The following is a 141,282-nucleotide window of genomic DNA, read 5'->3' as shown; positions in this document are numbered from 1 at the left end:
ATAGACATCTTTGAAATGGACCTGTTCTCCTTCCCAACTTCCACTTTGAAAAAGGGCAATGAGCTGAAGGAGCCACAGGACTTGGCAAAGACAGAAACACATATTCCTGGGAACTCGGCAGTCCTCCCATTGAAGGTGGTGATGTTCAAGCGCTCGAAGGCCTGGCACGTGCATGGGGAGAGCAGGTGGCACCCCAAGATGCCCAGACCCTCAGGAGGAGGGGGAGCAGTGCAAGTGGAAAGCTTACAGCGGCAGACTGCTCACAGTGCTCCCCAGCCGGGTGGTACCTGCCCCCTCCCCGCCATGGAGCAGCTGCACTGCGCTGCATGAGGGCGCAGGGGCATGCCATCAGTGCTGCTGAGCACAAAGCCTGTGTCTCAGCTGTCAGGCAGGGCAGGCTCAGCACAGGAACTGGGCCATGAGGACCCACAGAGCTCAAGTGGCTGCGGGGAGGACAGGCCAGCTCTGGAGGAAGACAGATGGGGGTTAACAACTAGCCCAGCATTATTATTCTGGACTACATCCAACCAGAAGAGGACCAAGGGAGCAGAGAGAGAGTTGAGAGGGACAAGGGCAGGCCATAGGGCAGGGAAGAAGGTGGAGGCATAATCAGGAGGTAATGTAATGGTGATGATGATGTTGCTGATGATGGTGATGATGGTAGTGTGATGGTGAGGATTATGGTGACGGTACCAATCATGGTGACGTTGATGATGCTGACAGTAGTGGTGGTGATAGTGATGAGGGTACCATAGTGATGATAATGGTACGAATGATGGTGATGATGGTGGTGATGATGGTGGTGGTGGTGATAATGATGGTGATGATACCCATGATGATGACGGTGGTAGTGGTGGTGATAGTGATGATGGTACCTCTGGTGGTGATGATGGTAGTGGTGGTGATAGTGATGAGGGCACCATAGTGATGATAATGGTACGAATGACGGTGATGATGGTAGTGGTGGTGATGATGGTGGTGGTGGTGATAATGACGGTGATGATACCCATGATGATGACGGTGGTAGTGGCGGTGATAGTGATGATGGTGGTACCAGTGATGGTGATGATGGTAGTGGTGGTGATAGTGATGAGGGCACCATAGTGATGATAATGGTACGAATGATGGTGATGATGGTAGTGGTGGTGATAGTGATGAGGGCACCAATGACGGTGACAGTGATGGTGTACATCATGGTGCTGGAGAGGAGGACGGTGGTGGTAATGATCATAATGGAGGTGATGTTGGAGATGATCATGTATATAATGATAGGGTCATTACCTCCTGAAGATGGTCTGAAATAGCATTTCCTGAACACTTAGTGTACACCAGGCTCTGCTCTGCGTTTTCTCATGAAAAATTCATATTTTTTCCTGAACTCACTGAAGAAAACTGAGTTAGCCAGAAATTATGCAAGGTCATTATCATCTCACTGGTCAAAAGAACTACCTATAATTGAGCAGACAGCAGGAGCTTGCTTTTCATATGGCATGCTGCCCACACCTCACAACAATCCCAGGAGACAGGACTTTCATCACCCCCTTTCACAGATAAGGAAACTGAAACCAAGAGAGGTTAAGTGACTTGCCCAAGGTCCGTACTGAGCATTGGAGCTGGAATTTGAGGGCGATTGGGTTCCCCTGAGCCTGGACTCCCACTTAGCAACAATTGTCTGGCGAGTGCAGCACCAACCCCGTAGGAAGGACACCCCTCCCTCTTTTGCCTGGTCTTCCCTCATCATTACATCTGCTTCAGCCATTTGCCTGCCTGGCTCCACGGGCATTTGGGTTTCTGAGCCCCACGGAAGCAGCAAGAAACTGCCTGGCAGATGTAGACACACATCAGGATCCTGAAGTGTAAAGAGCGGTAATGGGCAGCTGTCAGGGGTCAGAAGCATCAGTCCATGTGAGGGCTCAGGTGCTTGGTCAAGGGCTGGCACTTCATCCTAAGGAGAGCAGGAATCAAAGCAGCACTCATCTTGCTGACTCAGTGACCTCGCCCAAGTTACGGAAACCCTTCCTTGTGCCTCGGTTTCCTTAGCCATAAAACAGAGGTAATTCTAGCCCTCCCCTCGGCAGGTTGCTATGGAGACTGAATGAGCTAATGCACATTGTAGAGTCACTGATGGTCACTGAACGCCCACGTGCTGCCCCATCCCAGCCCCACTCTTGTAGGGGAGTGGGGCGGGGGTAGGGAATCACGACGAGATCTAGCCAGAGTACTGTGACTTCCAAGGTGAGGGTTGAAGAGTTGAGGGTGGGGGCGCACATGTGACCAGGGTGGTATCACAGGATGGAAATGGACTTGAATGGTGCCCTGGATTATTCTGTGGAATTTGTAGGAGAGAGACTAACCCTTGGTCATGTTCAGGAATGGAGATGTCAGGTGGCTTGGTTACTGCAGCGTGACCTAGACTATCCTGGCTGATTCGATGTCACTTGATGTCTGCCATTGTTTTTAATGAAGCAGTTTTCCTCAAGGGGACAGTTACCAGCAGGGTGCACAGTGACTTTATTTGAGCGGCATTGACCTAGGAGGACTTCCTGGAGGTGGTATTGGGCCAGCTGGTGAGAGCAGGCTGAGAAGGACCCTCTCCTGGCAAGCCCCACTCACTGCAGGCCACCAGGTGTGCCCAGGGCTGCACCGGGAGGCCTGGTCTCTGGCATTCCTGGGTATGGCTCCTCAGCACAGCACACAAGCCTGCCCTGACCACCGCGTGACACAGAGCTCGTGTACACAGCTCTCCACGTGGACCCAAGGCTCCGTGTCCTCACTATCGGGTCCGTTGTGGGTACTCAGCAATCTGCGGAAGGCCTGGGACAGGGCTGCCTTGTCAGGTCTGTGTCTTGTGGATACAGAGGGGTATAGGCCCATGGCTGAGCTGTGGGTATCAGAGAGCCACGTAGCCACGTGCTATTGGAGCCACGGGAGCCGCACGGAGTACCCGTGTGAAAGTCCCCGGCCAGGCCATAGAAGGTGCCGGCGGAGATCTCAGGTACTGTCACCGAGAGGATGTGGGATTCATGGAAGGCCACAGAGAGGCCAGGGGCTGCCTGGACTGTGATGGCTGAGGATGGGGAGAAGGCTCAAAGTGTTTCCCCTGCCAGGGTCAGGGGTAGGCTGGTTGTGTTAGGTAGTCCTGCCCAGACACCAGCCCCCGGGGCCCCCTGCTTCTGTCCCCACGATCCGCTCTCCACGTAGCATCCACTGAATCCTTTAAAAATCACAAATCAGATCCTGAAAAATGTTATTCAAAAAATTACTCAAAACTTATTTTTCGGGAACCTGCTTTCAAAAGCATTAATTGTTATGCCCAAAGTTTTCAGTTTGTACTTTGTCACAATTCTAATTTAGACTCTTCACTAAAAATACTAAAAGGTACAAAAGCCAATTTCACCTCCCTCCCTACGTGTTCAGAAAATCTTTTCATATATAATCAAATTAAGGGAATTTAATCTTAATAAGGATAAAAGGAAACTGAAATGGACATATATAACTGCAGTAAATTGAGAATATTTCTTTGTTTGTTCATTCACCAAATAAATTGTTGCTTCAGGCAAAAAAAAATCAGATCCTGTCCTTCCCTTATTCCAAACCCTTCCATGGCACCCTAGTACACTCAGATAAAGTCTAAACTCCTCCCCATGGCCTGTGCAACCCTATGAAACCAACCTCTGTCACCCCTTTCATCATCGCTTGCACACCCTTGCACACCCTGCCCCAGCTGCACATCAGGCAGCATTCCAACCTCTGGACCTTTACTCTGGCTGTTCCCTCTGCCTGGTTCCCTTCCCTGCTGTGTCTACCTGACTCCCTCCCTCATCTCCTGCAGGTCTCTGCCCCAGTGCCTCCCTGCCCTCTGTCTTAAAGTGTAAAATCCCACTGCATGTTCTTGTCTCCTTTCCTGCTTAATTTGTCTACAGGACAAACTGTATCACCTTCTGACGTACTAGAGGTTTACTTTTGTGCTCGAATTTTTGTCTATTTATTCAACAAAATGAACAAAGTCCCTGCCCTTGGAGATGTCTTATCCAGTCAAGAGGAACACAGACAGGAAACAAAGAAGTGATTAATAGAAAGGATGATTTAAGATGCTGACAAATTACTTTGAAGGAAAGAAAAATGGGGGATTATAATAGAGAGAGACTTGGGAGAGGTGGTTCCTTTCATGGGGGTAGTGAGGAAGGGCTTCTCAGAGAAGGTGACATTTGAGCTGAAACCTGAAGAATAAGAAAGCGTCAGCTATGTGAGGCTTTCAAGGAAGAGTGTTTCAGGCAGATGGAACAGCCAGTGCAAAGGCCCTGAGGCAGGAGGCTACCTAGGTGTTGGATGGGCAATAGAGAGGTTGGTGTGGCTGGAGCAGAGTGAGTAAGGGGGCAAGTGTGCAAAGATAAAGTCAGAGAGGTCACAGAGGCCAGTTTTATGCGGTCACATGGATCACAGTTATCTGGGAGGGCTTTGCAATAGGACCTCTGTGACCTGACTTGGGAGTTTTAAAGATTGCATTTTACTCTGCCTGCGGTGGGGGGGCAGGGCACCACAAGGAAGCTGGTTTTCCCTTGTAGTTATGTTTTATTTATTTATCAAACATTTTATCCCCTTACTAAATACCTTGTCCTAGGCAATTTACACCTTTTAATGCTCACATACAAGTAGGCACTCGTGACATATTCAGAAATACATACGGTAAGTCCCTTACACACAAATGTGTGCTATTCCAAGAGCGCATTCTTAAGGCCAATTTGTTCGTAGGTCCGACAAAGTTAGCCTCGGTACCCAATAGCATAGTGGGCTATATAGTACCATACTGTAATAGGTTTATAATACTTCTCGCCCAAATAATACATAAAAGGAAATCAAGAAAATATATTTACTCTTACAGTGCAGTACCTTGAATAGTACAGTCGTACAGTACAACAGCTGGCACGCAGGGGCTGGCACTGAGTGCACAGGCAAGAAGAGTTCCTGACTGGAGGAGGGAGATGAAGTGGGAGATGGTAGAGCTGAAGGATCTTCAGAAAAGGAGATTGGGGGAAGCTGCAACTTCACTCACTCCTGATGTTGATGGCCCAGGTTCTGGTTCCTTGCTGGATTCAATTCTATCTACCCTGTTGAAAAAAATGAACTGGTGATGTGTGGGTAGTAGCTCTTTTGTTTGAGTCATAGATGACATGGTGGCACTTGATTGCATTGAATGGCAGCTGCAAACTTTGAGTCCCGTTCTACATTCGGGTCCTATGCCTCAAAAGCTAACAGTGTCTTCTCAGATAGAACTAACTTACGTGACTGGACGTGCGAACACACGTTCACATCTTTCAGAGTTCGCAGCTTGAAGGTTCATATGTAGGGGACTTGCTGTATGTTATCTCTGCTCCCAGTTTCTGGCACACGGCTCCTAAAACACTTGTATTTCCTGAGTGATTGGGCTGCCAGGAGCGTCTTTCGTCCTGCTATTTTGTCCTTGACCCTTGTTCCTGGTACGCAGAGCTCCTAAATCCTCTGGAATTCCCAGGGCACTGGGGGTGTCTTTTGTTCTAACAAGGCAATGCTTGGTGGGCTCCTGGATGAGTTCTGGTCACTTGAAAAATCAAACCAAGATCAGGAGCTTCTGTTGTTATAGTTAGAAGCTTGGAACTTTCAGTCCCATCCCCACTGCCTTCCTCTGGAGAGAGGAGAGGGGTTAGGGATGGAGTTAATGATTGATCACGCCTACGTGGTGAAGCAGCCATAAAAATTCCTCAACTATGGGCCTTGGGAGGGGGGCCCTTCTGGGTTGCTGAACACATCCACACGCTGGAAGGACGACACAGCCCAACTCCACAAGGGCAGAAGCACCCACATTTGGGATCCTTCCACAGACCTCACCCTGTGTACCACTCTGCCTCTCCATCTGGCTGTTCAGCTGTATTTTTTGTAAGAGCTTTTATAATAAACCAGTAAATGTAAGTGTTTCCCTGAGTTCTGTGAACCAATATAACAAATTATTGAAAATGAGGAGAGGGTGGTGGGAATCCCTGATTTGTAGCCAAATCAGACAGAAGTGTGGGTAACATGGGAACCGCATTAATTTGGCATCTAAAGTGGGGATAGTCTTCAGGGGTTGAGCCTTTACCCTGTGGAGTTTGCTGACCCAGGTAGACAACGTCAGAATTGAATTGAATCGAAGACACCCAGCTGGTGTCCACAGAGAATTGTCTGGTGTGGAAAACCCCACATCTGGCCACCAAAGTGTGCACAGCACCATTATCACTCCTTGTACAGATGAGGAGACCAAACCACAGACTGTAAAGTCACCACGCCAAGCTCAATAGCTAGCGAATGGCACAGTGGGATTCGAACTCAGGCCTCCAGGTCCAGCAGCACACACTTTACCACTTCACTTCATTGCCTGCTAGAGCATCAACAAGCTCCTGGTGGGCCCAAAAGGTGGACCCAGAGTGTTAGTCATTCAGTCGTGTCCAACACTTTGTGACCTCATGGACTGTAGCCCACCAGGCTCCTCTGTCCATGAGATTCTCCAGGCAGGAACACTGGAGTGGGTTGCCATTCCCTTCTCCAGAGGATCTTCCCAACCCAGGGACTGAACCAGGTCTCCTGCATTGCAGGCAGATCCTTTACCTTCTGAGCCACCAGGGAAGCCTGTGGACCCAGAACAGCCATATAAATGGAGGCTCACAACTCCTATGTGTTCAGGCTTCCAAACTGCCAAATGGAATATGTTCTAGCCTCTTGCCTTAACACCAGGACCTTCCTAATGGCCAAAGGCCAGGTGACTCCTAAGGATTCCTGGATAGGAAATGATGCCCGAGCACAGGCTGCACCGGCCCACCTCCTGTTTTCCAGCCCTGGTTTCACCCAGCTGCAAGGGGTCCTGCATGTTCATATGATCCAGCCTGCCCCTGTCTCAGTCCAATCTGGTCTCACCCTTCCTGCAGGGGCCTTTGGCTGTGCTCCTTGATGCTGCATGGTCCATTCTCGGGAGCAAGGTCTAGAAGGCTGTCAGGGAGGGGGTTGGGTAGCAGGCTCCAGGGGGCATGTCCCAAAGGGCCTGGGACTCCACCACCTGTGGGGAGAGGGTGCAGTCAGAGGAGGCCAGAGTGGGATCTCTGAAGTTCAGGGCTGGGGCGGGGACTCTCTGCCCAGGTCTAAGGGCATCAGAACCCCAGTATTTCCATCTCCAAAGGGGACACCCTTGGGCTACCCTTTTGTCAGCCTTCTGTCACCCACGTTTGTTACAAGTTGGCTGATGCCTACCTGCACTGCCCCCAACTGTCCCTCCAACAGTGACAGCACCATCCCGCCAGGTCCACACCCACCTGCTGAGCCCACGTGGGGCCCCAGGGCTCCTGATGCCTGACCTACACCCAGATGCTGCAGGGGTGTGGTGTGGCAGCAAGCTGTGGTCAGTGCCTCCTGGCCAGGCCCTCGACCCTGGTGGTGGGTTCCACTGAAGGTGCATGGGTGAGGGTCTCCCTAGAGCCACAGCACCCCATAGTACATAGGGTGGCAACCCCCAACTCCTCAGACTGGTGGCACAGTTTGGGGACCCGCAGGAACAGGAGTGGCTCTCAAAGGGGTGTCTACACCTGTAGCACCTGGTCACAGGTGGCTCTGGGTAGACCTCAGTGCCCAGAGGGCTGCAGCTGGCCTGCAGGGGGCAGCCACAGTGAGGGTCCAGCACACGGATGCCCACTTCCAGGCCAAGGCCCTCATGGCAGAAACAGTCCACTGTTCACTGGCAGGCTCAGGGCAAGGAGGAGTTAAGGCTGGCACAGGGGGCTGGGCACGGGGGCCCACAGAAGTCATAGAGGCTGTGGGCTAGACACATCCAGCCAGGGGAGGGGTGCCACCCTGAAACCCCTGAATCAGAGGGGAAAACCTAGGATGGTTGCAGGACAGGGCAAGGGCAGGGCTGGACCTCAGGACACTTCCCAAGTCACCACTGTTTGGGCTCAGCGCTTTTCCTTCATGTGGTTTATTACCATCACATCCATGGGCTGCTTAAAAATCATGGCAGGTGATGAGCAACGTGAATGACTCAGGATGAAGTGCGGAGAGGAAGGAGGAGGGATTAGAACAAGGGCTGAGAGGAGCCCTGACTCTGGTATTTTAATATCTTACCTTTTTAAGTATATTATTTTCTATTTTTGGCTGCACTGGGTCTTCATAGCTGTGCATGGGCTTTCTCTAGTAGAGACAAGTGAGGGCTCCTCTTGAGTTTCAGGTGCTCGGGAGTCGCATTGCGGTGGCTTCTCTTGTTGTGGAGCACAGGCTCTAGAGTGCAGGCTCAGTAGTCGTAGAGCACGAGCTCAGTTGCCCCATGCAATGTGGGATCTTCCCAAACCAGGGACTAAACCCATCTCCCCTGCATTGGCAGGTGGATTCTTAACCACTGGACCACTGGGGAGGTCCATGAGTCTGGTTTGAGGTTTGGGTGGCCATCCCAGGGAGCAGGGCTTGGGGTCTCCCTGGGGGAGACCATGGAAGGGGACATCGAAGCTGCCCAAGGGGTGAGGACTTTATCAGCAGTGAAGAGGCACCTACTGCATCCCAGGGTGGCTTGCCACTCAGGCAGGCGGATGCCGCACTGGGTGCAGAGCTCAGCGTAGGTCTCCAGCAAGGCACACAGCATGCAGTGCCAGGGCCGTACTGGCAGAGGGCAAAGGCGCAGGCCTGCATGCACGACAGGGGGTTCTCATGCCATGGCACTTGGTGAAGGGCCCAGAGCAGTTTGCCAGAATTCTGCAGAGCTGCCTGGCAGCCTTGGCAGATTTCCAGGCCCCCTGTGTCTTGCTGACAGCTGGTGGGAGGGTAGGGGTCACAGGGACTCAGCACAACCACCTCCAAACCTCACATCCTGCCCCCTGGCTGACTGGCTCTGCCAGCCCTCCTCCTCCAGTCCCTGTCTGCTCATGGCACAGTTTTATAAACTTAAAAAAACAAATCAACCCAACCCAGACTTCCCCGGTGGTCCAGTTGTTAAAACTCTGTGCTTCCACTACGTAGGCATGGGATCGATCCCTGGTCAGGGAAGTCCCACATGCAGCTCAGTGCGGCCAAAAAACAGTCCCAACCTATTCATCTCAGAGTGGCTGTAATTCTGTAGTCTTGTTGGTTTCAAGCCTGTGGCTACTGAGCACTTGAGATGTGGCTGGTGTGACTGGAACGAGAGGTTTAATGTGGATCTAAATTAATTCACTTTTTTTTTTTTCCGGCCACACGTTGCAGCTTGTGTGATCTCAGTTCCCTGACCAGGGATCGAACCCGTGCCCCCGGCAGTGGAGTCACAGAATCTTATCCACTGGTTTGCCGGGAAAGTCCCTAAGTGAATTCACATTTAAATTTAAATGGCACATGAGGTTAGCGGCTGCAGCATGGGGCATCTCAGGACTAAAGGTTTGGTGAGGGGGAGGATTTTCTTTCTCCTTTTGGTGAGGTGGTCGCATGGAGTGTTTAAGATCAAGGCCTCTGGAGCCAGGCTCCTTGTTCCATCGTTTACTACTGTGAGAACTTGGGCAAATACCTTCTGTGCCTCAGCCTCCTCATCTGTAAATGGGTACAACAGTTGTTCCTGGTACTAAGGAGCACCACGTGTTTGCTATCTGTGGCCTCTGTTTCAGCCGTCTGTCCTTGAGGCACCCCCTGCTTGCCTGCTGTTTGCCCCCAGCCCAGCATTTCCCCCAACCCAGGCCTCCCTGGCCCTGTGTGGGCACTCATCCAGGCCGGCTATCCTGGGTCTGCCAGGCGCTGTCAAAGTCAGCATTGCCAGGGGTGGGCACCTCGCTAGAGAGTGCTTTGGCATCACCCGGATCACCTCTGAAGCCACGGAGGCTACAGAGACGGCCCCAGTGCCTGTCCTCAGTATTCAGGCTGCACCATCAGGAATAGCCTGTTGAGGCTGTTGAAATGCAGTGGGAGCTAGGTGCCCACCTGCAGCACCATGATGCCCTGGTCCCACCACACGTGAGCCCTGGGGCCCAGCTACACTAGGAGGCTCACTCCCTCGCTGTCCACCTGGGCATGGGGGGCGCTCAGGGTCTGACTCCTCCTGCCACCTCCCGCCCCCGCCCCGTGTTGCAGGTGTTGGGGAAGGGAGGAAGCAGTAAGAAACAGACATCTCCAGCTCTACGTATCCAAATCTGAGCCCCGCCCCGCCCCCCCGCCCCCCCACACCTACCCCCCCACCTTCTGCATCTTTCAGGATACGGAGGCCCCAAACCAAGTCATCTTGGACCTCGCCCTCTCTCTCACCCCACATCTGATCCTTTCAAAATATTTCAAAATCCCACCACTTCTCTGCACCCCCTCCTATCCTTGCCCTGATTCCAACCCCTGTCACATCCCGCCAGGCCTTTCACATCAGCCTCCCACTCCCAATAATAGTCTCTTCCCCATAGGAAGCCAGAGGGAACTTCACCCCATTTAAAATTGTAATCCCCTCCTCACACACATGGACTCCCAATCTTCCCTTCATGTTTTATTTTTCTAGGACTTATTACCATCTGATGTGTATTTATTTTTACTATCTGTCTCCCACTGTTATAATGTGAGCTCCAGGGGGGCAGGGACCTGTCTGTTTTGATCTCTGCTGTGTCCCCAGAGTCTAGAACAGGGTCTGACACAAAGTCGCTGTAAAGTTTTGTTGAATAGATGAGTGATGATTGATGGATGGATTTTAAGATGGGTGGATGGATGGAGGGAGGGAAGGATGGGTGTATAGAGGGAGGAAAGAACTGAAGGATGGAGGGATGGATGAATCAATGGTGTGCTATACCCTAGAGATGATTTGATGCAGGGGGGTTTCAATAAAGTTTGATAGAGGGGTAGGTAATTGAGGAGTGGAAGGATGGAGGAGTAGGGGATGGGTGGATCAATGAATGGATAAAAAGGTGGATGGATGGATGGATGGATTGAGGAGGACTGTATGGAAGAATGGTTATATGGATTGATGGATGGATGACCGCATGGAGTTAAAGGCATGAAGGTGAGATGAGAGATCAGCCTGGACAGGACAGAGAGTGGGGCTCACCAGTCGACCCTCTCATCTGAACTTGCTGCCCCCATTTCAGGGTCACACAGGTCTTCAGTTTCCAGCTGCTGAGCTCCTCCTCCTTGCTGCACAGGAAGGACACGTGAGGGCTGCAGAGGTTTCTGTTGGAAGTCACACTGAAGGAGAACCCCCACAGGAATGGGCCAGGTGGTGGGTGCAGGTATCTTGCAAGTGAGCCATGGCCCGATTGAAGGGGAAGTAGTGAGGGTCTCTGGTGTCCATACAGGTGCCTAGGGGGCTCTGACAGCCCAACCGGCCACCCCAAAAACCACAGACCTCCCCAACAGGGCATGGAGCCAGGCTGCAGCAAAGATGCCCTGATCTGTCGCAGTTGCAGTGGTGGGGGCATCAGATCAGCCAGACCACGTCTCCTACCTGGGGAGGGAGGCCAGGTGAGCATCCCCACCCCAGCCTGGCCGATCAGAACAGTGCACAGCGGAGGCCTGGGGCAGGCAGAAATTTAGGTCTGGCTGCTGGATCGGGAGGAGCAGAGGCTGAGGGGCTGGCTCAGCGAGGATGGGTATGAAGGAGATGCTTGGAGTCAGCGATAGGCATGTCTGATGCTCATGATGAGCCCAGAGAGCAAAAAACTGTGAAACCAGTGTCCTCTGGCAGAGAGCACAGCCCAGCAGTGAAGAGTACAGTTGAGGGTCAGAGAGACCTGGAGTGCAGACCTGGCTCTGCCCCTTGATCGCTCGGTGCACCTGGAAGTCTTGGCTTCCTCCTCTGAACAATACAGATGATAAACTCGAGTTGTTTATCATCAGTGTGGGTCAGTGCGATCGTGTGCAGGAGGCATGTGGCACTCAACTGGCCTACAGTAAGCTGTCCACACACACTGACTAATATTACTATTAATAACATGCTGACTCAGTGCTTGGTGTAGAATGAGGTCTTAGAAAATATTACCTGCTATTATGAGGACAGGATTACACATGTAGTAAATGACGAGACATGCTGGTAAATGACCAATGTGTAGTAAATGACCATTTACATGTAGTCAATGTATTACATGTCGTGTAAATGACAACAACCACTGTTGTTATATATCATTAAACACTTAGCACAGGGACACAGCAAATGCCCAGTACATATTGGCCAATATTATTGTTATGATCACCATAATTTTAATATGCTTACATACAGATAGGCATATGGGAAATATCCCAAATATATTAGCCATTGTTGTTGTTGTTAAAATGCTTAGCTTAGGCATGAACACAAAGTAAATACCCAATATACTTTCATTACCATGAGCCTTAATAGTAAGGGACCTGACATATGGTCAGGACTCAAATGTCAGTCAAAAAAATAACAGCACCAGCAGGGCTTCCCTGATAGCTCAGACAGTAAAGAATCTGCCTATAATGAAGGAGACCTGGGTTCAGTTCCTGGGTTGGGAAGATCCCCTGGAGGAGTGCATGGCAACCCACTCCAGTATTCTAGCCTGGAGAACCCCCATGGGCAGAGGACCCTGGCAGGCTACAATCCATAGGGTTGAAAAGAGTCGGACACAACTGAAGTGACTCATCATCATCAATGCTAAATAGCTTAAGACTAGGCATGTTCACTGCGGTGGCCCAGATTCAATCCTTGGTTGGGAAACTAAGATCCTGAAAGCCATGTAGGGAGTAATGCCCCCCAGAGAATATGCCTTGTCCCCATTGTATCCCTAATGTTCGAGCCTCTGATATCCAAACATTAGGGAGCCAGGAAAAATTGTGGTGTAGGGGAGGAGGGCAGGATATTTGGGGGACAGTCAGATCTGAATATGCACTCAGTTTTTCATATCAGGGAATTCTTGCTAATTTTGTTAAGTGTGAGTAAATAGTGCCTTTTTTAAAAAAGCCGTATCTCTTATTAGAGCATCATGCTGAAATATTTACAGGCTTCCATGATATCTGGGACTTGCTTTACAAAAAATGAATAATGAGTTCAGGAGTGGGATGGATAAAACAAAGTTGACCACAACTTCAGTTCAGTCGCTCAGGCATGTCTGACTCTTTGCGATCCCATGGACTGCAGCACGCCAGGCCTTTCTGTCCATCACCAACTCCTGGAGTTTACCCAAACTCATGTCCATTGACTCAGTGATGCCATCCAACCATCTCATCCTCTGTCATCCCCTTCTCCTCCCACCTTCAATCTTTGCCAGCATCAGGGTCTTTTCAAATGAGTCAGTTCTTCACATCAGATGGCCAAAGTATTGGAGTTTCAGCTTCAGCATCAGTCCTTCCAATGAATATTCAGGACTGATTTCCTTTAGGATGGACTGGTTGGATCTCCTCGCTGTCCAAGGGACTCTCAAGAGTCTTCTCCAACACCACAGTTCAAAAGTATCAATTCTTCAGAGCTCAGCTTTCTTTATAGTCCAACTCTCACATCCATACATGACTACTGGAAAAACCAAAGCTTTGACTAGATGGACCTTTGTTGGCAAAGTGATGTCTCTGCTTTTTAATATGCTGTCTAGGTTGGTCATAACTTTTCTTCCAAGGGGCAAGTTTTGTCTTTTAATTTCATGGCTGAAGTCATCATCTGTAGTGATTTTGGAGTCCAAAAAATAAAATACGCCACTGTTTCCATTGTTTCCCCATCTATTTGCCATGAAGTGGTGGGACCAGATGCCATGATCTTAGTTTTCTGAATGTTGAGCTTTAAGCCAACTTTTCCACTCTCCTCTTTCACTTTCATCAAGAGGCTCTTTAGTTCTTCTTTGCTTTCTGCCATAAGTGTGGGGTCATCTGCATAACTGAGGTTATTGATATTTCTCCCAGCAATCTTGATTCCAGCTTGTGCTTCATCCAGTCCAGCATTTCTCATGATGTACTCTGCATATAGGAGAAGGCAATGGCACCCCACTCCAGTACTCTTGTCTGGAAAATCCCATGGACAGAGGAGCCTTGGTGGGCTGCAGTCCATGGGGTCCCAAAGAGTCAGACACGACTGAGCGACTTCACTTTCACTTTTCACTTTCATGCGTTGGAGAAGGAAATGGCAACCCACTCCAGTGTTCTTGCCTGGAGAATCCCAGGGATGGGGGAGCCTGGTGGGCTGCTGTCTCTGGGGTTGCACAGAGTCGGACACGACAGACGCGACTTAGCAGCAGCAGCAGCAGCACTGTGCATATAAGTTAAATAAGCAGGGTGAACCTGGACCTGTGCACTGGGAGCACCGAGTGAGCCACTGGACCACAGGTGAAGCTCCCAACACATTCTTGAATCTGTGTATTTACCTGTATTCTTTCTGTCTTCTTCACTGGAATGTCACACCCTTTAGAGCAGGATTTTGCCTGTTTTGCTCACTATGTTAGTCGCTCAGTTGTGTCTGACTCTTTGCAACCCCATGGACTGTAACCTGCCAAGCTCCTCTGTCCATGGGATTTCCCAGGCAAGAAAACTGAAGTAGTTTGTCATTTCCTTCTCCAAGGAATCTTCCAGACCCAAGGATCAAACTTGCACCTCTAGCGCCTCCTGCATTGGCAGGCAGATTCTTTACACTAGTGCCACTTGGAGGGTCCCTAGTCAAAAATACTGCTTGGCACTTAGTAGCTGTTCAATTAACATTAGTTATTGTTAATGTAAAGTGAGTAATGATCTCAGGGCTTGTCTCTGGCTTTAAGAGGAGGGGCAGGCCAAGGAGGGTAGAATACCCAGCCATCCTCCCCAACACCCCCTCCACCCCACCTAATTCCACCAGTCCCTTCTGCTGGCCTTTGGAACATGCAATGGGCTGCTTCCTTTAGAAAAAGAGGGGTTTTGTTTGAGGGACACTAAACTCAAACAAAATGGGAAAGACTAGAGATCTTTTCAAGAAAATTGGAGACACCAAGGGAACATTTCATGCAAAGATGGGCACAATAAAGGACAGAGACAGCAAGGACCTAACAGAAGCAGAAGAAATTAAGAAGTGGCAAGAATATGCAGAACTGTACAAAAAAGGTCTTAATGACCCAAATAACCATGATGGTGTGGTCACTCACCTAGAGTCAGACATCCTGGAATGTGAAGTCACGTGCGCCTTAGGAAACATTACTACAAACAAACTAGCGGAGGTGATGGAATTCCAGTTGAGTTATTTCATATCCTAAAAGATGATGCTGTTAAAGTGCTGCACTCCATATGCCAGCAAATTTAGAAAACAGCAGTGGCCACAGGACTGGAAAAGGTCAGTTTTCATTCTAATCCTGAAGAAAGGCAATGCCAAAGAATATTCAAACAACTGTATAAGTGTGCTCATTTCACATCCTAGCAAGGTAATGATCAAAATCTTTCAAGTGAGGCTTCAACAGTTCGTGAACTGAGAACTTCCAAATGTACGAGCTGGATTTAGAAAAGGCAAAGGAACCAGAGATCAAATTGCCAACATCTGTTGGATCACAGAAAAATCAAGAGAATTTCAGAAAAACATCTGCTTCATTGACTATGCTAAAGCCTTTGACTGTGTGGATCACAACATACTGTGGAAAATTCTTAAAGAGATGGGAGTACCAGACCACCTTACCTGCCTTCTGAGAAACCTGTATGCAGGTCAAGAAGCAATAGTTAGAACCCAATATGGACCAATGGACTAGTTCAAAATTGGGAAAGGAGTATATCAAAGCTGTATATTGTCACCCTGCTTACTTAACTTGTATGCAGAGTACATCATGCTAAATGCTGGGCTGGATGAATTCCAACCTGGAATCAAGATTGTTGGGAGAAAGAGTAACATGGAAACTTACATTACCATATGTAAAATAGATAGCCAATGGGAATTTGCTGTTTGGCCCAGGAAACCCAAACAGGGACTTGGTATCAATCTAGAGGGGTGGGATGGGGGGTGGGGGAGATGGGAGGGAGATTCAAAAGGAAGGGGATATATGTATACCTATGGCTGATTCATGTTGAGGTGAGACAGAAAACAACAAAATTTTATAAGGCAATTATCCTTCAATAAACAATTAATTAATTTAAAAAAAGATTGCTGGGAGAAATATCAACAACCTCAGATATGTAGATGATACCACCCTAATGGCAGAAAGTGAAGAGAAACTAAAGAGCCTCTTGTTGAAAATGAAAGCAAGTGAAAAGCTAGCTTAAAACTCAACATTCAAGAAACTAAGATTATGGCATCCAGTCCCATCACTTCATAGCAAATGGATGGGGGAAAAATGGAAACAGTGGCATATTTTATTTTCTTGGGCTCCAAAAGCACGGCAGGTGGTGATTGGAGCCATGAAATTAAAAGACGCTTGCTCCTTGGAAAAAAAAGACAGAGATGGCAAACCTATCACAAACCTAGACAGCATATTTAAAAGCAGAGATATCACTTTGCCAACAAAGGTCTGTATGGTCAAAGCTATGTTTTTTTCAGTAGTCATGTATGGATGTGGGATTTAGACCATAAAGAAGGCTGAGTGTGGAAGAATTGATGCTTTTGAACTGTGGTGTTGAAGACTCTTGAGAGTCCCTTGGACTGCAAGGAGATCCAACCAGCCCATTCTAAAGGAAGTCAACCCTGAATATTCATTGGAAGGACTGATGCTGAGGCTGAAACTCCAATATTTTGGCCACCTGATGTGAAGAGCTGACTCATTGGAAAAGACCCTGATGCTGGGAAAGATTGAGGGCAGGAAGAGAAAGGGACGACAGAGGATGAGATGGTTGGATAGCATCACCGACTCAATGGACATGAGTTTGAACAAGCTCCAGGGGATGGTGAAAGACAGGGAGGCCTGGCGTGCTGCAGTCCATGGGGTTGCAAAGAGTCAGACACGACTGAGCGACTGAATAACAAGCTCACTCCCTGTCCTGAGAAGTGCATGGGACTGGGCTGGGGAAGGGGAGTCACTGGGCACCATGAGGTGGTAGAGTCCCAAGCCGTCAGGACAAGCCCTCACTCCATGCCTGTCATTTCAGGCCCACAGGCCTGCCCCTTGCATCTTCATCCTTTTGCAGGCTCTCTGGCTCCACTGCATACAGTCCTCTGTGCTTTAACTTTTTGCCTCTAGGTTGAAAACACTGTTCCTTCTTCCTGGAACATTTGCCTTCTTGTTTACCTGTTTGACTTTATCTTGTCATTCAGGCCTCAATTCAGTTGTCCCTTCCTCTGGAAATTGTCCCAGACTTCCCTGGCTGGTCCAGATCCCTCCTAAGGTTTCCCAGAGACCCTTAAGTGTCCCTCACTGAGCCCCAATCACTCTGCCTGCCCTTTACCCATCACAGGTCACCTCCGCCCCACTGGGTTCTTGCTGTCTGAGCACAGCTGTCTATCCCAGTGGAGTGCGGGTTCCATGGGACAGAGGCAGGGACCTTATCAGTCACTACTGTGTCCCCAGCATCACCTAGGACAAGGTCTGGTCCGGAGTACCTCAACCCACTCTGTAGCTGTGTGTCCTCAAGCCAGACCCCTCACTTCGGTGCCTCAGTTTCTCATCTGCAAAATGGGTAAGAACATGGGTCAGGCCACCCCTCAGCTGCCTGCTGAACTAAGGAGGGTTTGGGTAAGGCTGACTCCAAGTTTTCCCCAGGACGAGGTGACTCAGGGCTCTGGGACAGCATCTATCACCAAAAGGGCCCTGGAATGCAGAGCCCTGTGGGTCTGATCTGGGGGCAGAATGACATCAGTGCAGTGTCCTTCCCTAAAGTAAAGAGTATAAATAAAATTATGACATCTAATCCTTAACAGCAGTCACTGTATTATGTGGAACTGTTACAACACTTGATTCTCACAGCAACGCCACAAGTTAGGTACTATTAGCATCATTTGTTTTCATGAAAAGGAAAACTGAAGCACAGAGAAAGGTTAAGTAATTTTCCCAAGAGCATCCAGTTAGGAAGTGGTGCTGCCTGAATTCTAACCAGGGGAGGCTGACTTTGGGATCTGCGTTTTCAACCTAAAGGCTGTACAGATAAATTGGACAATCTCTACTTTTATATATATATACATATATATATTTGTTTATTTATTTGGCTGCCTTGGGTCTTAGTTGAGACACATGGGATCTTCATTGTGTCAATCGGGATCCTTCAATGAAGTGCACAGACTCAGGAGTGTGTGAGGTGTGAGCTTAGTTTCTCTGGGGGCTGCATGTGGGATCTTAATTCCCCAACCGGGGATCAAGCCCATATCCCCTGCATTGCAAGGTGGATTCTTAACCACTGGACCACTTGGGAAGTCTCAGAAATCCCTGTTTAAAAAAAAAAAAAAGGCAGAAAAAAGGGAATGGGAAGTATTTGAGTGTCACCTATTTGGTGATACTTTGTATTATGTGTATGCATATATTGGTGTGGCCAAATAATGGCCGAATCCCTGGCTCCTGAGAACCTGTTACATCACATGGCAAAATGCCTATGCAGATATGATTAAGTTATGGACCTTGAGGTAAGGGAGGTTATCCTGGATTATTCACATGGGCCCAAATGTAATCACATGAGCTCTTGACAGTGGGAGTTGAAAGCAGAAGGGTTAGAAAGAGACAAGAGAGATTTGAAGTATGAGAGGGATTGAGCCTGCTGTTAGTGGTTTTGATGATGGAAGAAGGGGCCATAAGCCAAGGAATGTGGGAGGTCTCTGGAAGCTAAGAACAGACCTCAGTTTACAGCCAGCAAAGAAATGGAAGCCTCAGTCCTACAACCACCAGGAATTAAATTCAGCAACAATCCGAATGAACAAGAAGATGGGTCTCCCCTAGAGCCTCCAGGAATGCCTGCAGCCCTGCAGCCATGTTGATTTTTAGCCTGATGAGAACTGTGTTCAATTTCTGACCTAAAGAGTTGAGTGTCATAAATTTGTGTTGTTTTAAGCTATGGAGTTTATGGCACTTTGTTATAGCAGCAATAGAAAATGAATATAATTGGGTCCTCAAACTAATAGTATTTTGTACTGTGGGTCTTTCATCAAAAGTATTTGAAAGACTCCTTAATACTCCTGATGAAGGTGGCATGGCAGCAGGGCAAGGATGGGGAGAAGAGTGTATGTTTGTCCTTGGGGCACCGGCCAGCATCCATTGCGCACTGCTAACCTCACCCCAGCTTCTGCCCATGCAAACACCCAGAGCCAAAGCCTGGAGTCAGGGAGAAGCCAACTGGAGAATTATCCACCCTGCATCCCCAAGAATGAAATAGAAAAACATCTCCTGAGAGAGACATTTAAGGTCTCCAGTCTGATACCTAAAGAGATTCTCTGACAAGCAAAAGAAGTCTTCAGTGATGGAATAGCCTCAGTTAAGAATCGATGGTTTAGGGACTTCCCTGCTGGCACAGCGGACAAGAATGCCAATGCAGGGGACACGGTTCAGTCCCTGGTCTGGGAGGATCCCACATGCTGCAGAGCAATTAGCCGTGTGCCACAGCTACTGAAGCCTGGGCACCTGAAGCCTGTGGTCCACAGGAGGAGCCACCACCACGAGAAGCCCTTCACCACAATGAAGAGCAGCCTCCCCTTGCCACAACTAGAGAAAGCCCACATAGCAACAGGCACCCAGCTCAGCCAAAAATAATAAATAACTAAATTATATTTTTAAAAGAATGCATAGTTTAGGATTTTACAGGACTACATTGAACATCTGGTTGATGATAAAATGACGGCAAACGCAGTCCAAAATCTCCCATCAATACTCCCAAAATGAAAGAAGGCTGTAACTACCATCAGCTCTTTGAACTCCAACACCAGAGACACGCCAACAGGCTGCCCCAAAACTCAGGTGGACCAGCGCCACTGACCCTTCCCGCCGCACTCTGACCAAGCTTAGGCACTCCAGTAGCAGTGGGGTGAAAGTAAACATTTTTCCTTCCTGTGAAAAGCAGGGAGCTTAAGGACAGAAAAGGTCAACTGCCCAGATTTGCTTGAGTGTGAAAAAGTAAGTCTTACTTTTGAAAAGAAAAAAAAAAATCAGACACAGTGATTGGTTCAAGAAGGAGAGAATCACGGCCATGGAGACACAGTGTAACTCTGCTGGGACTTCCACACCAAGGATTTCTCTTTCCTGCTGGGCACCTGAGTGTCTGAAGGTCCTGAGCTACTCTGCTCAGGGTGAGCCTGGCTGGACAAGGGCCAGCGTGGCAGGAAGCAGCAAACCAGGGCTGATGATCCTGAACTCCAGGTTGATCCAGGCCTGGAGTAGCTACTCTTAGATCCTTAATCACGTAAGCCAACAAAATGAGCTGCTCTCAGTTGGTGAAGAATCTGCCTACAATGCAGGAGACACAGGTTCTATTCCTGGGTCAGGAAGATCCACTGGAGAAGGGATAGGCTACCCACTCCAGTATTCTTGGGCTTCCCTTGTGGCTCAGCTGGTAAAGAATCCACCTGCAATGTGGAAGACTAGGCTTTGATCCCTGGGTTGGGAAGATCCCCTGGAGAAGGGAAAGGCTACCCCCTCCAGTATTCTGGCCTGGGGAATTCCATGGACTACAGTGGTCCTTGGAAGAAAAGTTATAACCAACCTAGACAGCATATTAAAAAGCAGACATTACTTTGCCAACAAAGGTCCATCTAGTCAAGGCTATGGTTTTTCCAGTAGTCATGTATGGATTTGAGAGTTGGACCATAAAGAAAGCTGAGCACCAAAGAATTGATGCTTTTGAACTGTGGTGTTGGAGAAGACTTTTTAGAGTCCCTTGACTGCAAGGAGATCCAACCCGTCCATCCTAAAGGAAATCAGTCCTGAATATTCATTGAAAGGACTGATGCTGAAGCTGAAACTCCAATACTTTGGCCACCTGATGTGAAGAACTGACTTATTGGAAAAGACCCTGATGCTGGGAAAGATTGCAGGCAGGAGAAGGGGACGACAGAGGATGAGATGGTTGGATGACCGACTCAATGGACATGAGTTTGGGTGAACTCTGGGAGTTGGTGATGGACAGGGAGGCCTGGAGTGCTGCAGTCCATGGGGTCGCAAAGAGTCAGACATGACAGAGCGACTGAACTGAACTGACTGACAGTCCATGGAGTCACAAAGAGTGGGACGTGACTGAACAAGTTTCACTTTCACTTTTCTGTTTTCTGCAGCTAGCGAGCAGAAGACTCCTGAAGGGCCTGGATAGGAAGGTAGAGCCCAGTGCCTGAGAACTGGTGGAGTGGCCCCTCACCACAGTCTACCCGGTGTCTTCACAGCTGCAGGTGGAGGCCATGTGGCTGCCATCGCTGGGTGTAGCTCCCCAGCCGGGCACACAGGATCTCCCTGAGCCCCCAGGGGCACGGAGGTTGTGGACACGGTGGATTTGGGCCTCGGCTGGCTCATCGCAGGCGTGGAAGGGCCAGTTGTGGGCTGTCAGCCCACAGAAGGCCAGGGACTGGTACCAGGAAACCCTGTTGTGAGGGTACAGAGGCACGGGGCCTGTGATGGAGCTGCTGACTTGGGGAGGCCAGGTCCTTCCAACTGAGTGTAAAGTCTCTGTGTCAGGCAGCAGGGAGCCATCAGGGCCATGGAAGTCATCCTGGGGATCCCCATTGAAGTCCCCCACCTAGGCTTCAGAGGGCAGCAATGTAGATCTCAGGCACATGGCAGATAGGTGGTGGGCACCAGTCATAGGCCAGCCTCGGTCTGCACTGCTGCCCAGAACCACTGATGCACACGTGGCTGGGGCTGCTAGCCAGGGGCAGGGACAGGTGGGCTGGAAACATAAACGGGGCCGTGTCTACATCAGGCAAGCCCCGGTGGGCTCTCATTCCCTCAGGACCCTTGGCATGGGCCATGTCCCTTCAGCCCCCCCAACCCGGGGTGGGGGGCCCCTTGGACTCTGGTCCTAGCCCTGGCTGAGCTTATCTGGATCTTCCCAGTAGTCTGAGCCTCCATCATAACCTTTACCTCCTGGGCACCCACCTCGATCTGCCATGCCCCAGTCAGGCTGGCTGTGGGGCTTAGGTAGTCATTATCCACCCACACGGTGAATGCCGGTGCCCCTTGGCCAACTTGACAGGCACAGCTTGGCACATAGTGGCGGGCCCCCTGGCTTGTGAAGATGACCCCATTGAAGGTGTGGTGATGGGGGTCACCTGACACTTGGTTACTGCCACTCAGGACTCCATAGCCAGACCCCCGCACACAGCAGACACATGGTCCCATCTCCACAAGCCTGGAGGATGCAGCGAGGTGGTCGCCCAGCCTCCTTATCCTCGCACAGCTCACGCAGCGGGAGCTCAGCTCTCGAGCCCCTAGGGGCAGGACATGTCTCTGCCGGGGCAGCCACAGAGGTCTGGGTGCATGCAAGCCCCACCACTGAACACATAACCAGCATGGCATACACATCCCTCACGACACAGGCTGTGGCAGGTCAGAGGCACCTTCTTGTGTGGGCAGATGGTCTGGCAGTTACCGGCACGTGTCTCCCAGTGGCCGTTTTCAGGGCAGGATAGTTCTGGAGCGAGGAGAGAGACAGGGAGAGACATCAGTATTAAGTTTGGTGTTCAAGACAATCCCTGTCCCGACACACACATAGGGTAGGTCTGTATCCTCTCAGACCCCAGAGCAGGGCCAGATGTTTTTGTGCAGTCCACAGCCTATGCAACTGCACACAGCGTTCCCAGTCCCAACTTCCACACTTCTCTTTAATATCTCCCTCCAGCTTACCACAAAAGTCAGGACCATGCCAGGTGCCCACAGGGATGTCAGTAGCTTGACAGACCCGGGTGAAGGCAGCCAGTGCCTGACAGATGACAGCACACTGCCACACACCGTTCCTCCACACAGCTTGTCCACACACTGGGAGGGTCCAGGCACAAGCTGGAAAGGGCCTCATCAGTTCTGAAAGCTGCCCACAGCTCTTGGGGCCTGCATACCTGGCCCTCAAGTAGGCTGCAGGGCTCCATCTCCTGCCAATTGGGCTGGAACAGCCCAGGTTTCAGCTAGGCCATTCCCGGAGAGGTCAGGGTTTTGGGCCTACACAGGCCCTTGGTGATGGTGACCTCAGTGTGTGGTGCCACAAGTTCCAGATACCCGTCCTGGATCCACAGTTTGAGGCCTGTCTCCATGGCCAGGCAAGTGACTAAGTCCCATGTGTGGACAGCGAGCCCAGCTTTGGCGATGGAGAAGGACAGGGGAAGTGGGTGCCCATTCACTGTGGGGACAGGACACAACACTGGGATTGGGGATCCCCAGCACAGATTCCACTCTGGGGGAGGCTATTGATGGGAGGAATCTGAGACAGAAATGCATGTGTCCAGTGAGGCTCAGGTTACAGTGACACTCTTGAGGGGGAAAGGGGACACAGATGCGGGTATTTACAATAGAAAACATGGAAGGGACACCCAAGGGAGTGGGCCAAGATGGGGGTGAGCAAAGGGTGGGGTGAGTCCACAGGCACTCAGTCTTTAGAGTGACGGCTGAGAAGGTGGCCTAGCTGGAAAGATAAGAGGAAAACTAGATGCTTGGGGTCCTACAAGTGGGGAAAAATGAGCTTCAGGGAGAAGACAGGTGTTGGGCATTATCTAAAGCTGCTGATGGTCAAGCAGGACATGGTCGGAGGATTAAGTGCTAGACAGGGGTCGGGGAAAGTGAAAGTGAAAGTCGCTCAGTCGTATCTGACTCTTGAGACTCCATGGACAATTCTCCAGGCCAGAATACTGGAGTGGGTAGCCGTTCCCTTCTCCAGAGGACCTCATCAAGAATGGTTGGGAAAAAAAAAAAAAAAAAAAAAGAATGGTTGGGAAAAGGAGTTCCTGCTTGATGGTCCAGTGGTTAAGACTCGGTGCTTTCACAACAGGGACCCAGGTTTAATCCCCAACTGGGGAACTAGGATCCTGCAATCCCACAAACTCGGCCAAAAGGGGAAAAAAAGGTGATTTTGGAGGCTTGAAGTTGAAGGATGACAAAAGCCTGATCAGAGAGAGTTCAAGAGACTGGAAAGAGAGGGTTGGAGGCAGCAGGCTTTGGGGGTATTTGATGTAAAGGGTGTCTAAGAAAGGGGGCAGGAGCTGGGTATAGGGGAGGGGTGCAGAGGGACCGAGGGATGTTTCTTGTTGTTCAGTTGCTAAGCTGTTTCTGACTCTTTGTGACCCCATGGACTGCAGCACACCTGGCTTCCCTGTCCTTCACCATCTCCTGGAGTTTGCTCAAACTCATGTCCATTGAAGCCGTGATGCCATCCAACCATCTATCCTCTGTTGCCCCCTTCTCCTCCTACCTTCAATCTTTCCCAGCATCAGGGTCTTTTCCAATGAGTTGGTTTTTTGCATCAGATGTCCAAAGTTTTGGAGCTTCAGTCTCAGCATCAGTCCTTCTAACAAATATTCAGGGTTGATTTCCTTTATGATTGATTTGATCTTGCAGTTCAAGGGACTCTCAAGAGTCTTCTCTAGCACCACAGTTTGAAAGCATCAATTCTTTGGCATTCAGCCTTCTTTATGGTCCAACTCACACACCCGTTCATGACTACTGGGAAAGAGGCTTCTTAAGATGGACAGATCAGAGCCTGTTGGAATGTAGTGAGAAGGATCCTATAAGAAGAGGCAAATTGATATCACAGCATTAAATCAGTGTTGCCCAAGCTTGAGCGTGCATCAGAGTCCCCGAGGGGCTGGTTAAAACAGACCACTGGCCCCACCCAGAGTGGTAGTCTGGGGTGCTACCCAAGGATATCCACCCAAGAATATTCAAACAAGTTTCCAGATGCTGCTGCTGCTGCTGGTTTGGGCCCCCTTTGAGAAGCACTGATGTAGAAGAGAGAGCACAGAAGAATCTCCAGGTGAGATTCAGGAGCAATCACGGAGCAGTGCTTAGCCAGGAGCACAGACCATATTCCATCCCCATGGCCTGGAAGGTACAGGGGCCTGGGCAGAGGGGCAGGGAGGGTTGGGGCTCACAAAGGGTTTCTGCCCCCATTTCCCAGTGAAATAGGAAGCAAGACCATCACAGCTGAGAGTGAGGTGACTTGGTCTGAGGGGAGAGGGGGACAGTGAGGGAGGCTGGTGAGACGGCCCTTCAAGTTCATGATCCCAGGTATGAGGTTAGCTGTGCTGCCTAGGGGCGAGAGTAAGAGGAGAGGGGCGTCTTCTGATGAGGGGCTGCCTAGGTGCGAGGGAAGGAGGGCACAGGTGGGCACAGGTGGTGAGGGTACAGGCCAGGAGGGAGCTTGAAATCCTAGAAGGAAAGGGATGAGGAAGAAGCAGCATGGCCAGTGAGGTCAACCAGCGGCTAGAGTCAGGGAACCAGGGAGTGGGAGTCAGAGCCTGGGTTGTGTAACAAAGAAAGGGGAGGGGGTGGGGACAGAGGGGTATCAGCCTTCTCGCTTTCCCTCAGTCTCTATTTTTTTTTTTTAATATTTGTTTTTTATTAAAAATACTTGTTATTTATTTATTTGACTGTGCTGGGTTTTAGTTGTGACACTTGGGATCTTTAGTTGTGGCATGCAAACTCTTAGTTGGGGCATGTGGGGTCTAGTTCCCTGACCAGGGATGGAACCCGGACCCCCTACATTGGGAGCACAGTCTTGGCCACTAGACCACCAAGGAAGTCCCTTTAGTCTCTGTTTTTTATTTCTCTTTTTCTGCCTCCACTCTCCCAGTCCCCACTCCCCAGCCCTCAGTCTACCTATCCCTTTCTCTCTCTCGCTCGTCTCTCCATCTATGGTCTCACTCCCTCTGCCATCTCTCTTTCTGTCTCTCTCTCTCTCTCTCTCCCAGTCCATGTCTGTCTCCCTCTCTCCATCACCCATTTTCTCTCTCTCACTGCACTTTCCTCTTTGTCTCTCCGTATCTGCCATCACCCTCCTGTTTTTAATCTTTTGCTCTTTCCCTCTGTCTCTGACTCTCCCCCCTGGTGTTTCCCACTTGTCAAGGAACCAGATCCTTCTTCCCTGGGCCTGGGCCTGAGAACCCCAGCCTTGGCCCTTCTCCCTTCACCCCTTTCCTCACCTGGAGACCAAGGGCCCCAAGAGTGGGAACTCGGTCCCAGGTGGCCACAAGCAGGGCACACCGGGAGGAGGCATGGGCCAGATCTTGGGCCTTCCACTGCAGCAGCTCAGGCTGGCAGCTCTCCACCTGCTCCAAGGGGATCCCACTCAGTGTGGACCCATCTGCCCAGAACGGGGCCGCAAAGGCCTGGCCCATCTCCAGGGGAAATAACCTCAGGCGTGAACAGGGCCACAGGCTTCCCAAAGGACTCCAGCCTGTTGGTGCTGACCTGGGGGAGGCAGAAAAGGAAGAGGTGGGCAGAAGGGGCTCAGGTCAGCGATTGGAGAGGGTGCTGGGCCCAAGACCCAGAAGGAGGAGGGAGCAGATATAGACTGGATGAGGCAGGAGTGGGGTCGGGGGAAGTGGGGCCCCTGTACAGTTAGGGGTTTGGGGCACTCACACAGGCCATCCTGTGCATGACCTCAAAGAGTGTAAAGGGCTTCTGCAGCTGTAGCTCCTCGAGAAGCCATTGCCCTCTGAGGGGGGCCTCATCCCCACGTTCCAGCCCCAAGGGAGTAAGGCTGGGTACACCTAGACCACTGAGGCTCCACCAGCCCCCCCAGGGTGGGTCCATTTCCCCTCAGACATCCACCTGGGTAGGGCCATGTCTCCTCAAACATGCCCCGGTGGGGGGGCCTGTCCCCTCAGACAGCCCCAGGGTGGGGCCCTGTCCCCCCAGACATCCCACCAGGGTGGGGCCATGTCCCTTCAGACATCCTCCCAGGGTAGGGCCATGTCTCCTCAGACACCCCCCTGGGTAGGGCCATGTCTCCTCAAACACGCCCCGGGGGGAGGCCTGTCCCCTCAGACATCCCACCAGGGTGGGGCCATGTCCCTTCAGACATCCTCCCAGGGTGGGGCCATGTCCCGTCAGATACCCCCCTGGGGGGATTATGTCCCCTCAGATACCAACTAGAGTGGGGCCATGTCCCCTCAGATACCCCCTGGGGTGATTATGTCCCCTCAGACACCCCCCAGGGTGGGGCCATGTCCCTTCAGACATCCCCCCAGGGTGGGGCTGTGTCCCCTCAGATACCCCCCTAGGGGGATTATGTCCCCTCAGACACCAACTAGAGTGGGGCCATGTCCCCTCAGATACCCCCGGGGGGATTATGTCCCCTCAGACACCAACTAGAGTGGGGCCATGTCCCCTCAGATACCCCCGGGGGGATTATGTCCCCTCAGACACCCACCAGGGTGGGGCCCTGTCCCCTCAGACACCCACTAGGGTGGGGCCATGTCCCTTCAGACATCCCCCCCAGGTGGGGCCACGTCCCCTCAGACACCCCCCAGGGTGGGGCCATGTCCCTTCAGACATCCCCCCAGGGTGGGGCCATGTCCCCTCAGATCCCTAGGCCCCTCTCTGCCTGCCCCCCAGTCCTGTTCCCTGACCAAGTTGGGGAGCATGTCTAGCTTCACCTCCTCACTCCTTGCTCCAGGTCACTTGGTTCTGCAGGACTGAGGGAAAAGGAAAAGTTGTCAGCTAAGGGCTGGGGTGCCTGCATTACATCTGACCCTTTTCCAGAGTCTTCTATCCCACTCATCCACCAGCAATGGCCAGAGAAGCCCCCAAAGTAGCCCCATGGGCTGGGTGGTCACTCTGGCTTGTACCTGGAGGAGAAGGGACTGGATTGCCAGGGAAGTCCCATAATAGGTTTGATTTATATTGAAATAAAAGTATGCCACTGCCATATGAAGCCCATGGTTTCAAAAATATTACTATTAATGTCAAGGTTAAGTTGAAAAAGGGGGAAAGACAAAAAGAAAGATAATTATTATATTTTATTTTATTAAATAATTATATTTTATTTTATTAAATAAAATATAAATACAAATGGTACCAGAGTATTTGTTCCTGGTCTGTCTTTCCTAAAGGCAGCTCCATAGGGCAAGGAATTTTGTCTGTTTATTTTTTTGTCTCCATTTCTAAGCCCCTGGTGCTTAGAACAGTGCTTGACACATAATAGCTGCTCAATAAATATTAGTTGAATGAATAAATAGTAAAAGTTAAGAAAATCACACTCAGACATGTGAATTTGTGAAAATGATTAATTAACATACATAAAACTCTCAGCAGTGCCCAACACATAAGAAGTGCTCAAAAAATCTTCATGAATATTCTTATTATTATAAAAATGATTATTATTTAAAGATGCAACACATAGGCATTCTGGCCAAATGCTTATGTGCCCAAAGCTGAATATCATCATCTTAGAATGAACTTCTGAGATATAAAAAAAAATCTGAAAATGTATTTAAAATATATTACTGTTATAATGTTATTATCCACAAAGGTCAAGGGCAACTCTTCTGAGTGGACACTTCAGATAATTTCTCCACTTTGTCAGCAGCCAGTGTTCAATTGCAGTCAATAAGTGCCTATGGCAGTTCTAAAGCATAGCCCTAAATTTTCTGACTAGCCTCCCATCATGAGGTGGGGGTCTGTCTCTGTCTCCCCTCCTTGAATCTGCGCAGTTTGTGATTACTTCAACCAACAGAGTAGAAAAGTAGTGAGGCTGAGCTATGAAAGGCAGCATTTGCGAGCACGTTTGCTATGGAGCCCTGAGCTACATGAGCAGTCCACACGTCCTGAGGCAGCCATGCTGGGAGGAAGCCCAAGCCGCTTGGACAGACCAATGCATTGATGGTTCCAGCTGAGCCCTGCCGCTGAGCCGTTCCAGCCCAGGCACCAGACTTGTGAGTAAAGCAGCCCCTTTTCACCAAGTCAGTCCACCCTTTAGGACAGTGGTCCCCAAACTTTTTGGCCCAGGAACTAGGGTCAGAGGGAAGCAGTTTGGGGATAATTCAAGCTCATTACACTTATTGTGCACTTTATTTCTATTATTACTACATTGTGATATTTAATGAAATAATTACACAGCTCACCATAACGTAGAATCAGTGGGAGCCCTGAGCTTGTTTTCCTGAAACTAGATGGTCCCATCTGAGGGCGATGGGAGACAGTGACACCCAAAGTATGTTGCTTATGTCCAGTCTACTACTCTGTGATCTTGTTTGGTTGCTGTCACTGCAGAAAACCCTGCTTCACAAATATAGGATGTTGGAAACGGAAGCAGGCTTTACAGTGTTTGGTGGCAATCCTGAGATACTCTGCTTTGACTTTAATCCAGACTGTATGGAAATTTGAAGTCTTCAGCATACTTTTAAGGCCACTGTCATTTGCCATCTCAAGTGGTAATGCAAGCTATAGGGAGCTGTTGTAAACACAGATGACACTTCACTCTCTTACCCACAGCTCACCTCCTGCTGTGCAGCCCAGTTCCTAACAGGCCATGGACTGGTACTGGCACATGGCTGAGGGGTTGGGGACCCCTGCTTTAGGACTTCTAGCTGAAGACCTGGACATCATGAAGTAGAGGTGTCCCTGCTGTTACCCCTCTGACTTTCTGAACCACAGAATCTGCATAATAAAATGGTTGCTATTTTACACCACAAAGTTTGGGATGGTTTGTTATGCAGCCTAGAACTGGGGCAGCTGCTCACTAAGTAACTGTAGGATTTAAATAGTATTATTTTTTCTGCAGAAATGAAAATCCATTCTCTCCTTACAGCCCTATTTGAACATTCAACAATAATTATTTCTGAATACAGAATTCATGGCCATCATAATCATTGTTAATTATGGTGCCAATTTACTTGCAGAAAAACCATGGTAGAAAAAAAATAACTGTATACTTCCCCTTGGATTTGACTGGGAGAATGCCAACTTACAAACCACATATGGAGCTTTCCATTCCAAGTTACATCCAGAAGGCTTTCTATATTTGAAAGTGAATACTCAGATATAAACACTCACCATGAGTGCAAAGCCTTGCGTGTATCCCTGAGGTGGTTACATAAATTGGGCCAAAGATAAGATGGGCCAAATATTTCTGGCTTGGAGATACACAGCAATGACATGGAAGAAAGAGTTTTGATATTTGATCTTTCTGAAGACCAAGATCCTGGCAGAGCTTCAAAGCAACCCTGTGATTGTTATTAATATTTTTCTAATATCTGCATGACTCCTTGAGTGGGTGGCAAGGTTTAGGGAGAGCGGAAGGAGAAACTGAGGCTTACCTACCGCTGGCCAACATAGGAGACTGCTGATTGGCTATTGAGTAAATCAATCTCCCCAACCTCTTCTCCCCTCCAAGAGCAATGATGCAGGCAAAACCCAGAATGACCTCCTGGTTAACAACTTCCCAGAGGAGATCTATAGGTTTTTAATGTCTAGACTTCCAACCAGATCCCCTAGAATCAGATTGCATCCCTTCGAGCTTCCCAGGGTGGGAGTCCTACCCTGGGACTTCAGTCCCACCCAGAGCAAGATCGTGTCTTCTCAGACTGGCCCCCTCCCAGCCAGAGTGAGCTGTGTCCCCTTGAACCCCCCAGGACACAGCCATATCTGCTCAGAATCCCCAAGGTAGACCATGTTCTCTCAGAGCTCCCAAACTTAACAAAACACACGTACAGTACATTTTTCAACTGACAATGATAAAGGAAAATTTATAGTCCCATCCCTGTAGTTCAAAACATTTTTAACAAGCAATGTGTGAGTCAAGTCTTGAATTATATCTCCAATATGGTGGGTAGAACAGCGAGCACAGCCGCACACAGATGTTTGGAAAACTGTGTGGAGATGTGGAGTCAGGGCATTCCTGATGAACAAAGCCATGGTGAGGATCACCAGATCCTAAGGGTCTGATCCAGGGAGAAATGCCTGGGGCATTTTCCAAGTAAATAGTCTGTATTCATTGGAAAAGACCCTGATGCTGGGAAAGATTGAGGGCAGAAGGAGAAGGGGGTGACATGATGAGGTGGTTGGGCAGCATCACTGACTCAATGGACAGGAGTTTGAGCAAATTCTGGGAGATGGTAAAGAACAGTCCCTGGGGTCGCAGAGTCGGATATGACCGAGCGACTGAACAACAATGTTATTTGCAGGGACTTTTCTGTGTCTATTTGTGTTTTAGGAAATTGCTTGGGGACTTGTAGTTGATGAGCAACACATTGAATTTTTATCATGGGAAATAGGCATCTGGTGGGTGTTTTCCTGCAGAGCATCTGGTGTCCAGCAGCACCTGGTCAAGCCTAACCAGGAAGCCCCATAGTTTAGGAGCAGTGGTGCCCCCTGGTGACCATCTGGGTTCCCCCCGCCCAAGATCTGCCAATACTTTTGTTCTGCTGCTGCTGCTGCTGCTAAGTCACTTCAGTCGTGTCCAACTCTGTGCGATGTGCAGTGGTACCCAATCTTTCTGGCACCAGAGACCGGTTTTGTGGAAAATAATTTTTTCACACCCGGGATGGGGAAGCTGGTTTCAGGATAATTCCAGCGCATTGTGTACTTTAAGGAAATGGTGGGCTTCCCTAGTGGCTCAGACGGTAAAGCGTCTGCCTGCAGTGCGGGAGACCCGGGTTCGATCCCTGGGTTGGGAAGATCCCCTGGAGAAGAAAATGGCAACCCACTCCAGTACTCTTGCCTGGAAAATTCCGTGGACTGAGGAGCCTGGTAGGCTACAGTCCACAGGGTCTAAAAGAGTCGGACACAACTGAGCGACTTCACTTCACTTATTACTATTATTATTACATTGTGATATAATCATAATGCAGAATCAGTGGGAGCCCAGGGTTTGTTTTTCTGAACTCAGGCGGTGATGCAAGCAATGGGGAGCAGCTGTAAACACAGATGAAGCTTCACTCCGCCCCATGTCCACCTCCTGCTACAAGGCCTGGTTCCTAACAGGCCACGGACTGGTAATGGTCTGTGGTCTGGGGTGTTGGGACCCCTGCTCTAGGGAGCAAAGTGGGTCTAAGGGGAAGCTGAAACCAACCTCCAGCCCAGATGAAGAGATGAGGGGGATGTCTCAGGCTGTGCTCACCAGGCCTGGCACACCTGCCTTCTGTCCACAGGGTCCAGCTTCCTGTGGAGATCCACAGTAGATGTCTTTTTTTCTCACTGGGTATCTACAACCATTTTTTTTTGAAACAGCACCTCATTCTCCTCTGGAGAAGCCCTCATTCTCCTCTGGAGAAGCCCTCATTCTCAGGTCATGTAGTTCTTGAGGGTCAAACCTCCTCCCCACCCCATGCACAGGTGCACAGTGATCTGATTAGGGATGCGCATATGGCCCAAATCTGTCCAGGGAGAGCCAGGCCTGGGGCTTCTTTGCTACAGCTGATGGGAAAGAAGCATTCTTTCTCTACTGAGGCTGCTAAGTGGTCCACAGCATATAAGCTTAGAGTTTCTGTGGGTTGGGGGGGGCGCATTTCTATCTCTAGTTGTAGAAGAGACTGCTTGAAAATGAAGCTGACACAGAGAAAAGCAGATGTGAGAGAGGAAGTAAGGCACAGTCCTGAAAAATGTTTGAGCAGCTGGATCGGGAAGAGAAGCCAGAGCCTCCAGTGCATTTTCAGTTAAGTGAACCAATTAAGATCTTTTCTGTTAAGCCAGTGGGAACTGGAGGATTATCCTCCCTGCCTTGATCTATGCCAGGCCCTAATCGCTCTCTTCGATACGCCCAAATGTCCTCATTTGCTGCTTACAGCTGCAAACTCAGAGACCACATTAATCAAAACCAACTTTATTATTTAAAGAGCATCCTGTCATCAGGAGCACAAGATGGGGGGGTCCCAGATGGCAGAACAATATTTACATGGGGGGCAGGAGGGTGGTCCCAGGGCTGAGTGGGCCCGCCACTGTGGAGGACTTTGGAGGGAAGAGTATCCTTGGACCTGTGGGCTGGGCCCAAGAAGAAAAATGTTCCATCCCTGGCCCAGGGTGAACCCCATCACGTGGGGCTGGGGCCCCTTAGATCAGCTCGGGCCCTGGAGGCGTGCACAGCGAGGAGAAGCCACAGGTCAAAGCTGGGTTACCATGCCACTGGCTTCGGAGTGAGTCTGGGGAAAGACAACTAGGGGCTTCCCCCAACGTCCCACAAGTGCCCACCCCTTCCCAGGAGCCCCGTGAAAGCCATCTGTTCCCTAGGGTGACCCCTTCTAAGCCCTATAGGTTTCCAGAAAACCCTGCCTCCCTTTCCCGCTCAGAGTCCCAAACCCTCCCGCCCTCTGGCTCCCATCTGGGCTCAAATTTCACCTTTATGGCCTGGAAGATCCACTCCCGGAAGTCACTGACTTTGGTGTAGACGCCTGGCTTCTGGGCCAGGGCACAGCCGGTGCCCCAGCTCACAATGCCACACAGCCGCCAACGTGGCGTCCGAGAGATGCTATCCTCACACACGAAGGGGCCACCACTGTCGCCCTGGTTGGGGATGGAAGGCCTGGCTGAAGGCCGAGATGGCTGGCCGGGAGGCCTTCCTCGGAGGGCCAGGGGCTGTGGTCATAGAACCCTCTGGCCCTGAGATAGGGAGCCCAATCGTCCAAGGACCTATGTCTCCATCCCTGGGGAGGCCAGGGCCCCGGCTGCCCCTCAGCATCCCTCACCTGGCAGGCATCAATGCCACCCTCAGGGTAGCCGGCACAGAACATCTTGGGCTTGATCTGGTTCCCGTAGAAGTCAGGGCCGTTGCAGACATCATTGCTGATTATGGGGACTCGGGCCTCCTGGAGCACCCCAGCCTGTTGGCCTGGGGGTGTGCAGGCAAGGCTGGCCGAAGCTGGGGAGCATGCACACCCCCTCCCCTCCCCTCCCTTCCCAGTGCCCACCTGGGCTGCTCAGTGTCCCTACACCCCCGGGTCCAAGAGGCACTGGCGTAGCCCAACTGCCCTTCCCCAGCCCAGCTCAGAGTCTCCCTAAGGCAGCTTCCCAGCAGAGGACAAGACTCACCGTAGTACTGCGTGTTGCCCCAGCCAGTCACCGTGCAGATCTTGCCATCCACCAGGGCCTGCCCAGCAGCCGGGAGACACACGGGCTGGATGTACTCTGTGCAAGAGACCACACCGCTCTGGGCCTCTGCCAGCCTGCTCCGCCCAGGACAAACCCCGCTCCAGCTGCCCTGGCCCACCCTTCCCTCTGTTCTTTCACAAACACCACAACAGAAGTTGCCTCCTATAAACAACAAGGTCCCACTGTATAGTCCTGGGAACCGTATTCAATACCCTGTGATAAAACATAATGGACAAGAATATGAAAAAGATATATGTGTGTGTGTGTGTGTGTGTGTGTGTGTGTGTGTAACTGAGTCACTTTACTGTATAGAGGAAATTAACACAACATTGTAAATCACTATACTTCAATACAGGGCTTCCCCAGCGGCTCAGTGGTAAAGAATCCACCTGTAATGCAGGAGACATGGGTTTGATCCCTAAGTTGGGGAGATTCTCTGGAGCAGGGCATGGCAACCCATTCCAGTATTCTTGTCTGGCAAACCCCATAGACAGAGGAGCCTGGCAGCTACAGTCCATGGGGTTGCAAAGAGTTGAACACGACTGAAGTGACTTAGCATAGCATAGCATCCCTCAATACATTTTTAAAAATAAAGGAAGCTGACTTCTATTGAGAACTCACTATGTACTCGCATCTTTCTGGGTGAATTCCCTTAATATCCCATCAGCTCAGAGAGGTAGGGGCTATTATTACCACCACTTAAAGAGGGGGAAATAAAACCATGTCACTTGTCCAAAGCCTTAGATTGAGTCAATGACAGAGCCAAAATTTGAACCCAGGTTGGCCCAATTTCTAAGCCTGTGTTCTTAACCATGGCCCATGTGGCTGCCCCCTACCTAGAGAGTGACTTTGAGAAATTTTAATTTATTTTTTCAATTTTTTGGCCACCGTGGCATGTGGGATCTTAGTTCCCAGAATAGGGATCGAATCTGTGTCCCCCCGCATTGAAAGTGCCTCCCATTTAGCTACTGGACCACCAGGGAAGTCCCTTCTGTAAGAAATTTTACAAGGCACTATCTTGAGATATTGGACTTCCACCTGTCAAAAAAATCATCATCATAAACACACCAGTCTATCCTGTCCACTGTAAGAATGGCATCCCCGAGACATGACATCTTTGTTCAGTGCACAACCCATGCAAGTGGTCCTGGCAGCCTCGCTAGCAAGCCTTGCTGGTGACTTCACCTGCCTGAGCTCAGAGCTCTCAGGTGCAAAATGGAAAGAATAATCATTTCCCCCCCAGAGGTGTATCGTGAGAAATTGGTGAAGTGTTGAATAGCATGCCTGGCTAACAGGAAATGCTCACGTAACTAGGAATAGTAATAAACAACAACAGCAATGATTATTAGTATTAACTGAATGCAGGCATTGCTCTAAGCTCTTTGACTCAGATTAACCCTTTTCAGCATTTCAATAACCTTCAGGAGTCATTTAACAGATGAGGGAAACTGAGGTTTGGAGAGGTGAAGCCTCATACCCAAGACCACAGAACTGCTGAGTATCTGACCCCAAAGCCCACACCACTCCCCTCAGCCCCATGTCCAAATACAGGCCGCTCACATGTATTGTTCCCTTAAATGAAGAACTAGTATCATGGACCATTCAAAAGAAAATAACCATTAAAAATAAGAATAAGGCAGACTTCCCTGGTGACCAGTGGCTAAGACTCTGAGCTCCCAGCACAGGGGACCCGGGGTTCAATCCCTGGTCAAGGACCTAGATCTCGCAAGCTGCAACTAAAGATTCCCCATGCCACCACTAAGACCCAGCGCAGCCAAATAAATAAACAATTTTTTAAAATTATAAAAAACAAAGACAATAATGCAAACTACAAAACAGTACTGACTTTTCTGGCAGCTCAGCCAGGGGCTTATAGGCACAGATTCCAGAGCCATGCAACTTGGGCTCAAACTGTTGCCATTTTCCAGTTGTGAGAATGTGGGGAATTATGTATCTTCTCTATGTCGGGAATTTTCCTCTTGTAAAAAAAAAACAAACAACACAGGATCATAAGAGAACCCACCCTCCCCAGGCTGCGGTGACAATGAAATGAGTGCGTGCTTGGGACAAGCTGAGGCCGGTGGCGAGCCACAGAAGGCACGGGCAAGTGTAGGAGTTCATCCTATCATCACTATTATCGTATTCTTTCATTCTTATTTTTTAAGATGTTTTAAAATCTTATTTATCTATTTAAGGCTGTGCTGAGTTTTTGTTGCTGTGAGGGCTTCTCACTATTTATGCGAACTGTAGTGGGGCTACTCTGGTTCTGGTGCACGGGCTTCTCATTGCAGTGACTTCTCTTGTTGTGGAACAGAGGCCTACAGCGATCAGGCTTCAGGAGTTGTGGTACCTGGGCTTAGTTGCTCTGAATCAGGGACTGAATCTATGTCTCCTTCATTGGCAGGCAGATTTTTAACCAATGAACCACCAGGGAAGCCCAAGATTTTTTAATTTTTTAAATATGGACCATTTTTAAACTCTTTATTGAATTTGCTACAAAATTGCTTCTGTTTTATGTTTGGGTGTTTTTTGGCAGAGAGAGCATGTGGGTCTTAGGTCCCAACCAGGGATCAAACCCACACCCGCTGCATTGGAAGGTACAGTCCTAACCACTGGACTGCCAGGGAAGGCCCTCTTTATCATTATTATTATCATCATACTGATGCCTGCTGAAGGCTCATCATCATTGCTATGATAACTTCCTTATCATCGACATTATTATTATTACTATTACTACCACTTGGTGGCCTTCTGATAGCTGAAGCCCAATGCTGCTGCTGCTGCTGCTAAGTTGCATCAGTTGTATCCGACTCTGTGCGACACCATAGACGGCAGCCCACCAAGCTCCCCCGTCCCTGGGATTCTCCAGGCAAGAACACTAGAGTGGGTCGCCATTTCCTTCTCCAATGCATGAAAATGAAAAGTGAAAGTGAAGTTTCTCAGTCATGTCCAACTCTTCACAACCCCATGGACTGCAGCCTACCAGGCTCCTCCATCCATGGGATTTTCCAGGCAAGAGTACTGGAGGCTGAAGCCCACAGCCTGCTCTTAATTCAAAAGGCATGTGTAGATGAGGTATGAAAGACACACTGACACCCAGGTAAGTCTTTCTCACTGACAGCAAGGAAATGCTCTGGAGAACTACAAAGGGAATAAATAACTCCTGACTTTCTGATTCATTCATACACTTATTTTTTTTTTCATTTCTTTCTTTTATTTTGGTAATAGCTTTTTTGGAGATATAATTCCTGTACCACACAATTCACCCACTTAAAGTACACAAGTCAATGGGTTTTAGACAGGTTTTAGATTCAGGGACTAGCCTGCCTGGCAGTAGGAAGGTACCACCACCACCAAGATCGATTTCAGAACATTTTCATCACTGCCTTTACCTCTGACCTCCCAACGTTTCTGTGCCACCCCCACGCCTCGGGAACCACGAATGTACTTTCTATCTCTGCAGGTTTACCTGTTCTGGACATTTTGTAGAAATGGAATCATATAGAATGTGGCTGTTTGGGTCTGACTTCTTTCTGAGCACAATGCTGTCCAGGGTCATCCATTGTGTACCATGGATCACTTCATTCCTTTCTAAGCTAATATGATTCCATTGTATGTATCTAGCACGCTTTTTTGTTTATCTACATGTCAGATGGTAGACATCTGGTGGTTTCCATCTTTTGGCTACTGTAAATAATGCTGCTATGAACACCCACGCACTAGTTTTTGTAGAGCTATGTATCTTCTTTTCTTTTGGGTACATACCTAGGAGTGGAATTGCGGGGCCAAATGGTAATACTCACACATGGTTTTTCAAAGTGGCTGCACTAACTGCCCCTACCTAATGAATGCACAATGAGTGCCCCTGGAGATCATTTCCCCCATCACCATGAATTCTATGCCCCAGCCCCTCCTCTGTCCTCCTGGCCCCTGGAGTCCCCAGGCCCAGACGTACCTGTGAGGGGCAGGGTGCCAGAGAGGTGGACCAGGGCAATGTCATTGCTATTCTCCTCGCTGTTGGGGTCTCGAAAGGGGAGATAGCCCCCATGGTAGATGACAGCCTGCACCCCCAGTTGCACGCCATGGGGTGAAGTCTGGGCCACAGCACCAGCAAACACTCGCCATCGTGATAGGACCCGGTTCCGCCTACCGGGGAAAGGAGGGGAGGGTGGCCACCTGTCTGGGCACAGCCTCCCCCAGCTCACCGCTCCCCAGCCTCTCCCCTCAGTGCCCTGGGGGACACTCACTCAGGGAAGCAGTGGGCGGCTGTCAGCACCCAGTCCCTGGAGAGCACGGACCCCCCACAGAGATGTGCTCCATCATAGCGAAGACTGACTTGCCACGGCCACCTGCCCAGGCTGGTGTCCTGGCCGCCCACAATGCGATCAACCGGCAATTTTCGGTGGCCACAGTCTGTGGGGAGAGGGGCAGTCAGGGCAGCGGGAGGCCTGGACTCCCTGCCCTGGGGGTCTGAGAGGTCATGCCCTACTCTGGAGAGAATGAGCGGTCACGATCTTAACTGAGGGGTCTGAGGAATATCGCTCTGATGGAGGGGGAAGGGGTCTGTCTGAGGAGACACAGCCCCATCTGTGGGGACCGAGGGGGACATGGCCCTATTTTGGGGGTCTGAGGGGACGTGGAACCCCCACCCTGAGGGAGTCTGAGAGAACACAGCTCCATCCTTGGAGGATCTAAGAGGATAAGGCCTATCTGGGGGTATCTGATGGGCCATGGCCCTACCACGGTAAGGGCAGGGAGTCTCAGAAGAGGGCTCTGAGTTTTGGGGTCTCACCTTGGCAGCTGGTAGCCAGGAAACGGCCTCTGGGACAGTCGCTGTGGGAGGGACAAGGACGAAGACACAGAGACAAAAAAAAGAGGCCAATTAAGACGGAGGGAAGGCACCCAGGGGAGCGTGGGTACCCAGGGGTGGTGGGGCCCGCGGCATGCGCCCCACCTGCCCGCCGCCCTCCTCACCACACGGAGAGGACCTCGAGCAACCTCCGGGCATGCGGCAGCCTCCCCTCGTCCACGCAGAAGAAGCCCGACGTGCCATTGGCGCCCGCCGTCCGCACGTCCAGCTCCGAGAAGTCCAACGCCCTGGGCAGGGCAGCGGTCAGACCTGCGCCCCCCGCCCTCCCAGCCCCCCACCAGGGGCACCCCGGGTACCTGAGGAAGCCCATCTCCTCGCAGCTGAGCCCCGCCACCCTGGCGTTGGAGCGCGAGGAGCAAAGCAGGCGCCACGTGCCCTCTGTCTGGTCGAACACCGTGAGCCGAGCATCCGCCGGGCCGACCTGCACTGCAGGGCAGCAAGAGGAGCGCCTGGGTCGCCTTCCCGCCCGAGCCCTCCCGGCCGCTTCTCTGCCCGTGCCAGTCTAGTCCTGAGTCCTGGCAGGCCCGATAGGAGCACCCCGGGCTCCGCACATTTGTGACTGCCTCTGGAAGGGCTCAGGACTCAAGTGGGACCAAAGATTGGGGGTCCTAAGACTCTGACTGCATCGCCATGGGGAAACCGGGCAAGGTGGGGGAGGGGCGTTCCTCTTGCAACCGGGATTCCTAAACTGGTTGCCCAAAAGCTGGAAGCTAGATTTGTCAAGGTCCATCTTTGCCTGCAGGAGGGGGGATGGGGGCAGCAGTGATAAACCAATGTAAAGAAAAGCCAGGAGATTCTGATAACATTTTTATAGTTCCTTAATGGAATCAGGCTTAAAGAACCTCCAGAATCGTTACTTAAGTGAGTTAATAATTTCCCTTTTTATTTAGCCAGTTTCTTGGTTTTTCTTTTTCTCTTTTACGGCCTGAAGATCGTTGACCAATACATCACATTGCCAAAATATCTAAATAGATTTCCTATAATCTTAAAAAAGAAGAGTTATCTTTTTTCTGCAGGACTTGCCAGAGCCTTGAATACGTACTAAGTTGCAGGATAATTATTCAAGCAGAGGATGCAGTATTCATTCATTCATTCATTCGACAAGTGTTAACTAGACACATACTCCATGCCCGTTCCTATGTGGAGTGATGCTGGGGGACATAAAAATGACCAAGACATCTCTGGGCTGTACCCTCACCAAGCACAAAGTCCATCCATAGGGGAGACAGACAGCAAAAAAAAAAAAAAAATCACCCAATCAAACACAGCTTCACCAACTGTGACAAGAGGCAGATACACAGCAAGGCTGCACAGTGCTTATGGGGGATTCTTCCTGCCTGCTTAATGCACTGAAAAGTGATGCTCCCCTCAGCCCCTTCCAGCCTGCTCCTCACACATGGCCAGAGGACCCTTGCCACACCTAAGCCAGGTCACAGCCCTTAGGTGTGCTTTAGGAAACACTCCATCCGTGCCAGGCTCTATTTCGAGCGATGAGCAAATCAGACAAAACCCCCAGCTGTGGAGAGCTCAAAGGCCAATGGGTGAGATGGATAACAAATAGGAGAGAGAAGTAAAATAGATGCTGTGTCACAAAAGAAGGGGCCTGGGAGACAAGTCGAGCATGACAGAGAGGCAGGGGAATGCTGACATGGGGAGAGACAGGAGATTGTACTTTCCTATAGGTGGGCAGGGAAGGCTGCACTGAGAAGGTGGTATGCAAGCAGAGATCTGAAGGAGGTGAGAAGACAGGTGAGGGAACAGAGAACTAGGCCAAGAGAATTGCAAATGCAAAGATCCCAAGGTGGGGGCGGGGTTGTTGTAGGAACAACAAGGGGTCTGGGCAGAGTGAGCGAGAGGAGGGGGAGCAGGAGACAAGACTAGACTGACTTTGACTTTTACCAGGAGTGAGGGTTGAGCCAGGAGGGCCTTGATCTGACTCAGGGGTTCACAGGCGCCCTCTGGCTGTGTGTAGGGAGCAGACTGTAGGGGGCAGGATGGGACCAGAGAGACCAAGGAGGAGGCTGTGTAATGGTCCAGGAGGGAGAGGATGGAGGCGGGGCCAGGGCGGGGGCAGTGGAGGATTCTGCATAGAATTTGTGGGTGGAGCCCACAGGGTCGGCTACGATTGGATGTGGGTGGAAGGAAAAGAGGGGCCAAGGGCAATTCCAAGGTGGGCGATCTGAGGCACTAGAAGGATGAGCTGCCATTGACTGAGATGGACAAGGTGGGAAGGAGTAGGTTTGGGGAAAGATCAGCTGTGAATCCCTTTTCTCTGGAGCCTCCTGAATGGCTGGTGTTCTGAGAGCACATTCTGGGACAGTGAATCTGGTCCAAACTCAACTTTGCATCCTTGGAGGAAGAATTTGATGAGGCCACACCCAAGCTGAGCAGTCTTCCCACAGCCCCACAGATCTGGACAAGGGGAGGCAGAATTTCCGGGGAGAACCCTGAACTGCTGAGGACAGAGAAAGGCAAAGAGAAGATTTGTATTCAGGCCTGAGTGACTCCAAACCCCGAGCTTTTAATGTTGCCTGTGACAGCAGTCATGAAACTAAAATACACTCGCTCCTTGGAAGAAAAGCTATAACTAACCTAGACAGCATATTAAAAAGCAGAGACATCACTTTGCCGACAGAGGTCCGTATAGTCAAAGCTATGGTTTTTCCAGTAGTCATGTATGGATGTGAGAGTTGGACCATAAAGAAAGCTGAGTACCAAAGAACTGATGCTTTCAAACTGTGGGGCTGGAGAAGACTCTTGAGTGTCCCTTGAACGTTAAGGAGATCAAACCAATCAATCCTAAAGGAAATCAACCCTGAAAAATCAACCCTGAATGTTCATTGGAAGGACTGATGCTAAAGCTCCAATACTTTGGCTGCCTGATGCGAAAAGCTGACTCATTGGAAAAGACCCTGATGCTAGGAAAGATTGAGGGCCAGAGGAGAAGAAGACAACAGAGGATGAGTTGGTTGGATGGCATCACTGACTCAATGGACATGAGTTTGAGCAAACGTCAAGAGTTGGTGAAGGACAGGGAAGCCTGGTGTGCTGCAGTCCATGGGATCACAAAGAGTCAGACACGACTGAGCAACTGAACAGCCAGTCAAGCAACTTTCCTCCTAAGGGTTAAACAAAAAAGGCACAGTAATAGCACTGGTGAAGGAGTGGGTGGGACAAACTGAGAGAGTAGCACTGAAACATATACATTACTATACATAAAACCAATAGTTAGTGGGAAGTGACTGTGTAACAAGGAGCTCAACCTGGTGCTCTGTGACGATCTAGAGGTGTGGGATGGGGTAGGGAGTGGGAGAGAGGTTCAAGAGGGAGGGGATATATAGCTGATTCATGTTCTTATACAGCAGAAACCAATATTAAATTGTAAAGAAATTATCCTCCAATTAAAAAATGAATTTTAAAAATAGTAACACTGACTACATTTCCTGGGGATGGGCTGACCCCATGCTATGTGTCATATCTGGGGGGTTCTATCCCACAATCATCCTGGGAGGGAGAGACCATCTCTATGCCCATCTTACAGACGAGAAAACTGAGCCTTAGAGAGGACATACTTGCCCCTGAGAATATAGCTAAGAACTGGCAGTCAGGATTTGAATCCAGACCTGCCTACCTGCATACTCTCTGCTCCTTCTGTGGCTGTCATATGGACCCTTATCAGCCCCTTTTCCCCAAATATACTCATGTAGGCCTGTACTAGGAGCTTCCTGGTTAACTGACCTTAATCATGGCTTCCTGTTCTGGGATGGGGCCCAGAATATCTGGTACCTCCACTGGGTACCACCCCTTGAGTTCCCAGACCAAGACTTGGGGTTCTAAACACCAGCTGGGGATGGGAGTGAATTCTTATTTTTAAATGACTTCTCAGTGCTCCAGAGATTGTGATTTCCAGAAAGTGTGAGGTTTTAGGAAAAAAGAAATTATCATTTTATGGATGTATTTGGAGGGAGGAGCGGAAGGAGGAGGAGGAGGGAGGGAGGAAGGAATATCAAATGCCCCCTCCAAGTATTTTTAAAGCTATATTCTGTGCCACTGTTTCTCACTTTTAAACTCTTTATTCTTGTTTGTGTTATTTTAAGCCATGCAGAAAGTACGTTCTGGGTCACCTGGTTTGCTTACCAAATTGTCTGATATATTTAGAGGTGTGAAAAATCCCAGAAAAGTGAGGTGGGGATATCATTTCTGGGTTGTTTCTGTTTGTTCATTTTGTAATTTCCCAACGTTTTTGAAAAACCCAAGTGTAATGGGAGGGCACAGTGCTGGCGATGGCCAGAGTCAGGTCTGAATTGTGGCCTCATTACTTTCCAGCTGAAGCCCAGGACAAGTTAGTTCACCTCTGAGATTTGTCCTCATGCTTATTCATTAAACAAAGGTTTCCTAAGCACCTTCTATGCACCAGACACTGTCTAGGGCAGTAAACAAAATGCCCCTGCCCTTCTGAAATTCACCAGGAGTAAATCATGAGCCGTGTGAGGAGGGTCACAGAGGGGGTGGTGGTGGTATGCAGAGTGGTTGTGGGGGGCGGAGGGTATGGAGCCTGGGAGCAGAAAGGTCGCTCAGGAAAGTTAAAGCCTAAAGCCTGAGACACAGAAGTCCATGTTAACCAAGTTGGCTGAAAGTCAAGCATTGCACGGATCATCACCTCCACTAATTCTCACCAATTTCTAGATAAGGATGCTGAGAATCAAAGAGGGCAGGCCAGGTGGGAGCCTCAGCTCAGCCATGATGGGACAGGACCCAGAAACCTGCCTGTGGGTGTGAGCATAAAGAGGAGGTGAGCAAAGACTGTGGTGCTAGGAGGGTCCTTTGAGAGTGAGAGCAGCCTGTGGGCTGGGGCCTGAAGAGTGCTGAGAGCAAGCATGAGGTGAGGGTGGAGAGCGGCGGCACCTGAGGAGCCTTGGAGTCCGCCAAGTGTTGGGATTTTAGCCCAGCAGCAGTAGCGAGTCATAGAGCCGCATCTGGTAGGTGCATGACCCCTCTGCCCTGCCATTTATTCAATGTTCAAGTTAGTACAAGTCACTGGGCCTCAGTTTCACCCATGTGCAAAATGGGAGTGATGATGAACGGCCCCAACTTCACAGGGGTCTTGTGCAAAGGCTGCAGCCAGGGCCTGGCATACATTAGCCATCGACATGGCAACTCACTGGGCTGTTTCTTGAGAAACAATAGAGTATAGTAGTTCTACACAAGCTCTGGATCCAGGCTATCTGAGTTCCGATCCCTGTGACCTGGGGCAAGTCACTTGGTCTCTCCACACCTCATTTCCCCATATTAAAATAGGCCGTGGGAAGGATTTAATGAATTAATATTTGCAAAGCCCTGAGGCCTGTGCCTGGCACAGGTAAATGCTCTGCAAGTGTCAACTGTGGTGGTTGACCTTGATGGCCTTCCTGTCTAGATGTTCATTTCTGCTCTTAATGTGAGCTGAGTCCTTTATGGAACTAGATGGGCCTCGTGGGAAAATGAAAAATGTGGGACACGTGAAAAATGTGTCCCATCATCCAACTTCCCCTTTCTTCCTGCTGCCCTGGGCCATTGAATGGCAGCCTGGGGTTGGCATTTAGAAAGATCCATTCATTTATTCATTCATTCCACAATTAGTTTCTATATCTATTCGTTTTTCCACCTATGGAAAAACTAAAATGAACTTTTTGGCCACCCTGGTATTTATTTGCGTGACCATTCCTGCCTCCACATCTCTTCCAGTCAAGCCTAAGTGCTATTCCTGGAGCCATCACGTGCGCACAGTGTGTCCTCTCTAGTCCTCACTTTCTACATCTGTAAAATGGGAATAACAACAGTAGCTACCACCAAGAAGCGACAGAAAAAGGTTGGCTGAATTCATACAGCACCTCTACCTCTCAAACATGTATTGACCATGTTTCACAATAAGAAACTCATGTTTACATTATGATGTAGCCCGGAACTTCCGTTTCCTAGGGTGAACTACAGCATTGCTCCAAGCCTCAGTTTCCCCATCTGTAAAATGGAGGGAATAACAGTCCCACCTTCATAAAACCCCAAAGAAAGATTAACAGAACTTTTTCTTACGGAAACAGATGCACTCTGATTTTTTTAATCAAATCTGTTTCATACTTTTTTATATGTGGTTTTCAACTCACTGATTTCATGATGCACTTAATGGATAACATGTTTAGAGTCTGAAGAACACGGCATTAGATCAGCCACACATGTACATAAGCACCACCAGCATTCCTGCAGGCATTCGGGCATTCATTTAAAAAATCCTTTCACTGAGTTCCCCCCAGGTGCGAGTTTCCTCCAGGGCTCCCCAGAGGGTCTCAGCCCGCTCTACTCACCTGGATACAGCGGCTCCTGATCACTCCTGAGTAGAACAGTCACTGCAGAGAAGGCAGAAGTGAGGGCAGGCAGGCTGGGGGCTGCCAGGGGCAGGGGAGGGTAGAAATGCAGGGGTCTGTCCACTCTCACCAATGGCCCAGGATGCTGCCCCGATGCCTGTCAGGAGCAGGACGGTCCCCACAGTGAGAGCGGCCACCTTGGGTCCGGAGCAGCATGGCACAGTCCGGCCACCTGCAATAGACACCATGCTGGGGCCACTGCCAGGTCTGTCCTCACTGTGGCAAGGGGCCAGCTCTGCCCTGCCCCCCACGGTTAACTTAGCACGCCCGAGCCTGCCCTGCCCTGGGTCCAGTTTCTTGGGGCAAGCAGTTGGCAGGCCTGTCCCTCCCCTGCAGGGAGGGTGCCCAGCCCCCAGGGCTTCCAGCTGGGAAGGGGTGTGGCTGGGACAGTTGTCGCCCTCCCTGCCCACACTCCTGGCACTGAAGGGACTTCTCCTTCCCAATGACACTGCGCTCTGTATCTCCTACTTGGACCTCTCACTTCTGCTAACTTTCCCAGAGGTTCTTGGAGCCTCTTGGAGGCTGTGACCCCTGACTTTTGTCCTCTTGGCAGCTCTCTTCCCTGCTGTTTGTCATTTCCTCACTGCCTCATTTCTCTCTGCTGTTCCAGATCCTCTGTCCCTGGGAACCCCCCAAAACCAGACCTTTCCCGAAGGACCCAGCTCCAACGTCAAATTGACCCCAGAGGTTGAGAACCTACATTTGGAATTTTGTCAGCCTCACTTAAAAATATTGGCCTTGGGAATTCCCTGGTGGTCCTGTGGTTAGGACTCCATGCTTTCACCGCTGAGGGCGCAGGGTTGATCCTTGGTCGCGGAACTAAGATCCCGCAAACTGCGTGGCCCAGCCAAATTAAAAAATACATACATTGGCCTTACCCACTGCTATATATGGGACCTTGGGCAGGTGCTATCACCTTTTTAAGCCTCAACTTCTTCATCTATTTAATGGGCATCCACCTAGCACTCACCTCTAAAAATAATACTTGAAGTTTCTTTCAAATAATTAAGAGCTATACTCTTATCATAGCCTTATGTGCCAAGCACTGCTCTGAATGTATTAAATTATTCAGTCCTTGTCTCAGTTATGATTCCTATTTTTCAGACAGGGGAAACGGAGGCTCACAGAAGTGGAGCCACCTGCCCAAGGTGACTCAGCCAGGAAGAGGTGGTACTGATTTGGCACTGGGATCCAGGCGTATAACCACTAAGCCTTGCCACCCTCTCTGTGCTATAGTGGCTGGCGCAGAACAGGTTCTCAATAAATGCTTTTTTTCTTTTTCATTTTTATTGGTCAATAAATGTTTTTAAATCATTATAGCTGTGTGGTCTTGGACAACTCCCTTCACCTCTCTGGGCCTCAGTTTTCTTATCAGTAAAATGGGGGTTTATTCACTTGTGGTCCTATGGAGCATCCACTGTGTACCTGGCACCATTCTAGGCTCTGGGGACACATCCCTAAACAAGACAGCAGAGATGCTCTCACAGAGCTCACATTCTCATGTGTGTAAAGTGAGGGGAACCAAAACAAACAAACAAGTAAATGAACTCGATCATGTTCAGAACATGGCCAAGTCTATAAAGAAAATGACAGCAGAAGAGGCAGCAGGTTCTTTTGTGGAGTAGTCAAGAAGAGCCTCCCCAAGAAGGGGCTTTTGAGCTGAGACCTGAGGGCTGAGGCCAGCCAAGCAAAGAGCTCTCATGGAAGGGCACAGTGGGCAGAGAAGAGCACAGGTCAGGGCCTTGAGGCCAGAACAAGCATGGTGGGTGAGAGGGCAAGAGAGGCCACTGATGTGGCCAGAATGGCATGAGCTTGGGGAAGGCACTGGGGCCAAGGCTGGGGCCAGATGGAGAGGCCTGGCAGCCTGAGGAGAAGAGGAATTTTATTCCCAGTGCAACAGGGACCCTGGGGCTGAAAAGCCATCTTTGGCTAGGGATGGGGGGAACCAAAGAGAAAAGGCAGCTGAAAGCCTTTGCTGGGCCTGGCGTGTGCCCGACTGCCCCTGGCATCTGCAGGACCTTCCAGTTCTGCCATCTGGGTCACGGCAGTATGGCTAATGGGCACAGGGCCAGACCAGCACCCAGAAAGGAGCAGGGAGTGGTCCAGGACCTTCCTGTAATGGCTATTGTCTGAGTGTCTTAAGAATTTGAGAACCCAGCCATTCTTGTCCAGGTGCGCCTCCCTCCAAAGAGGCCCCGGCGGACCAGCCCAGCCCTGCTCCGGCTGGCTGACCCCTCCATGTCTCCCTGAGGGGGCCTCTCAGGCCCCGTCCCCACCTTGCTGCTGCCGCTGCTTTGTCACTGCAGTTGTGTTCGACTCTGTGTGACCCTCTGAACTGTAGCCCTCCAGGCTCCGCTGTCCATGGGATTCTCCAGACAAGAATACTGGAATGGATTGTCATTCCTTTCTACAGGGCATCTTTCCAACCCGGGGATTGAACCCAGGTCTCCTGCACTGCAGGCGGATTCTTAACCACTAAGCCACCAGGGAGGACCCCGTCCCCACCGTGGTCCCCAACCATATTCCTGGTTTCAGCGGGAAGTCTTGGCTCCCAAAGCCATCAGGCTGGTCCTGGGTCCTTTGTTTTCAGACATGCCTGCGGAGCTTTGGGCCACTCAGAGCCCAGGCTAGAGGCCCTGGCATGACTGCCAGGGCAGGAAGCATGGCCACCTTGTGTCACTTAAGGTGAGAGGAGAAACTTGCTCCATGCCCTGTGATTCAGGAGACTTCAGACAACCCCCAAACAGTGCCTCTGGTGGGACAGAAAGCGTCCTCACCCAGGTTCTTCAGAGAGACATCCTGACTGCATATCTTTGCCAAGGCAGGAAGTGTCCTCACTGCACGAGAGGCAGCATCCTGGTGTGATTCCTCGGGGCAATAGAGCCTGGTAAGTCAGGACCTCTGAGCATCCTCCTGAGGCTCCGCTCCCTGTTCCTTCAGGGACGCTAGGCTGTCCTTGTCTCCTCACAAGGCAGTTCCGTTGCCTCCACCATTTGGCTGCAAAACCCTCCCAACTGATGTCCTTGGTTCCTTATCTCTGAAACTCCACTCAAACAGCTCTGTGTCTGTCCTCGTGTATCCAACTCCAACTTCCTGAACAAAATTCTCTCCCCATCTGATTTCGGGGACACCACCCTTGTCCGATTTGCTTACTACTTCTCAATCTCCTGACCCTCCACATGCTTTCTGAAATCTGGGGTTCACAGGGTGGCCCGGGCCTCCTTCCCCTCATGCCTCCCCGCTCCACCCCCACAGACTGTGTTGCTCTTCTCTCCCCAGCTCTGGACTGTGCTTAGTCCTAGGTTGGGGGTCCTGCAGCCTCTTAGATGCCTCCCCCTGGAATTACCACACTCCGTCACACCTCCCAGGTTCCATACTGGCCTCCACGTCTCCCTAAGTCCCCAGGTCCCATCTCAGAGGTCCTCACCCACAGGTCTGTCCCTGTGTGCAGAACACCTCCCTCTCCCCACGGCTCAGGCCTCCTGAGGGTCTCCTGCCCACTCTCTCCTTCCCTGCCCCAACCCCCTCCAACCCCTGGGCTCAGTCTCTCCTTCTGGTCCAGCCTCCACATGGAAACCTGGGGGGTCTTCCCAAACAGCAAATCCAACCTGTCCCTAGAACCCTCCATGGCTCCCCAGTGCCTCTCAGGACAGAGTCTAAGGCCCTCAGCCCAAGGTGCCAGGCCCTCTAGCATGTAAGCACAGCTATCAGAGATTTGGAGGTTGCACATGTTTTCCCCAATCCCCAGACAGCCATAAGGGTCCTTACCAGACAATTGATAGAGCTTCCAAAAGGCAACCAAAATGACAGGACTTATACAAGGTAAAAAAAAAAAAAAAAAAAAAAAAGAAACGAAGAATAACCACCAGCTCCATCTTGTGGAGAGAGCCGGCCTTGCCCGGGCATGGGCCAGCTTCTTACCAGAGTCCTAACAAAACTTGGTCCAGCCTGCGTGTCTCATCACCCGCCCAGCTCCATTTCCAACTTTACCTCCAGAAATCCCGAATTAGCTACATGCCACCATACACCTGGCAGATTGTCACCCCCAGCAGTTAGCCTTGCTCGTCTCTCTGCCTGGCACACCTACTTACTCCTGCCTCATTCTGAGCGTCAACTCAGATATCACTGCCTCTGATTCGGAGTCCCCAGGGAGCACCAAGAACCTCACCTTGGGCGCACTTCACCAGCAGAATGGTAACACAAATGTTAGCATAACTGCAGCTCTCAGAAGACACACCAACCCTAGGCCTGTCCTAACCCAATCCTGCGAGGATGTGTGTCAGTGACAAGTTGCTTCAGTTGTGGCCGACTCTTTGTGACCCTATGGACTTCAGTCTGCCAGGCTCCTCTGCGTACGGGATTCTCCAGGCAAGAATACTGGAGAGGGTTGCCATGCCCTCCTCCAGGGGATCTTCCCCACCCAGGGATCAAATCCGCATCTCTATGTCTCCTGCATTGGCAGGCGTTACCACTAGCGCCACCTAGGGAGCCCAACCCCATCTTGCAGTTTCCTGAAATCCTTGCAAACCATCAATGAGGAACGTATCATTATCACCACCCCTGTTGTACAGACGAGGAAAGGAAGCCCAGAGCGGTTCAGCCACCCACATCAAGCAACCCAGCAAGTAAGCCCAGGTTTGCCATGACGGTAGGACTCCCCTCCCAAGACTAGGACTGAGCTGCCTGAAGATGTACTGAAGCTCACTGTGCCTTGGCTGTCTGTCCTCAGAGACCAGTCCCTGGCCGTCCTTCTGGACACACTCCGCTGTGCTTCTCTGGTTCATTCACCCATAGGCCCCAGGCCTGGTGAGTCCCTTCAGTGGGCTCCAGGAAGGAAGGTTTCCAAAGGTGCAAGGCTCTGCCACCCACCCCCTCAACAAGGGTGCAGTGCTGTCTCCCAGGCCACTGGGAGCCTAGTGGCTCCGATGGTAAAGAATCTACCTGCAATGCAGGAAACCCAGGTTCGATCCCTGCATTGGGAAGATCCTCTGAAGAAGGGAATGGCTATCCACTCCAGTATTCTTTCCTGGAAAATTCCATGGACAGAGGAGCCTGGTGGGCTACAGTCCCTGGGATCGCAAAGAGTCGGACACAACTAGCACTTCACAGCTGGATGGTTTGGGCTCTGATTTTCTAGCTGTGCTGAGATGCAAGGAGGCCAGCGATCCATACCCATCATTTCAGCCAACACACTCAGTGCTCCCTGCCTATCACGGCATTTAAATCCTCACACCATCCTATAGGGTGGACATTAGTACTGCTTTTTTTTTTTTTTTACAGAGGAAGAAATGAGGCCCAGAGAGGGTGAGCCACTTGTCCAGGGCCTCACAGCTAGAGAGTGATACTGCCTGGGACCAAGACCAACTAGCCTGGTTCCAGGAAGAAGAGAGAGAGTCAGCCCCAGCTGGGGAGGGCAGGAAGAAAGAGCCACCCCTAACTGGTCTCCTCCAGTTGGCTCTCAAGTGTGGAGGAGGTTAAGAGGGAGTCAGGGTGTCTGGAGCCCCTGCCAGGGGCTTCCATAAGCCCTTGAGTGTCTGTCAAACCGGAGGTGTGGTTTCTCCCCACCATCCCTAGGGTGGTTTCTCTGTTGTTTCTCCTCTCTTCATCCATCCAGACCGGGTCCAAAGTCCTCCCTCTGCTCTGCCCACAGAGTGAGGAGGTGGGAGGAACGTCTGGGATCGGTGGAGGTCTTGGGCCCCGGGTCTCCAAGTCGGCTGACCTCTGCCATGACAGCTCTGGGGCACCCCCCATCTGGGGCACCCCGTGTGTTTTATGCATGAAGCCCCCAAGCTGTTGCCTTGTGCGTGTCCTATGCTCCCAACAACCTCATGTAGGTAGGGAGGTGGCATTAGAACCCACGCTTGACACAGGGGGAAATGAAGCCCAGAGGAACGACGACACTTCGCCAGATTGCACAGTAATAATCAGTGGCAGAGGAAGGTTTGAAGGCAGCCCGGTGGGGCTTCCCTGTTGGCTCAGTGGTTAAGAGTCTGCCTGTCAACTCAGGAGACTTGGGTTCCATGTGAGGATCCCACATACCGTAGAGCAACCAAGCCCGTGTACCAGAACTATGGAGTCTGTACCCTAGAGCCCGGGAAGCGCAACTAATGAGCCCATGTGTCCCAACTACTGAAGCCTGAGCACCCTAGAGCCTGTGCTCTGCAACAAGAGAAGCCGTTGCAACGAGAAGCCCTCGCACCGCAACTAGAGAAAAGCCTGCATGCAGCAATGAAGACCCAGCACAGTCAAAAATGAATAAATGAATAAATAAAATTATATATATATTTTAAAGGCAGGCCTGTGCATTCTATTCCAGAGTCTATGTCCTGAACAGTGATAGCTAGTTTCCCCGCCTTGACCCCAAGTAAAGGACAGGTCCAGACGTAGCTGGGAAGTCACTGGGGGGTGAGGGGAAACTGAGGCAGGGAGCCAGGAAGGTCATATGGGGTGGCCGGGAGGCAGGTGGTGTTCCAGCTCCACAGAGAATTTGGTTAATAGTTAATTAGGTGGAGGAGGCTTCGGAAGGGGGTGGGGGTGGGCCCACGAGGGGGTTCCAGAGAGAGGGGGCTCCAAGGGAGCGGAGGGTTGGGAAGACAGCACAGAGGGAGGGGAGGGGCGCCAGGCAGAGCTCAGGTCTCCGGGACAGGGGGACTCACCCTCCTTCTCCGCCATGTCACAGCCTCTAGTTAATGATTCCCCGGCTGACCTCCGGGGCCGGGGCAGGACCTGTGGGGAGATGAACGAGGGGGAGGCAGGGCCTGGGGGAGCCCAGCCCGGCCCCTGTGCCCCCAGTCCCAGGCGCCCATCCAGGGAGGCTGAGGGACTGGGCCCCGGCCAGAGCACGCCGTGATCACGGACACAGACTGGGCTGGGTTCAAGGATGGGGTCAGTGTGTGACCAGCAGATAGGGGGATGATGGGATTTACAGCGCCGGGGGACCCTGGGCCTGGGCTGGGGTGGAGAGGGGACTGGGGGTCTGAATTGCCGGGTCTGAGGAAGGTGAGCTGGAGGCCTCAACTCCCGGATCCTGGGGAAAGAGAGGTTTGGGGACCAGGACTGCTTCTTATGAGGGAGGGGCAGCACAGGGGCTGGACTCCTGGGTTGGAGGGAGGAGGAGACTGGGACCCGATCTTGGGAGTCTGAAGAAGTGGGGGCTAGAACTCTGAGGTCCTTGGAGAGAAGTCCGACTGGCCCCTCTCGGAGCACCTCTAATGGGAAGTGGGCATTAGGGTGGGTAGGGGTGAGGGGACCCATGTCCTGGGGACGGGAACCTGAGGACCCTAGTCCTTACCCTGGGGTCCGGCAGGTGGGGGTGGAGCTGAGAGATGGTGCCGGTTTAGGGTCAGTCTCCAGGCCTGGGCAGGAGCATGGTGGCCCCGCAGCGGCAGGTGGGCCCCGGAGGCAGAGGCAGCGGCAGCGAGAGGGGCCTGCTAGGCCTGGCTGCCTCACCTGAGGAGGAGGGGGCGGGGGAAGGGGCGGGGAGGGGCCGGGCCAAGGGATTGGCAGAGCTGGAGGCCACCTGGCTGGTGGGACAGGGTTTGCAAGGGGCTGGACCGGGGCGCCCAGCAACCTGCCTCCAGCCTGGACGGGCCCCAGGTGTGCCGGTGCGAGGGTATGTGGAGTTGGGACAGATCTGGCCTGAGGGCCCAGAGTCTGGGGAGACAGGCCAGGCTGGGGAGTGCTGACAGGGCCCCCAGGAAGGAGGTATAAAGTGGAGAGGCACAGATGGAGGGTTGCCCCAGCTGTCCCAAGGCCGCCCTGCCCCTGCATCTCCTCTGCCCCCTGCCCAGCCCCCTGCCTACCGCTGCCCCTGCCATTTCCTGCACCCGTTGTCCATCTCCTGAACAAGGCATTCCCAGCTCCAGACTGGGCCTCAGCCCAGCCCTGGCCCCAGACCCCTCCTGCACCCCAACTCCTGCCCCAGCCTCTGCCCCTTCCAGTGTCCCTGGTCCTGACTCCGGCCCCCACCTTTATTCACCCTCCCCCCAGCCCCCTCCCCCCAGCCACTTTCCTACAAGTCACGGGGGCTGGTTTGCTTTGGCAGCCTCTCTGCCGCCTGTAGCAATGACCTCTGGAGCTAGGAAGTCCTAGACAAGGGGGATGGGGACTTGGCCCAGAAAAGGCAGCACGGAGTGCTGAGGCCCAGGCCAAGCGGCCGGAAGTGTCCACAGGCAAATATGCACTGTCCCGCCAGCAGCCCAGGAGTCATTGACGTCAGACCCCAGGGCCGGATAAACACCCAGACACATAGGGTCACTACTGTGGACAGCCGCCACCCAGACTCAGGCCACAGCTGCTCACCCCAGACAGGCCGCCCCTATGCCATCAGACCCAGCCCCTGGCCCGACGCACCCCTGCACTCAGAGCCATGGCTCACCTGGGGGACAGGCCGGTGCAGGGTCCCCAGTCCCTTCTCCTTCCCCTCCATTCATTGCCCTCTTTCTCCTTCCCTAATCACCTCCCACCTCCACTACCAGTCAGCTTCCTCCGCTCCAGTCTGGCTCCCTTGAAACTCCTTGTCCCCGCTGAGCTAATGACTCCCTGAACCCCAACACTAATCAAGTATCAAGTGGCTGCACCCGCTGAGACTTCAGGCAGGTGCCGAGCCTGAGATGCAGCTCTCTCGTCTGTCCTTCCCCATCCATCCCCCACTGAACGTGTGCACAGAGGCCCTGTCACCAGCCCAGGAGGGCGGGTCCCCGGAAACACCAGGAGGCTCTCTCAGATTTGGAGGGGGTGTAGAAGGTGACTGGGCTCACGAGAGAGACTGTGAATCAAGTCCAAGAATCTTTATTTCATGAACAAAACTACTTGTGTAAAGAGAGACGAGGCTGAATGGGCCCCTTTCTAAGTGGCCACAATCCAAGGCTGGTGAGAGAGGGTGGGTTGGGCTTGGGTGAGAGCGCGTCGCAGGGAGAGGAGACCCCAGGTCCAGCCAGAGGAAGCAGGAGGGGAAATGGCACCAGGGGTTGGAGGGGAGTGGGGGGGCGGGGTCCAGGAACCCCCTGCCCCGAACCGTTCCAGCCATCACAAGCCCCACTGGGCGGGGAGGGGGCAGGGAGGCGCTGGGCCCCTGTTAGTGCGTGTCCGAAGCGGCCAGTGTGTGCAAATCAGCAAGAAGGAGGGGTGCGGAGCCGCTGCCCCCACCTCACCGCCCCCCCCCCCCAAACAGGCAGCAGAAGCAGGGGTAGGGGGCAGCGGCAGTATTGCTTTAGCCATCATGCATGGCGCAGGTGGGTGATGGGGCAGGAGGAAGAAGGCTGGATTAGGGGTGTGAGCCAAGCCCCCTGCCCCCTCCCACCCTGGAGGCTCCGTTGGCAGGACTCTGAGGCTTGTGGAGGCCCAGGAATGGCCAACCCCCATCGGGGGCAGACCTCGCCTGGATGTTCCCCCGTTAGGGCTGGCTCTTCCTTGAGGCGGAGCCCAGGGCCTGAAAGATGAGAGACAGGGTATGATGAACCTCACAGCTAGCTGGCACCTCCCAGGTTCTCCAGCCCTCTGCCCGCCTGCCTGTCCACCTTACCGGGGCTATTCGGCCACCTGGACACCCGTACAGTTCTCTTTGCTTTCTGAGGTGATGGCCAAGTATTCCGAGCTGTGGGGGCAAAAGCCAGGTGTCCAGTGACCCCATCATCAGTCTGGGTCATCCCCCCATGGAGACTGATGAGGGTTGAGGTCTCTGTTCCCCAGGGGCACAGGGGTCAGAGAGAAGAGGAAGTGGCAGGCTGGATCCTAGGGATCCAAGAGGAGCCCAGGCTGGAGGTCTGGAGTCCTGAATGTGGGGTAGGAGGGGTTCTTGGGGCCTAGACTCCTAGGTCACCAAGGGGTTGGGGTCTGAGTCTGAGGAAGCAGCGAGTGGGGGGCTCAGACTCCTGGGTCCTGGCAGATAAAAAGGGCTAGGGCCTGGAGTCGTGTATCGCTGGGGCGGAGGATGCCAGGCCTGAGCTCTGGATCCTAACAGAAGTGGGGGCTAAAAGAGTCTGAGCACCGAGGGGCAGGGACCCAATCGCAGCCTTACCCCATCTCAGGCACCAAACAGTCCCCTCTGGGGAGGACTGGCAGATGGTGCTTGGGTCACTTCCCCACCCGCCTCCCCACTCAGCCCATGCTCCCCTCTGGGAAGCACTAGGCATCTTGGGCTGTTTCTCCCCTCCTCAGGACCCCACTCACGCATTTTCTTGTGCGGCAGCCTCCGTGGCAGCGGCAATCTTCTTGTAGCAGTAAACCATCTCTGCCACGAGCCAGATGGTCAACACCACGATGAGCACGTACATCATGATCTCGGACACGATGGACGCCATGTCTCTGTTGGCTGCAGGGGCCAGGCAGGGTCAGGTGGCAGCCTGAGTGTGTCCTGAGTTTGCTGTGCAAGCCTGGGCAAGAGGCTTGACCTCCCTGGGCCTTGTCTGCAAATGAGGCCACGCTCTCCCCCTAGAGGCATCATTGTTACTGTGGTTCTTAATAATCCGCCTTGGAAGAGCTTTTGGATCGCCCTGAACCTGTCTCCCTGTGTAACTCGAGGGTGCCTCCATGTCATACAGGTGATTGTAAGTGCCCCAGAGCTGAAGCTCTGCAATGAGAAGGCTCAGGTTCAAATCCTGGCTCTGCCACTTGCCAGCTGCGTGACCTTGGGCAAGTGACTCAGCCTCTCTGTGTCTCAATTTCCCCACCTGTAAAAAGTTGATAATCACAGTGTCTCCTTCATGGGAGTATTGTGAGAATTAAATAAGCTTTTAACACCCTTATAATTGTGCTTGACAGAGAGCACTTTATACATATTTACTATTATCAATATCATCACTGTTATTATTATTGGGGCGAAACAGCATAGTAGTTAATAGCAGGGCTCTGGAGCCAGACTGTTAGGGTCCACAGGCAAATGATTCCACCTCTCTGAGCCTCTATTCCCCTGCCGTAAAATAAGGATGATAATACTCATGCCTTCTCACAGGGTTGCTGAGAAGAGGAAATGAGTTAACATCTGTAACATGTGTGGATGTGCCCACAGTCAGCACTGCCTAAGCGCTGGCTATTCGCTGACATTTTCCGGAAACCCTCTCTCCTTTCCACAACCCTGGCTCTTGCCAATGTCAGCTTCCTTTCATGGAGCCTAAATTTAAACTGTAAAAGGAGCATGTTCAGCCGGGGGACCAGAACGCAAGCCCATGGTGGCATCCTTGGCCGGATTTCGCAGGTGTCCACCCCGCATCCCCAGCCCCTCCTCCCGGATGGCCGGGACATCATTTTCCCCGCTATTCCCATGTGGTCTTCCTCCCCTAGGTGTGTGCTCAGTTGCTTAGTCATGTCCGACTCTTTGCAACCCTATGAACTGTAGCTTGCCAGGCTCCTCCGTCCATGGGATTTTCCAGGCAAGAACACTGGAGCGGGTTGCCATTTCCTCCTCCCCTGGGAGTGGGCACTTTCTGCTGCTCCACCCGAGGCAGATGGTACCAAGGCTTTCTGGGCCACAGGAAGGGGGGTGCAGGGTCCGATGCTTCTCCCCTGCTTCCCAGCAGGAGGAGCTGGGGACAGGACTCCACACCTCACCCATTTGTTTGTTCGCTTGTTCCTTCACTCCAGAGATACCCTGAATGTGTCTCCTGAGGTGAAAGCATGCTCTCGCCCAGGCTCTGTCCTGAGTTCTTTACCTGAACATCTCCCTGACTCTGAAACAACCCCAAGGATACAGAGCGTCCAGGCTTTCCATGTCAGCTGACCTCCAGAAGCACAGAGTTGAAAACATGTTGGATAAAGCTCAGTGGTAAAGAATCTGCCTCCCGGTGCAGGAGACACAAGGGATGTGGGTTCGATCCCTGGGTTGGGAAGATTCCCTGGAGTAGGAAATGGCAACCCACTCTAGTATTCTTGTCTGGGAAATTTCATGGACAGAAGAGCCTGGTGGTTGGGCTACAGTCCATGGGGTCACAAAGAGTCAGACATGACTGAACACACACACAAGCAAGCATGGATAAAACTCAGTCATCAGAATTCTCACCCCTGCTCCTGCAACTCACCAACCAAATGGATTAAGTAAACTGGTATCCTGCTCTCCCAATCAGATTAGGACAGTGGCAGGTACGGCTCTCTAGGCCATCTGCAGGACAAATTTACTGAGGACTTCCCTGGTGGCTCAGATGGTAAAGTATCTGCCTGCAATGCAGGAGACTTGGGCTCAATCCCTGGAACGGAAGATCCCCTGTGAATGGCTACCCACTGCAGTATTCTTGTCTGGAGAATTTCACAAACAAAGGAGCCTGGCGGGCTACAGTCCACGGTGTTGCAGTCAGACACAACTGAGCAACTTTCACTTCACTTCACTTCAGAGAGGAGAAAGTGCCAGGCAAGGATGCACAGCCAGGATTGCACTCAAAGCCAGGAATCAACTCCAAGTGGAACTGACTGCAGGGTCTGAGCTCTTATCTACTTTTAAAAGCTCCCGCAGCCAAAGAGAGACTTGGAAATGGCCGTGGTATGTCCAGGGCAGTCTCCATCAATCCACAGACATCTCAGGAGGCGGGGCTGTCATCCCCCCCACCACACTTCACAGATGAGAAACTGAGAGAGAGCAGTCACACCCGGGAGCAGAGGCAGTTTCTCTGAGGGGCGTTTGATTTCTTCAAAATCCCTGAATCTTCCGAGAGCTTCACCTGCCTGCCCCCAGGGGCAGATCTGAAGCCCCAGCCTGCACATCTACGGGCCGCGTGTCTCGCCAGCCTCAGTCACCACTGCACCTCCCCACCTGCTCCCCTCTTACTGGGTGTGTCCAGACAGAATAAGCCTTCCTGTCCCCAGATGCCAGCCCCACCCCTGGTGGGAGACACCCAGATGCTTCCTACCATCTTCTGCACCCCTCCCAGCTCAGTGAAGGCCTCGTCTCCAGCACCCACTGCTCCCCTCTTTGGAAACGACTCAGTTCATTACTGCGGGGTCATGACCAGGAGGCAATATCGACTGATAGGTAATGTTGAAATGGCAGTAAGACAGTGGCTTATGGTAAAGAAGACAGCAATGGCTACTGATGCTAACAATACAATAACACCACGGGGAATGAAATGCCATAGAGTGACACATAATGTTAAAAATACTACAAAATGAGCAAGGATGCCGAATACATACCAAATAAAAATTTTTTAAATACTATGACATGACTGATAATATTTTAGAACATATAGCATGGTGGCTAAGGATTAAAAAAATGATAATATGGTGGATAATATTAAAAATACTCTGGGATGATGGATTATAATTTAAAAAAATATTGTTATGTTTGGTGTTTGGTAATGTGAAAACACTGTAGCATACAGGATAACATAACATACTATATCACAGTGGGTAAGGTTAAAAAAGCAGGATTATAACATGGTGGATTAAAAACCACTGGGGTATGGTGGATGGTGCAAAAAATACAGGCTCTGGGAAGATAACAGAAATAGTCCTATATTACATAAATATAAGTCCATGCGTGCTAAGTCACTTCAGTCGTGTCCAACTCTTTGTGACCCTATGGGCTGTAGTCCACCAGGCTCTCTGTCCATGGGATATCCCAGACAAGAATACTGGAGAGCGTTATTCTCTTCTCCAGGGGATCTTCCCAACCCAGGGATGGAACCTGAGTCTCTTATGTCTCCTGCATTGGCAAGTGGGTTCTTTACTATTAGTGCCACCTGGCAAGCCCAATTAAATATAAGTCCTGCATCACATAAATATAAGCCTCCCACATATACTGGGAAGCAGTATAATGTGGTAGATAATGTTAAAAAAAAAAATAGAGGCTCTTCTGGGACCTGGGCGTGCCTGAGCCCAGGCTCCACCATGCTAGGGAAGACAGCATCATGAGCAAGGGCTGAGCCACAAGATGGAAAGAACTTGGGTGCCCAAAGGGCATCCAGGAAACTTCCTACCCCCTGACCCTTCACCTGAGCACAGATTTGGGAGACGGGACTGACCCAGACTTTGTTAAGCCACAGTATTCGGGGGTGTCTTTTTTACAACTCCTCCACCGTCAGCCAGCTCACCAGGGCAGGGCTCCATCACCGACGTCTGTGGGTGGCCACCCACCCAGCATCGTGACCTACACCAAAGAGTCGCTCAGACATGTCTCCTGAATTGAATTCTGCTAGATCACTTTGCTAATACCCGTAAAAATGCTAAGTACCAACAGGAACCCACAGACTCTGGCTGACAGCAGAGTATAGTGAATCATGCCAAGAATAAAAACAACAATCATACAGGTTTGGCTGGGTTCAAATCCAGGTCGCAACTCTGTGACCTTCGCCTTGTAATCTTACCTCCCTGAGCCTCAGTTTCCCCACCTGCTAAATGGGGATAAGAAGAACCTCTACGCCAGAAGGTGGGTTGTTTTTTCGTTGTTAAGTCATGTCCGACTCTTTGCGACCCTGTAGACTGTGGCCTGCCAGGCTCCTCTGTCCGTGGGATTTCCCAGGCAAGAATACTGGAGTGGGTTGCCATTTCCTTCTACAGGGGATCTTCCTGACCCAGGGATCGAACCTGCATCTCCTGCATTGCAGGTAGATTCTTTACTGTCTGAGCCACCAGATGGTGGGTGGGAGGATTCAGTGAGGGACTTCATACAGGACGATGAGGCCAGCCCCAGTCTTGGGGAAGGAGGGCACCAATGCACATGGCCCGTGATGGTCGCATGTACTGATGGCCCCTCGGGATTCACCTGCCGTGCTCTTTGGAAGCCCAAGGTCTGGGATATCTCCCTGACTCTCTAGGCCAATGGCCCCTGGGGCCCTGGAAAATTCCAATTTACACCCAATCAGAAGATGGTTCAGGGAAGGAGTCCAAAGCAGTTGAAGCCGAAATGATGAAAAATGATTCAAAACACACCTTAGATCTTTGCTGCTCAGCGTGGCCCCAGACCTGCAGCCTTGGCCTCATCTGAGACAGAATCCTGCGCCCAACACGGATCTGTTGAGTCAAGATCCAAACAACAGGACGACCGTGTATGGTAGAATTTGAGGAGCCCCACCACAGGTGACACCACTGATTTCCTGCCCCAGGTGACACAGGGGGGCAGGACTAAGGCTGTTGACAATCAGAAGCACCACGACCGTGGCCCCCATGTGCCGAGGCCCTGCTGTGACAGACGCACCAGCCTCGGACACCCAGCATCTCACTCCATCCTCACCACCTGCCCCACGACATCAGAATGGCTCCAACGACACACCGAGAGAGACACCATTATCACCTGTTTCCTACAGGAGGATACTCAGGCTCAGAGACAGGGAGGCACCCGCTGGGGTTCACAGCGCAGGAGGCAGAGCTCAGCTCTGCACTCAGCACTTCCCTGGGACAGGCCCGCCATGACCTCTCCATGGCTGAAGGGAAGTGGGGGCTGGAGCTGGACTCCAGGCGGGAGGTGTTGCCTCCACCCCCTGCTGCCCAGGCGCTGAGCCAGCCCGTCCATCCCCCCTGCTTCCGCCATCTGTCCCTCCATCTGGCTGCCCAGGGGCCCGACTCACCTTTGTCCACCACCTCAAGGTGGATCTTTTTGACGACGCTGGTGTTGTGCTCGTAGTTGTCAAAGAAGAGCAGGCGGTACACGTGGCACTCGTAGTCGCCCGAGTGGTTGTAGGTGACGTTGGTGATGAAGATGGACAGGTCCTGCAGGTCTTTGGTGCCCCGGCTGCCATTCCACACCACGCGGCCCTCAAAGCGTTCATCCTCTTCCAGTTGCAGCACCTCGTTCTCATAGCGCAGGATCTGGGGGCAGTGGGCGCGGGGTCACTGCCAGCTACCCCCACCCCACTGAGACCTCTATTCTGCCCCTCGCCCTGACGCACAGACACAGAAGGACCCAGACTGTGCCCGAGCCCTGACACACACATGCCACTGCACGTGTTCCGTGGCCATCCTCCGGAGCCCCCATTCAGCCTTTCTGGTCTTCATTCTCTACCATCTTGCCCGGCCCCCAGACACACTCCCCAGGCAGGGCGAGAGACAGCCCAGTTCTGGCTGCTGTAGACTTCAATTCTCTGGAAGGCCCTCAAAAAGTTTATGGAACCCCCTCCTATGCAATTCAAAACACAGAGAGTGAAAAGGAGGTCAAAAAGTTCTGTTTCCTTCCACGATAACAATCTAAGGCATTTTTTGCTGGTATAAAATAATTCCGATGACGTATATTTTGTGACAACCGTGTGCCAGGTGCAGGAACTCAATTCTCACACCAGCCTCACAGCTGGAGACTACCCGCTCCCCCTTCTTTACAGAGGAGGCAATGAAGGTTCAGAGAGGTTCAACGGCTTGCCCAAGGTCACCAGCCGGTCCTGGTGGAGCTGGCATGTGGATCCAGGTCATCAGAAATGGCACCTGGGTGCAAACAAACTCGCAACCCCAACTGGAACCCTGCTCCCCGTCACTAGCTCCCACACAGATGCCCACCCTCCTGTGCCAGGAGCCCACCCACCTTGACAAACTCCTCTGTGCCCTTCTGGCGGAAAGTCCACTCGGTGAAGGTCTCGGCGTTGGTCTCACTGCGGCGCTTGCAGGAGATGCACAGGATTTTGAAGGTCATCCCATACACGGCCTCGGTCTCCGAGTCCACCTCCACGCAGCCCCCCCAGGCTGAGGACACTGCAGGGACAGTGGGCTCAGGTCGAGCCGGGGCACCCATCACCCTTGGCAATGCCAGGCTCACTGGCTGACAGCTCTCAGGCCCCTTGGAAGCCATCTGGTTCCCCTTGATTACGATCAGGAATAGCCAGAACCAGGCTCCGAGCTTGGCCCTGCCACCAGCTACATGCCCTTGGTGAGTCCCTCATCCTCTCTGATTGCCCCTGTGAATAGTGAGGGAAATGATCGTCTTTCTTCTGGAGGTGGCTGGGCAGGTTCTTTAAGGCAGGTAAGGCTGCAGGGGACCTGATACCTTGTGTGTGCACTCAGTCGTGTCCGACTCTTTGCAACCCCATGGACTGTAGCCCACCAGGCTCCTCTGTCCATGGGATTCTCCAGGCAAAAATACTGGAGTGGGTAGCCATGCCCTTCTCCAGGGGCTATTCCTGACCTAGGGATTGAACTCAGGTCTCCTGCATTGCAGGCGAATTCTTTACTGTCTGAGCCACTAGGGAAGCCCATGGTATACTGGATGCCCCCAATCAACAGGGCTGTTACTGTGGTCAGTAACTTAGAGTCTGTGCTACCCAAGTACCCCTTTCTCAGGAGGCCACTTGTCCAAGGTATTGCAATGTCTAGGTGGTGGGACCAGAATTCCAGTGGCGTTAGAAATTCAAGGTGGCAGCATCAGTTCTACCAGCATTGATTGCTCTCTAAGACCAACCAGCCCCAGACAAATGGGTTGGGAGAAGCCAAGGCCTCAGAGAGGGAGGTGGGCACTGGATCCAGAGCAGAAAAACACCTCAGCCCTGCTCCCCAGTCCCGTAAGTTCCCGACATCCACCCCTTCCTATCTTCTCCTGCCTCAGTCCCCTCTGCTCCCAGGCTCCTCACTTCCTGAAGCCAATCCCACCCCCATCATCTTCTCAAAACTCTCTGAGCTCTTTCCCGCCACAGGGCCTTCGCATCCCCAGCAGATTCCAGTCCCTTTGAGTCCCTCATCCTCATTCTTACCTGCCTCCTCCTTCCTGCTCACTAGCTCGTGCTGTCTTTCCAGCTCCGAGGCTTTTCCTTTGCCCCCCATCCTTTCCTCTATTAATCGGGGTTTTCTGCCCTCCTCCTCTGCTGTCTCTTTCTATCCCCCTGAGCGCCTCAGTCTTTGCCGCCCCCTCTTTATTTCTCTCAGGGATCTCTCCGAAGGCCCCACTTTGTATCTTGATCTCAGGCTCAGACACCCTCTCCTGCTCTCCATCTCGCCCTGCACCTTTCCCTGTCCTTTTAAAACTCCATCTCTCCCTGTGTCTACCTGTGTCTCTATCTCTTCCTGCCTCGCTCAAGTTTTTCTCTCTCCACCGCTCAGATCCCTAACTCTGGCATACTCTACATCCTTCTCTATCTCCCCCCTCACTTTCCAGCTCCCCAGTCTCCCAGCGGAGCACTCAGGAGTACTTCTGTGTCTCTCGCCGCTGCTTCCCTTCCGTCTCTCTCTCTCGGTCTCTCCGTCCCAATCTCCGGGCGCCGCCTCCCCCCTCCCACCTCCCGCGACTGTAGGTGTCACATTGCAGCCTGCGGGGCTCTCCGGGAGCAGCTGACTCCGCGTTTCCTCGCCCCCGGCTGGGCGCCCGCAGCCGCCGAGCCGTGCCAGCCCGGCCCTCGCCCGCTCGCGCCCACCCGCACCTCTGCGCCCTCCCGAGCCCCGCTCCCCGCGCGCACAACTTCTGAAGCGGACTTAGCCGGGCCGGGGGATGAGGTGGGGACGGCCCTCGCCCGCGGCCCAAAGTCCCGAGAGCGAATCCCGCGGCCCGGCCAGTGTGCCGGCTGTGCCCCCGCCGCGCGCGCCCCCCGCGCACTCACCCAGTGCGGCGCCGACCACAAAGGCCAGCAGCGTCCCCATGGCTGCGCTGAGCACGCCGCGCCCCCCTCCCGGGCTGCCGGTATTAATAGCGGGGCGAGAGGCGGCGGGACCCGGCGGCGGTTAGAATGTCCCCGGGAGCGCGCGGGCGCAGCAGCTGCGGCTCTGGGACCGGCGAGGGGGGAGGGGGGGCGCGGCCCCCCCGCTCCGGTTACCGCCGGGGGCCCAGCCCCGGGGCCCGGCGTCCGGGCATCCCCGCCGCGCGGGCGGCGGCCGCTGCTCGGGCTGCTGCGTTGGCGCGCGCAGCCGGACACATCCGCCAGGTGCGCGGACCCCGGCCCCGCTCCGGCTCGGGCGCGCTAGGGCGCGGGCCGCGGTCTCCTGCGCACTGCAGCGGCGGCGGCGGCGGCGGCCACGGCAGGGAGGAGGGAGAGGGAGGGGGCGGGATGAATCACCGCGGGGGGAGGGCGCGGCTGCCCAGCCTTTGCCGCAGCGGCCCGGGAGGCGCCCGCCGCACCGGCCTCTCCCGGTGGTGGCGCAGGGACCGCGGCTTCGGGCGTGGGGCGCGTGGTCTGGGCCCCTCCAGACTCCGGGGACCCCCAGATGCGGAGTCTGGGAAAGGTGACCCCCCCCCTAGAGTCACAAGAGGGCTTGGAGGGCGGTTTGAGGGCAGGGCTCCGGACTTTAAATTATGGAGGTCATCCCCCTGGAATCTCCAGGGGAACCTGGCAGGAATCTCCTGGTGACCTCCCCCTCGGACCCCGGGCACTCGGGCCTGGAGGTCACTGTGTTGGAACCCAAGTGGGCTTGGGGGGTGTCAGGCTAGGGCTACCCATAATACTCCAGACCCCTCCCAAGCAGGAGGGACACCCTGGATCCAAACCATAGAGGCTGCTCTGCTCTGGGTACTAGAGGTGCCACGTTTCTAGAAGAGGACCCTTCGTGACCCCGCTATCCTCTGTCTCTGACGTCATCTTCTACTCCGCCCCTTGCGCCCCCGCCCCGCCTCCGCCTTGCTGCCGTCGAGGCCCGTGCTGTTTCCTGCACACCAAGCTCCTTCCCACCTCAGAGCCTTGGTCCTTCCTCACCTCTGCTTGGACCACTCTTCCCCTAGGTGACCCCAGGGCTGACTTCCTCTCCTCCTGCAGCTCTTGGCTCGAACATCAACTTCATCAGGCCCTCTGTCCACTCAGGACAAACTGCCTCCACCGTCCCTTACTTGACCTCCTTTACCAGTTTTTTTTTCCTCACAGCCGTTGTCACTACCTGACATTATACTCTTTATATGGTTCCTCCATTCACCTCTTGTCCTTCCAGCCCTGGAAAACAAGCTCCCTCAAGGTGAGAACACTGTCGTATGCATCACTGCGTCTCCAGCACCGTCACCTGTGCCTGGCACCTCATAGTGTTGTTTTAGTCGCTCAGTCGTGTCCGACTCTTTGTGACTCCATGGCCTGGAGCCCACCAGGCTCCTCTGTCTCATGAGATTTCCCAGGCAAGACTACTGGAGTGGTTTGCCATTCCCTTCTCCAGGGGATCTTCCCAACCCAGGGGTCGAACCTGGGTCTCTTGCACTGCAGGAAGATTCTTGACCATCTGAGCCACCCAGGGAAGCCCTTTGTCACCTTGCAGGTGCTCAATAAATATTTGTCAAGTGAATAAGTACCAGTGCTAGAGCCCTGCTGTATGCTGGGTCCACTTCTACCTCCACAAGCATGTATATAGCAAGTTCTGTTATTAATCTGCATTTTACAAACTGGGAAACTGAGGCTGGGAGAGGGCCATTCCCTTGCCTAGGGTCACGCAGCCAGCCTCAGGTGGGTCTGGAATTCTGCCCGAATGGCAGGTAACTTGTCTGCTAAATGAAAAGGATGAGGATAGGGGCTCTTTCGGGACCACAGTGGGGGACTTTTGGCTGAGGGTTGCTCTTCAGGTCCTGACCTCCAGTTCTAGATAGGGTGAAGTTCCAGAATCTCCCCAGCCCAACTTTGCCAGGCAAGAGGAATCAAGGGTGGGGCTGGCCCAGGGCAGAGGGAGAGGAAGCCAGGGACACCAGACACCTTTGTGGTCTGGGCCTTTGTGCCAGCACTTCCTGGGCTGTGAAATTCCCCTGCAAAAAATAACTCTCTTGCTGTTCCGGTCCCTCCTGTCAGGGGTGGCAGGCAGAGGCACAGTAAGGACAGGCCTTAGGCACCACACAGGGGCACCTGCAAATTGATGTTCGCTGAGCACCCACTATGGGCTGGTGCCATTCTAAGCACTTTACTATTAACTCATTTAATTCTTCCTACAAGATGGGTGTTAACATTATTCCCATTTTACAGGGGTGGGGGGTGGGGCGGAAACTGAGGCACAGGATGGGTAATTTGCCTCAATCACTAGCTAGAGGATAGGAGAGGCTGGCTCTGTAGTTTACCACTTGTGGTCCATCCTGCCCCATCCAGCCCCTCCTTCAGTCCTCTGCCCCAAACCATCAATTAAGATTCTTACAGCCTGTGACCTGTCAGAGGTCTCTTTTTACCCTTCCTCATTCACTGTGGAACCAGAACAGGATTTGAGTGAGACAGATCTGGGTTCTACCTGGACCAGAGGTTTTGCCTCTAGGCTCATTTCTGAATCGGTAAGATAGGGTCCAGCGGCCTCAACTTCTGGTGTGGGGGGCCTTTGTATCTGAAGGTGGAGACACCAGGGGCTAGGCCTTGCCTCTCTGCTGAGTGGTGCCAGACATGTAACTATTTGTCTCCATCTCATGGTGAAACTGAGAATTAAATGAACATTTGGGTTTGCTGGTGACTCAGACGGCAATGCACGAGACGGGGGTTTGATCCCTGGGTCAGGAAGATCCCCTGGAAAAGGAAATGGCAAGCTACTCCAGTATTCTTGCCTGGGAAATCCAATGGGCAGAGGAGCCTGGTGGGCTACAGTCCCTGGGGTTGCAGAGTCAGACACAACTGAGCGACTAATACTTCAGACCTTGGCACAGAGTCTGGTATGTACTTGGTCCTCACTATATGACTTACTTTTTTTCTCCCCTGATTTTTTTTTTCTGCCATAATAGTAACCTTTATTGAATATTTACTCTGTGCAGGCCCTGTTTCAAGTAGCCACCTTTATTAATTCCTTGAATCCTTATAGAGTGGTTCTCAAAGTGAGGTCCCTGGACATTCAGCAGAGCATCACCTGGGAACTTGTTGGCAGCGCAAGACCTCAGCAGACTCATGGCAGGTGGGCTGAGTCTCAAACTGAGGGTGGAGTCCAGCTTTCTGCTTTTTAAGAGTCCTCCAGGAGATTCTGATGCAGCTAAAGTTCAAGAAAACTCACTTCTAACAATCCTAAAAGACCGGTGCTATTGTTTTTCTTGGCCACTCTGTAAGGCATGCAGAATCTTTGTTCCCTGACCTGGGCTCCAACCTGCACCCTCTGCAGTGGAAGCATGGAATCTTAGCCACTGGACCACCAGGTAAGTCCCTGACTGGTGCTATTCTTATGCTCATTGCACAGAAGAAACTGAAGCTCAGAGAGGCTGAACTTCTCCGGGCGACATGCCTGGTAAGTATCAGAGGTAGGATAGAGCCAGGCCACCAGTTTGTCCTTGGAGCCCCCACACTGGATCCTGATGGTGCAAAGCTGCTTAGGAATCCCAGGTCACGTCGGTGTCTGTGGCCCCAGAAAATGGATCGTACGCCCCTCCTACCGCGGCGGGATCAAGGGTAACAGGAGGCTCTCACCACTCCCAGGGCCCTGCAAGGACAATCACAGCCATTTCCAACCTTTTATTGGGGCTGTCAGCCCCAAATAAATATAATACATTAAACCCAGAGCTGAAGGAATCGTGTACCCCAGGAGGCGCCCCACAACCCCAGATGGGCACAATAAGTTAGTGGGGGGCCTGCCAAAGGCTGGGCCAGCTCCCTGGCAGGGCAGGCGACGGCAGCTGGACTCGCACACGCTGGTCTAAAGTGCATCTCGGTTCTGTGGTCCCCGTGTCTGTGTGGCCCCTGGCCAGGCCACCGGGAGGGTTGGGCGGGAGGCTCCCGGTGCTCACACTGTGCCAGCAGTGGCCACCGAGCCTCTGTGTCTATCTGTCCATTTAGGAGGATGGCCGTGTGTCCTCAGGAGAAGCTGTCATCAGGCTGTGGCTGGGAGTCGAAGGGAGGGTCTGAGACGGTGATGCCTTGATGTAGCTTCTCCAGTGAGAACTTCATCTGCGGGGAGAGGTGGGGGGTGAGTGCTGGTAGGGGTGATACACCCCAACCATCCTGCAGCTGAGGAACTGGGCAAGGTCCAGAGAGGCCAAGGTCAGCCTGTGCTGAGAGAGGAGCCTTTCCGCATCCAGTCTGACTTCTCACAGGCAGAGAGCAAGATGGTGGGATGGTATCACCGACTCAATGGACATGAGTTTGAGCAAACTCCAGGAGATAATGAAGGACAGGGAAGCCTGGCCTGCTGCAGTCCATGGGGTCGCAAAGAGTTGGACATGACTGAGCGACTGAACAACAAACAACAACCAAGGCAGCATGTGGAAGGGGCCCAGACGGCCTGGGTTCAAGCCATTTTATGGGGTAACCTTGGGCAAGCCCCTTAACCATCCCGGGTCCCTCGGCTGAGACACTAGTCAGTAATATTCCTACATCACAGGATTACTTCAGGGATCTCCCGGGTGTATGCCTAGGACCCGGCACACAGAGTGCTGGGTGCATGTTAGCGAGTCTTACTCCCTGCCATGCGACCTTGGGAATGTCTCTGTTCCTGTCTGTTACATGGCAGGGGGTGGGAGGTGTGGAGTGGTAACAAAAGCATCCCCCTCGAAGGTTGGCCATGAGAAACAAATCAGTTGGTCATTTTAGCTCTTAGAACTGTCTGGCTCAATCAACGTCTGCTGTTAGAGTTACTTTGTGTAGTCAATTCCATGCCCTTGGCAGAGGAATATAATCAGAACTGAATTCAGGACGGGAAGGCCCTGACCTCCTATCTCTGAGTGATGGCACACCAGCCTCGATGATCCCCCCCTCCCTGTCCTGCACAGCCCTTCCCCTTCCTCCTAGCATGATTTCAGGGTGCAGTGAGGCCCCTAAAGGTGGACCTCAGCATTACGGTTCAGAGTGACCAGAAAGGACTTTTAGCATCACCCAGCAATGTGGGCTATGATGCCCTTGGGCACCCAGTCAAGGCCAGATGCTCCCCAGCGCCTGGCACCTGTGCTGACGCACCACCACATTTACTGAGCACCTGCTTTGCAGGATCCCACTAATAACAGCAAACATAGGCGAGGTGTTTACGTGAGCTGGACGCTACTCACAGGCTAACTCCTTTCTAGTTAAAACTATATTCTGGCCACACTCCACAGCATGTGGGGCCTTAGTTCCCTGACCAGGGATCGGACCCACAGCCCCTGCAGTGGAAGCTTGGAGTCTTAACCATTGGACCGCCAGGGAAGTCCTGGATGCTAACTCCTTCAATCCTCCTGGCAGCTTTTGGAGTAACTCTGATTATCATCCCATTCTCAGAGGAGGAAACCAAGGCCCCAGCAGTGAAGTCATTGGCACAAGGTCACAGGTCAGAATTTGAACCTGGCTGTCTGAATAGACACTGCCAGCAAACTACAGCGGGTGTCTGGGGCAACCCCTCCTGGAAATGAGATCCCTGACTTTTGGAGAACCTTTTTCCCACCCTCACATGATCCCTTCGTCACCTTACAGGCAGGAAGGGGTTCAGGGACCAAGCTGTGTCTACCCCTGGCTTCTGTGCCTGGTTGGGGGATGGGCACGTGACCCAGTAGCCAGTGAGAATGAGCTCCTTCCTTTGGCTGCTACCTTGGAGCTGCAGGTACCATCTCGGTCCACCTGGGATGCCCCCGAAACAAAGCCAGCCCTGGGGGTGGGCAGAGTCAACAGAAGGTAAGAGAGACTGATTCTTATTACTGTTGGGTGGCTGGATCCAGCCATGCTTGAAGTCAAGACATCCTGGACTTCTTCCCTAGGATGAGAAGCAATCAATTCTATCTTCCATCTCACTGATTTCTAGCAACCCTGGGAGGTGAGGACTATGAATGGCTTCCTCATTTAACACAGGAGGAAAGCGAGGCCCGGATGCATTATGCTGCATCTCGGGACATGACTGTAGGACCCCACAGCCCACGCCACACCTCATCCAGGAGCTCCACGGAAGCCCGCAGGATCTGCCTCCACTTGTGCACCTCGACGCTGTGGAACTGCTTCTGCAGGGCCAGGATCTCCGCCCACTCCGTGGCCGTCTGGGGGAACTTACTGTGGGGAAGACAGGGCCCAAGTGGGGTCTTGGCCTCCCCCGCACCTCCCCAAGCTCCCAACCCCCTGGGGCTACCCACTCACCCCTTGGCCAGGGCCAGACTGTGCCAGGACTCAAAAGTGTGAGCTGTCCTCTCCAGGGACCAGAGGCGGTAAAAGAGGAGGACGTTGAGGGCAATGAGGACGATGAGGCTGGGGAGGCAAGGTCAGAGGTCAGGATACCAACGCTCCCACAAGTGGTGGGCACCCACTTGACCATGCCTTGAAGGGGCACCATGACTAGCTCTCTTTCCAGAGGAGGAAACCAAGACTCAGACAGGGTGAGTGACGTGCTTGGGATCACACAAGCCAAAGTCAGGGTTCAAATCCAGGCTAGCCTGATGCCTGAGCCATTAACTGCTGCTCCGGTCACCTCGCTGGGGGAGACGGGAGCATGGAGTAAGGAGAAGGGGTTGCAGCTAGGGGCCGAGACACAGGGGAAGGGAGGGCAGGACGCAGGACCCTACCTCACACAGATCCTGAGAAGGCAGAGAGAGGGGGAGACAAAGAGATGAGAGCTGCCCAGCCTGTCCTGGCCACACCTTGACCCCCAACCCCAGCAGCCCCAAGCTGAGCACGCCACACAGCCCCTCATGGACCGCTGTTACTGGCCAACTGAGGCCCAGAGGCTGAGCACGAGACCAATCTCTCACTGGCCATGATCTGGCAGGAGCATGGATCTCATTTCCATTTCCTCAGAGTGCCCTGCTCCCAGCCCAGGCCTCTGTACATGTGGGACCCCCCCCCCCCCCCCACCAGGCCAGGATACCCCCAGGCAAGGCCTGTGTGCAGGTGGGTCCCCCAGCCCAGGCCTCTGTGAAGGTGGGTCCTTCAGCCTAAACCCACTGTGGGTGGGGGGTGGTCTCAGCTCTGAGTCCTCTGCTTTCCCAGGATGCCTTCCCCAATGACCCACTGGCTGGCCTGGAGGAAGCCTTCCCCAGCCTCCCAAGGCTTCTCTGTCAGCCTCGCCCATTCCCTCCATCACATCCCTCATCCCTCATCCCAGACCTGTCTTGCCCCAGGACTGCTGGTCACTACTGTGTCCCTCGTGTCACACAGCTCAGGGCTGAGCACAGAAAACCTGAAACCTCCATGCGTAAACCTCTCCTGGCTTACCTAACTCCACCTCTCCTGGGAGCCTGCTCCTCCAGCTCCCTGGGCGAGGCCACACCCCCTCTGACCACTGCCCCCAGAGCCCCAGGGTTTCCATCTCCCTGCGGGGACTACCTCTCCATGACAGACTGAGCGATACAAGCTGAGGAGCCCTCCTGGGTGCATCCCAAATATCGCCTCCTTAACCCTTGCTGTGGGGTGAGCCCACGCTCCCAGGTAAGCAGAAGCCCAGATAGGCCAAGCACTGGCCCAGGGTTGCACAGCCAGGGTGCAGATCCAGGCCTGTCTGATCCCCCCAAGCCCAGCCCCCTTACTCACACAATGCTGATGAGAACCAGGGCGCTGGGGGTGCCTGCCCCGGGGCCCTGGTCCATAGACGGTTCTGAGAAGCGGGAGCTGAGGGAGCCTGTGGGGGAGCAACTCCAAGTCAGAAGGACTCATCTCTACTTAACCCAGCCAGGCCCCCAGCTCCTCCCCAGCCCCCCACCAGGCCTGACAGAACCCACCCGAGGTGTGCATGCCAGTCCGGGCACAGGGGTCAGGGTCTGGGTGTGGGGTCCCATCACCGTGAGCCCTCCAGCTCAGAGGCCGCTTCCGCCGGCGCAGGCCAGACAGCAAGCCCCGCGCGTCCTTCCCGCCTTCCTCCAGGGACAGCTTCTCGGCCTTGGCGAGCTCTCGCTCTGCGGACACAGGAAAGGGCTCTGCATGGCTGCCCCAGCCTGGCCCTGACCCCAGCTGCGGCCCGTCCAGGCCCCTGCCCCCTACCCAGGTGGTGGAAGTAATCTTCGATGCCGCTCCATGAGTTCTTCTCAATGAGGGACTTCACGAGGCTCCAGGGCTGCTTCCGGTAGCGGATCTCGGAGGACACCCTGGGAGCAGAGCCGGGGGAGGGGGTCAGGGGCTGACTGCAGCCTTGCTGTCCCATTCCCCAGGGGGTGCGTGCCCTCTTCTAATTCAGAGAGGGCCCCGTGTCACCCACACACAAAACAGACATCCCCCGCAAGGGTTCCCCGTGATCCCCACACAACACCCCACTTAGCCCGCAGCCCCTTCTCTGTCCACACCCGTGACTGTGGCAGATCTTCAGTGCATTGCCCACCCAGACTGCCATCCTAGCCCGCACCTCACCCTTGAACCCCTTCCACCCTGCGGCTGTGTCCACCCCTACGTGGGGGTCTGAGAGACCCCTCAGCATGTCCCAAGCTGAGCTCCTGGTCTTCTCCCAAGCCCTCCCCGCCTTCCCCTCCTGGTCAGTGGTGACTCTGCCCTTCTGGTGGCTCAGGTCAACCACCTCGGGGTGTTCCTGACTTCTGCTCATCTGCCAGGGTGGAAACCAGCATTCTGCGGGTGACTCGAGACAGGGAGAATGTGGCAGGGGACCCTGGGACCACCCGGGTGTCAGGTGGCGGGGCCAGGGTGCAGCTTACCGGAGGCGGGCCTTGTTCCGGGCAAGACCCAGGATGCAGTAGCGGTGGGCAGTGTAGAAGTAGTCTTGGTAAGGGATGCCCTGCGTCAGCACCTCGGAGTCTACCACACACCCTCCCGCCTGGGGTCCACGCCGGAACAGCGTCTGCAGGGTCAAAGGGGGAGCCAGGAGTCAGCACCATCCTCCCTACCCCGACCCTTGGCCCCCCACCCACCGGAAACCCTGCCCGGCTCACCTGTGTCTCCACCACAGAGGCGCTCTTGGGCCCCAGCGGGTTGCTGATAGGAATGGTGTAAGTCAGCACTCGGCGCTGGTGGCATTTGCTGTCCCCGCTCCAGGGGCTCAAGGTCACGTCTGGGGGATGGAGGAGCAGAGTGAAGACACCATTCTCCAGTCCTCTGCCCTCGGGCAGTAGGAGACCCAGCCTTTTGGGGAAGGTTCCAGTTCTCTGGAGACTGGCTCCTAAACCCGCACCTCCTCCCTGCCCCCACCCCGGTGTCTGCCCCATCTTCCTTCTAGATGCCTGAAACTTTAGATGCTGATGACCCTTGGAGCCAGGACCTCTCTCCTGCCCATACTTCTCAGCCCTCCTGGGCCTCTGCATCCACTCTGCAGCCCTGTCTCCATGCTACCAGTCCTGGTTTCTCCCCTGAGCCTGAGACCTAGGGTCCTGCGACCTCTTGAAAACCTCCCCTGGAAGTCGTCAGGATCCCGCACAGCCACTGGCCTCCCCAACCCCTGAAACATGCCCCTCTTTGCTGGGCCCCACCATCCTTCAGGCTCCCTGCAGAGCCTTAGGCCTCATCCTGGACACTATCTATTCACTGACTGCCTGGGCACTGTCCTTGTTCATCCCATCCTTGCCATTCCAGGGCACCTCTCCAGCTTCCCCCTGAGGTTCTGGCCTCCATCTCCAGCTCTGGTCCAGGGGGAGCTTCTAACAGCCAAGGCTGACCCTGTCCCTCCCTACAACACTTTATGACTCCCCAGTACTGCTGGACAGAGTCTGAGCTTCTCAGTCTGATGTGCCCCGCTCTCCAGAATATAAGCATAGTTTGGGAGGATTCGAGAGCTCCCAACCTAAGGCACAGTCTTACCCATTCTGCAGAGGATGCTGCATGGTTCGTTTTCATCAATCAAGAAAAGACACAGGCCTCTCCCCTGCTTGAACCTCTTTCGTAGCCTCCCGAGCTCCCTGCTGGTCTCCTGGTCAGCCCTTCCGCCTCCCCTGGTGCTGTGGCTTCCCCCCTCCACACCTGGCCTTGGGGGCCCAACCCCAGAGGCCTTCTCCCAGTGCCTGCCTCCAGCATCAGGACCTTTGCAGTTACCCTGCTGGCCTCCCTGGACTTCCTCTCTCCTACCCCCTCCCATTTCCCTAGGAAAGTTCCTCCTTCAGGCCTTAGTTTCAATTTACATCCTTCCAGCACCCTTTCCTGACACCCCCTAGATCACACCCCTCTGATACACATGCTTATCTGTGTCAGTATCTCTTCACTGCTGTTCCCACAGGACTCAAGTTCATCTGTCCTGGGCTCTGCACTGGCCTGACAGAGCAGTCTTTAATTCATATTTATTAAGTGGCTTCCTATCTGCTCCTGTTCTAGGTACTTCCCCAGTACTGACTCATTTAGTTTTCACGAGAACCTGACAAGGCAGGTAGCATCACACCCGCCCCACACGGAAGAAACTGAGGCACAGAGGAGGTCTGCGCCTGGCCCAAGGCCACTCAGCTGGTAGGAGGTGGAGCCCCTCTGTCTCACAATTGCTGCTTTTCACTCCCTGACCCACCGCACCCAATTTGCATGGCGGTTCCTGCCGGTCTCCTGGCCTGCTCCTCCCCGCGCCCTCCCCTTGTACCCCAGCCACCTCAGCCCCTGACCTGTGAACTTGCACTGCTGCAGGAAGTCCTGCAGGAAGGGCGAGTCTGAGAAGAGCATCTGCTGGAGCCGCTCAGCACCCACGTGGAAGACGGAGTTGATGAGGAGACGGCCGGAGAGGTCAGGCAGCAGGGCCGCCAGGTCGGCTGGGTGACAGAGAAGGACAGTGCATGGGGCTGCCTGCGTTCCTCGGGTTCCCTCGGCGGAGGAGGGGCACGCCTCCCCACTCCCAGGCTTTGTGGGGTGGTTGGGCAGCCCTGTCCTCCTGGACCAGAATGGACACCGACATGGAGCAACTCCGCTCCCTCCACCACGGGATGGCTTTAGGGTGGGCGTGCGCCCCAAGCCAGACAATCAGAGCCATCGCTGTGCGCTGAAGGTGGAGCACACACCTAGACCTACATGCTTGCAGTCCCAGTGACGACGGGGGTGGACCTGTCATAAGCCCACCCTCAAGCTCATAACCTTGAGTCTTTGGCCATGGTGATTGGTTCAGGGTGTGTGCGTGTGGGCATGCACAAGTGTGTGTAATCCAGGACAAGCCATCAGCCACAGTGATGGGACTCGGGTGGGGGTGTGTGTGCACGCATACATGTGTGTCCCAGACCAGCCACAGTGATTGGTTCAGGGTGTGTGTATGTGTGCATATATGTATGTGACCTAGGCCAGGCCACTAGCCACAGTGGTGGGCTCAGAAGTAGGCCAGCTCTCCAATCAGAAACAACCCTAGAGCTTGGTGCAATCACTGGGAAAAGCAGGCTTTCTTTCCACTAGGCTTATCCGGGGCAGGGCTGGAGCTCTTTCTGCCCCCATAAGAGCAGAAGCTACCTGAGAAGGAAGTTAGCATGGAGAAAATGGAAATGCTGCTGCTGCCAATGGAAATAAGCCAACACTTATGGACTGGCCCAAGCATTCTACATGTATTAAGCCATTTAATACATAATAGCTTATGTATAGGAGAAGGCAATGGCAACCCACTCCAGTACTCTTGCCTGGAAAATCCCATGGATGGAGAAGCCTGGTAGGCTGCAGTCCATGGGGTCGCTAAGAGTCAGCCACGACTGAGTGACTTCACTTTCACTTTTCACTTTCATGCATTGGAGAAGGAAATGGCAACCCACTCCAGTGTTCTTGCCTGGAGAATCCCAGGGACGGGGGAGCCTGGTGGGCTGCTGTCTCTGGGGTCGCACAGGGTTGGACACGACTGAAGCGACTTAGCAGCAGCAGCTTATGTATAACAGTTGTCTCTTCACGACAACCCTATGAAGTAGGCATTATTACTGTCAACCCATTTTTCAGATAAGGAAAAGGAGGCTCAGAGGTTGAATAATTTGCCCACATCACACAGCTGGGAAGTGGCGTGGCCAGGATTTGAGCCCCAGCCATCTATGGGGCTCTATCTATGCCCCTATCCACCTTGCTAAGCTGCCTTCAAAGCAGAGCGAAATACGGACAGATTTCTAACAAGAATACGTGAATGCCTTATCTGCCTGTGCTGTGGATTTTTCAGTCCTGTGAGCCAGCAACTGCCTTGGTCAGCCCGTCTGAGTAAAGTCTGTCTCGTATAGCCAAAGCAAGCGAGTTGGGCCACCTGCCTCACCTTCCTCCCCCGTGGACGAGGAGGAGTTACTTGTGTCTGTCAACAGCTCCTCACTGGGCAGCAGATCCAAGGGACCCAGGGAGGTGGGCCCGTCAGGTGGGGTGGGCTCTGCGCTCGGGGGTTCAGCCACCGGGGTCACTGTCTGGCTGGAGGAGGCATCTGGCTGGCTGTCTGTCTGCTCCTCCTTGTCCTCCTCTGCCTGCAGAGAAAAGCTTAATCCAAGCTTGTCCCTTGGGTGCCCACATCCATCAGAAGGCTTCAAGACTGTAGGAAAACCAATGCTGGGGAGGTTGTGTGTACCGCTCATAGCTGACTGGCGAGAGGTGCTGGGGCCACCCGGAGGAGGACTCCTCTCAGCTTCTCAGTCAGGCGTGTCTTGGATGCCTGGGTCGTAAGCTTTCTTATGCCTGTCCTGTCCAGGCCTCATCTGACTGCACCCACCTCGTCCATCCATCTATCCATTTCTCTCTTGGCTCTTCTGTCTCTCCCCCTTTTCATGTATCTACCTGTCCCATCTCTGTCTGTATCTCTCTTTCCCTACCTGTGCTTGTTTTCCACACCCATCTTCCCAGCTCCATCCCATTCCTCCATCCATTTGCTCACTCACCCCTCCAGCCACCTCTTCTCTGTCCATTCCCCGCTGGTGCCCTCAATCTGTGAGTCCGTTCATCTCCCCAGCCCCACCCAGCACCCTCCTCTCTCCTCTACCCGCCTGCTCACCCCATGGTCTGCATCACTGCTGGCCCGGGACAGGTTGGGGGTGATGCGGCCACGGCGTGAACCTGCGGGGCTTGGCTCCTGGCTGTGGTCAGCTGCCCCCGAGGGGGTGATGTCGCTCAGGGCGATTACATCGCCCACATCCTTGGGGCTCCTGCAGAGAAAGAGAGGGAGTGAGACCACTGTGATCTTTGAGATTCCACACACCCTCCTGGTCTCCCAAACTTTTGTACACCCATCTCGGTCCACCCAGGATTCCAGGAGCTATGGACACAGTCCCTTGTGTCTCCTCCCAACCCCCCAGAACCAGCCACCAACCATCGACTCACCCTAGGCCATTCAGCTGTAAGGGGCAGACATAGTCCTCGTCCTCGCTGGTGAGGCCCAGCTCTGAGCCATAGCACTGATGCACCAGGTGCCAGAGCTCGCGCGGACTCAGCGTCTGGATGGGCAGGACATTGGGTTGGCCTCTACCTTAGAGTCAGAGCCCTTCACCGGCCTCAGTTTCAGCAGTTCCGCCGGTGTCCACAAGGGGGAGCATGACTTCCCATAGCAGACATCTCTCAACCCACTGGGTAGGGAGCCAGTGTACTGGGGAATTTTCCCTTAGGTCCTCACAATACTTTCACAGCTACAGGTTAAACTTCCCAGTTTTATAGAGGAGAATAAGAGGCCCAGAGCGGAGAAGTTCAAACCCAGCCAGACTCCAGAGCCAATGCTCCCACCCACCATGCAGTCATGCCCCCAACTATCAATACTTCTCCCAGGCGTCCTCAGGAGGTACCCACGACTAGAGTGGCTAGATGAGACTGATGAGATAGTAATATTAATAATAGTAGCAGCAGCAGCAACTGACATTCACTGAGTTGTTACCATATGCCAGGCATTCTTCTAACTCTTCATGTGTGCCAACTTAATAGTCTTCAAAACAATTCTGTCAAGTAGGTGCTAATATTATCATCATTTTAAGATAATAACAATGAGGCACAAAGGTGCGTGTGTGTGTGCTCAGTCGTGTAACTCTTTGCCACCCCATGGATTGTAGCCAGCCAGGCTCCTCTGTCCATGGGATTCTCCAGGCAAGAAAACTGGAGTGGGCTGCCATTTCCGACTCCAGGGGATCTTCCTGACCCACGGATTGAACCCACATCTCTTTCATCTCCTGCACTGGCGGGCGGGTCCTTTAGCACTGGCACTACCTGGGAAGCCCCACAGAGGTGGCGTAACATCATTCAATTAGAAAGTGGAGGTACTGAGGTGATCCCAGAGTGTTGGTTTAGCCCTGGAGCTAACTATTGGACTGCACTACCTCCCAAGAGCTGACGTGATGGAGCACTTATTCTGGGGCCAGCTCAGGTGCTACAAGGAAGGAATGGTCTCCATCTGATGGATGGGGTTCAGTGACTCGCACTCAGTGATAGGGCTGAACTCCATCCCCAGCAGTCTGGCTGCCCTCAGCCTCCCTGAAGACTTTGATGCTACCTTGTCCCTCCCTCAGGCTCCTGCTCTAGGACTCTTGCCCCTGAGGATGGCCACAGCTGCAGCCCCCTTGGAGGACAGGATGTGAGTAAGCCCTGCTAGAGGAGTGTGTTTGGGCCTTCTGAGGTGCTGCATGCCAGCAGCAGCAGACCCCAACATCTATCCACCCTTCCTTCCTGCCAGCAGGACCCTGATATGTCTGAGGTGAAAATCTTCCCCAGCCCCAGCGAATTAAAAGTGGCTTATACCAATTCATTTTTTCATTTGCCATATAACCCATATAACTCTGCAACCACAGGTGATCATGTGACCAAGTTTTAGCCAAAGAAATGTAAGGAAAAGTTTGCTGAAAGAGGCTTTCCCTTCCTGATAAAGGAATGCCCACTTTCCATCCATCCCTTTCTTCCTTCACGTTTGGGATAGTTAAGTGAGGGCACGACATCTGGAGCTGTAGCAGCCATACTGCAACCATGAGGCAATAAGCATGTGGACAAAAAACATCAACAGCAGGATGATGGTGTGAAATAATGGATAAGAGTTTGGATCCTGAATGATGCAGGGAGCCCCCAACCACTCCCCTCTCCCAGGATTGCCTACCTCCATACCTCTTGTTACATGGGCATCAGTGTGATTAAGTGGACTCCAGAACCTGACTACAATGGGTCAGAACCCCACTCAGCCACAGAAAAGCATATGTGACCATGGGCAAGGCTTTCCCTCTGTGCCTCCTTGGTGGAATAAAGATAACCATATTGCCTCAAAGGGTGGCTGTGATGATTAAGTAAGTTAATTCATGGAAAGCTCAGAACAGTTCTTGGTACCCAGTAGCTCTGTTAAGTGTTAGCTATCCTTATTACTACCTGAAGTACTTCAGCATCTGTTTGCTTAAACCATTGTCTGCTTGGGTTTTTAGCTGCTTGCTGCCAAATTCATGCTACATAAACCCATTCAACCATAATGGTCATTCCAGGACAGCCCACTCAAAGCTGGCCCATAATAGACTATCAGAATGTGATAAGTAAAGGTCTGAAATCCCTTATTCAAAATCTTTGGGGGTAAAACTTGATTCAAAATTAAGAAATTTGGGGATATAAGAAACATTTTACAGTGCCTGTACTGTAATACCCCAAATATCTGTATTATATTAGTATTCAGAGGTTCTCAAAGTGTGGTCCAATTTCTGGGTGTCCCCTAGACCCTTTTAGGGAATGCATGAGGGAAAAATTATTTCCATTAAATATGATAAGTGTTAGTAGCATAAGATATTACTTGCCTTTTTCACTTTTATTATTTTATGACTGTACAGTTGGGTTTTCCCAGAGACTGTGATATTATCATTGTTCTGGTGGCTAATCCAAGTGTATTTGTGTATCTTATGTTTAAAAAGCTCCCAGTTTCAATTTCTAAACCAGTTTATATTGACAGATATACTGCACTTAAACAAAACCTCCTTGGAGTCTATAATTAAAGAGTGTAAAAGGTTCCTGAAACTCTGGTTTGAGAATCACTGGTATATTCTAAACTGGTTACTATAATTTTATGTTGAATCACAGTTATATTTAAGATTGACCCCAGTCATACACATAAATATTTTGTGGCCCATTAATTGAGATAAATACAGACCTGTGTTATATAAGAAGCACACAGGATTTTTTAAGTTTAAATTAATTCAAAATGAAATTAAATTAAAAATACAGTTCCTCAGTCACACTAGCCAAGAGTTCAACGGGCACGTGTTGTCAGTGGCTGCCATATCAGACAGCATAGCACCAAGTTCTGTCAGACGGTGCTGACAGGGATTGTAAATCTCCATGTTAGCTCAAGTCAGGTTTTGTTGCCAAACATACCCCAAGTCTCCCCATTTTCAGAGGTTTTTTTCTTTTTGGCCATGCAGCATATGGGATCTTAGTTCCCTGACCAGGGATTGAACCCACGTTCCCTGCATTAGAAGCTCAGAGTCTTAACCACTGGACTGCCAGGGAAGTCCCTTCAGAGCATTTCTGATTCATTGGTGGTTACTAAGGGGCCATGGGTATGCATTTCTTGTGGGTGGGCTATGGCACTGGAGCCCGTGGAGGCCCTCTGGGCAGTGGGGGGTGGCCTATGGAGAAGCTACAGGTACGTTGGACCTGCTGCCCATGAGGAAGAGCTGGAGGGGTTCCCCGAGTCCTAGCATCCCTGGCTCCATGGTCCCCCTTCCCCCGCCCGGCCTCTAGCCCCCTTGTCCAGGACTCGCCCAGGCCTACCTTTTCAAGCAGCGCGTTCTGCCAGAGGCGGAAGATGAGGAGGAAGCAGCGATCTCGGGCCCCAAAGGAGGTGAAGAAATGCTGCAGGAGGGAGAGGAGTATGAACGGTGGGGGAGACACCAGGCCAGAGGGAGGGGGAAGCTCTACCTGTGCACACACTGTGTTCCTGGCTCCCCAGCCCGAGGTAGCTATTCAGTCATCTCCTCGCTCACCCAACAGAATGTCAGTTCTGTGGCCAGTCCAGCAATGGTCAACTCTGGAGTCCCAGTGATGAGGAGATGACCTTAGCCCTGCCCCGGGACTCAAAGTCCAGGGCAGGAGACAGGGTCAGCCTAGAGTGGCTGGGCTGCTCGGGGGAAGCCCAGGGCACATACCCAGTCTCTGACGCCCACTTAGGAGTGGCTAACAGATCCCCTTTTAGCCAAGAAAACACAAAGAGAAGTCTGCTGTGCAGCTTTCCCTCCCTATTTCTTTCTCCTGTCTGGGCCACTGGTGTGAGGCAGCCATCTTGGACCATGAGGCAACAATCACGATAGACAGAGCATCAAGGAAGGCTTCCTGGCAGAAAAGGCCTCTGAGCTGATAGAATTTGTCTATTAAGACTATCCCTGAGCAGCTGTGTGAGGGGAGACTGCAGGGCCTGAGTCAGGGGCAGGTGCAGGGGTCCAGGCTAGAGATGATGGGAGCCCAGGCTGGGTAAAGAGAATGGGTATTCCCTGTGAGAAGTTGGGTGCAAAGTGAACAGGGCTCTGGGTGGCGGGGAGGAGAGAGGAGTCAGTGAAGATCGGGGACCCGGGACCCCTGTTCGCCTCTCCTCTTGCTCACCTTCTCGTTCTCCGTGCAGATCTGTATGGCATTGGGGATCAGCTTGGCCGTCTTTTCCTTCTTCAGACACGTCACTTCCTTCAACTGGATGGAGATCTGAGAATGAAAGGTGGGTCAGAAGGGGCCAGGCCACTGCCCGCCCTGGGGCCCCTCCTCGTCCCGGCTGGGTCGGCTCACGGTTGTCTCCCAGCGGAAGATGTTGCTGTAGAAGCAGATCCAGTTCTCAGAGAGATAGAGGCGGCCCTGGAGGAGGATCTCGCGCTGCAAGGCACAGGAGTAATCTGAGGCGGCCGAGAGGAGAGACAGGCAGACACCCGAGTCACAGGCTGGCCTGGCCGGACCGGCGCACACGGGGAGGGTCAGGAGGGCAGAGCTGGGGGCTCAGGGTCTGGCTGGGGGCGGTGGGGGGACGACTCACCCACAATGAGGCGTTCTGCTTCAGGGAGTTTGCTGAACAGTTTCCGGAAGTCCTCGTTCCGCTGTTTGTATGTGGGGCTCAGCATCTGGGGGACGTTTGGGAGGTAAGAACTGGGACGGATTTTCACACCCCTAAAATTCTGCCCCCCAAAGCTCCCAGCACCCCTCAGTCTCAGCCCGGGACAGCCTGAGGCTTCAGTGTCTAGCTCACTTCTGGTTCCCACTGCCCATAACACAAGAGTAACCATGATGAGAGCCATTTACTGATTGCTACAGAAGCCAGGTGCTGTGTCCGGTACCCACCAGCATCACTGACTCTCAGGGAGCGTTCCCTTCAGTCTAGTAAGGTGGGTACTGTTTCTCAAGGACAGAGCAGCCCAGAGAGGTTAAGCAACTCACTCAAGGTCACAGAGCATGTAAGTAGCAGCCTGGGATGAGACCACCCCCCAAGGTCTCCTGACCCCAGCGCCCACTCTCTGACAGTGGCAGCCAGCGGCCCCTGGGCCCAGTACCTGTCCCCCTCCCTCATCCCTCCGGCAAGGCCCCCTGCCCAGATACTTACACTGTACCAGCTCTGCATCTTCTGCAAGAGAAAGGAAAGGAGTCAGAAGGATCCCCTGAATCCCCCTGTCCTCACACCCTGCCCCCACCCCACCTGAGCTGGCACCAACCTTGCTGTTGCGGATGAAGTTCCGGCTGCCCAGGCTCTGGGTGCTGGGTGTCCCAGGCACCCCACCCTTCTCTGAGGAGCTATCTGACCCCTTCTCCACCATGGTGCCCGGTTCTGGCTCAGGCGGGGGTCGGCTTGGGGGCAAGAGCTGCAGGCGCTTACGGAGGGACGGAGAGCTGCTTGGAGTGCTCCGGCCAGAGTGGGGGGTTGTGCTGGGGGGAGAGGAAGAGGGTTCTTATGAGGGGAGGTAGGCTGGGGGATGGCGATGGGCCTGTATGGGGGGTCCCGCTTCAGCCCACTGATTCTCACCCACCCACCCTGTTCCACCTCTTCGCAGAATGATCCAGAGCAGGCCCCCCAGCTCCCTGTCCTTGGTGAGTTCATCTATAACCCAGGGGTAAGAAACACATGTCATCTTCTTGTTTGGAGGGTTAAACAAGTCCATACATGTAAAGGGCTTCTAACACAGCCTGGCACGAAGTGAGCTCTCAGTCACGCCTGTGTTGTTTTTCAAACTAACATATTCATTCATTCATATAATAAATATTTATTGAACAAATACTTTCCACTCAGTTGCCTGAGCTAAAAACCTAAGCTGCTGCTTCTTTCCTATTTACTCTTCATTTTTAATCTGTTAGCAGGTTCCCCTGCTCCAGCTCTAAGATCTATTTCCATTGTTTTTATGTTGCCTACTTCCTCCTGCACCAGGACCCTGGCCCAGCCTCCAGGCTCTCCATCCTGGACATCTCAGCAGCCTCCTTCCCAGTCAGGTCAGGGCCCTCCTGTCTAAGCTCTCCCCACCGCTGCACTTTACTCCAGGGGAAGGCAAGGTCCTCAGCCCGTCCCCTGCTCAGGGCTCACTTCTCTAAGACGCCTCCCCTCGCCTCTCCATGTAAAGCACATTCCTCCTCCCAAGCCCCTTCCCTCTCCACCATTCTCATCACTTCTCCTGCACTTCTGTATTTTCTTGTTTCAAATCCTCCCACACCAGCAGGTGCACCTCACAGGGGGAGGGGGTTTCGTCCCCAGGTGCACCCCCCTGCCTAGGAGGCCTGGCATACAGCGGGTGCTCCGCAAGCTTCTGCCTTGGTGGACTGAATCACTCACTGAATGAGTGATTCAGTCCACCTACCCCCACCTACCCCACCCCCAAACTTGTATTCCACCAAGTGTATGACTTGCCCAACCCTTGGCAACCTGAGACCCCTGCAGATCTCAGTTGGGCCCCTGCATTGTGTGACCTTGGGCACGTGTCTGAACTTTTCTGGGCCTCGGTTTCTTCTCGAGTATAATGGGACTAATAGCAACATCCACCTCACAGGGTTGTCTGGAGGAGGACATATATACATAAAGCCCACCACTTGGAAGGCACCTTTATTAAGAACTGTCAGACTGAAATGGAGCACACAGCCCTGCTGTCACGTAGCCAGCCCATTTGCTGCCAAAGTGCCATGTTGACTCCAACAGGTGTCGCACAAACACCTCAGCCTAACCCAACTGACCCCAACTCCAGCCATTCACTCTCTGAGTGCACACCGAGCCCCTGCCCTGCACCAGGCACTGGGGACACAGAAGGGGGCAAGACAGATGTACCACCTGCCCGCAGGGACCTGGCATTCTGACTAGGGAACAGGGATGATCAATAAGAGAAAAGGTAAATGAGGAGGATGACCTCAGACACTGGTCAGTGCTACCAAGCAGCGCTGCTCAGAGGAAGTGCCGAGAAGTGGTTAGAAATGCAGAGTCCGGGACCCACTGCAGACCTCCTGAATCAGGAAGTGGGGGCGGGACCCAGGAGACTCTAATGCAAGTTCAAGTTGGAGGACCCCAGAGATAAAGGAGGACTAAGTTGGTGGGGGCAGGGCAGTGTTCAGGGCATACTTGAGCTGAGCCCCAAGGACACGGATCTGGCAAAAGGCCGGGGAAGGCTGTTTTAGGGGCAGGAACAGTGAATTCTGGAACAGGACTGAGCTTGGCAAGGCTAAGGAGGAGTGAGGTGGCCAGGAGGTGCTGGGGAAGGAGGATGGGAGGCCCCAGGCCTACCCACAGGCCCTGTGGGCCCTGGGCAGGAGTCTGGGCTTCACCCTGAGAGCCCTTATGGGCCGGGGGAAGGGTTTGAAGGAGGGGTGATCACATTCCCCTCTTGCCTCATCTTCCTGCCTCTCCAGCCTGAAATGATCCCCCTGGAGAAAATGGCTATCCACTCTAGTATTCTTGCCTGGAGAATCCCATGGACAGAGGAGCCTGGTGGGCTAGAGTCCATGGGGCTGCAAGGAGTCAGACATGACTGAAGTGACTGAGCTCAAGACCTCCACCCCTCCTATACTCCTGCAGCCGCAGGTCTGGGGAGGGTTCCTGCAGACAGGTCCAGCACATGCAGCCAGGGCACGGCCTGTACCCCCAGATCTTGCTCTCGGCAATACAAAGAGGAAGTGCTGACACCATGCGGCTGCCCCACCAGGCAGGCTGCAGCAGTGGAGTGGAGAGGCCTTGCCATGGTGACAAGGCTGGAGGGACTTGGACGAGAATGGGGTTCTTTCACTGCAGACACCTCACCTCCGGCCTTCTGGGCCTAAATGAGCCAACAGCTCCCTCTGGGCAGAGTGGGGCAGAGGCATTTTGTGCGCGGGTGTGCACAAAAGGGACCCTCCATGTGGGTCACACATAGCCAGGGTCCCAGGCAAACCGCAGTTCCCCACAGTTGTAAGACATCTCCTCCACCCCTCACCCCTACACACCCAGCAGTAATATCACAGGTATATTACAGTCACACACAATGCCCCAGAAGTCACACACACACCTGCATGCAAGACAAAGACATGAAGCAGAGGGTGACAGAAACAGAAAAGTCCCAGGTACGTTCACACATACAGCTCCAGGGAAGTTTTGGAGGAGACTTGAAAGTAACATTTCCACAGTGACAGAGAGGGCCACACAGTGAAAGAACAGTCCCAGAGGCCCCCAGCTAACACAGGCACCACCCAGGTAAATTAAGTCCAGGCTCAGCTCAGTTCTCATGGCACTTCCCATCAGGAGCGGAAGACAGAGCGAAGACCTGCTCTTACGTGGCACGAGATGGACGTGGCAAATGCTGTTGCAAATGCTGTTGCCGAGTGACTGAGAGTCCTACACACACACAGCCGTGAAGGACTCAGGAACAGCGCAGCCCCGGAAGGCTGTGGACACACCTCGACCACACAGTGGCCAGGGACTGAATTTGAAATCATGCGTGGGACACGTCTTATACACAGGAGAACTTTCATAATAATGTCAGCTATTATTATTGCTCTAGATTGTCAAGGGTACACCCAAGGTGTCGAAAGGGAGGGTCCCAGGCTCACTAAGAGCCACAAGGGGTCTCTCTCTCGTATTCTTCACACACCCTTCACACACACAAAGCCCCAGAGGGTCCCAGCTGCTCACATGGAAGCCAGGGGCATACAACAATGACATAAAGGGACACACACAGGAACTTTCCTACAAAGATGGAATCAGACGTAGATTTAAGGTACACCCCCAGAGGGTTTCACTCATACTCACCAAGGCCGGGGCCAGACAATAATGTCACACATGGGCACACTGGTGACTTATATTTGCACACTATGCTAATAGGTACAGAGGTAAATTACAAGCACACACAGAGGTGAAAGGTCACAGCAGCAAACAAAGAGCCCCTGACACAGGCATACACACAATACAAAGTCACAACTGAACACACAGGCAATTTACAGTGACACTTGGAGCCACAGATGGAATCCTAGATAATAAATTCACACACACAGGCACACGGCCAAGGAGGACCACAGCTGTTGTTGCACACTAGGAGGCTTAGACACATGCACACATACTCCAGAGTCACAGCTAGACACGCGGATGTCTGATGGAATGAGGTACAGTACACACACACAACCACGGAAAGTCACAGCCACACACACAAAGCCCCAGACACACACTACGATCCCAATCAGACACACACACGGAGCTTACAATACCACATGAAGCCACACACACCACAGAGCCAAAGAGGATCACATCTGCTTGCACACCAGGAACACAGATACGCATACACGTCCAAGACACCTATAATGCATGATCTAGAATACTCTGGGCCCGGACAGGGACTACTAGGTCAATTCCGTGCTCAGGACCCCAGAGGATCTGAGACACGCGGTCGGCCGGCCACGTAGAAGACCCCATCCGAGCAACCTCGAGACTTGAGACAGACCAGAACAGAGAGGGGCTCAGACCTGGAGAGGCTGCTCCCGGGCCTGCCCCGGACTCACGGGCCTGGGAGCCTGGTCGGCGGGGGCTCGTCTCCGCCCAGCCTTGACCGCAGGCCTGAAGACCCGGGTCAGCCTCGCGCCCACTCCTCATCTCCCAAGCAGCTGCAAAGGAGGCCGGGGGCGCTCCTGGCAGGCCGCGCTCCTAGCGCGATGAGCCCCGGACCCCGAGCCAAAGCTCCGCCAGGCTGGCGCATCGCGTCCGGGCAGTGCCGAGCAGACCCGGGGGGCTACCCCGCCGTCAGCGCCCCATCCCCGAGTGCACCCCTGGGCCCCCGAGGCTTCCCTCCCCTCCCCTCCGGCTGACCCCGGTGCCCAAGCTCCTGGACTTCGGCTGCGATTGCGCCACGCCGGGCCGAGCCCGTGGAGCCCCCGTCCGAGCGACCCCTCAGTACCTCCCCGCGCCCCCGCCCCCGCCGCGGTCCTCACTCGAACATGGATGCGGCGCGGCGGGCGCGCCCAGCCGCAGGGCAGGGCCGGGCCGGGCTGTGCTGGGCTGGGCGGCGTTGGGCGTCCCCGCCGGTCAGCCGCCTCTCCTTCTTTGGCTGCAGTGCCCCCGACCCCCGCCCCAACCCCGCCGCCCTCGCCCGCACAAAAGGCCGGGGCCGCGGGACGCCGCCGCGGCGTCAGCTCCGCTTTCCTGCCTCCGCCCCGCGCGTCACGGCACCGCCCCCCCGCCCGCGGGAGGGGGCGAGAAGGGAGGGATCGGCCCTGCAGGGGACGAGTGGCCTGGAGGGATCGGCCCTGGCGGGGAGGGGCGGCTGGGCCTCGAGGCAGAGACTCAGATCCCCGGAGGGAGAAAGGTACCGGAGGGGAGGCGGGAAAGGAGGTGAGAACTAGAGGGAGACCTGGGGTGGGGGGGTGGGGGGGGGCGGGTGCTGGTCAGAGGCGAGGGAGGGACGGCGGGGACCGAGCGAGACCCCAGGGAGGAATCCGATGCTGGAGGGAGAATTAGAGATGGAGCGACGCGGCGCAGGAGCAGGAGGAGCGAGACAGAGGTCGAGAGGGGCCGGCGGGGTCGTCAGGGCCCGGAGAGAGCAAGAAGAGGGGCGAAGAGAAACAGAGAGACGGAGGATCTAAGGAGAGAGACAGAGAAATGGACCGGGGAGGGGGAAAGACCGAAACGGAAAAACACAGAGACGGACTCTATCAGAAACACAACTCCGCCGTGGTAGCCTGGGCACAGGCCGGACGCGCTCGCCTGGTACCCAGAGAGGGGTCCTCCGCTCCAATGAAGCCTCTGGCCGGGCGCTCTACGTACCCCTACTCCCCACCCGGGGCGGAAACTGAGAGAGGAGGCGGAGCTGGGGATGGGAGGGAAATTCGGGGAAACGGAGGTGTTGGGGCAGTGGGGACGCGGGGAACAGCAGCTGGCGGGAAGGAGGTGGGGCCCTAGGCCGCCTCCCTCTCAGCATCTCTGAGCGGCGTCTCTGGGGACCCCATTCAGTGCCAGCCCCAGTCAACCATGACGTCGAGCAAGTCAACCCAGTCCTGGGAACCCCACTAACTCTGTGATCAGGGTTTTCCCACAGGACGGGATTGGGAGCGGGGGAGGTGGGAGTACTCCCCTTTTATAGAAGGGGAAGCCCCGGCCTCAAAGATGGAAAGTGAGTCGCCAAGGTCACTGTTGGTGGACGCAATCCTCCACTGATGTCCTAACCCACCTTTATCTCTGGAGCAGCTGCCCGGGTCTCTCGGTGCCCTGGACTCCTCCCCCGGGAACACAGATATGTGCGCAGAACCTCACAGCTCCTGGCCACAGGCCCCCCAGCTCAAACTTGCTCCCCAGCCCTCTCCAGGACAGGCTGTTCCTACCTCTTGAAAAAAACTCCATTCCCACGGCTCTTCCACACTTACACCCTTTCCCTCCTAAAACATCCACTGACTTCTCCATTTTGGTGGGTGTGTGCTCAGTCACTCAGTCCTGTCCAATTCTTTGCAACCCTGTGGACTGTAGCCGGACAGGCTCCTCTGTCCATTGGATTCTCCAGGCAAGAACACTAGAATTGGTAGCCATTCCCTTCTCCAGGGGATCTTCCCCACCCAGGGATCTTCCCGACCCAGGGATCGAATCCACGACTCTTGCATCTCCTGCATTGGCAGGTAGAGACTTGATCAACATCTCTGCCTGGGATGCCCATTTTGGTGGGTGGAATGCCCCAAATTTCAGCCTTTCTTGACCCCTCTCTTTCCCTCTAGTCTCTCAGCAAACCCAGTGGGCTCCTCCTACAAAATCTATCCAGTTTAAACTCTTTTCCCTCACTGCCCCAACCCTGGCCCAGCCTCCATCCTCTCCCTCCTGGACCATCACACAGCCTCCTCCCTGGTCTCCCTGCTCCCTCCCAACCCCTACAGCCTGCTACCCCCCCACACACAGCCTGAAGGAGCCTGTCAGGTCGAAGCCCTCCTGTACAGAGTCTTCTGGCTGCACCTCAGTCCAGCTAAAAGCAAAGTTGCCAAAGACTCCACTCTAAACTTCTCTGGCTCCCTTTTGTTCACTGCCTCTAGCTTACCCAGCCTCCCTGCTGTTACTCTGACTCCCCAGTTCCTGTTCCTGCCCCCAGGCCTTTCCCTCCGTAGGAAAGCTCAGTTCTTGGACAACTGCCTCTCAAGGTCAGATCTCAGGGTCAGATCCCAGTGAGGCCCTCCTCCCACCATCTCCCTCTGTCTCACTGTTCTCTTTCTTTGTATTTCTCTTGGCCTGTTTCTTCTTATGAAATACTTAAAAAATTTTTTAATTAGGGAATGTTTATTTCAAACAAGAAAAATACAAGAGTTATCTTGGTCCCCACCAAGCATATATAATAGATGTGGATATTTTACCATTTTTGTACATTTTTCTATCCTTTTTCTGCATCAAGATGCATCCACTAACAATATATCCTGTTCAAAATCTTTTAAAAAGATACAGAATTAGGCTCCTACTATCATTTTGCAACCTGTTTTTCTTCATCATCTTTATTTCTGAGATTTCTCCACATTAACATACAGAGCCCTACTTCATAAACTTTAACTCTTATCCAAATGTTCTTTGTTGGAAAAAGCCACAATGGACATTTCTGTTAAAGGCCAATGTAGTTCTTTCCTCCTACAGCCTTCAACCTCCTTGTTCTGTCTCCTTGTGCCAGAGGTAGTGTTTCTTTGTAGAAGTTTTGTTTAAACTTTTTTTTTTGCCCATAAGCTGCAACAGGAAATACCTTGTATATTGGTCTCCAAGTACACAATTAGAAATAGAATAGGCCCTCATATCTGCAGGTTCCACGTCCATGGATTCAACCAATCAAAGATCAGAACAGAATTTTTTTTAATTCTGGGAGGAATACACTTGAAACTAAGACAACATTGTAAATTAACTATACTTCAGTTTTTAAAAACTGGATAGATAATATTATATTAATTTCAGGTGTATAGCATAATAATTTTTGTATAAAAATTTTCCAGAACAGGAAAGCAATAAATTAGGAGTCTAAGATTTCCCTGGCAGTCCAGTTAGGACCCCGCGCTTTCACTGCTGGTACTGGGTTCAGTCCTTGGTTGAGGAACTGAGATCTCGAAAGCCCTGTGGCTTAGCCAAAAAGAAAAAAGATAAACGGCAAGGATGTACTGTATAGCACAAGAAGCTATATTCAACATCTTAAGATAAATAACCTGTAGTAGAAAATAATCTGAAAAAGAATAGATATATATATATATGTATGTATAATTGAATCACTTTGTTGTACACCTGAAACTAACACATTATAAATCAACTGTGCTTCAATTAAAAAAATTTTTTTCAGAAAGCAAACTTGAGTTTGCTGCCTGGCAACTGTTTACATTGTATTTGGAACTTCCCTGGTGGCTCAGACAGTAAAGAATTTGCCAACAAAGCAGGAGACGCAAGAGACAGGGGTTCAATCCCTTTGTTGGCAAGATTCCCCTGGAGTAGGAAATGGCAGCCTCCTCCAGAATTCTTGCCTGGAAAATTCTGTGGGCCGAGGAGCCTGGCGGGCTACAGGCCACACGGTCGGGGCCACACGCAAAGAGTTGGACACTACTGAAGCGACTGAGCACAGCACAGCACAGCACAGAAACCTGTAAGTAACCTAGAGGTATTCGAAACAGGAGAGTGTGAGTAGTTTAATATGCAAATACGACACCATTTTATGTAAGAGATTTGAGCATCTGCAGAGTTTATCCACAGGGGTCTTAGAATACTCCCATAGGTATGGAGGGACTGCTGTATATGTAATGTCACAAAATTGCTAGGAAACCACACTTGTTCACTGCCTGCTACACTGTGTTATTTTCTTATTCTTTTTATTTTTTTTTTTTATTATTATTATTATTTTTTACACTGTGTTATGTTCAGTTCTCTCCTGATTCTATTTGGGGGAAAAAAGTGTTCACTGCAGTGTACTACATCGGTTTCATGGCCCTTAAATGGGTCATGACCCAAAGTTTGAAAAACACCAGTTGGTGAGTATTTGCCTCTGGTCTTCGTAAGCAGTGCTCAGCTGAGCATAGCTGATTATCCCAACACATATTCCAGTTTTTATCTGCATATATTTTACAACTTCCAGTCAGGCCCCTGTGGGGCTAAAGCCACATTCTAACTGACCTTCAACCCCCAAACAGGACAGTGCCAGCCACAGGGAACCCACCCTCGAGCTTGAGTCCTGAGAGAGAGAACCCCTTTCCCATCCCACCACCTAGGTCTGACCTGTCCTGGGGCGAACTCTCCCGGGATGGGGTCCTCGGCAGCTGCAGGCACTGGGCAGGTGGAGTGCAAGGGGGTGACTCCCCATTGCTGGCTGGTGTTATCTGAATGGTGGGCACCTCCAGGAGCTTCCAGCGCTTAGGGGCCAGGCCCTGGACCCTGCCACCCTGTGCCTCCTGGCTCGGCTCCTCGGCTGGGGGCACCCGTGAGTCCTGGGCACAGGCATCCTGGGTCAGCAAGGGTGTACAAGGCAGCAGGGGCAGGAACTCAGCCATGGGGATGGCTCTGCCACCCAGCCGGGGGTCTTGAACTGTGGTGTGGCCTTTGGGGGAGAAAGAAGAGGTGAAGGGGTGAAGGGGAGACTTCCCGTGCAGACCCTGCCCCTCACCACCTCCTGTTCCCCAGTGGGAGGAGGGGTCAGCTGAGCTTCAGAGCATAGCATGGGGGTCAGAGAGATCTGGGTGGGTTTCCCATCTCGGCCAACATCCTCCCTTGTGACCCTGGTTCCTCTTCTGGAAGCTGGAGGGCCTGATGGCGACCTCCGAGGGTGGCCGGGCAGTGTCAGGGAGCTCTGACAAGTGGAGGGCTAGCCTGGGGTCTGGCACACGGCAAGTGGTCTGTTCGTGCCCCTGGACTGAGGTTTATTTTTTTCTAGCGTGAATGCACTGCGGTCAAGCCCTGGGTTCTCTATACACCCGCCACCCCAGCTCCCTTCCCCATACACAGGGCCAGGAAGGAGCCAGGTCTGAGAGGGCCCCAGAGGCCCAGGGGCCTGAGTAACGGCTGATTAAGGCCAGGATTTCCCTTCTCTCTTTGCTCAGCAGTTGCCCCTCCCAAGACAAACAAAGGGAGGGAACGAGGCCAGTTCCTGCCGTTGTGATTATGATACTGGAGGCCGCATGGGTCTGGGGAGATGAGATTAGTGTCTGTCTGTCCTCACCGCAGGACACGGTGAGAGCTTCTTGGCACCCCACTGCTGAGGAGGTGGGGACAGGGAAGGATGACCCATGGGACCCAGAGAGGGTTTCCCCTGGTTTGGGAAGAACCTGAGCCTTACAGGCCAGGCTGGGACCCCAGAGGCCTTCCCAGACACCCCAATGCCCCTACCTTATGGCTTCCTCGTCCTGTCCTCACAGCGTGTGGTTAGGGCAGGTGACCAGGCCCTATTCTTCCCCCCCCCCCCCCCCCCCCCCCCCGCCCCCGGGAGTCCTGGCTGGGCCAGGGAGTCACGACCTTGTCAGGCGGAATAGAGTATCCGGCTGGAGTCAGATTCCCCTCTGGCCAACTGTTCCAGGGAGAAAGGGCTGAGTGGGGGTGGGGGTGTTCCGACCTCAGAGGAGGCCCTTCCCTCTTGACTCTGTTCTGGGGCTCTGCGGCTCCATCTTTCCTGTTGGCTGCAGCCAGTCACTGTAGCTTCTGTCCCCATTTCTCCCCCAGCACTGCTCCTCCAAGCCCAGACGTCACCCCCGGGCGGCCAGGTCTGATACTCTTCCCCATCCTCATCCTCCCGTCCTGCTCTTAGCGCTGGGTACCTTCGAGACTCCAATTCCTTCCTTCTGGTGGGTTCTCTTGGCACTCCAGGGCACCCCACTGACAGCTCCTTCTCACTCCGCACAGCTCTGTCTTCTCCACCCGCTTGGTAAAAGCTGGCATTCCCCACAGCTTAGCTCTTTTTCAATTTCGTTACATGATAATTGACACATGCTAAAGGCTGTCTGGAGCCTAGTTGTGAGGTAGCAAGTTTAACAGTAAAACGAACCCCTCAGACCCAGTTTGAGAGCCAGCATGTCACTGTGAGTCCCACCCTGCCTCCCTTCCAGAAGTCTCCATCACCCCTCATTTATCAGTTATCAGTCCCTCTTTTAATAGTTTATTTTTTAAATCAGATCGACATGCATTCCTAACTATTATAATTTTAGCTTTACTCGATTTTGAGCTTTATAAAATGGAACATTCTTTGTTCACTCGCCAAATCGTGACTCTTCTCAACCCCATGCACTGCAGCATGCCAGGCTTCCCTGTCCCTCACCATCTCCTGGAGTTTGCTCAAGTTCAGGTCCATTGAATTGGTGATGCCATCCAACCATCTGTGTGTCATCTTCTATGACTAGCTTTTCTCCCTCAGCTTTATTTCTAAGATTCCTCCCAGGAAAGTAGGTAGTTATATTTGCTGCTGCACAAGGGTCCCTTGTGGAATTAACACCACAATATATTTATCCAGTTTTCCTGTCCATAGACCCTGAGTTGTTTCCAGCTCTCTGCTCTAAGGAGCAGCTGAGCTGCCCTAAATGTTCCTGGATCTGCTTCTTAGGTATCTTGTGGGTAGCCAGCATCCCTCCGATTGCCTGGCCATCTGTGCCTCACCTGTGTGGCTCTGCCTCTAAATGCCCAGGCTGGTTCTGTGGATCTGCCTAACTCTGAATCTATGAGGTATTCCCTCAATTGCTTCATCTTTAAAGTAAGTCTTGATATGTGGTGAAGCAAGTCTTTCTATCTGGTCCTTCTTCTATCAGAGTTGGCTTGTCAGATTCCAAGGGGAAAAAATCAACAATGGGAGTTTAATTGTTATGCTCTAATGGAGGAGCCTGGTAGGCTACAGTCCATGGGGTCGCGAAGAGTCAGACACGACTGAGCAACTTCACTTTCCTGCACTGGAGAAGGAAATGGCAACCCACTCCAGTATGCTTGCCTGGAGAATCCCAGGGACGGGAGCCTGGTGGGCTGCCTTCTATGGGGTTGCACAGAGTCGGACACGACTGACGGGACTTAGCAGCAGCAGCAACCAACAATTGATATCTTTACAACACTGAGTTTTCCAAATTTTCACACGGGGTTACACTGAATGTATTTAGGTATGTCTTAATGTTCCTCTCTGAGTGTTTAGGTTCTTTTTTTTAAGTTGTGGCAAAATGCACATAAAAGTTACTGTCAGTCTTAGTATACAGTATCATTTTCATTCACATTGTTCTGCAAATACAACTACCATATGTTAAGGTACTTTGGAAACATAATGTTTCTTGGGACTTCCCTGCGGCCCAGTGTTTTAGACTTCATGCTTCCACTGTAGAGGGGTGGGTTCAATCCCTGATTGGGGAACTTAGATTTTGCATACCATGCAGAGTGGCCAAAATAATAATAATAATAATAATGTTTCATGTAAAGTTCTTTTAAATCTTTTCCTAGATTTTTTTCCTTTGGTATTTTATGTTTTTAAAAATCTTTCTGTGACAGATATTACTCACAAGAAATGGCATAAAATATAAATGACTTAATATAATTATAAAGGAAACTCCCATGGACCCACCACCCAGGTCAAGAAAAAGCATGTTGTTCCCCCCACCCAATCTCATCCCCATCAGATGCCACCGAGTGCTTCCCAACCAAATCTCTCTCCGCTCCAAAGATAAATATGCCCTTATTTCTAAGTTAATTCTTTCCTTTTGTTTTTCTTTGCTGTTTTATTACCTGAGCACATATTCTCCAAAATCCTCATTTAGTTTTGCCTGTTTCTGAATGTCATATAAATAGAATCGCACACTTCAAAGTCTTTTGTGTTTGGCTTTTTCCTTTTAACATTTTGTTTGCAAATCATCTACTTTAATGTGTGTGGCTGAAATTTGTTCATTTTTACTATTGTACAGTATTCCACTGATGAAATAAATTGGAGATAAATACTACTATTTACTTATTGATTATGTTGATGGGTATTTGAGGGCTTCCCAGTGTGTGTGTGTGTGTGTGCATGTGTGTGTATGTGTGCATGTGTGTGTGTGTGTGTGGGCACTGAGTCACTTCAGTCGTATCCAACTCCTTGCGACCCTGTGGGCAAAGAGCTTAGCTAGCCAGTCTCCTCTGTCCATAGGATTCTCCAAGCAAGAATACTGTAGTGGGTTGCCATGTAACCCAGGGATTGAAACTGTGTCTCTGGGCTTCCCAGTTTGGACTGTTAAAAATAGTGCTACTGGGACTTCCCTCATGGTCCAACGGCTCAGACTCCATGCTCCCCATGCAGGAGGCCCGGGGGTTCAATCCTTGGTCAGGGAACTAGATCCCACATGCCATGACTAAGAGTTCCCATGCTGCAGCTAAGACCTGGTGCAGCCAAATAAATAAATGTGTTTTTAATAGCACTGCTGTGAATACTTTTTTACATGTGTTTTTGTGTTCCTCTCTGTCACACAGCAAGTGTCTATCTATCCACCCATCCCCATCTGTCCATCTCTCCATCCATGAGCACTTCATTGGTCCATTTGTAAATCCCTAAACACATACAAAAATACTAAATATATATATACACACACACACACATATATATATATATATATACACATGTGTAGTTTTACAACTAGTCTTGATATCTGGGATGGTAAATCTTCCCACTTTGCTCTTCTCTAAGCGTCTCTTGGCTTTTCATGTTAGAGGCTTTCCTCAAATGTGCATTATCCTTGTTTCATATTTAGAAGTGGGGATCAGCCTGTGGTTTAACAACTGAGGGGGCAGAGGATGACCAAAATAAGAAAAGGCTTTGCAGAAAAACATCAAGAATTCTATTTAGGACAACTTGTTGGTGATGCCTATGGACGCTCCTAATGGGGAAGTCCAGTGGGCAGCTGACAAACAGCTCAGGGCTGGCCCGGGGAGTCCCCAGCATGTGATGTGATCACCCACCCCAAGACACCTGGCATCAAAATGTCCCTCCACTCCCCTGGTGCATCTGGTCCCGGAACTCAGCCTCTCTTCCTGCACAAGATCACTGTCTTCAGAAAACACTGAGCTTGACCCACATTCCCTCTTTGGGGTTGAGTAATGTGGGGGGACCTGGGCTTTATCTTTTCTGATCTCTGCTTTTGCAGACAGGTCTCTGAGGGAAGTTCATGGCTGGTGTTCAGACTGTGGGGAGAAGGAAACTCATTAGCACCTAATGTCCTTGGAAACACAGGAAGGGCTGGCGTACAGAAGTGAAATCTCAAACAGATCAGGGTTTCCTAAGAACACCCCACATGAGGCTCCCATGTGAAGGTCCCTGTGTTTCCCCATTGGAAAAACACTGTGGGTTGAAAATCACTTGTTTCTTTTTTTAAAAAAAAAGTGGATTTAAAAAAAAAATTTTTTTTTTTTGGCTGTGCTGGGTCTCTGTTGCAGTGTGTAAGCTTTCTCTAGTTGCAGTTGGTGGGCTTCTCTTGTTAAAGAGCACGAGCTCTGGAGAATGCAGGCTTCAGTGAGCAGGCTTAGTTGTTCTGAGGCTTGCATGTTTCTGACACATAATAAGCAATTAAGTGATATTTTTGTTCCCCAAATACTTCAGGATTTCCCAACTCTTTCCAATGAACCGTGACTTCGGGTTTCTTCTCTGAGTGTATCCACGTGGGTCTAGTTAAGTTTTGACTTCTCACCAAATCTCACCCACTCCCTCTGTATATGCAGGGTATCTTCCCCCAAGTGTGTGAGATTTTAACAAATTCCTTCCCACAGCCTCCACCCTGGAGAGTCCCAAAGTATCTGGTCTTCTCCCCTTCAGTTCTTTGTTTGCATATCGAGAGTTCTCCCTTTGGGCTAGACTGAGCTGCATTTCAACAAAAGAGGTGCTAACTGGTCATCTGTGGGGCAGGCTGGACAGTCCCTCCCAGCCGCCCTCTGCCTGACTTCCCACACTGTGTCGGAGCATCTCTTTCTCTTGCACTTCTGCTTTGTCTTGCCACCATCTTGGGTCGTGTTGGTGCTGCTGCTGTCAGAGCAAAGACGCCCACATCTTTCCTGCCCTTAAACTTGGGTTTATCTGGGAGGAAGCTTGGTGGACCTTGAGTTCCCAAGGAATCAGAACCTTGACAAGGACAAGATAGGAAGGAAGAAGATGGACATTTTATGTTTTGTCAACTAGAGCCTTAAGGACTGGGCCTCCCAAGGGTTTCTTCCTTCTCCCAACTTCCTGCCTAGCACCTATTTTTCTGTTCTGCCTTCTAAATAGTTTTTTTTTTTAATTTTTTTGGAATTCTTTTCTGTTTGCTTTTTTTTTTTAACTTTTTATTTTGTATTGGAGTATAGACAATTAACAATGTTGTGATAGTTTCAGGTGGACTGCAGATAGACTCAGCCATACATATACATGTATCCATTCTCCCCTTCTACCTTCTAATTTTATATACTTTATTCCCACCCTGAAAACTAGAAGGGGAACCCAAGACCTGGTGTAAGAAAAGATGCATACTAAGCCACTTCAGTTGTGTCTGACTCTTTGCAACCCTATGGACCATAGCCTGCCAGGCTCCTCTATCCATGGTATTCTCCAGGCAAGAATACTGGAGTGGGTTGCTGTGCCCTCCTCCAGGAGATCTTTCCAACCCAGGGATCGAACCCACGTCTCTCACATCTCCTGCATTGACAGGTGAGTTTTACCTCTAGTGCCACCTGGGAAGCCTTATGGCCTGTTCTAAAAACCTAATTACATTTTTTTCTGACCATTTGGTTGCATTTCTGCAAGGACTTCTTAAGACTAAATATAACATTTTCTGTAGAAAATAGTTGTTTGGGACATAAAAAACCAACTAATGCTTTCCAAGGGAGAAAGAGGGGAGGGGAGGAGGAATAAATTAAGCATTTGTGATTAACAGATACTACCATGTACAAAGTAGATAAGCAGCAAGGACATACTGTATAGCATGGGAATCTAGATTCAGTATCTTGTGATAACCTCTAATGGAAAAGAATCTGAAAAAGAATACATGTGAGTGAATCAGTTTGCTATACACCTGAAATATTGTAAATCAACTATACTTCAGTTTAAAAAATAAATAAAAAAATAAAGCAAATAACTGTTGGAGGGAGGGCTTATAAGGCCCAGTAGGCGCTCGATTCTGTATTTCACCTGGATTGGGAAATCTTCAAGGAAACTTACAGATATTGAAGACTTCATTTCAGCAGTGATGTCAGGGGAGGCTTTTGATAAACTGCAGTGATTTTGTAGGCTATCTCTCTTCCTATGGACACACACATTTTTGGCTATTCTCCTAGAAAATGAAAATTAAGCCACTGCCAGACATGGTCCCTGTGGTCAATGTGCTCACATCCCTCATCTATGAAGTGTGGAAAGGGTTATGACCCACCTCCAAGGGTTTGGAGTGAACTGATGAGATAATACAAGCATAGTGCTTAGCCTGGGCTTAAGCCACAGTGTATACCAGTCATGATTTCAGCTGTTACTATATGTTCACGGGTGGTGTTTGGATGAACATATATAGTTCATGATTTCAACAACCACAGTATCCAAGATGCTAGAACCCAGATGCTGGGGAAATAGAGCTAGAAGAAGTATAAGAATTCTGGAATGGGGACTTCCCTGGTGACCCAGTGGCTAAGACTCCACTCTTCCAATGCAGGGGGCATGGGTCCAATCCCTCATCAGGAAACTAAGATCCAGCCTAATAAATGAATAAATTTTATGGTGCAGCCTAATAAATAAATAAATACAGCACTTGCTGAGTGCTTATAGAAAAAAAAGAAAAAGAATCCTAGCATGCTTGTCCTGTCAAAAAAAAATGCTGGTTTTGTTGTGCTGTGGGTGTTTCTTCACATCACATACTAGACAGATCTTAAAGTGAGAAGATGATGCATGCTTGCTTGCAAAGAGACCAAAGAAGGAGGAACTAGAAATTTTGCTCCACCGTCAGGCTTGTGAGGAAGGGAGCCCTCCAAACAGGACAGGTTTAATATGGCTAACTTTTTTTTTTCTGTTTATGTATCAGGATGATGCATATTTTTTTGCTTTTTATTTTAAAACACTTAAAAAATTTAAAAAAGAAAACAGTTAAATTTTAAGCATGGCTAATTTTAACAGGAAAAAACTGGCCTTGCCCCTGCAAAGGTGAGTACAGGAAGGGCAGTGGTAGGGGAATTGGCTGCCCAAGCAGGGGAAGTGCGTCTGCTCAAGGGCCGGCCAGCCGTTGCTAACGGAAACCACACACACACACAGACACAGATGAGTGGGCTCGTGGATATGCCTATAAGCCTGCTGGGCCCACCTCAACTCTTGCGTATTGAATAAATACTACCTGTTCTCAGAAAGAGGGAAAAACTTAGTCTGGCTTGAGAAAGTCTGCCTTCAAAACAGCTTAAAATGTCGCACTTGAGTGTTGTGTGCGTGACAAGCAAATGTACATGGGTACACACAAAGTTATGTTTTAAACGCCATCTGTCTAAGCTTCCTGGGTCTGCCATAATGCAGTACCATGAACTTGGTGGCTTACAACAACAGAGATGTATTATCTTGGAGTTCATTTCTGGGGTGTGGAAACCCTAAGTGCTGGCAAGGCCGAGCTCTCCCCAGAGGCTCCAGGGGAGAATTCCCTCCTTGCCTTCTCCAGCTTTCGGGGGCTCCCTGCAGTCCTTGGCTTGGAGCTACATTAACACAGTCTTTGATGCTGTCTTCACATGTGAGTCCATTGTGAGGACACTTATTGGATTTAGGGCCCACCGATATGATCCAAGGAGCTTCCTAAGTACCTCTAGTGGTCAAGAACCCGCCTGCCAATGCAAGAAACTTAAGAGATGTGGGTTCAATCCCTGGGTTGGAGGATTCCCCTGGAGGAGGGCATGGCCACTCACTCCAGTATTCTTGCCTGGAGAACACCATGGACAGAGGAGCCTGGCGGGCTATAGCCAGGGTTGAAAAGAGTAGGACACAACTTATGTGGCTTAGCATGCACATATGATCCAAGATAATCTCATCTCGAGATCCTTAATTATATCTGCAAAGACTCTTTCTCCAAACAAGGTCACACTCACAGGGTCCGGGGGTTAGGCTGTGGATATATCTTTTGGGGAGACTGCCATTCAACCCACCATATCACCCAAGAAAAAAGACTGCAAATATCCACTAAAAGGCATGTATTGAGTTGGCCAAAAAGTTCATTCAGATTTTCTCCTAAGATGCTACAGAATACCCGAACAAACTTTTGACCAACCCAACTCAAGAATGACGATGGCATCATTTGACATTGTTCATAGTAGCCCAAAACCTGAAACCACCCAAATGTCCAACAACAATAGAATGATCAAATAAAGTGTGATAGAGTCATGACATGGAATACTATACAAGAATAGCCAATACTATACGAGAAAATGAGCCAACTATCAGTGCAAGCATCAGCGAGGAGGCATTTCCATGAATATGATGTTCAATAAAATTTGTATCCTACTGTTGTGTGAAAATTGTATAAATCTTAATTATGTTGAATTGATCCACAGTGACTTTCAGGTCTGCTGTGTCTTTCTACTTTTCTATATATTCTTTCTATTAATTTTTGAGCATTTGATATTGAAACTCCAACTAAAAATCTTAATTTATCTACTTAGAAAACTAATTGTAATATGTGAAAATTGCTCAGTCATGTCCAACTCTGTGACCCCATGGACTATACAGTCCATGGAATTCTCCAGGCCAGAATACTGGAGTAGGTAGCCTTTCCCTTCTCCAGGGGATCTTCCCAACCCAGGGATCAAACCCAGGTCTCCCGCAGTGCAGGCAGATTCATCAGCGGAGCCACAAGGGAAGCCCAAGAATACTGGAGTGGGTAGCCTATCCCTTCTCCAGGGGATCTTCCCGACCCAGGAATCAAACTGGGATCTCCTGAATTGTAGGTGGATTCTTTACCAACTGAGCTATCAGGGAAGCCCATTGTAATATATAGTGGAACTATATGTAACTTTGTTCTGTATTTGTCAAATCTGTAAATGTGTTATCATACTTTCAAATAAAAAATAAAATTTTTTAAGTATATAAAAAATATGAAGTTCAAGAACAGGCAAAGCTAATCCATGGTGCTAGAGGTTGGAATAGTGCTGGCTTCTTTGGGGTAATGACTGGGAGGGCACAAGGGCACTTCTGAGGTGTTGGAAGTATTCTATGTTCTCATATGCATGGTGATGGTATACATGTGAAAAATTACTGATACCATACCTATAAGACCTATACATATGAGAGATACAATGAGAAATAAGTTCTTTGTATTGAAGAAACATAGTGAAATCATCATTATTGCTAACACACATTAAGAATTTACTCTATACCTGGTGAACTATCAAAAATGAGAAGTCATATAAATCAGTGGACATCAGGTAGGAGATAAATCAAAAATTCCAGAATGACGAAACAAACCCTCCACTTGGGGGAGGAGAATGGAGAAGGAAAAACAAAGACAAAATCCCCAGAAACACTTCCAGTGAGGAAAGAGAGGTCAGAAGTTGGATATTGCCACATCCTGAAGCCACCAATAATTATTTTTTTCAGTCACACAGAGAGGCATGCAGGATTTTAGTTTCCCCACCAGGGATTGAACCTGCGTCCCCTGCAGTGGAAGCATGGAGTCTTAACCACTGGACCACCGTGGAAGTCCGGCTATTGCCACATCCTGGAAATAGCACTTAGAAAATCAGAGAAGTTAGGAAAGCAACATCTTTTTCTAATTGTGACTCATTCTACAAATTTCAGCATATCTGTTCACCCCCCTGTCACTCAATTTTCCACTACTGTTAATCGACTCTAACAACACAGATGGGTACTGTGAAAATGAAAGAATGCACGTAAAAGTGTACTGGACTGTAAAGTTCTATGTAAATGGGGAAGAAAAAATATTTCAAACAGTCTGTCCTAACACTGGCAAGTTCCTTTAACCTCCAGGCAGCTTCTTTCTTGAAGCTGGGCTCACCTGTTTCACCGCCAGAGGAGAGATCTGCCCAGCTTACCTAGCAACTGTGGAGGGTGCTTCACTGAGCAAATGCTCGGCAGAGGGGAAATGACACACGTGCTGCTCTCCAGAAGTCCCCGGTGGAGATTAGGAGGCACCATCATCAATCAGGGAGCACCCTTCAGGGAATATCTTCACCAAGCACGGCGGGGGGGGGGGGGGGGGGGGGGGGGGGGGGGGGGGTAGAATTTCTGCCTGAGAAGCCGATGGTTTGACCTGGGTCTCTGAAGCACTTTGAAAACAAGGGCCTCATCCTGGGAGATCCCCAAGGCTGGTTATGTCCTTCTCCAACGTCTACACCCAGGTGGACTACACTGCATGCCCAGGGTTCTTAACAGTGTGGAATGCGCTGCAGCAATTCTCAACCTTGGCTGCGCATTGAAATCCTCAGGGAACTTTCACCAGTCCAGACCCCAGGACCGGTATAACCAGAATTCCTGGGGTGGGGGGAGGGTGGTGGTACCTCTCCATTAAAGGGTTTTTAAAGCTTCTGGGGTGATTGCAACATGCAGCTGAGGTTGAGAAGCACTGAACTGGAGTGCCTCTCAAACTTCAATGTGAACACAATTTGCCTGACAGAATGCAGATTTTGATTTAGTGGGTCTGAATTTGGGGCCTGAGCTGCTGACTTTCTATCAAGTTCCCAGATGCTGCTGGAACTGTATCAAGGCGGCAGAAAGGAGCCGGAACGCAGGCCCCCGCCTTCCCCCCTACCCGCTTCCATGCCTCAGGGACTGTGATTCTTGCGCCATCTGGTGGTCAGAACCCCACTAGCAGCACCTAGCAAGAGAAGACCAGATGATGTTTGAAACCTGCCTAACAGATACAATTTCTGGAGTTCTACAAATTCTTCCCCAGAGCGCAGCCACTGACATTTTCATTTCAGCCTTGTAATAACTTGAATACAAACCTGCTTAGACTACTCACCCTGGACTCCCGGCTTACAAAACTGTGAAGTAATAAATGGGTATTGTTTAAGCTGCTAAATTTGTGGTAATATGTTAGCGGCAATACAAAAATAATACAGAGAATTTTATAGGCTTTGCAATAACAGGCCAAATGAGAAACCCAAGCCCATAATTATGCACAATGCCTATTTTCTATTCCAGGCCAATGGATCTGCTCTTTCCTTTCTTTTTAAAATTTATTTTGTTTATTTGTGAAAGAGTCACAAAGTCACACATGACTTGGGGACTGAACAACAATTTATCCGGAGGCACAGGGTCATAGTTGCAACATGTGGGATGTTTTACTTGGGCCATACAGGATCTTTAGTTGTGGTATATGGGATCTAGTTCCATGACCAGGGATTGAACCCAGGCCTCTGCACTGGGAGCTCAGAGTCTTAGCCACTGGACCACCAGGGAAGTTCCCAGATGGACTCGTTCTTAACCTCCAATACAATGGCAGAAGAGGCAGAACGGACTGTATTTCTCATTTATCATGGTTATACCTGCTGCCTTCTTTCTCCATGACTGCACACTTCTTTCCACCTTATGATGTGTGTTTTCACTGACACTCATGAAACTCTAGGATGGGCCAGGGGGCTAGCTTGCTCTCTGTGGCAGATTGCATTTTTCCAAAGATGAATTCCATCCTAAGTGCACTTCTTATGATAAGATCTTGAGGCTCCTCCATCACGATATAGGATCTAAGCTCCCTCTCCTTGAAGCTAGCAGACTTAAGACTAGGGTGGGAGTGGTACAGGTGACTTTCAAGGCTAAGTCATAAAAGGTGATGTACCCGCCTGGCTTGTTCTCTCAGGGTGCTCATCTTTGGAGCCCAGGCACCATGCTGTGAGGAAGCCCAAGCAGCCACCTGGAAGGGCCCCCTCTAGGTGTCCTGGCCACTGCCCCAGCTGACAGCCAGCATCAGTTGCAGACATGTCAGTAAGAGAGCCTTCAGAAGACTCCAGCTCCCTTTTTTTTTATTTTGGCCATCCCCATGGGCTTCCCAGGTGGTGCTAGTGGTAAAGAACCCGCCTACCAATGCAGGAGACTTAAGAGACTAGGGTTCGATCCCTGGGTCAGGAGGATCCCCTGGGGGAGGGCATGGCAACGCACTCCACTATTCTTGCCTGGAGAATCTCATGGACAGAGGAGCCTGGCGGGCTACAGTCCATGGGGTTGCAAAGAGTCAGACACGACTGAAGCAACTTGGCATGTACATGTGGCAGTGAAAGCACAGAGTCCTATCCACTGGACTGCCAGGGGAGTCCCTTCAGCTCCCTATCTTCAAGTCACTCCAGACATGAACTGCTCCCACTGAGACCTGGGAGCAAAATTAATGTTGCTTTAAATCACTGAACTTTAGCTTATTGTTACTGGGCAATAGGTGACTGAAACGCCCTCAGACTCTCACTCGAGGACAACATGCTGAATTTGACTGGATGTCATGTTGGGGATGAGGACCCTTTGGCTTTGATTAACCATAGGTAAGTTACCTATTTTCCATTAGTTACTATTTTAATCATGTTTAATTTTTAAAATGTTTTTGTTTATTTGGCTGCACTGGGTCTTTGTTGTGATGCTCAGGCCTCTCAGGCCTCTGCAGTGCCTGGGGGCTTCTGTCTAGTTCCAGTGTTCAGGCTTCTCTTGTTGTGGAGCATGGGCTCTAGAGCACGTGGGCTTCAGTACTTGTGACTCAACGGCTTAGCCGCCCCGCAGCATGTTGGGATCTTAGTTTCCCAACCAGGGGTAGAACCTGTGTCCCCTGCACTGGAAGGTGGATTTTTAACCACTAGACCACCAGGTAAGTCCCTGAAGTGAAAGTCGCTGAGTCATGTCCAACTCTTTGCAACCCCATGGACTATACAGTCCATGGAATTCTCTAGGCCAGAATACTGGAGGGGGTAGCCTTTCCATTCTCCAGGGGATCTTCCCAACTCAGGGTTTGAACCCAGGTCTCCTGCATTGCAGGTGGATTCTTTACCAGCTGAGCCACAAGGGAAGTCCAAGAATACTGGAGTGGGTAGCCTATCCCTTCTCCAGGGGATCTTCCCAACCCAGGAATTGAACTGGGGTCTCCTGCATTGCAAGTGGATTCTTTACCAACTAAGCTGTCAGGGAAGCTGTCAGAGAAGTCCTTGTTAGTTACTATTTTTAAAAGGCAGTCTCATGATAAATTAAGTTCAGTGCTTATAAACTATTAGGAAATCAGCCCTAAATTTTTTCAGAGAAGTTGGCATTTTTATGACTTTTCCTCTCTGCTATTTAATTCATTTAAAATGCTGTGGCTTCGTGTCACTTTTCAGCATGTGGAGGGACTAATGGTCCCTCCACAGACCATGGCCAGGGCCGGCATTAGCCCAGGTGTGGCCTCTCCTGGGGGCTCACAGACCTGAACCTAAATCTGGAGCTGAGGGGAGTTGAGGAGGGGGGATGCTCTGATACCTCACCTCTTGGTCGCCACCCAGTGCCTTCATCACAGAGGAACCTGACACCTCCCTAGCCTCCCCCCAGCTCATCTTGTCTTAGCTTGGAATCAGGTTGGGTGCAAGCAAGAAGCAGTGCCAGGTTGGTCAGCCCCCACCCACCCCCCACCCCCGACCACACGCTGCCGTGACGGTTCTCAGTGGTCCCCAGGACTCAGCCATCCTGGGGCATCTTTCCTGGCTGAATTTTACAAATGATACTGCAATGATCTTTCAAAATGAAAAGTAGCAAATTAAAGTGATTTTATTGTTTCCAAAAAAAAAAAAAAAAGCTGTGTTCTTAAATATTCCTCAAGAATAGTCTAGACCCAGAGGGAAGTATAGTTTTAGATATTTTTATGCAAGTATTTCCCCACTTGTGGGAGGCAGACTTTCTTCAAGGGCCTCCAATGACCCTCACCTCCTGTTACTGGTGTACTTGTGTAATCGCCTTCTTTGAGTGTGGGCCTGATTTCATGACTTGCTTGCCAAGAGAATATGGCAAAGCTGACGGAATGATTAGGTTACAAAAGACTGTGACTTCTGTCTTAGTAGCAGACTCTCCAATGGCCCCCTGGGCTTGCATACACTGATGATGCATGCTGCTGGGGTGGGGAAGAGGAGGACCTGAGGGCAGCCTCTGTCAACCGCCTGTGAGGAAAGACATGAACTTGCAAGTGTCTCCTTCCAGGTTGAGCCATGAGGTGAGGCACCAGGTGGCTGGCACCTTGATTGCAGCCTCGAGAGAGACCCTGAGGAGGGGCCCCAGCTAAGCCCTTGCCTGGACGCCTGACCCACAGAAACTGGGAGATAATAGGTGTGTGTTGCTCTAAGCTGCTAAGTTGAGGGATAACTTGTTATGCAGCCACTGGTAACAAATAGCCGCTCATGTGTCATTTCTTTATCGGGATCCCCAGTCACGTGCAAGCTGAACGTGTGCCTGTGCTGCCTCGCCTCCCACCCGACACACACACAACAGGGTTCTCAGCCCAGTGTGCCAGCCTGTGTTCAAGTGAAGGCAGTATTTCTGTCCCACACTGGTTTCTGGCTTCTTTCTTGGTACCGGTATCTGTGTTTGCTGAGCCTCAGTTCAGTTTAGTCCAATCACTCGGTGTCCAACTCTTTGCAACCTCATGGATTGCAGCATGCCAGGTTTCCCTGTCCATCACCAACTGCTGGAGCTTGCTCAAACTCATGTCTGTTGAGTCGGTGATGCCATCCAACCATCTCATCATCTTTTGTCCCCTTCTTCTCCTGCCTTAAATATTTCCCAGCATCAAGGTCTTTTCCAATGAGTCAGTTCTTTGCATCAGGTGGCCAAAGTATTGGACTTTCAGCTTCAGCATCAGTCCTTCCAATGAACATTGAGGACTGATTTCCTTTAGGATTGACTGGTTTGATTTCTGGTTTGCTGAGACCAACTTGGAGCAACTGACTGGGTGCACCACCCCTCCAAATCTCCTCCCCGGGGCCTGGGTCAGATTCTGTCTGAAACAGGTAAGGCCTCAGACACAGGCTCCACCCTGAATACTGCAAATTGTGTCTTCTCCCTCTGGACCAGGCAGAGCTCAGGCTCTGCAAAGCCTGTGGTTTCCTCAGGATACTGACTCTTCCTGTGGCAGGAAGAACCACTTCCTCTGAGTCATGAACTTTCTCTCTTTCGAGTTCCTGCCTCTTCTTCTCTGGCGGTTCTCAAAGGGGGTCCTCAGGCCAGATGTCACTTTTGCTTCTCAATGTTGCTCTCTGAGGAGAGATCTTACCCAGTACAATTGATGGAGGAATTGATGTAGGAGATAGATAATCTCCAGGTTAGACATTTACAACTGGCCTCCTGAAATGTACATTTCATGGGGCACCAGAAAGTGGGCTTTGGTCTGGATACTTAACAACTGTTTGCATTTCTTGAGCCAAGAGATAGGTGGGCTCCAGTTAAGGCATTTACAATTAGCCTCTTGTTTGCCCTCTGAAATGGAAGAAACAACAGAAACAGGGTAAATAGCCAGTGTTTGTCTCTTGTAAACACCTTAAGATAATAGTCATGGCAATAGACAAGGTAACAGTCATGGCAAGGACAAAGAGGGGCAAAACTCTGTTTGAGTAAAGGATTAAGGGATCTCTGCTCCCCGCTCTTTTGGGACAAGGGAGACACTACACATGCACAGAAAGGCTGCTTGTGGGTCAAACATCAGGGAATAATTCCAGGCCATAATGAGTCTTGTTCCTCCCAGAAGCCTTCACTTCGAGATCCATCTTGGCTGAGGGGTGTGTGCCCACTCCAGGGACACGTCAGTTGTGGAAAATAATTGCCCTGAAGGAGGAAGCACTGTCCTATATAAATGACTTAACCACCTCTTTACTGTGCTCCACCTCACTAGGGGGATCTCCCACACTTTTTCTATCTGGGTGTGTATCTCTGCCTTGCTTCTATGTTAGCTAAACAAACTGCTTCTCTATGTGCTCTCCTACTCATTGTTCTGCTATGTATCTAATAATAAACTTTGTATCTGCATTTACAGGGCTGCCCCGGTGGCTCAGCTGGAGGCCAGAAGCCAGAGGAGTCACAGGAATATGCCTGCAATACAGGAGTCACAGGAGACACTGATTTCTGGGTTGGGAAGATTCCCTGGGGGAGAGCATGGCCATCCACTCCAGTATTCTTGCCTGGAGAATCCCATGGACACAGGAGCCTGGCAGGCTGCAGTCCATATTGTCACAAAGAGTTGGACACGACTGAAATGACTGAGCACACATGCACGCATCAGCATTTACAGTTTCTGCCTCCATGATAAATGTACTTTCCACTAGGGGCAAAGGCCTAGGTCATAATAGCTTCTAGCCTCTAGCCCTTGCAGGTCTGGTGGCTAAGATTCCTGGTTCTCTTCCAGGCTGCTGCTGCTACTAAGTCACTTCAGTCTACCCAGATTCAATTTCCAGGCAGGGAATTAAGATCTTGCTTCACACCACTGCTCGCTGTTGCCTCGTCAAGATCACAACTCTTATTTTTTTAATTCAATTTTAATTTTATATTGGAGTATGTTGTTGCTGTTCAGTCACTAAGTCATGTTGGACTCTTTGGGACCTCAAGGACTGCAGCACGCTAGGCTTCCCTGTCCTTCACTATCTCCTTGAGTTTGCTCAAACTCATGTCCATTGAGTCAATGATGCCATCCAACCATCTCATCCTCTCTTGCCCCCTTCTTCAGCTCTCAGTGTTTCCCAGCATCAGTGTCTCTTCCCATCAGGTGGCCAAAGTATTGCAGCTTCAGCATCAGTCCTTCTGATGAAAATTCAGGGTTGATTTCCTTTAGGATTGACTAGTCCCTTGCTGTCCAAGGGACTCTCAAGAGTCTTCTCTATGCTACAATTCAAAAGTATCAATTCTTCAGTGCTCAGCCTTCTTCATGGTCCAACTCTCACATCTGTACATGACTACTGGAAAAACCATAACTTTGACTATTGGAGTATATCATAGATGATTTATAATGTTGTGTTAGTTTCAGCTGTACAGCAAAGTGATTCAGATATGCATATAACCATTCTTTTTCAGATTCTTTTCCATATAGGTTATTATAGAATATTGAGTAGAGTTCCGAGCTATACAGTAGGTTCTTGTTGATTATCTATTTTATATATAGTCATGTGTATGTGTTAATCCCAATACCCTAATTTATCCCTCCTCTGACTGAAGATTTTTTTGGCCCTGCCCATGGCATGTGGGATCTTAGTTCCCCAATAAGGGATGGAATCCATGCCCTCTGCAGTGGAAGAGCATGGAGTCTTAATCTCTGGACCATCAGGGAATTCCCTGATTGAGGAATAGTCGATCGGAGCAGGCCTGAGGGTAGGAGGAGCAGAAGTGGATTTCTGGGCTGAGTTTTACTGGGAGAAGAACAACTTGCAGCAAAACATGAAACTGGGGCCACTTGAGTATTTCTGCCTGATCGCCCTTTGCCCTCTGTCTGGTCCCACATCTGTGTACTTATAGTGTGTGATAACACAAGTTGTTTTCCCTACCTTCATACCCCCGATCTTTCGTTTTGTCATCACACATCACATTTTCAATTTGGATTCTGTAAACCAGAATCAAGCACTGCAGACCCAGAAAAACAGATTTGCTTTGGTTCTCAAATACTAGAGGAAAGGATATTTTCCCAGGACTTTCGGGTTCACATGTGTGATGGTTTTAAGAACCAGACATAGAAGGTGTTTTCTGTATTCTGGAGCTAGGCATACTTTAGTTACCAACTAGTTACCATCCCACATTATGAAAAAGGACTCAGCAAGACTAGGTAGGTAACCACACTGACACAGTATTCAGACAGTTGCTGTCAGAGCCGGGGTGTCTTCTCTGCTAGAGGCTCTCACCTGAAGAGATAGGATGCCAGTAGTTTGCTCATCTTCTGAGAAGTTTCAGTGCTTGTTGCTCCACAGGGAAATAAGAGAAATGGGAGGCATGCAGTACCTAGGTCTTAGAGATGCAATAAAGCACCACAGGCAATGGAAAAGAATGGTTTCAGGGGAGGACATGTTGAAGGACCTGAGTGCTCATTTTTTTTCACCCATTCAACGAATATTTATTGAGTATTACTATGTTTCAGACACTGTCTGAGGCAGTGGAGCTACAGAGGAGGAAAAGACATACAGAGCCCTCATCACAAATCAGGATCCATTCCAGATGATACAAAGACCTAACCATAAGGCACAGAAACCATAAAATACCCTAAGTATGGAAGAGCATTTTAAAAAATTAATCTCAGCTTTGGGGTAGTCTTTGTATGATGTCATAAAAATTTTAAATGTTCACGTTTTTAAAAAGAGTGAAATAATGCTATCTGAAGCAACATGGATGGGCCACATCAACCCTTGCTCTGAGATGATTACTGGAAGATCCATGAGCATTCTGTACACATACCACTTTGGTCAGTTCAGACTTTCCTAACTATTAAAATGAACTCATTAAGTTATCCATTTACTGATACTTGTCACCAAATTAATGATGCTTTTCTGCCTGTCCTCCCATCTAAACTAGCCCGTACATAGAAAGATTTGATTCTCTGAAAATGGCACTATCAAGGATTAACCTTGAGGAACTTCCCTTGGTGGTCCAGTGGCTAAGACTCTGTGCTCCAGATGCAGGGGACCCGGATTCAATCCCTGATCAAGGAACTATTACTAGATACCACATGCTGCAACTAAGACCCAGCACAGCCAAATAAAAAATACTTAAAAACCCAACAAAAACCCAAAGGTTATTCTTAAATGTCATTGAAAGGGTTCATATCTGCAAGTTTCAATTCCCCTACTCGCAAACAACAGTGCTGTAAATCCGATCCTTTACTACAGTTTTCTTGGAATATCCTCTGTCCACAGTCACTCTTGTAAACTCCAGGAGAGCTCTGATTTATTTGTAATTAATAATAGGCTTTATGTTTTTTAGAATAGTTTTAGATTTACAGGAAAAAATGAGCAGGTAGTACAGGAGATTTCTCTATACTTCTTCCCTGCACACATACCATCTTACATTATATGGTATGCTTGTTACAGTGAATAAGCCATTATTGATACACTATTACTAACTGAAGCCCATGGTTTACTCAAATTTCCTGTTTTTAATCCAATGCACTTTTTGTGTATCAGACTCCTATCCAGAATATCATATTACATTTAGCTGTCATGTCTCCCTAGGCTCTTCTTAGCCATGACAATAACTCACTTCTGTTGTTTTTGATGACCTTAACAGTTTTGAGTAGTACTGGTCGAGTGTAGTGTAGGGTGTGCCTCTGTGAGAATTTATCTTGTGATTTTCTCATGATTAAACTGAGTTGATGGGATTTGGGGAAGAAGAACATAGAGGTAAAGGGTCATTTTCCCCACATCATACCAAAGGTACTGTGGTATTATATAATAAGAAATATATTTGGTCTTTGTCTCTGGTTCCTGTAAAAAGCTTCCAAAGCCCTTGGAATTTCCTGAGTGATGGAATTATCTTTGTTATTCATCAGTTCAGTTCAGTCCAGTCGCTCAGTTGTGTTTGACTCTTTGTGACCCTATGGACTGCAGCATGCCTTGCCTCCCTGTCCATCACCAGCTACCGGAGTTTACTCAAACTCATGTCCATTTAGTCGGTGATGCCATCCAACTATCTCATCCTCTGTCGTCCCTTTCTCCTTCCACCTTCAATCTTTCCCAGCATCAGGGTCTTTCCAAACGACTCAGCCCTTAGCATCAGGTGGCCAAATTATTGGAGTTTCAGCTTCAGCATTAGTTCTTCCAATGAATATTCTGACTGATTTCCTTTAGGATGGACTGGTTGGATCTCCTTGTTGTCCACGGGACTCTCAAGAGTCTTCTCCAACACCACAGTTCAAAAGTATCAATTCTTCGGTGCTCAGCTTTCTTTATAGTCCAACTCTCATATCCATACATGACTACTGGAAAAACCATAGCCTTGACTAGATGGACCTTTGTTGGCAAAGTAATGTCTCTGCATTTTAATATGCTGTCTAGGTTGGTCATAACTTTCCTTCCAAGGAGTAAGCGTCTTTTAATTTCATGGCTGCAATCACCATCTGCAGTGATTTTGGAGCTAAGGAGACCCTTTTGAGCACACCTGAGCTTCTGCTAACAAGGTGAGTTAAGGTAAGTTCCCTACAAAGGCTTAGGATGGTACTGATCACCAGAAAGATAAGTGTTTCAAGGCTGGAAATTTCAGCTTCATCCCTCAACCTCTGGGAAGGAAAAATGAGGGGAAATCGTGGTGGCTTGGAGAGTACAGACCAACAACGATATTTGATGAAATTCCAGGTTGGTGAACTCATCCCCATGCCAGGAAGGTGTCACATTCCAATTTCATAGGAACAGAAGCTCCTGCACTTGGGACACTTCCAGACCTCACTCTGTGTATCTCTTCATCTGACTGTTTAACTGTAGCCTTTCTAATAGCCTTTGTAATAAACTGGGACACATAAGTAAGTTTCCCAGGTGCGACTAGTGGTAAAGAACCCACCTATTAATGCAGGACACATGAGAAATGTGGGTTCAATCCCTGGTTCAGGAAGATCCCTTGGAGGAGGGCATGGCAACCTAATCTAGTATTCTTGCTTGGAGAATCCCATGGACAGAGGAGACTGGCAGTCTACAGTCCATGTGTCCAAAGAGTCAGACACAACTGAAGCAACTTGGGACACATCAGTAAATGTGTGAGTTCCATGAGCCATTCTAACAGATGCTCAAATCCAAGTAGGGAGTCGTAACTTCTGATTTATAGTCAGCTGGTTAGAAGCACAGGAGACAATTTGGATACACAAATTGGTGTCTGAAGTGGGGGCACTCTTGTGAGTCTGAACTCTTAACCTGTGGGATTTGATGCTATCTCCAGGTAGACAGTGTCAGAATTGAGCTAAATGTGTACAGCACCCAATCAGAGTCTGCTGAGAACTGGGAAATGGCTTGGTGGTGTTGGAAAACACACATCAGAACTCAAAGTGCATGCTATCAACTATCCTGGCTTTGCCCAACCTCAGCAACTTGTAAGACTGATAATGAAATAAATCATGATAAACCTAAAAAACAAATTCATGAGTAGAATACACATTCTTTTCAAGCTTCCAAACAACCAAGATAGATCACATCCTGGGCCATAAAACAGAGCTTAAAAATTTTAAAGACTCAAATTTAAAAAGAAATCATGCAATGTATGCCCTCAGACCACAACAGAATTTAACTAAAGTCATCAACAGAAACATAGTTGGAAAATCCTGAAATAATTAGAGATTAAACAATGCAATTTCAAATAACATGCAGATAAGAAAGGATATCTCAAGAGAAACTAAAATATATTTTGAACTAAATGAAAACAGAAATACATCAAAATTTGTGGGATGCATTGAAGGCAGTGCTTAAAATTTTATAACATTGAATCTATACATTAGAAAAAAACAAATACTTTAAAGTCAGTTTAGCTTTCACCCTAGGGGTTAAAAAAACAAATCAAAAGCAAAGTAAGCAGAAGAATGGGACCTCCCCAGTGGTCCAGTGGTTAAGAATCTGTCTACCAATGCAGGGGATACAGGTTTGATCCCTGGTTCAGGAAGATCCCACACACCATGTAGCAGCTCAACTTGTGTACCACAACTACTGAGCCCACGGGTCTGCATGCCTGGAGACTGTGCTCCACAACAAGAGAAATCTGCACATTACAGTGAAGACCCAGTGAAGCCAAATAAACAAATAAAATAATTTTTTTTAATAGGAGGGAAGTTCAAGAGGGAGAGGATATGGGTATACCTATGGCTGATTAATGTTGTTGTATGGCAGAAAGCAACACAACATTGTAAAGCAATTATCCTCCGATTATTTTTTTTTAAAAAAGAAATGACTGTGTCTGGCTTTAAAAAAAAATAAAGTAAGCAGAAAAAACAAAAAACAAAACAGAGCAGAAATCAGTGAAATTGAAAACAAAATTAATAGACAAAATCAACAAAACTAAAAGCTGACTCTTTTGAAAAGATTGACAAAACTGATATCCAGGCAAACTTTATTAGTCTGCTCATGTTGCCGTACCAAAATAACACAGAGTGAGTGACCTAAAGAACAGAAATTTATTTTCTCAGTTCAGAACAGAGTTTATTTTCTCAGAACTAAGAGAAAGTTATTTTCTTTTAGCTTTGGAGGCTAAAAGTCCAAGATCAAGGTGCCATCAGAGCTGGTTTCTGGTGAGACTTCCTTTCCTGACTTGTAGATGGCTTCCTCCTTGCTGTTTTCTCACATGGTATTTCTTCCATGTGCTTGTGGAAAGAAAGTTCTCTCTGGTGTCTCTTTCTCATCTAATAAGAACACTGATCCTATCAGGTTAGGGCTCCACTTATATGACCTCATTTAATCTTAATTATCTCCCTAACAGCCCTATCTCTCAATACAGTCACTTTGGGGTCTAGAGCTTCAACATATAAATTTTGGGTGCAGGGGGACACCATTCTGTCCATCAAAATAAACAAATTAAAAAAAAAAAGACACAGATTACTAATTCAGAAATGAAGGAGAGACTATTCACTACTGATCCCATGGTCATTATAAGGATCATAAAGGAATATTACAAACAACTCTGTGCCCATGAAAATTTGATAACCTATATGAAATGGACCAATTCCTTGGAAGATATAATCTTTTAAAACTTTCAAAACTCACACCATGGGCTGTGTAACTTAGATAACTCAATTAGATTTACATCTATTAAAGAAACTGAATCAATAATTGATAACCTTTCAGACTTCCATAGTAGTCCAGTGGTTAGGAACCTGCCTGCCAGTGCAAGGGACTCAGGTTTGATCCCTGGTCTGGGAAGATTCCACATGCCTTGGAGCAACTAAGCCCATGCTCCACAACATGAGAAGCCCTTGCACCGCAATTAGAGAGTAGCGCCCCTCCTCACTGCAACTAGAGAAAGCCTGAGCCAACAAAGACCCAGCACAATCAAAAATAAATAAACTAAATAAAATTTTTAAAAGTAATAATCTTTCAAAACAGAAAATAACAACAATAAAAAGCAAATCTAGATGCACTCACTGCTGAATTCTACCAAACATTTAAGGAAGAAATTATACCAGTTCCCTAAAATTTCTTCCATTAGATAGAGGTAGAGGGAATATCTCCTAACTCATCCTAAGGGTTAGCTTTACCTTAATGTCAAAACCAGACAAAGACATTACAAAACCAATTATAGACCAATACTATGAAAACAGATATAAAACTTCTAAAAAAATTATCAAATGGGATGCAACAATATATAAAAAGAATTATATGCATGGTCAAGTGGGTCATACACTGCTGGTTCACTACTGGAAAATTAATATAGTCAATCTCATCAACAGGTTAAAGGAGAAAAATCACATGATCATATCAATAGATGCAAAAAATGCATTTGATAAAAATCTAACACCCATTCATGATTTTTTAAAAATCTCAGCAACCTAGGAACAGAGAGGAATTTCCTCAATTTGATAAATAACATCCTAAACATAGCTTTACCTTAACATCAAAACTTAAAGCTGGGGCTTCCCTGGTCCAGTGATTAAGAATCTGCCTTGCAATGCAGGAGACGTCAGCAGACGTTGGTTCGATCCCTGGTCCAGGCAGATCCCACATGCTACAGGGCACCTACGCCTGTGTGCCACAACTCCTGAAACCCACGTGCCCTAGAGCCTGTGCTCTGCAACAAGAAAAGCCACCACAATGAGGGCCTATGCACCACAATTAGAGAGTAGCCTCCACTCTCCAAAACTAGAGAAAGCCCTTGTGCAGCAATGAAGACCCAGCACAGCCAAAAATAAATAAATGAAAAAAAATTTTTTTTAACTTAGCAAATAAAAAAAACCACCCCCCAAACCCTATAGCTAACAACTTACTTAATGGTGAGAAAATAGATTCCTTCCCACTAAGACAGGAGTAAGGCAAAGATGTCCCCTCACATCAATCCCAGCAAGGCACATGGTTAATACACAAAATATACAAAAATAAATTGCTTTCCTATAAACTTCATGGGGTCGCAAAGAATCGGACACGACTGAGCAACTGAAATGAACTGAAACTAGAAATGAACAATTGGAATTTTAAATTAAAATGAATACCATTTATATTAGCACCAAGAAAAATGAAATAGATAAGATATCAATCTAGCAAAATATGTACAAGATCTCCATGAGGAAAACTACAAAACTCTGATGAAAGAAATCAAAGAAGAAATAAACAAATGTAGAGCTAGTCCATGTTCATGGATAGGAAGACTCAATTTTGTCAAGATGTCAGTTCTTCCCAGCTTGATATATAGATTTGAAATTGCACATCTCAGATTGGGACATTAACTTACTGCCTTTTAATTGATATCACACACCTGGTCTCAGGACTTAATGAAGCTCAGGTTCTGTATATCTCATCACAGAAAGAATTCAGTGAGAGACAAAGTGATAGGTAAGAAGTGGATTTATTTAGTGAGATACACATTCCAAAGACAGAATGCAGTCATCTCAAAAGGTGAGAATGGCTTTGGGAGGAACACACTCCATAGACAGAGTGTGAGCCATCTCAGAAAGCAAGAGGCCCTCAAATGTGGGGTGACTAGTTAGTGCATAAAGGCTGGGTAATTTCATAGGCTTATGAGAGGAAATGAGTCGACATGTCCAACCAATGGACATGAGTTTGAGCAAGCTCCAGAAGTTGGTGATGAACAATGAAGTCTGGCGTGCTGCAGTCCAAGGGGTCGCAAAGAGTTGGACACGACATAGCGACTGAATTGAATGAGTGAGAAGATTATTCCACCTCTCTGGAAATAATCCTTTCTGGGAGAAGGGGTAAAGATATCCAGGAATTGGGCCACCACCCACTTTTTGATCTTTTACAGTCAGTCTTGGAACTGTCACAATGTTGTTGCTCAGTCGCTAAGTCATGTTTGACACTTTGTGACCCCACGGACTGCAGCATTCCAGGATTCCCTGTCCTTCACTATCTCCACAAGTTTGCTCAAACTCATGTCCATTGAGTCGGTGATGCCATCCAACCATCTCATCTTCTGTCACCCCCTTTTCCTCCTGCTCTCAATCTTTCCCAGCATCAGGGTCTTTTCTAATGAGTTGGCTCTTCGCATCAGGTGGCCAAAGTATTGGAGCTTCAGCTTCAACATCAGTCCTTCCAATAAATATTCAGGGTTGATTTCCTTTAGGATTGACTGGTTTGATCTTGCTGTCCAAGGGACTCTCAGGAATCTTCTCCACACCACAATTCAAAAGTATCAGTTCTTCAGTGCTCAGCCTTCTTTATGGTCCAACTCTCACATCCATACATGACTACTGGAAAAACAAAGCTTCAACTTCATGGACCTTTGTTGGCAAAGTGATGTCTGTTTTTAATATGCTGTCTAGGTTTGGCATAGCTTTTCTTCCAAGGAGCAAGCGTCTTTTAATTTCAAGGCTGCAGTCACCATTTGCAGTGATTTTGGAGCCCAAGAATATAAAATCTGTCACTGTTTCCACTTTTCCCCCATCTATTTGCTATAAAGTGATAGGACCAGATGCCATAATCTTAGTTTTTTGAATGTTGAGTTTTAAGCCAGCTTTTTCAGTCTCCTCTTTTACCCTCAACAAGAGGCTCTTTAGTTCCTCTTTATTTTCTGCCATTAGGGTGGTATCATCTGCATATCTGAGATTATTGATATTTCTCCTGGCAATCTTGATTCCAGGTTGGGATCCATCCAGCCTGGCATTTTGTATGATGTACTCTGAATATAAGTTAAATAAGTAGGGTGATAATATACAGCCTTGATGAGCTCCTTTCTCAATATTGGTTCATGTTCCATGTCCAGTTCCAACTGTTGCTTCTTGACCTGCATGCTGGTTTCTCAGGAGACCAGTAAGGTGGTCTAGTATTCCCATTTCTTTAAAAATTTTCGTTTGTTGGGATCCACACAAAGGCTTTAGCATAGTCAATGAAGCAGAAGTAGATGTTTTCTGGCATTCCCTTGCCTTTTCCATGATCTAGTGGATGTTGGCATTTTGATTTCTTGTTCCTCTGCCTTTTCTAAATCCAGCTTGGACATCTGGAAATTCTTAGTTCATGTACTGCTGAAGCCTAGTTTGAAAGATTTTTAGTATACCTTTGCTAACATGTGAAATGAGTGCAATTATATGGTAGTTTGGACATTCTTTGGCATTGCCTTTCTTTGGGATTGAAATGAGAACTGACTTTTCCAGTATTGTGGCCACTGCTGAGTTTTTAAAATTTGCTGACATAGTGAGTGCAGCACTTTGATAGCATCATCTTTTAGGATTTGAAACAGCTCAGCTGGAATTCTATCACCTCTATTATCTTTGTCTACAGTAATGCTTTCTAGGGCCCACTTGACTTCACACTCTAGGACATCTGGCTCTGTGTTGAGTGACCACACCATCATGGTTATCCAGGTAATTAAGACTTTTTTTTTTTTGTATATTTCCTCTGTGTATTCTTGCTACCACTTCTTAATCTCTTCTCAGTTGTGGATGTGTCTGGTGGTGAAAGTAAAGTCCAATGCTGTAAAGAACAATATTGCATAGGAACCTGGAATGTTAAGTCCAGGAATCAAGGTAAATTGATCATGGTCAAGCAGGAGGTTGCAAGAGTGAACACTGGTATTTTAGGAATCAGTGAACTAAAATGGATGGAAATGGACGAATTTAATTCAGATGACCATATATCTACTACTCAGGGCAAGAATCCCTTAGAAGAAATGGAGTAGACTTCATAATCAACAAAAGAGTCTAAAATGCAGTACCTGGGTGCAATCTCAAAAATGACGGAATGATTTTGGTTCATTTCCAAGGCAAACCATTCAACATCATAGTAATCCAAGTCTATGCCCCATCATTAATGCCAAAGAAGCTGAAGTTGAATGGTTCTATGAAGACCTACAACACCTTCTAGAATTAACACCAAAAAAAGATGTCCTTTTCATGATAGTGGATTGGAATGCAAACCTAGGAAGTCTAGAGACACCTGGAATAACAAGCAAGTTTCACTTTGGGGTACAAAATGAAGGAAGGCAAAGTCAAACAGAATTTTGCCAAGAGAACACACTGATCATAGCAAACATCCTCTTCCAATATCACAAGAGACGACTTTACATATGGACATCACCAGATAGTCAATACCAAAATCAGAATGATTATATTCTTTGCAGCAAAGAATTATATAGTCAGCAAAAACAAGACCTGGAGCTGACTGTGGCTCAGATTATCAGCTCCTTATTGCAAAATTCAGGCTTAAATTGAAGGATTTAAGGTCATTCAGGTATGACCTAGATCGAGTCCCTTATGATTATATAATGGAGGTGACAGGCATATTCAAGGGATTAGATCTGGTAGATAGAGTGCCTGAAGAAATATGGAGAGGTTCATAACATTGTACAGGACGAGGCGACCAAAACCATCCCCAAGAAAAAGAAATGCAACAAGGCAAAATGGTTGTCTGAGGGGACTTTACAAATAGCTGAGAAAAGAAAGAGAAAGGAAAGGCAATGCAGAAAGGGAAAGATATATCCAACTGAATGCAGAGTTCCAGAGAATGGCAAGGAGAGAGAAGAAAGCCTTCTTTAGTGAACAATGCAAAGAAATACAGGAAAACAATAGAATGGGAAAGACTAGAAATCAAGGTATAGATTGCTGACTGAGAACTTGGCATTTTTAATGAATTCCTAGGTGATACTGACGTTACCATTTTGAGAAGCACTGAATTGAAGCAACTTTAAATATTAGTGTTGTAGTTAGGGGGACCCCTTCCAGGGCCCGAAACTGGGCTCTTGTCTAACACTTGGAAATGAATTGTCCAAGGAGACACACGTGCTGACAAAGCAAGAGATTTTATTGGGAAAGGGCACCCAGGTGGCGAGCAGCAGGGTAAGGGAACCCAGGAGAACTGCTCGCAGTCTCGCGTTTTATGGTGATGGGATTAGTCTCCGGGTGGTCTTTGGCCAATCATTCTAATTCAGTCTTTCCTGGTGGCGCACGCATCGCTCAGCCAAGATGGATGCTAGTGAGAGGGATTCTGGGAAGTGGACGGACACGAGGTGTCTCCTTTATACCTTTACCGAACTCTTCCGGTTGGTGGTGGCTTATTAGTTCCGTATTCCTTATCAAGATCTCCTGTCCTAAAACAACTCATGCAAATGGTTACTATGGTGCCTGGCCAGGGTGGGCGGTTTCAATCAGTGTGCTTCCCCTAACATAAGTACACAAAGAACCCGTATATTAGATATTATCTTCATTATTTAAAGTGAATCTAGGTCCCGGGGAGCCTGCAGGATCAAGAGACCAGCCTACACCCACACAGGTAAGTGTGGGTATCATATTACAGACTTCTGAGGGCAGGCGGCACTTGGCCCCAGGCAGTCCCAGAGGTCTGGAGACCGCCCCTTAAGGAGGAAAAGCTCGCGGTGCCTCCCGGCCAATGTCAACGACTAGCGTAAGGTCCGCTCTCCTCCCCAGCCCACCTCCCTCCCGCTCCTCCCTGCGGCCCCTGACCCACCCTGCCGGAAGCAGGACAGAAAACACTGTCCAGGAGGCTATGCCGGTGCGTCACCGGCTGGCGCTGGGCCAATGACAGCCCGAGAGAGTGTCGTTTCTTCCGGTCGGGGAGGTGGGGGCCGGAACTTCCTGCGTTTCTGCCCAGCTAGTCGTTTCCCCGGGCTGGGTCGGTGCGTCCCGAGCCGTGGGTCCGGGACTGGGGTGGGGCTGGGCGGGTACCGCTTCCCAGGCGGTTTTCGGGAACGGGAGGGGGAAGGACAGGGAGGCTATTACCCTCCTCTGCGCCTTTGAACTATCAGTGACCCCCTGGAACGCGGTGTCCGCCAGGGTCCCGCCGCGCCGCGAGCTCTCCGCGGCATCCGACTCTGGGCGCACTTGACCCGGAGGAGACTGAAGTCCCACCTCGCCCGGGGCCAGGCGCCGTGTCGCTACGCTGAGCCCGCGACACACGCCTCGGTCACCCGCCTCTGAGGGCTCCTGCGTCCAGGGGCTGCGATGGCGGCGGCGCTGATGGACACGGCGCAGGTGAGTGGAGGGGCTTCAGGCCCGCAGCCGCTCAGCCCTTCATCCTCACGTACTCGCAGCCGGGGGATCAAAGATGGGCATTGCTCTACAACTTGACGTCTTTTTCATCTCTCTGCTTTTGAGTATGGGGTCCTGAGGGTTTGAGAGGGAGCAAGTGGTCACTTGCAGCCTCGGGTCCTAAATCCAGGGCAGGGGTCATAGAGAGCGGGTCCCATTTCTGAACTCTAGTGGATGAGGTGGGAAACGGTTTCCTAGGCAATAGGAACCAGCGGTGTGCAAGTACAGGATGGAGCTGGGAGTGTTCAGAGAGCAGGTGGGCTGAAGTCAGCCTGGAATGGCCGGCTGAGATGCCTGGTGTCTATTCTGAGAGTGTTGGGAGCCACAGAAGCCACAGAGGAGGAAGGTGATGTGATTTACATCCTAACAGGGTCACCTGGATGCCAAGTGGAAAACTGACTGTGGGCTGAGGGTGAAGGTGGGGAGAGCAACCAGTAGCTGCTGCAATACTGCTGGCCAGGTGAGGAGGGCAGGTGATTGCAGGTAGAAGAAGCGAATGGATTCTAGGTAGGTCTTCTAAGTGAGGCTGACCAGATTTTCTGAGGTGGAAACTGAGAAAGAAAAGCAGCGATTCGATGGATTTGGTGTTAGCAGCTGGAAGGATGGATGAACCGTCAACTGAGAAGGGAACTTGTTTGTAGGAGAATTTTCACTGGAAATAGCAGAAGTTACATTTGGGTCATATTCTGATGTTCCAGGGACCCCTGAGTGGAGTTGAAGCTTGAGCAGCTAGACACACAGTTATGGTGTTTGGGGGAGGCTTAGTTTAGGTTAAGAGACGCTGAATATATAAAGGGACATTGGCAGACTATACATAAAATAGAACTCTGACCCACAACCTGCAGCAACCTGGCCAGGAAACAAACCCCCTTATCTACAATAAACAACCCAGGAAGCCATTCTGCTGTAAGTTAGACTTGCAGGAACCTAGATTGCTATCTCTAGTGACAATCCAGGGAGTTAATAATGTCTATAACAGTTGGCCTCAAATAACCAGGACTTAATAACTGACAACTGCTCTCGTTTTTGTTGCAACTTAAGACCAACCAGAAATAGCCAAATATGCACCTCTAACTGGTCACCTAGGATGCTCTGCTTCTAGTTAGTTTGCCTACAGCTTTCGCAGGCCAACAGGGCTTACCTGAAGCCTTCCATTTTTTTTTTTTTTCCCCACTTATAAAGCTTTCCCATTCCTCTGCCTGCCTTTGAGTCTCTGCCAACATAGGTGGTTGGGAGATGGGGATTGACACATATGCACTATTGATACTATGTATAAAATTGATAACTAATGAGAATCTACTGTATAGCACTGGGAACTCTACTCAGTGCTCTGTAGCGACCTAAATGGAAAGGAAATCCAAATAAGAGGGGATATATGTATACATATAGCTGATTTATTTTGTTGTATGGTAGAAACTAAACATTGTAAAGCAACTATATATCAATAAAATTATTTTTAACAAAAATATTTAAAAATAAGGGGAACACACATGAATTTAAAAAAAAAAATCAAAACTTAAGTGGCTAACTCCCTTTCTATAACAAACTCAGAATAGATAGCCTTTAGCTCTTCTTGTTTGGTTGGTCTTTATTTTCACAGTGAGAAACACCAGGGACTTCCCTAGAAGTTCAGTGGTTAGGATTCCAGGCTTTCACTGCAGGGGGCATGGGTTTGATCCCTGGTCCGGGAACTAAGATCTCACAAGCTGCACTGAGTGCTTAGTTACTCAGTCATGTCTGATTCTTTTGCGACCCCCATGGACCATAGCCCGCCAGACTCCTCTGTCCAGGGGATTTTTTCCAGACGAGAATACTGGAGTGGGTTGCCATTTCCTCCTCCAGGGGCTCTTCCCAACCTAGAGACTGAACCCACATCTCCTGTGTCTCCAGCATTGTAGGCTAATTCTTTACTGCTGAACCATTGGCAAAACCTGTGTGACAAAACAAAAACAAAAACATCCAAAGTGGCGGCATCTGGTGTGTGGACAAGGGTGTAACTGTATGTCTGATTTGGAGGGTGGCAGTGACCTTAGGGGGAAGGAGGGAGGAAAGTGGAGCCTGAGAACTGGGCATCTTGCTTCGGTACGTTGGCTGGCTTGTTTGGCATCATAGAGACAGATGAGGGAGAGTTAGTGTTTTGTGGTAGTAGCTGGGTGGGGAGAGGGGGTCTGTGTGTAGGGATAAGTGTGTCTGGCAGCTGGCCAAATTTTCCTGGGGGTGTAGATATGAAAGGAGGTCTGAGGCTTGATGATGATGGAAGTAGCTTTTCAGTGAGGCCTGAGCTGGTGCTCATTTGGCCATCTGCATTCTCACCAGGCCTTTGTGGACCCTTGAGGGAACCATGGGATTTTCAGTCAGACTGGAGAACCAAGGGGCAAATGGGGCAAGCTGGGAGCGCTATTAGACCCTGGTGGGTGGGGTCAGGAGGACCAGAGAGGTTGGCTTTGAATAAGTGATTGGTGAAGGGATAGAATGTGCCATACAGAGAAGCGAGGGGGTCTGCTGTAGTCCCGGGTAGCTTGGATTGAAGCTAGGATCATGGCCAGGTCGGAAGGCCTTCATCTCAAGGGTGGATGTTGCCCTTGGCAGTGGGAGTCATAGAAGGTCTGGGGCAGGTTAGGATTGTAGTTGTATTTGCCTAGAATTCTCTGGAGGCTGTCAGGGAGGAGAAAATTTCTCTCTCTACCTCTTGTTTGAGTTCTTGTGGATGCACTAATAAAAATAATTAGCATAAGGCACATTAACAGGAGAAAAATACATTTTAATGTAAGTGAAGTCAGAAATGGGACCTAAAAAGTGGCCAAAGTCAGCATCTTTTACTTATTAGACAAACAATACCTTTGTGAGTAATCAACTGGACAAAGGAACTTAGATTTTGGGTGCCCAATTATGAAGAATCTAAACAAAGTTTGGGCTTCAGGTAGTAAATTAAAGAAGTAACAAGGTTTACTTATATAGGTTTCTTGGTCCAAATTCCCTCCCTTTGGCAATAAAGGTGTGCTTTACCTCCAGATACAGGGGTTGCACTTGTAAATAGTTTTCTTTTTTTTTTTTTAATATCTTGGCCCGGTTTATTTTATGTATTTATTTATTTATTTATTTTACTTTTTGGCCATGTGTGACATGTGGGATCTTAGTTCCCTGACCAGGGGTCAAACCTGCGCCCCCTGCAGTGGAAGTGCAGAGTCTTAACCGTTGGACCTCCAGGGAGTGCACTTTTTACATAGAAATTTATTTTCTGTTTTCAGGGAGACAGAAATGTGGGTCACAGTATCCCTCTTGTGTTGGCTGTTTCTTCAGTAATTTTAATTCAAAATAATCAATAGGCCATTGAGGCACATTTTGGGGAGGCCTATGCTAGACCCCTAGAGAAGGCAATGGCAACCCATTCCAGTACTCTTGCCTGGAAAATCCCATGGACGGAGGAGCCTGGTAGGCTGCAGTCCATGGGGTCGTAAAGAGTTGGACATGACTGAAGTGACTTAGCAGTTTAGCAGCAGCACTCTAGGCCCCAGTAGTTCCCTCTCTGGAACTTCCTCTGTGGAAAGAGAACAGGTAAGAGGAGTTCTCCAGCTTACTGAGGGCTTCCCAGGTGGTGCTAATGTTAAAGAATCCGCCTGCTAATGTAGGAGACATAAGAGAGGTGGGTTCAGTTGCTGGGTGGGGAAGAGCCACTGGAGTAGAAAAGGGCACTCCACACCAGTATTCTTGCCTTGAGAATTCCATTGACAGAGGAGACTGGCAGGCTACAGCCCATGGGATCACAAAGAGCTGGACACGACTGAGCGTCTGAGCACCAGTTCATTGAAGCAGATTGTTAGTTCTGAGAAGAGGTCAGTTCAGGAAAACAATTATACCTCATTTTAGGAGGCAGTGATGCAGATGGGTCCAGAAGCTAGGCCTATGGTAAAAGCGATCAGGTAATGAGACATTTCTAGGAAAACAAAAGAAAACAAAGTGTTAGTGTTTGGAGCCAATTATAAACCAGTTTCTGACATCAGGATGCAGTTAAGATTTCTAGACATTTCTAGGAAAACAAAAGAAAACAAAGTGTTAGTGTTTGGAGCCAATTATAAACCAGTTTCTGACATCAGGATGCAGTTAAGATTTCTAGATGTCAGGGTCGAAGCATCTTTTGAAGTTTGAAATGTCTCTGATGTCACCAGGTGTTCAAGAATACTTTCTAAGTGGCTCATACAGCAGCAAGCATGAAGATTGTTTAAATATGAGCTGTTGTGGCAATTTCTCTGAAATTTCTATCAAGTTGTCTAGCTTCAATTTTCAAGGCATCAGGAAAAGGGCAGTTTTAGTTCTCAATTATTCCAAGTCAAAAGGGTAGGAGAAAATTGGAAACATTAACGAGTTATAGCCAGATATTGGATGAAATTAGAACACTTCAGGATCTAGTCCAGATTTCAAGTAAACAACAAAACCTCAATGAAACTTAACAATGCTAAAATCATACATACAAGGGTTCAATTTAGAACCAGGGTTTAATCCCTGGTCAGGGAACTAAGATCCTGCAAGCTATGGTGCAGCTAAAAAGGAAAATAATGAAATAAAGTCAAGTTCTTTCAAATTGTTTGATCGTATCTGAGTCTGTGTGTATTTCTCAAATATGACTTTCCAGTCAAAGGCCTTGATAAGATAACCAATATTTCTAATTGTGTTCTATTTTAAGGAGAACAGAGTCTTGTTGAACTTTTCCAAATGTAATTATATTGTTAAGAAAATAAGAATACTCATGAGAGTTTCTGAATTCTGGAGCAATCAGGTGGGGAGAAAAAAATGATTCATTTTTGCTTACAAAGGTATGCTGTGCCATGTTTAGTCACTTAGTCTCGTGTCCGACTCTTTGCAACCCTGTGGACTATAGCCAGCCAGGCTCCTCTTTCTATGGGTATTCTTCTGGCAAAAATACTGGAGTGGGTTGCCATTTCCTTCTCCAGGGGATCTTCCCAACCCAGGGAGGAACCCAGATCTCCCTCATTGCAGGAGGATTCTTCACCATCTGAGCCACTAGGGAAGCCCAAGAATACTGGAGTGGGTAGCCTATCCGTTCTCCAGGGGAACTTTCTGACCCAGGAATAGAACCAGGATCTCCTGCACTGCAGGTGGATTCTTCACCAGCTGAGCTACCAAGAAGTACGATTCACCAAACTGCTGTAAATCTTTTTAAAAGAATTCCTTGCATTTGGAAAACAAAAGATTAAAAAAAAAGTAATATTGTATTTTAAACAAAAAGTCATAAAAACTATAATCATATTCATTAGTTCATTCAATTCTGTGTAATTAATTTTTGTTCCGCTTTGTGTCCAGTTCTTCCATTAGTTCTGTTGACTTTGCCTGATGATTAAGCGTGAGGGTAACAGTGATATTCCAAGGAGTTTGTGAGATTTTTGTTAAGGCTTGAATGATTTGCCCAGTGAGGTGGGTGCCTTGATCACTGGAGATTATGTAAGTTATACCCCAAATAGAAAATACATTATAAAAAATTGTTTCTTTGCCCCTGTGGTGTCATCAGTCTTGTGGCAAGGGAAGGCTTCAACCCATCTGGAAAGCATACATGTAATAATAAGAACATTCTGATAAACCATACTTAGTGGCAGTTGAATGATATCCAGCTGCAGGTGCTCAAAGAGTCCAGAGAGAAGAGGTCTGAGGCACCTGGGGCAAAAATAGTTTTTCCCAGGGTTATGGACCTGAAAGGTCAGACATCACTGATAGGGTGTTTTTTCAGTTTTATAGAATTCTCCCTGCCAATGTCTATTTAAATGCACCTTAAATGCATGATGGTGAGTGAAGGAATGCAGGGGGAGAAAATGAGATTTGCCAGGGAGCTGGGGAGAACTAAGTAGCCATCTTGGTTTTCCCATAGCTCTGACTGTTTGTTTAGTTTGCAACTACTGTTTACCTATTTTAATTTCTCCTATTCAGTAGCATACTGTTGCCTTGGTACAAGGATATCAGGAGGGCAAAAGTCTGGCAAGAAGGGGTCAGGATTTTTGCAGAAGCAGAATGAATTTTGTTCACATGTGTCACAGTCTTTATAAATTCTGTTGCTTCTGCCTTCACTTGAAGGTCAGTTAGGGCATTTCTCTGATACTTGGGTTCAATTCCTTTAGTCTGAGCCTCCATCTTGATGACAGATAACATTTTATGCCAGGACATATATGACTTCAGGAATTTCACCTAATTTCTGGAACACTTAGAACACATACCTATATAGACACAACATAAAGAAGATGATAACATTTTCCACATAATTTAACATATCAAATATAGCTGATTAGTTTAATATCTTTTTATAAGGAGAAAGAATAAATCTTTGAGGTATTTTAGAGGGCCCCCAAACTATCTCATCTCTCAAAGTCCTAAACCAAAAAGATTTCATTTACAATTTGATTTGAGGGAAGTTTGTCAAAAATATTTTTAAAAATTGGACTTTGTCAAATAGATCTTCACAGCAATGCTTCGTTATCCATTCAATGAAACTAACAATTAAAACCTTCGGCAAATATAGATGGTTATGTAGTTCTGAGCAAAATTTAGCTCTTTTAATAGCAATAGATTTACTCAATGAATCAAAGAACTGATAAAGACAACAGAACATAGTAATTATTTTGACAAGACAGAAGATCTTTGGTATTTTCCTAAGTATATTATTTAAAGGTAAAGAAAAGCCTTTCATAATCTCTTATTATCAAGAGCAGACCAACAGGAAAACAAAACTTTGTTCTTTTAATAGAAAACCAAATTCCAATTTTTACTGTTTTACTTTGATATTAAAACTTATTTACGTAACTAAATCCATTCCAATCTTATTCAGTCATGACCACATATAAAATTCCTTTCTAAAGACTCCTTTATGCACAATCCTACAGAATTTCATTTTAGTTTATCCCTGTTTTCTTTCCCATTTGGAAGAAACTAGCTTTAGGACAAAATTACTTTCATTTTCCTTAACAAAAACACCTCCACACCTTATTTTTTCTCTTCCCCAAACACATTCTATTTCTATTATTGTATCTGGCAGCTTTAACCACATATTTAATTGGAATCCTCAATCCTTTGAAATCTTAATTTTTTAGTGAAAATAAAGAAGTAAACAGTTGTAAACTTTATTAACATTTTGTGGCTTGGCAAATTTATAAGTACATTGTATAATCTCTAGAAACATATGCTATTTCATAGTACAGTCTTTCAATAAAGCGCAAGATATATTCACCAGAGCCAAACATACTTAATCTCTCTGTAATGAGAGGCCAAAAGTACATATAAACTTATACTTTAGCAATTAATGTTTCAGTACTTTATCTTACTTGGAAATGATCTAGGCATCCAACAAATTCCCATCATTTAATTTAACATAGCAAAACATAGGGTATAACTTACCAAATGGATTTATGGAGTTACTTAAGTGGACATACTGTAACGCAATTATTGTTTAAAAATCTACCTAAAAACTGATCACATTTACATCTATTTTATATATTTATTTTTCCTGTCAAGTTGCATGGTTTATAGGATCTTAGTTCCCTGATCAAGAATTGGCCTGGGCCATGGCAACAAATCCTAATGACTGGGTCGCCAGGGAATTCCCTAATTTATTTGTTTTTAACAATCATACTTAGATTATGCATAAAAATTTCATAAGACTTTAAAATAATCATTATTCTAAGTTTGTTTGGTGACAAACTTTGCAACAGAGACAATGAGCCCATTTGACTAATAAACCCAGGTAGAACAAGTTGTTTAATCTACATTATATTTAATGTTAAATCTGAGATATTCCTGTATTAATTTAACCAGCAAGTTTAAAAGTAGCTCTTATTTACTAAAGATTATCCTAAATATATGAACTTGAAAGATATTTATTTGTTTTTTATTACATATTTGAGAATTTTTATATAAGTGCTTATTTTTATAAGCCAATTAAATAAAGGTCTTTTACAAATTAATTTTGGCAGTGCCATCAGAGGTAGCATACACATATGGACTTACAGACAGACACAACCAGAGAACTCATAGTTCTCATTTTAAAACTTCAATCATGAATCAAGTACAACGTAAGACTTACGCATGTGTGCTCAGTCTATTAGTCATGTCTGACTCTTTGCAACTCCATGGACTGGGGCCTGCCAGGTTCCTCTGTCCATGGAATTTTCCAGGCAAGGATACTGAAAAGGGTTACCATTTCTTACTCCAGGGGATCTTCTCCATCCAGGGATCAAACCCAAGAGAATCTTGAGTCTCCTGCATTGGCAGGTGAATTCTTTACCACTGCACCACCGGGGAAACATAAAATTTGCTAGTTTATAAGTAACAGTTGGAATAAGTTAGATTATTTGCTCGGATTTTGTCTTTTGAGGAGAAGACAAATAAGAGATGTATTTGCCCTTGGCAAACAATTTTAAGGAGGCTGTGACTTAGAGTTTCAGCAAGAGAGGCTTTTTAGCAGTTGGTGTTTTAAAAAGTCTCTCTCTCTCTCTCTTTTCAATTTCAAGTTTTACTGATTGAGCTAATCCAGGCTCAGGCTCAGTGGGCTGTGTTTACATTCAAAAAACATGATAAGGTTTATAACTTGAAGAGACAGAAAAAGAAAATATGCTTTCTCCTAGGAGTTTTGGAGTATCTTTGTCTATTATCATATGCCTTAGGGTAATTATTAGGGGCGCTGCATTTCAGACCTAGAGCTCAGCTGGTATCTCTCTGCCTACTTGCCTGTGGGTATTGCTGTGGGCTGACACAGCAGTCATAGAAGGTGTGGAACCAGGGTTTGAGATCTCCTCTGTGTTGGGGAGCTGGGGAGGAGGGTGAACAGTGAACAGAGAGGGAGTCCTGTGGAAAGAAGCTGATCATGGAATGAACTGTCCCCATCATCATGGCAGGGCTGTGTGACCTTTGAGGACGTGACCATTTACTTCTCCCCGGAGGAGTGGGGACTCCTTGATGAGGCTCAGAGACTCCTGTACTGTGATGTGATGCTGGAGAACTTTGCACTGATCGCCTCCCTTGGTAAGGCTTTTACACCCACCCAAGTGTCCTGAGTTCATCTCCGCCCATTCCCTTTTCCCAAGAGGTGGTTCTTTCCTTCTCACAGCTGGGCTGTGGGCATTGCTTCCTCCCCTCCCCACTGCCTTTGTTTTTTGGGCTATGATGGGTCTTCGTTGAAATGTGCAGGCTTCTCTATTTGCAGTGAGTGGGTTTCTCTAGTTGTGGTGTGCAGCATGTGTGTTCTTAGTTCCCCGACCAAGAATTGAACCCAAGTCCCCTGCATTGGGAAGTAGATTCTTAACCACTGGACCACCAGGGAAGTCCTCTCACCTCTTCAGATGTATGTGCTGTGGATCCAGAGCTGAGCTGAGCTGTGTGCAGGGTCCCATGCTTTCCCCAAGCAACCTCAACACCTACTGTCTCAAAGCCTGGTGGGGAAGGGTCCTAGAAGGAGGAGTCTTGCAGTCAGCCCAGCAAATACTGTCTGACTCAGCCACTGATCTCCTGGGTGATTGTTCAGATCTCTGACAGTTCTGTTTGGCTCCTTTGCTTTAGCTAACATTGCCTAAGGCCTGACTGCCAGGAACTTTAGGCACTTATGTGGTCACTGTTTGCCATGACCACTGGGATGTTCCTGCCAGATCTCCCTTGTGTGTTCCTTTTGTAATTATGTTTCCTTTCCTGTGTTCTATTGTGGGATAATTCACCTGGGCAAAGTGCTGGTCCCTTACCTGCCCCATCTTCCCCCTAGGACTTGCATCTTTCAGGTCTCACATAGTTGCTCAGCTGGAGATGGGGGCAGAGCCCTGGGTGCCTGACCAAGTGGACATGACTTCAGCCATGGCAAGAGGGGTGTATAGAGGGCCTGGCTCAGGTAAGTGTGGGTGGGGGAGCATGTGACATCATTACTGTCTTCAAATCATACCTGCCACTTTTCTTGTGTTCATCATTCTTTTGGTGCCAAGCCAATGGGCTTATATCTTTTCTACCTTGCCTTTCCTATTTTTGGTATGTTGACCACCGGTCATTTCTTCTCTGACTGGGGCCTCTGTCTGTGCCCCTCACTGTTTCCACAGCTCCCTCTGCAGCACTCTTAAGCATGGGCTTGCACTTCATGTGTTATGAGATGTGCACATTTCCTATGATAGTCCTTGAACATCAGTCAACCAGTTGTAATCAGGTTTTCCCAGATCTGGACATACCCTTCTGCACAGCCCACACAGGTTATCAGCAGCTGGAGCCCCCAAGAAAAGCCTTTGTTGAGAACAGAGCTGAAGACCTGCTTTTCCATCTGACACTGTGCCCATCTTTGTGTCCTGGCTCCTGGTATCAGTTCAGTTCAGTTCAGTCGCTCAGTTGTGTCTGACGCTTTGTGACCCCATGAATTGCAGCACGCCAGGCCTCCCTGTCCATCACCAACTCCCGGAGTTCACTCAGACTCACGTCCATCGAGTTGGTGATGCCATCCAGCCATCTCATCCTCTGTCGTCCCCTTCTCCTCCTGCCCCCAATCCCTCCCAGCATCAGAGTCTTTTCCAATGAGTCAACTCTTCGCATGAGGTGGCCAAAGTACTGGAGTTTCAGCTTTAGCATCATTCCTTTCAAAGAATACCCAGGGCTGATCTCCTTTAGAATGGACTGGTTGCATCTTCTTGCAGTCCAAGGGACTCTCAAGAATCTTCTCCAACACCACAGTTCAAAAGCATCAATTCTTTGGCGCTCAGCTTTCTTCACAGTCCAAATCTCACGTCCATACATGACCACTGGAAAAACCATAGCCTTGACTAGACGGACCTTTGTTGGCAAAGTAATGTCTCTGCTTTTCAATATGCTATCTAGGTTGGTCATAACTTTCCATCCAAGCAGTAAGCGTCTTTTAATTTCATGGCTGCAGTCACCATCTGCAGTGATTTTGGAGCCCCCCAAAATAAAGTCTGACACTGTTTCCACTGTTTCCCCACCTATTTCCCATGAAGTGATGGGACTAGACGCCATGATCTTCGTTTTCTGAATGTTGAGCTTTAAGCCAACTTTTTCACTCTCCTCTTTCACTTTCATCAAGAGGCTTTTTAGTTCCTCTTCACTTTCTGCCATAAGGGTGGTGTCATCTGCATATCTGAAGTTATTGATATTTCTCCCGGCAATCTTGATTCCAGCTTGTGCTTCTTCCAGCCCAGCGTTTCTCATGATGTACTCTGCATAGAAGTTAAATAAGCAGGGAGACAATATACAGCCTTGACGTACTCCTTTTCCTATTTGGAACCAGTCTGTTGTTCCATGTCCAGTTCTAACTGTTGCTTCCTGACCTGTTTATAGGTTTCTCAAGAGGCAGGTCAGGTGGTCTGGTATTCCCATCTGTTTCAGAATTTTCCACAGTTTATTGTGATCCACACAAAGGCTTTGGCATAGTCAATAAAGCAGAAATAGATGATCTTCTGGAACTCTCTTGCTTTTTCGATGATCCAGCAGATGTTGGCAATTTGGTCTCTGGTTCCTCTGCCTTTTCTAAAACCAGCTTGAATATCTGGAAGTTCACAGTTCATGTATTGCTGAAGCCTGGCTTGGAGAATTTTGAGCATTACTTCACTAGCGTATGAGATAAGTGCAATTGTGCAGTAGTTTGAGCATTCTTTGTCATTGCCTTTCTTTGGGATTGGAATGAAAACTGACCTTTTCCAGTCCTGTGGCCACTGAGTTTTCCAAATTTGCTGGCATACTGAGTGCAGCACTTTCACAGCATCATCTTTCAGGGTTTGAAATAGCTCAACTGGACTTCCGTCACCTCCACTAGCTTTGTTCGTAGTGATGCTTTCTAAGGCCCACTTGACTTCACATTCCAGGATGTCTGGCTTTAGGTGAGTGATCACACCATCGTGATTATCTGGGTCATGAAGATCTTTTTTGTATAGTTCTTCTGTGTATTCTTGCCACCTCTTCTTAATATCTTCTGCTTCTGTTAGGTCCCTACTATTTCTGTCCTTTATCGAGCCAATCTTTGCATGAAATGTTCCCTTGGTATCTCTAATATTCTTGAAGAGATCTCTAGTCTTTCCCATTCTGTTGTTTTCCTCTATTTCTTTGCATTGATAGCTGAGGAAGGCTTTCTTATCTCTTCTTGCTATTCTTTGGAACTCTGAATTCAGATGCTTATATCTTTCCTTTTCTCCTTTGCTTTTCACTTCTCTTCTTTTCACAGCTATTTGTAAGGCCTCCCCAGACAGGCATTTTGCTTTTTTGCATTTCTTTTCCACGGAGATGGTCTTGATCCCTGTCTCCTCTACAATGTCACGAACCTCCGTCCATAGTTCTTAAGGCACTCTATCTATCAGATCTAGTCCCTTAAATCTATTTCTCACTTCCACTGTAAAATCATAAGGGATTTCATTTAGGTCATACCTGAATGGTCTAGTGGTTTTCCCTACTTTCTTCAATTTAAGTCTGAATTTGGCAATAAGGAGCTCATGATCTGAGCCACAGTCAGCTCCTGGTCTTGTTTTTGTTGACTTCTCCATCTTTGGCTGCAAAGAATACAATCAATCTGATTTTGGTGTTGACCATCTGGTGATGTTCATGTGTAGCATCTTCTCTTGTGTTGTTGGAAGAGGGTGTTTGCTATGACCAGTGCGTTCTCTTGGCAAAACTCTATTAGCCTTTGCCCTGCTTCATTCCGTATTCCAAGGCCAAATCTTCCTGTTACTCCAGGTGTTTCTTGACTTCCTACTTTTGCATTCCAGTCCCCTATAATGAAAAGGACATCTTTTTTGGGTGTTAGTTCTCATAGGTCTTGTAGGTCTTCATAGAACCGTTCAACTTCAGCTTCTTCAGCGTTCCTGGTTGGGACATAGGCTTGGATTACTGTGATATTGAAAGGTTTGCCTTGGAAACGAACAGAGATCATTCTTTTGTTTTTGAGATTGCATCCAAGTACTGCATTTTGGACTCTTTTGTTGACCATGATGGCCACTCCATTTCTTCTGAGGGATTCCTGCCCACAGTAGTAGATACAATGGTCATCTGAGTTAAATTTACCCATTCCAGTCCATTTTAGTTCGCTGATGCCTAGAATGTCGACGTTCACTCTTGCCATCTCCTGTTTGACCACTTGCAATTTGCCTTGATTCATGGACCTGACATTCCAGGTTCCTATGCAATATTGCTCTTTACAGCATCGGACATTGCTTCTATCACCAGTCCCATCCACAACTGGGTATTGTGTTTGCTTTGGCTCCATCCCTTCATTCTTTCTGGAGTTATTTCTCCACTGATCTCCAGTAGCATATTGGGCACCTACTGACCTGGGGAGTTCCTCTTTCAGTATCATATCATTTTGCCTTTCCGCACTGTTCATGGGGTTCTCAAGGCAAGAATAGTGAAGTGCTTTGCTATTCCCTTCTCCAGTGGACCACATTCTGTGAGACCTCTCCACCATGACCCGCTCATCTTGGGTGGCCCCACGCGGCATGGCTTAGTTTCATTGAGTTAGACAAGGCTGTTGTCCTAGTGTGATTAGATTGACTAGTTTTCTGTGATTATGGTTTCAGTGTGTCTGCCCTCTGATTTCTCTTACCTTAGACGTGGTGTATCTCTTCACGGCTGCTCCAGCAATGTGCAGCCGCTGCTCCTTACGTTGGATGAAGGGTATCTCCTCACTGCTGCCCCTCCTGACCTTGAACGTGGAGTAGCTCCTCTAGGCACTCTTGCACCCGTGTAGCCACTGCTCCTTGGACGTGGGGTTGCTCTTCTTGGCCGCCGTCCCTGACCTCGGGCTTCTGGTATGGCCTCCGTTATTTCATGAGCTTACCAGCCCAGGACTGCTGGGAAGCCCATTCCTCATTTTGACCTTAGGCCTCTCATCTTGCCAACAGTCCCATGGACTCATTCCTGGGTCAGACTTGCATTTGTGATTGGATTGTTTCCTTCCATGAAAATTAACATGAATATCACCAGCATTTCTCTACTTTCAGATTTTTACTGTGGAACAGAGAGCGAGGAATCACCTGCTGAGCTCAGTGTTTCGGTAGAAGTGTCACAGAACATGAACTCCAAGGCAATTTTATCCACCCAGAAGGGCTACCCCTGTAACCTGTGTGGCCTCCACTTGAAAGACATTCTATATCTGGCTAAACATAGGGCTACACATTCCAAGCAGAAACCACACGTGCATGAGGCACATAGGAAAGAGTTGAAGTTCAACGCCCACTTTTACCAGCCACAGATGCAGCAGAATGTGCACAAGTCTGTTGGAAGGAATGAAGGCAGGGCCTTGCTTGTGAAAAACTTCAGATATGACACGTCAAAGAAATCTTTCACATTCAGGGAGGATGGGAAGGCCTTTGTAGCCAGAAGTGGTTTTCTCCAGCATCAGGTCACTACCAGTGTGGGGCAGCCAGAGCAGAGCTCTGAAAGTGTGGTGGATTTTCCCACTGTGCAACTCCATAAGAAGAACAGTGAATTTGAGAATGCTCTCAGTGACAAACTTTCACTTGTTCAGCAGAGAACCCACACTGGAGAAAGGTCTTATGAGTGCAATAAATGTGGGATATTCTTCAGCTGTGCTGCTGGCCTCTTTCAACACCAGAGAGATCATAATCGAGGAAAGCCTTATGAATGTGGCGAATGTGGGAAATTCTTCAGCCAGCACTCCAGTCTCATCAAACATCAGAGAGTTCACACTGGTGAAAGCCCTCACGTGTGCAGCGAGTGTGGCAAATTCTTTAGTCGAAGTTCTAATCTTATTCAACATAAGAGGGTTCACACTGGAGAAAAGCCTTATGAATGCAGTGAGTGTGGGAAGTTCTTCAGGCAGCGCTCGAACCTTATTCATCATAAGAGGATTCATACTGGTAAAAGTGCTCATGAGTGCAGTGAGTGTGGAAAATCCTTCAACTGCAACTCCAGCCTAATTAAACACTGGAGAGTTCACACTGGAGAAAAACCTTACAAGTGCAATGAATGTGGGAAATTCTTTAGCCGCTTTGATGGACTTGTTCAACATCAGATAGTTCATACAGGTGAACGACCGTACAGATGCAGCGTATGTGGGAAAGCCTTCCGCCGGAGCTCTGACCTCATGAATCATCAGCGAGTCCACACTGGTGAAAGGCCTTATGAGTGCAGTGAATGTGGGAAAACCTTCAGACGAAGTTCTAATCTGAGACAGCATCGGAAAGTTCACAAACCAGATAAGACATATAAATGCAATGAATGTGGAAAAGCCTTCAGCCAAAGGTCTACTCTCATCCAGCATCAGAAAATTCACACTAGAGAAAAGAGCACAGAGGATGTTCACCCTCCTTCTTCAGTACAACAGCACTTCCTAGAGATGAACTCTGAGAGTGGTCTTTATGAAGGAGCTGTCAGCCAGAAGTTAAACCTTGTTCATCCAAATATCTATGCTGGAGAGATTCCCAATGGATGCTAAATAAATTGGAAGCTTTCTGGAGGAAGGGTACATTTTTTGATCCCAAATTTTGTCAGAGTTTTTGTCATTGCTAGTATCTGTGGAAGAAGTCATCTCAGCTCTACCCACTGGCAGGTCTCCAGAGTGTGTGCCAGCCACTTCCTGTTCTCAGAGAAGACAGGCCTCTGTTTCCTCTTTTGAGAGGGAATTGTGGGTAGCCTGAGGCCATAGGAAGATGTCTTCCCTTCTGCTGTGACTGCTTTAGCTGTGATCATGACCCATCTTCGCCATGAAGACCTGATCTGGGTCCTACTGGCAGCTTGCAGAGGTTTCCCTTTTCCAAGGACATTGTTGATCTTGTATGATGCTCATGATGGATTCATCCAGCTTCCACATTATCCATCCTTGACTTTACATTGCTCTGGTTTGGGTGATAAGGGCCTTATTGATAAAATCACCTTTAATCTCCTGTATTCTGACAACTGTGTGGAGTGGGTTGAGAACAGGATGAAGGTCTTGCAAACCAAACAAGTCTTCAGATTTATTGCCTCAGTGAAGAGTGGGATGGCAGAGAACAGTTCTCAGTCCAGAGTTGGCCTCATTTGTGTTGCTACCTGAGATCTCCTAGGGAAGATTATAGGGCTTGGTCAGCCTAATGTTGTGACCTGAAGGGCATGACTTTTTGTAGATCAGAGATTACCTTGAGGAAGGGAAGGTTGTGCAACTGCCAGTGTATCTGGAAGCAGCCTGATTTAGGCAGCCCCCCCTTTTTTTTCCTGAGGATGGTTTCTATTCCTTAGCACTGTCTAGTAGACATTGTTTACCTGGCCTCTGCCAAGGAGTCATATGCCTTTGATGTCTAAAATCCAGTATAAGTCACCTACTGTAAGACTTACTGGGTCCAATTGGCAGATTAGAGGGAATGTATCTGTTATAAAATTGCATCCACAAATGTTCCCTTAAATGTAACTATGCAGGATTCAGGACTTGCAGAAATTCTCAGGACCTCCAGACCTCTGTTCTATGACTAAGGCCCCTGGCAGAGGAAATCAGCTAAAGGTTTTGTGGATTATTGCAGGCTGTCTGCATTATTCATGTCAAAACCAGTGTTGTGTTGGCAGAGAAATAGGGACTAAGAGAAGGTATATCTTGTAACCCAGGGAGGAGGCATTTGCAACACAGCCAACCATTTTGGTGCCAACACATGAGGAGAGAGGGAATATGGGGGTGCCAAATCTTACATTTTCTAAAATGAGTGGGAGAGCAGATTTTTACTTGCAACAATTTCTTTTAATGCTTTGTTGAGATATAATTTCTATGCAATAATTGGCTGTACATATTTAATGTGTACACTTTGATAAGTTTTAATATATGTGTACACTCAGGAAACGAACACCACAACCATAATAATGAACCCATCCATCACCCACATGGCTACCTCGTGCCCCTTGACAATCCATCCTTGTTTTCCCCAGAGAACTATTAGCTACATCCCAAGGAAACCACTGATTTACCTTTTATTCACTGTGAATTTGCTTGCCTTTCCTAGAATTTTGTACAATTGGAAACATAAAGTATCTATACTCTGTTTTTGGTCTGTTTTCTTTCATACAGCATAATCATCTTGAGAATCATCCATTCTGTGAATATGAAGAGTTCATTCCTTTTACTGCTGAGTAATCCTCTCCTGGGAAGTTCCCAGGTGGCAGAATTGGTAAAGAATCCACCTGCAATGCAAGAGATGTGGGTTTGATCCCAGGGTCAGGAAGATCCCCTAAGTAGGAAAAAGCAACCCACTCCAGTATTCTTGCCTGGAAAATTACATGGATAGTGGAGCTTGGCAGCCTGCCATCCATGGGGTCGCAAAGAATTGTACATGACTGAGTATTCACACACACACATACACTTCTCTGATGAATGAATACCTTAACTTTTGGTTTTTTAATTAAAAATATCTGATAAAATCTTAAGCATTGTTAGGTATACAGTTTAATGGTATCAAGTATAGTCACATTGTGCAACTATCACTACTATTCATCTCCAGAATTCTTTTAATTTTGTAAAACTGAAACTATATTCATTAAACAATAACTTCTTATCCCCCCACCCATTCCCCAAGCCCCTAAAAACCAATATCTAACTTTCTGTAATGGAATTTGACTACTCTGGTTACCTCATATAAATGGAGCTATATATTATTTGTCTTTTTGTGACTGGATTATTTCACTTAGCATAATGTCTTCAAGGTTCATCCATGTTATAGCATGTGTCAGAATTACTTTCCTTTTAAACTGAATAATATACCATTGTATGTATATGTCATATTTTGTTTATTCATTCATCCTTTAATAGATACTTGTTTCCACCTTTTAGTTATTGCAACTAATGCTGTTATGAACATGGGTGTACAAATATCTCTTTGAAACCTGCTTTCTATTCTTTTGGGTATATACCTGAAAGTGGAATTACTGGATCATATAGTAATTATATTTTTAATTTTTTGAGGAATCTCCATAATGTTTCCCACAGTGTCTATACCATTTTACATTTTCAACAAGGGTTCTAATTTTTGCACATCTCTACTGACACTTTTTTCTTTTTAAATAATATCTAGCCTGATGAGAATGAGGTGGTATCTCATTGTCATTTTGATTTGTATTTCTGTTAATGAGTCATGTGTTTCTTGGTCATTTGTATATCTTCTTTAGAAAAATGTCATTTCAAGTCCTTTCCTCTTTTTGAATAGGGTTGTTTGTGTTTTGTTGTTATTGAATTTTAGGAGGGCTCTATATATGCTGGCTATTAATTTATTAGATGTGTGATTTGCATATAATTTCTCCCATTCTGTGGGTTACCTTATTACTCAGTTGATAGTGTCCTTTAATGCACAAAAGTTTTTAATTCTCATGAAATTCAGTTTGTCCTTTTGTTGTTGCCTATGCCTTTGGTGTCATATCCAGGAAATCATTGCCAAATTCAATGTTATGAAACTTTTGCCCCATGTTTCCTTCCAAGAGTTTTATAGTTTTGGGTCTTACTTACATTCAGGTCTTTGATCAACTTTGAGTTAATTTTTGTGTAAGGTGTTAGGTAAGGGTCCAGCTTCATTGTTTTGCAGGTGGATATTCAAGTTTTCCCATTGGTTGATCTTGTCAAAAATTATTTGACCATATATTGGAGGGCTTATTTCTGGATTCTATTCTATTCCATTAATCTGTACTTTTATCTTTACACCAATAACTCAGTATTTTCATTAATGTGGTTTTGTATTACAGTAAGTTTTAAAATTGGAAAATGTTGAGTCTTCCAATATTGATATTCTTTTTCTTTAAAAAACCTTTTTTTTTTCCTAATTGGCAGTGCTGGGTTTTCATTGGTACACCTGGGTTTTCTCTAGTTGTGGCGAGTGGGTGCTCTGGTTTTGTTGCGTGGGATTCTCATTGCAGTGGTTTCACTTGTTGTGGAGCATGGGCTCTAGGGTGCATGGGCTTCAGTAGTGCAGCTTGTGGGTTCCAGAGTGCAGGCTCAGTAGTTGTGGTGCAGGGGGTTAGTTGCTCTGAGGCATGTGTGATCTTCCTGGACCAGGAACAGGAATCTGTGTTCCCTGCATTGGCAGGCGATTTTAAACCACTGGGAAGTCCTTTGATATCCTTTATCAAGAATGTTTTAGCTGTGTCCCTTGAGAATCCATATGAATTTTTGTATAGATTTTTGTTTTCCAAAAAAAAAAAAAAAAAAAGGTTACTGGGTTTTTGACTGGGATTCATGAAATCTTTAGATTGCATTGGGTAGAATCAACATCTTAACAACAATCAGTCATCCAATCCACGAACATGGGTTATGTGTGGCTGCTAAGTTGTTTCAGTCGTGTCTGACTCGACAACCCCGTGGACTGTAGCCCACCAGACTCTTCTGTCCACGGGATTCTCCAGACAAGAATACTGGAGTGTGTTGCCATGCCCTCCTCCAGGGGATCTTGACCCAGGGATTGAATCCACATCTCTTATGTTTCCTGCATTGCTAGGCAGGTTCTTTACCACTAGCGCCACCTAGGAAGCCTGAACATGGGATGTTTCTATTTATTTATGTCTTTAATTTTTTTTCCAATGATGTTTTATATAGTAAAGTTTTTACCTCCTTGGCTAATTCCTAAGTGTTTCATTCTTATTGATGCTCTTGTAAAAAAAAAGAAACAAACACCTGTTTTCATCATTTTCTACTCATTGTTAGTATACAGAAATGTAACTGAGTTTTCAGCATTGGTTTTGTACCCTATTTTGTTGACTTAATTTACTCTAACAGTAATTTTGTGGAGTCTTGAGGGTTTTCTAGATTTAAGATTATTTCATCTGTAAACAAAGATAATTTTACTTATTCCTCTCCAGTTTGGATGCCTTTTATCTCTTTTTCTGGCCAGATTGCTCTGGCTAGAACTTCCAATACTATGTTGAAAAGAAGTGGTGACAGTGGGCATTCTTTCCTTATTCCTGTTTGAAAAGCTGTTAGTTCTTCACTGTCGAGTATGATGTTAGCTGTGGGTTTCACATATATATCTTTTATTATGTTGAGGTAGTTTTCTTCTATTCCTAACTTGTTGAGTGTTTTTATTGTGAAATATTGTTGAATTTTGTCAAATACTTTTTCTGTGGCAAGTAGATGATCATGTTTTCCCCCTTTATCTTGTTAATGTGATGTGAGATGATTTTCATATGTTGAATGAACCTTGCATTCCATGGATAAATCCCACTTGAACATGGTGTTTAGTCCTTTTAGTATGTTCCTGAATTCTGTCTGCTAGTATTTTGTTAAGGATATTTGAATCAGTGTTCATAAGAAATATTGGTCTGTACTTTTGTTCTAGTATCGTTTTCTGGCTTTGCTATCAAGACAAATGAATTAGTGTTCTCTTTCAAGCTTTTGGAAAATTTTGACAAGGATTGGTGTTAACTTTTCCTTAAATGCTCAGTAAAATTCACCAATA

At 49.4% G+C, this 141,282-nt stretch overlaps 4 protein-coding genes and 1 long non-coding RNA gene across 12 annotated transcripts; 2 read left to right on the top strand and 3 right to left on the bottom strand.

Moving 5' to 3' along the window:
* Positions 1-32,495: 32,495 nt before the first annotated feature.
* On the bottom strand, positions 32,496-52,932 carry HPN (hepsin). Its single transcript, XM_006065282.4, has 13 exons — positions 52,333-52,932; positions 51,698-51,767; positions 45,112-45,213; positions 44,982-45,023; positions 38,940-39,069; positions 38,748-38,870; positions 38,566-38,606; positions 38,021-38,186; positions 37,729-37,919; positions 33,714-33,809; positions 33,371-33,513; positions 33,024-33,188; positions 32,496-32,827 (listed from the first exon to the last, which is right to left on the bottom strand). The coding sequence occupies exons 2-13, from the start codon at positions 51,711-51,713 to the stop codon at positions 32,789-32,791; spliced, it is 1,254 nt and encodes a 417-aa protein (XP_006065344.1). The 5' UTR covers positions 51,714-51,767; positions 52,333-52,932; the 3' UTR covers positions 32,496-32,788.
* Positions 52,933-53,815: 883 nt separating this feature from the next.
* On the bottom strand, positions 53,816-63,612 carry SCN1B (sodium voltage-gated channel beta subunit 1). 2 transcript variants are annotated; one of them, XM_006065281.4, is made up of 6 exons: positions 63,473-63,612; positions 61,474-61,640; positions 60,530-60,770; positions 55,212-55,353; positions 54,565-54,636; positions 53,816-54,471 (listed from the first exon to the last, which is right to left on the bottom strand). In XM_006065281.4, exons 1-5 carry the CDS (start codon positions 63,510-63,512, stop codon positions 54,570-54,572), a joined length of 657 nt encoding a protein of 218 aa, XP_006065343.1. In that variant the 5' UTR covers positions 63,513-63,612; the 3' UTR covers positions 53,816-54,471; positions 54,565-54,569. The 2 variants fall into 2 exon arrangements, with proteins under 2 accessions (XP_006065343.1, XP_006065342.1); XM_006065280.4 differs by lacking the exon at positions 63,473-63,612 and adding an exon at positions 62,633-63,014.
* A 3,616-nt stretch (positions 63,613-67,228) lies between these two features.
* Positions 67,229-91,551, bottom strand: GRAMD1A (GRAM domain containing 1A). Of its 5 annotated transcripts, none has more exons than XM_025269835.3 (20): positions 91,128-91,551; positions 82,147-82,357; positions 82,038-82,058; positions 81,477-81,561; positions 81,236-81,339; positions 81,059-81,154; positions 80,234-80,314; positions 76,838-76,950; positions 76,512-76,662; positions 75,792-75,990; positions 74,194-74,337; positions 72,550-72,668; positions 72,316-72,458; positions 71,654-71,757; positions 71,395-71,568; positions 71,207-71,294; positions 70,243-70,254; positions 69,821-69,928; positions 69,616-69,736; positions 67,229-67,675 (listed from the first exon to the last, which is right to left on the bottom strand). In XM_025269835.3, the coding sequence occupies exons 1-20, from the start codon at positions 91,397-91,399 to the stop codon at positions 67,583-67,585; spliced, it is 2,439 nt and encodes an 812-aa protein (XP_025125620.1). In that variant the 5' UTR covers positions 91,400-91,551; the 3' UTR covers positions 67,229-67,582. The 5 variants fall into 5 exon arrangements, with proteins under 5 accessions (XP_025125620.1, XP_044788158.1, XP_006065339.1 ...); XM_044932223.2 differs by lacking the exon at positions 91,128-91,551 and adding an exon at positions 87,634-87,696; XM_006065277.4 differs by lacking the exon at positions 91,128-91,551 and adding an exon at positions 86,855-87,260.
* Positions 91,552-104,051: 12,500 nt separating this feature from the next.
* Positions 104,052-107,923, top strand: LOC123465145. The gene is made up of 3 exons (XR_006640258.1): positions 104,052-104,297; positions 105,967-106,092; positions 107,792-107,923. It is a non-coding gene; the product is annotated as an uncharacterized LOC123465145 (long non-coding RNA).
* An 11,913-nt stretch (positions 107,924-119,836) lies between these two features.
* Positions 119,837-138,499, top strand: ZNF792 (zinc finger protein 792). 3 transcript variants are annotated; one of them, XM_025269886.3, is made up of 4 exons: positions 119,837-120,128; positions 129,796-129,922; positions 130,653-130,775; positions 134,866-138,499. In XM_025269886.3, the coding sequence occupies exons 2-4, from the start codon at positions 129,889-129,891 to the stop codon at positions 136,320-136,322; spliced, it is 1,614 nt and encodes a 537-aa protein (XP_025125671.1). In that variant the 5' UTR covers positions 119,837-120,128; positions 129,796-129,888; the 3' UTR covers positions 136,323-138,499. The 3 variants fall into 3 exon arrangements, with proteins under 3 accessions (XP_025125671.1, XP_006065337.1, XP_006065336.1); XM_006065274.4 differs by lacking the exon at positions 119,837-120,128 and adding an exon at positions 120,444-120,847; XM_006065275.4 differs by lacking the exons at positions 119,837-120,128; positions 130,653-130,775 and adding an exon at positions 120,440-120,847.
* Positions 138,500-141,282: the final 2,783 nt, after the last annotated feature.

The sequence above is a fragment of the Bubalus bubalis genome, chromosome 18 (genome assembly GCF_019923935.1).
Source record: "Bubalus bubalis isolate 160015118507 breed Murrah chromosome 18, NDDB_SH_1, whole genome shotgun sequence".
Classification (NCBI taxonomy): Eukaryota; Metazoa; Chordata; class Mammalia; order Artiodactyla; family Bovidae; genus Bubalus; species Bubalus bubalis.
Note: the sequence above shows the minus strand (reverse complement) of the source record. Positions and strands in the feature narration are given on the sequence as shown.

Excerpts from the sequence above, each read along its gene's own strand:
- ZNF792 (XM_006065274.4), top strand. The coding sequence starts at position 120,818 with ATGGCGGCGGCGCTGATGGACACGGCGCAG. Across the intron at positions 120,848-129,795 it reads CGCTGATGGACACGGCGCAG|GGCTGTGTGACCTTTGAGGA; the intron begins GTGAGTGGAGGG and ends TCATCATGGCAG. Across the intron at positions 130,776-134,865 it reads GTATAGAGGGCCTGGCTCAG|ATTTTTACTGTGGAACAGAG; the intron begins GTAAGTGTGGGT and ends CTCTACTTTCAG.
- SCN1B (XM_006065280.4), bottom strand. The coding sequence starts at position 62,702 with ATGGGGGGCAAAGGAAAAGCCTCGGAGCTGGAAAGACAGCACGAGCTA. Across the intron at positions 60,771-61,473 it reads GCACAGAGGAGTTTGTCAAG|ATCCTGCGCTATGAGAACGA; the intron begins GTGGGTGGGCTC and ends CACTGCCCCCAG. Across the intron at positions 54,637-55,211 it reads GCTGCCGCACAAGAAAATGC|CTCGGAATACTTGGCCATCA; the intron begins GTGAGTGGGGTC and ends TTGCCCCCACAG.
- GRAMD1A (XM_025269835.3), bottom strand. The coding sequence starts at position 91,399 with ATGGCTGAGTTCCTGCCCCTGCTGCCTTGTACACCCTTGCTGACCCAG. Across the intron at positions 81,155-81,235 it reads TCTTCCGCTGGGAGACAACC|ATCTCCATCCAGTTGAAGGA; the intron begins GTGAGCCGACCC and ends TTTCATTCTCAG. Across the intron at positions 67,676-69,615 it reads CCGTGGAGCTCCTGGATGAG|ATGAAGTTCTCACTGGAGAA; the intron begins GTGTGGCGTGGG and ends CTCTCCCCGCAG.
- HPN (XM_006065282.4), bottom strand. Across the intron at positions 33,810-37,728 it reads TGGCACCCTGCCCCTCACAG|AGTACATCCAGCCCGTGTGT; the intron begins GTACGTCTGGGC and ends TCTCTTGCACAG. Across the intron at positions 32,828-33,023 it reads GGATCTTCCAGGCCATAAAG|ACTCACTCCGAAGCCAGTGG; the intron begins GTGAAATTTGAG and ends GTCTTTCCCCAG.